The sequence below is a fragment of the Carassius auratus genome, chromosome 27, assembly GCF_003368295.1.
Source record: "Carassius auratus strain Wakin chromosome 27, ASM336829v1, whole genome shotgun sequence".
Lineage (NCBI taxonomy): Eukaryota > Metazoa > Chordata > Actinopteri > Cypriniformes > Cyprinidae > Carassius > Carassius auratus.
The window spans coordinates 15,726,463-15,870,641 of NC_039269.1; the positions used below are offsets into that span (position 1 = coordinate 15,726,463).

Consider the following 144,179-nt stretch of genomic DNA (forward strand, 5'->3'; position numbering starts at 1 on the left):
GACTTTGGTAAACTTGTTTATGAAACAGCCCAAATGGTATTGTGTATTTAAAATACATTCTGCTTATTACAGAAATCTTGCCTGTTTTATGACTGACAAACATGCATGACATTAAATGTATTTGTTTATGTTAAAACAGTGAAATATTTCATTCAAATGCATACATTTTACATTAAGCCTAATATTTTTGAGTGCCTATTTCTCTGACAGATGTATCATTCATATTTTAGAGGACTTTCTAATCAGTATAATGTAGCCATCTGTGAAACATCCTTATTGAGTAACGATGACCCCCGAGGGCAAAGGGCTGCCTGGAATTATCTGAGCATGTGACCGAGTGAAGTCCTCAGTGCAGCCACACTCACCTGGTTCTACTGATGGAGAGACATTGATTGTGAGCAGGGAGAGCATCAGATGTGCTTCGGAGACACTTTTCCAAGTCATGTGAGTGATACCACAATTCTTTTTCTTTATCAGTGAGAGATATAATGTCATGCGTCTAAAACTGTTTTGGTTAGGGATGTAATCAGTGTAATCAAAACATTGCTAACATCTTAACATCATATGCATGCAAAAAAATGAATCAGAATAGTCCATCTGCAATCAGTGGTTCAAACGTAACTTTATGAAGTGACGAGAATACTATTTGTACACAAAGAAAACAAATATAATGACTTCTCAATAATGACTATTCAACAATTTGTCTCCTTTGTGTCTCTCCGCATCACCATAGCGCCATTTTGGAGAATATGAGATGGACGCATGCAACAAAGTTTTGCTGACTCAGTGCATTTTTGAAATTACAAGTAAGCAGTCAGTAACAAAATAAGAACAAATAAAGAAATTACTAATGATAGCGCAAATAAAAAATAACGATATGCCTACAAATGAACGAAACTTTTTAGTTTTTCAGGTAGGTCGAAAAGTAGGGCTATAAAGTGATTTATTTATTTTATTCCTAGAAAGCTATTATTATCAGAACACGTAACTATAACATAGCGGTTAGCAGATCAGTGAATGAGAGGGCAGCGTTAGCAGAGTTGCCCACATACCACACCATCTTACAGCACAGTAGGGGTATTGCAAACAGAAACAATACTGTACCACGTAGATTTTTCCTGTCAGCTCTATTTTTGAGTGGAATTTGCTGTTCCGATGAGCATGCAACGGTATCTGAGTGGAGGGAGGCCTGAAAAAATGGACTAAACATTTTTCGGTGGAGTTCCTCTGGTAAAATTCACATTCATATCATGTTATTGGGGTTGCTTCAGCCTGCAGCAACAGTGTTAAAGAGGTCATATGATGCAATTTCAGTTTTTCTTTTCTCTTTGGAGTGTTATAAGCTCTTGGTGCATCCAAGAATAAAGTCAACCACACTCTCCTAAAATGGCTCGTTCTAACACACAGTGTTGCAACCAATGCCATGTTGTGGAGATGCTGTGTATTTCATACTACTTTGTTTGGTTCTAGTAGGACACAACTAGAAATCAGTAGTTAAGTTGTATTTACAACACTGTTCCGGAACAGTTCCACCCTGATATCCAGATGTGTGCAGCACATTTTAAGAGAGGACGAGGACTGTTTCCTTTGAGAGTAGCCTACAATGCCGGTTAATTTCTATAAAGTGGTGCGATTCCAACTTTGCAATGACAGTCTGATGCTTTTGACTCACAGTCTGTATGTTTTCATATATAAAGGATTTGCCATTGATGATTCAAACTCAGGTTTTGAGCAGTTTAGAGTAGAACTTGTTGTTTGTCGTTTCTTTGATCACACATGCAGACATGGTTTTATGTTTATGCAGCTCGATACACAATGCAACACGGTATAAGTCATTATAATCAGCAATTATATCATAACAGATGCCTCATACGCAACGCACTGAATAGCTGGCCAATCAGCATACACCTCGCTTTTCAGAACGATGTGCTTTGTAAAAATTGATGCGTTTCAGAAAAGTGGGGCATTGAGAGGAGAAACAATAATGTATAGTATGTGAAAAATTAGGGTTTTTTTTTTCCTTAAACCACATAATCACATTTAATTACACCAAATACTCAAAGTAATGTTCTTTTTAGTAATAACCCCTTTAAAGTAGCCCAGTTCCTCGGGAAAACCACAGACTCAGCAAATTATGTAAAAGAGGAAATCAGAAATTTGGACCAAAGCACTGTAAGGCAAGGGAGGGGGAGACTCAAAATATTTTTTACTTAAAATATATTTTTGCCCTGTTAGCATTGAATTGCTATTTACACGATTATTTCAAGTACAAAACGTTGTTATTTACAATACACAGCATGGTTTTAATGATACTTTTAGGGGGGGCAACCCTAAGACAGGGATCCCTATGGGATCTGTATCTTTGTGTTGGCACTGTGTTATAACTGGTGGTATTCTGAAGCACTGCCACCATGTTTATACATACACATACACACACATACACATGCAAGAACTGAGATGAAAATAAGGGATTGCTGCAGGGAAGGATGGCTCATGTTCCATATTCAGCTGAAAACATTCTCAGAACTATGAAGCATTAGTTCAAGACAGAATATATCACTGTTACCAATCTCCATCCATTATAATTTAAAGGTGCTAAACTAGTTAAACCAGTCATTTTTTTGGTTTTGTTTGTTTAGATTGCATCAAAAGTTAACAGTGCATCTGCATTTTGCATTCATAATATAAATGTAAAAAATGTTAAAAGCAACAAACTAGACTGTACTTAGTAGGCTGGTATTGGCAAAGACTGCAGAACATTCTTAAAATCTGTCCAAAAGTGAAGGAGTTACTTCTTGGCAGTGTGGAAACTATGTGCTTTTCAAAAGCTCATATAGCAAAGCTCTAGACTGACCATGTCCCTGTATATTTCACATTAATTTTTCATAATGATATGGTATGCAGGCATATTGATTCAATAAATCTTCTAATTTAAGGAGCTCACTCTTTGCAATTATATTTTAGAAGTTCATGCATCAACAAGGAATCAACACATTATTAAAAACTTGACAGCAGTTTAGTCACATAATTATTTGCTGTGGTAAATTACGTTTGCTCCTCTATGTGACTTGTGTGCTTCTATGTGTTATCTGCTGGTTAAAAGCATAATAATTATCTCTGTTTCCCTGGTTTGTTTTTAGGTGTTTTTGTTTTTGTTTTGTTTATTTTTATCTTTACCCTGAATCTTTGTCACTAAACTGGCACTTGTATGCAAATTATAAAACTTATGCTTATAAATGTCTACATTTCTAACTGCTGACTATGTGCCTTTGTGCATCAATACTCAAAAAGCAAGTTTGTACTCTTGTAATATGTTTTGCTATATATATATATATATATATATATATATATATATATATATATATATATATATATATATATATATATATATATAAAAATTAGACATTATTTAAAGGCAATGTTGTTGTAATATTTTTACTCATAATTGCTTATCATACATACAAATAATTTGATATCATCATGTAACATTATTATACATTATTAGACTGTTAATAGAAAAAAACTATTTTAGCATTTCTACTTCAGAGTTTTACAGCATTCAGTGTTTTGCTGTTTGTTTCTTCATAAATATTTGTAAATTTACAATTTGTGAGTGAAAATTGTTTCAAAATAAATCATACACCTATTTTTTATTATTATTTTAGTTTAATAAAATTTTTGTTTTGTTTTATTTTATTTATTTATTGACAAATTGAGTAAGAGCAAATGTAATTCATGCAAAAACAGTGTCTATTTTTCTTTCTTCTTTATTTTCCCCTCCTTCGGTTAATCCAATGTGACTAATATGATGTCAGTGGAAAAGTCAGTTTAGAGATAGAGCAAATTACAATATTTTTATTAATCATTAAGAATAAAATGCACTGATGAATAGTTCAAAATGTGGTCTATTTTGACATCACGTTCACTGAAACTGAATTGATTATGTTTTAAACAAAATTTGTCCAGTTAGTTTGTATATTTCTTCTGTAGCAACTTAATTCTGTGAAGGAATGAAGCAGAATGATTGCATTTTCTTCTCCTCTGCACAAAATTGAGAAAATGATTATTTGAGATAGAAACTCTACTCCAATCGATTCTCAATTCTCAATACTATGGCTTTTTCAAATACCACTGCAGGCAAAATCAGACACATTCACTTCTGCTCAACATTCTCTGGTACAGAATGCTGTGAGCACAGAGAAGCAGAGTGTAAACGGTGAAAAGTTCCACTCTTGGAACACTGTGAGCAAATTAGAGCACTAACTGTTACACAGTAATCAGAAACTTAGATTTTTTTAACCTTGTTCGAAAGAATTGTGTTTATTTGTATTTAATGTGCACTTTTAATACTTTAAATCCCTGTAAGTACTCTTTTTAAATTTGCTTTGTACTTCTTTTTAACAAGGGCTGATTTCAAGAGTTATTCATAAAGTGAAAACATGCAATTGTTTTGCCAGAAATATTTACATGGGGGTGTAGTGCACATAAGAGTGCACAAATGTGTACAGTTTAAGGGCAGAGGAAATTCAATAACTCTAGGATGGCTTTCTATCTAAAATGACAGTAGAATCAAAAGATATTATATCCAGGAAGCCAGAGCCATCAGTCTTTGTTAAGAATCTACTGATATCCTTTGTCTTGTCTAAAGTCAGTCAGTGTAGCCTGAACTTACTAATCTTGCTTCAGTAAGGGACAATACTTTCTGTATTATATTAATACATTTGACAAGAGTGTAATATGACATCAGTTCATCTCTAAAATCGTAATATGTTTATGAACACATACACTCACAAAATTTACAACCAAATAACAAGCGACTGTTATGTTAACCGTGCACAATATCATTGACATATTTAGAGCAGTTTTGTATTGTGGAGGGCTGCTCTACCTAGAAAGTATTAAGTCACTGCAGGTGTTTTGTAGGAGGTTAAAGTACATTTAAAGGCACATTTAGGGTTACCACCAACATGAATGTTCTTATTGTCATTTTCATGAATAACAAAAGAAATGAATAACATAGATCAAGTGTCGTTGTTATTCATATTTCCGTTTAAACATAATGGTAACAGATTGCATCTCGCCCCAATGCAACAAGTCACAAGGCTTCATGGTAATACCCACACCCCCAGGTCTCTTGTGAACTTCATGTACGTGCTATCAGGCACGAATGCAACAATATATGGTTGCGCATGTGGAACCAGCGAGCAGATGCTGTGCAGGTAAACCTCACTCCCCTGATTTTTCCAAACTTTTTGAACTCCATCATTGTGAGGAAGATAATTCACAAGTGGAAGACATTGAAAACAGACATTAATCCTGCCAGGAGTGGACATGGCAGGACCAGTTACCTCACAGGACCTGGTTACCTCACAGTCATTGAGTTGACTGTGAACTCTTCTGTATAGCAAAGTATTCTAAAGTCAAACTAGAGACTATCCATCCGACAGCTGAAGTTGGGCCAAAAATTGGGTCATGCAGCTGGACAATGATCCCAATCACACCAGCAAATCTCCAACAGAACGGCTGAACAGAAAAGAATCAAGAAGTTGCAATAGCCCAGTCAAAGTCTAGACCTGATCCTGACTGAAATGCTGTGGTGAAAGCTACGCATAAACAAATGCTCACAAACCTTGATAAACTGGAGCAACACTGTAAAGAAGAGTAGGCTAAAATTCCTACAGAACAATTGAATTTATGAGAGACTCATAAAGTCATACAGAAAAGGATTACTTAAAGTAGTTGTGGCTGAAAGTGGATACACAGGCAACTGAATAATTTGGAGTCCTTACTTTGTCGCCCATGGCTTCTCAATCTTGGCTTTATTTTTGTCAAATACATAATGACATGGTGTGATATGTCGTGTTGTTGTTCTATTTTTCAAATTTTAAGTATTACCAAGGACCAGATAATTTTTTATCATGTCCTGACACATGATGTGTGTGTATTGTATATATATATATATATATATATATATATATATATATATATATATATATATATATATATATATATATATATATATATATACAGTATTGTTCAAAATAATAGCAGTACAATGTGACTAACCAGAATAATCAAGGTTTTTCGTATATTTTTTATTGCTACGTGGCAAACAAGTTACCAGTAGGTTCAGTAGATTCTCAGAAAACAAATGAGACCCAGCATTCATGATATGCACGCTCTTAAGGCTGTGCAATTGGGCAATTAGTTGAAAGGGGTGTGTTCAAAAAAATAGCAGTGTGGCATTCAATCACTGAGGTCATCAATTTTGTGAAGAAACAGGTGTGAATCAGGTGGCCCCTATTTAAGGATGAAGCCAACACTTGTTGAACATGCATTTGAAAGCTGAGGAAAATGGGTCGTTCAAGACATTGTTCAGAAGAACAGCGTACTTTGATTAAAAAGTTGATTAGAGAGGCGAAAACCTATAAAGAGGTGCAAAAAATGATAGGCTGTTCAGCTAAAATGATCTCCAATGCCTTAAAATGGAGAGCAAAACCAGAGAGACGTGGAAGAAAACGGAAGACAACCATCAAAATGGATAGAAGAATAACCAGAATGGCAAAGGCTCAGCCAATGATCACCTCCAGGATGATCAAAGACAGTCTGGAGTTACCTGTAAGTACTGTGACAGTTAGAAGACGTCTGTGTGAAGCTAATCTATTTTCAAGAATCCCCCGCAAAGTCCCTCTGTTAAAAAAAAGGCATGTGCAGAAGAGGTTACAATTTGCCAAAGAACACATCAACTGGCCTAAAGAGAAATGGAGGAACATTTTGTGGACTGATGAGAGTAAAATTGTTCTTTTTGGGTCCAAGGGCCACAGGCAGTTTGTGAGACGACCCCCAAACTCTGAATTCAAGCCACAGTACACAGTGAAGACAGTGAAGCATGGAGGTGCAAGCATCATGATATGGGCATGTTTCTCCTACTATGGTGTTGGGCCTATTTATCGCATACCAGGGATCATGGATCAGTTTGCATATGTTAAAATACTTGAAGAGGTCATGTTGCCCTATGCTGAAGAGGACATGCCCTTGAAATGGTTGTTTCAACAAGACAATGACCCAAAACACACTAGTAAACGGGCAAAGTCTTGGTTCCAAACCAACAAAATTAATGTTATGGAGTGGCCAGCCCAATCTCCAGACCTTAATCCAATTGAGAACTTGTGGGGTGATATCAAAAATGCTGTTTCTGAAGCAAAACCAAGAAATGTGAATGAATTGTGGAATGTTGTTAAAGAATCATGGAGTGGAATAACAGCTGAGAGGTGCCACAAGTTGGTTGACTCCATGCCACACAGATGTCAAGCAGTTTTAAAAAAACTGTGGTCATACAACTAAATATTAGTTTAGTGATTCACAGGATTGCTAAATAAAAATGTTTGTACAAAATAGTTTTGAGTTTGTACAGTCAAAGGTAGACACTGCTATTTTTTTGAACACACCCCTTTCAACTAATTGCCCAATTGCACAGCCTTAAGAGCGTGCATATCATGAATGCTGGGTCTCATTTGTTTTCTGAGAATCTACTGAACCTACTGGTAACTTGTTTGCCACGTAGCAATAAAAAATATACTAAAAACCTTGATTATTCTGGTTAGTCACATTGTACTGCTATTATTATGAACAAGACTGTATGTATGTGTGTGTGTGTGTGTTTGTGTGTGTGTGTGTGTGCTGTGTTGGGCTAAGCGAGATTTGTCATAGCACTTGTTGATTTTGATTGCTTCTATTGTTCTCATTTGTAAGCTGATTTGCATAAAAGTGTCTGCTAAATGTAAATGTAATGTCAATAACAAATATCAGATTTTCCAGGTAATGTGCAACACTGATGGTGCAGAAATTGCAAACTTTATGATCAACTTAAACAGAAACATAAGACAGTTTATCATTCCTCCTAGGAGTCATATTGCAAATGCAGCACTAGATTCAAATAAGGCCCAGGATAATTATTTAAAAAATCTAACTACAATATGGAAAAAGAGAAGAACTTAATTTGTCATTGTTTCTATAATTTACTTTTTTTTTAAGGAATCATGCAATATCAGTCAAAGACAAACAGATCAGTGACTTCAAACCTCATACGATTCGTTTATTTGCTTTACTGATGTACAGTAAAGTCTTTACAACATTACATACTGTATGTTTTAAAGCTATCAAAAAATGTTTGCTCTATTTTTTTTTATATCAAAATCTTTTAGCATACAAAATTAAAGCCCTGTAATTTAGTAGTATAAGATGAACTGCAGAGAGGAGGTCCTGCCTCAGGGCAATGGGCCACGGGGCTGCTGTCAGCAGCTGAGACTGCTCAGAGAACCAAGCTGGTTCCTCCAGAGCGGAGCCACTAGGAGGACTCTGTGTTTATGATCCCTGATTTATCTGATCACCTGAGGGATCTGAACAATTGAGGGAAAAGCATACAGGAATTGGTTGGCCATTCGGGAGCCCATGGGTGTAACTTTCCTCTAATGATTGATCTTATAAAATAGAGGATTTTTTTAACAGAACACAAATAATAAGGCTAAAATTGTACTTGTAAGGACAAGTATACACAGCCTTACTACTATTAGTGCAGTAGGGAGACCTTGCCAAACAACTTCAAGATGTTGTGGTTGAGCCGCGACATCGCTCGTGTCCGTTGTAGACAGTGTATTGACTTTGTCCTCGCTCGACTGTGTGTGTGTAGGTGATGTAGCCTTGCCATGAATATTTGTACAAATCTGAAGGTTTTCGTTTTTTCTCTTCCATCAGATCAGCAGTCTGGAATGTAGATGGGCTACAAAATGAATTCTTCTCTTAAACATCCTCAAGATTATCCCTGGAGAATAGCCAAAAAGAAGGTTTCATTTTTGATTTCTGACACGTTTGTGATTCGTTGATGTAAATACAACCTTTAGCACGTATCTCCTTTAACGTGTCTTTTAGCACGTACTGTTTTCATTTCCTTTAAGCTCTGACGGTAACTGTCACATTATAGTCATACAGTGTTTCCCAACCTTTTTTTAGTTGCCGCACAGTGGTCCAATGTATTCCTCCCTCTGGTTGGGCAGGAAATGTGCTGGTACATTACAGTTTGGCATTACATGTCTAAGACTGCCTTTATTAAAGTCCTTACTCACGATGATGGCAGCGTCCGGGTGGTTGTTTAAGCAGACACTAGCACACCATGGAGCTTAGACAAGGCCATCTCTGTGTCCGCTTGAGGTGAAATGTAAACAGCCGTGGCGATGACCGCTGTAAACTCACGAGGCAAATAGAACGGACGGCACATGATTGTTAGATGCTCCAGATGAGGAGCACAAAATGATGATATATATTACCTAAAATATTTTATATTTTTATATAATATTATATAAAAAAAATATTTATATCATATTATATCATCATTTTGTTGAATTAAGAATCAACGGACATCAGATGTACCGGGGGTTCTGATTATTAAAAAACATTACATTAATGTTAGCTTTGAAATAATGTACACCATTGACTTAGATCATGCGGTCTGGAACTCCACCCTCGCCTGCGCGGGGTGTGTGTGAAGCAGCCCCTCGGGTCTCACATACATTTCACTACGAGGACCTGTGAGATTCTGTTTATGATTTAATCATTTTTATTTTATTTTTTAAGTCGTATTATTTTATTTTGGGGATATTTCATTCATGTTTGGACATCTCTCACCGGTCTAAAACTGTAAGGGATAATTTTTTATATGTATCATCAGAAATGTTTATTGTATATATACTATGCTATCACATTTAAAATAAGTTATCTTTTAAAAAAAAGAAGAGTATGGTGTGTTTTATAAGTTTGATTAACTTAAATGTTGAATACCTTTTTTTGTTTAATGAATTGCTTTAGTAGCCCGATGTCATTATATAATTATTTATTTTCATATTCTTTAACCCCTGGAGTCTGAGTGGGTTTTGGGGACTGGAGATATTTTGACACCCCTCAGACGTTGGTGTTTTTCATTATCCTAAAACGTATTAGTGGTTAAAAGTCTGAATATCCCATAATATGTGATCAGCATGATTGTACATGTCTGTAATTTTGAGAAGGCTGCGTTTATGATTAGTTTTTGTTTAAAATATGTTTAAAATGTGTTTGTATATGTTGTATAAGTATTGATTGAATACATGATTAAAAAAATGTATGATAAAATTATTTGTTTTGGTTTAGTAACATGCAGTGGTGGACGAAGTACACAAATCAAGTACTTGAGTAAAAGTACAGATAAATATGGTAAAATATTACTCCAGTAAAAGTAAAAGTACTCCTTTTTCAATTTTACTCAAGTGAAAGTACAAAAGTACTCAATTTTTTATGTACTTAAGTAAAAAAGTACTGCAAGATAGATGTTTGCAATTTTACATAGGCTACTTAATTTAATTTTATATTAGCACAATTTTTTTGTACTCCTACTGCTCAAAATACCTGGGATTTTTTCCAAAATAACCACTATATGGAGTCAAAATATATTTTTGTTGTTGATATGGACTAAGCTGATGAGAGTAATGCTCACTGTGAAGCTTACACTGTGATGTACCTGAGAGAAAACAGAGATGACCATCTGATTTTCACCAGTAAGAAAAAAGTATTTTAAAGTTAGTTGTTTTACAGAACATCAAAGTTACAGAACAGACCACATACAAAGAGTTTTCTTTATTTTCATGACTATGAAGATTGTAGAGTCACACTGAAGGCATCAAGGGCTATTTGACCAAGAAGGAGAGTGATGGGGTGCTGCGCCAGATGACCTGGCCTCCACAGTCGCCGGACCTGAACCCAATCCACATGGTTTAGGGGTGAGCTGGACTGCAGACAGAAGGTAAAAGGGCCAACAAGTGCTACGCATCTCTCGGGGAACTCCTTCAAGACTGTTGGAAGACCATTTCAGGTGACTACCTCTTGAAGCTCATTAAGAGAATGCCAAGAGTGTGCAAAGCAGTAATCAAAGCAAAAGGTGGCTACTTTGAAGAACCTAGAATATGACATATTTTCAGTTGTTTCACACTTTTTTGTTATGTATATAATTCCATATATAATTCCACATGTGTTAATTCATAGTTTTGATGCCTTCAGTGTGAATCTACAATTTTCATAGTCATGAAAATAAAGAAAACTCTTTGAATGAGAAGGTGTGTCCAAACTTTTGGTCTGTACTGTATATATGACATGATAATAAGGCCTGAAGTTAGGAAGAACATTTTAAGGAAAAAAATAATAAAAAAAATTTCATAATGATTTTTTCCTTCTCAAATCTTGTCTGTGGTTTAAAAACACCCCTGGCCAAACGGGGTGCATCTCTTCCCACTTTGATAATTACTGTAGTTACCATGTTCTGAACATCACATCCTTTCTTTTCTAACCAGATGTAATCTATCTGTATGTAATATATATATATAGATAGATAGATAGATAGATAGATAGATAGATAGATAGATAGATAGATAGATAGATAGATAGATAGATAGATAGATATGTGTGTGTGTGGCTGAATAAAAATATTTGCAATATTTATAAAAATTACATCAACTTAGCACCAACAAGCTTGTTAGCTAGACAGTTAGCATCAGCTAACAATATTTACTTATTTTCAGTACGATGAACATTCATGTCTGTCTACTCGTCTAGTTAATCCAAACAATATACATATGTATAACATTACTGTCGATAAACAATATAAAAACAGACGTCAGATAGGACATTTTAATAAAACTGTTAACATTACGGCAGCGGTGACTTTGAACATGCATGAGTTATTGTATTTAATCTGTGTTGTTTTAAGTTTTTTTTTGTTGTTGTTGTTGTTGTTTTACCTAAAATTGATGTGTCTGCATCGTCTGCACTCGAGCATTTGAGTGGGCTTAAATAGATCTCTCTTTACAACGGATTTAGTTCCCAAACAACTGACAGTTTTGACCTAAATATGATTTTCAGTTACAATAATTACTCCAAAATTTCGACATAACTTACTTTTAGCAACATCAGACGCACGCGCGCTCACAAGATCTCCCGGTTCTTACTTCTGGTGACTCGCACTAAACGGTTCATTTGAATCAGCGAGTGGTCGACTCCAGAACAGCTGCAATCGGATCATTCTAATTCGTAAACGAATCGTTTGGTGCGATTCGCGATCCGATTTAAAAGTTTATTTTGAAAAGACTCGGTTCGTTCATGATGAATCAGACACCGCTTCTGCGTGTCGGAGCACGTGATATATTATAGGGAGTAACGATATGTTTTATGAAATGTAGTGAAGTAAAAAGTACGATTTTATGCTTTGGAATGTAGTGAAGTAAAAGTAAAAGTTGCTCAAAATAAAACTACTCCAGTAAAGTACAGATACTTGAAAAATGTACTTAAGTACAGTAACGAAGTAAAGCTACTCCGTTACTGTCCACCACTGGTAACATGTCTGTTACTGCGATGTGTTTTATAAAAACGATGAATACTTGTTTAAAATGTATGTTCCGGTTTAGTAACATGCCGTCATATATAATTTAATATTGTTTAAAATAGAGATAAGTCTCTTTTTAACTTGATATGTCCACGCGTATGTCCGCTTGTTTATATGGTTTATCAGAATACAAATTTGTATAGCGCCGTGGATATTATAGTGATATAACAAGGTACGTGTGGCTTATGATGAAATTTATAGGCTATTCATAATTCAGATCGCTTAAAAGTGTACGTGCATGCAGCATTTTATTGTATGGTGGTACTGTAGGTGTACGTTTAAAATAAATAATTAAACAGCTTTTTGAAAAAGATATGATATAAAGATGGATATAAAAGGTTTTAAATATAATATAGAAAATGTCTTGCAACAAAAAATGTGAAATGAATTTAACTGAATTGTGTCAATGACACGTCCGGGTTCCTCAATAGACCATATTCTTCATTCTGTTCAGTTATATATTTTTCCCCGATCCTGGTAAAATGTATATTTTTAGTGATGAACAAAACTAATGTAAATGTTTTGTTTTATATTGTTTGTGAATGTATAATGTGTTTATATTCATTAAAAGAAGAAAATAAGACTTGGAGACGAATGTGTGTACACAGGCATTAGAGGGAGAGAGAGGGAGAGAGAGAGAGGGGTACAAGAGATGCTAGCCGCGCACCAACCGTAATTCATAGGTGAACCGTCAGAAAACTGTCAAAAACATGGTACTCCCGCATGAGATACGTATGGTTTTAATTAAAAATGGCTTTGAAGATATTATGATTGGTTAGTAAATTCCGGCGAGTGTGCACTGTGGCGTGCAAACGCAGACAGTGGGGACACAGAGGGTCAGGATCAAAGGTGTGTGAAAACATCTCTTTCCGGCTCTCTAAAAAAAAAAAAAGAAAAAAAGATCTTGTTTTATCTGAAACAGTCGGTTTCAGTATATTTTTTTATACGGTTTAATTTATAACCTTTTTTTTAAAAGAACGGAATGTTTTTTCAACCTTAGTTAAATTGTTTTTAGATTATGTATATTATATAAACTATATAATGTTTTATATATATAAATGTGAAATAATTAAAATGTGTTTTAGATTATATAAATTATATAATGTTTTATATATAAATGTTAAATAACTAAAATGTGTTTTAGATTATATAAATTATATAATGATTTATATATATAAATGTGAAATAATTAAAATGTGTTTTAGATTATATAAATTATATAACTGAAATGTTTTTCAATCTTTAATTGTTTTATATATATAAATTATAGGATGTTTTATATATATAAATGTAGAACACACAGACCCCATTTATACACCGCTCATAAACGTAATGGGAGGGGGAGAAACCGTATAACCACACACACACACACACACACACATAACCGTATAACTGTGATAAACTTCAAACAAACTAACTGACACAGAGTTCAAACAACCTAACTGACACAAACTTCAAACAAGCTAACTGACACAAACTTCAAACAAGTTATCAGGCACAGACTTCAAACAAACTAACGGTCAATAGGGTAAAACTTTCTGTCAAAAGCACATGATCGATGCGTGAGGAGTCTTTCATCTTCCGTTTAAACTAGCCGTCAAAACCATGATTTAAAACTAATTAGGTCAATAGGGTAAAACTTTCTGTCAAAACCACATGATCGATGCGTGGAAAGGTCATAGGTTAACCCTTGATCTCATTTGTTCCGCCCATCCATCATAAGGTCACCGGAAGTTCAACCTGTCAAAAGGTCAAAGGTCAAAGTCATAAATCATCTTGACAGAAGCTATAGTATAAGAACTACTACTCATATTTATTTTGTCCATCAAAAGTGTGCTTTCAATTTAATTGAGCGTGAGCAGCACAGCAAAAATTGACCGGATGCCGAAACCCCCGCTGCACTGCTGTTCACACGACGCTCCTGCTTGACGCTCACACCGCTCCTGCTCCTGATGTGAATGTAATCATTGATTAACATGGACGCCGGAAAAAATACGCGCTGCTTGCGCACCACTCACGCTTTCGGTGTGTCACTGGCCTTTTAGAATCAGCTGCAGGGCGGCATTTGCGCTGAACGCGGAGACTTCCGCCACTTAATGTTCGTTTGGAAACACGAAAATATACCTATGTTCCACAAACAAAATATTGCATTCGGTCATTCGGTACACACGTGCACCATACCGAAAGCCCTGTACCGAAACGGTCCAGTACGAATACACGTACCGTTACACCCCTAATGTCCATTATTGTGAAACCTGTGAGACACAACAAAAACACAGCTCCAATCAGAGCGTCCTCCATCCTCCTGTTGTTAACGTTATTCTTCTTTGTTAACGTTGTTGAACACCGTGCACAAATGACATCGCTGTCGACCGGCTTATATATCACGTCCTAGTACACATTGTCGGTGTGAATGCAACCCTTTAAATGGTACTTGGAAATAGTTTGCGAAAAATTGTACCAGTACTTTAGTACTGTACATTCAATTCTGGAACTAAAGCGGTGTGAATGGCCCTATAGGCTTGTGCAGCTTTGCTGAATGGCCGTGCAGTTTCAATGCATGAAATAAAGGCTTCAGTCATTAAAGAAAAAGGAGTTTTCCCCATAGTGTCTAGTAAAGCAGTACGAGTGTAGTATTGGTTGACCCATGTCATGTTTATACTCACTGAACCTGTATTTATTGCAGTCTATGTCATATATACAGAGTTTTGTTCCTTTGTTCCTATTGACAGCAATGGAAAACATTTTTTCCTCTCTTTTAAAAAGTGGATAGATTTGTATTGTTTGTATTATTTTTTGGAGCCCCTAAAGAGACATAGTGGTGTAAAAATTGGGGTAATTGGAAAAAATCCTCCATAGGATTTTATGTTGTTTTCAGAACAAACTTTATAATGTATAATGCAGTACATAATGTTTGTAAGAATTATAAATTAAATATTTGTATTTTTTAAACTGAGAAGAGTTTGTGTTTTCACTTTGAAGTGCAACATAGTTATCATGTGAATCAGTTTCTAAGGCACTGAATCAAATTTAGAAAATATGATAAAAAGAATAATATACCAGTCTTTTGTTCTTCTTATATTTTTTTCTACATCTAATATTCAAAAAAATAAATGGCAATAAATTAGCTTTCTCTGTTAAGCACACAAAATGCAATGTTTGGTGTTATACGTACTTTACAAGAAGTCATTTAGGTGTGACTCACACCTCTTTTCTAAACGCCACCCCTCCCAAGTTCCTTTGCTCACTCCCACAAAGCTAATAGCCCAAAAGACATGATTTAAAGTTAGGTTTCTGACAATTGTGATCTTTGCTGTACTCATGCTATGAGACAGAGTTTGGATCATTATCGATCCCTTACTAGCAAGCATACAACAAAGCATCACACAACACGTGGTTGTTACAAACTATGTTTATATTCAACAATAAACCCATTTAGGTTTTATTTTTCTTACCTTGCAAAGTTTTTCTTATGGTTTTAGAAGATGAGGGCATGTCACATAGCATGTCCATGCTGCCATCTGTTTTTATCATTGTTTTTATTTATGATATTTTACCATCATATCTGAATATTAGGAAGTTAATAGGAAGTTAGTCTCCTATTAACTTCCTAATATTCAGATGTGAGGGTAAAATATCATGAATAAAAACAATATTCTAAAAAACTAACAATTCTGAAATTGGCTCAAAATGGGGGTATTTAATATCCTCCCATTTAATATCCTCCCAATAAAAGGAAACATTGTCTGAAGATATATTAATCAAAGTCTCTTCATAGATTACTGTTTTGCTCATCCTAGATTACACTATTTACTGTGAAATCTGTCAACTCCTACTGACCAAAACCTGCAGACAGGCCCTGACTTTCAGCAACAAGCGTTGTCTCATCCAGACTGCAAAAGTTGCATGTTTTGGAGCCTTTACATTTGTTTCCAAGCCCTTTAGAGCTCAACATATGTTAATTTGCATTACTGAGTCTGAGTACAGAATCTTCAACATAAAGCATGGGTTTTGCGTACATAATACAATATGATTGGACCAGGTACATTGACCTAGAACACAAAATATCACATTACATTTGTTTGTTTATTCTTTTAACCAGTCATTTAGTAAACTTTTTTTTCCAGAGGAACATACAGTATCCGTTCCAGGAATAATTCCCCTGGGGCCATTCTGGTGTCACGTGGCTTTATCAAGGCCACAATGCAGTGTTGATAGTCCATGCCTCACCTGGGGATCAGACCAAAAACCTAATGCACTGTGCACATGATTCTCATTAATCACATTCTTTAATTTCTCTGTAAAACAGAGTTTTAGCACTATATGTATTGTGAAAGGTGCAATCATCTTCCAGATTATATTTATTTGCATAATTTCTTTGTGGACTTGCAATGAAAATAAAATCTGAGTGATTGTTGCACTCATAACAACCAAATGTTACCAGATTTGGCTTGTTATCATGACAGACTTTGAATCCCGAAAAATAAATACACTCCCATTTTGTTTGTCCAGCTGACATGAGTTAAATGTATAGTAATTAAATGGATAGGAGTTGGTTCGATCAACAGCTAAAGTGCCCATGAACCAGAGGGCATTCCATTCCATACCTTTGCCATTCACCCCGGACTCCATTTCCCTGTAATCCTTTGCCTGGACTCATCAGAACTCATCATCAGTTTGCAGCTGTCTCATATTAGGAGGACTATTAAGGTTGCACTCACACTCACACACATCACTGATTATTGTTAGCCTGTGAAATCAAAATCTTAATAAAGACTGCAAGTGGATCCTCAACCCTGTTGTCACACGCTTCCATGCTGCAGTACTCATGTGCCCTTATGTTGTTGAAAAGCTTTACCATCATTTCAAAAGAGGACAGTTGACAGGATGTTCATTCTGCTCTTTTCCATATACAATGTAAGTAGATGTTGACCAGGAGCGGCCACGTTCCAAAAATGAACCATAAAAGAAAATCATTCATGTGCATGTATTACCCCTAAACTATTTTCCAAATCTTCTGAACTTTTTACATCCACACAATACAAATGTGTGCAGAACAGACAAAAACATATGTGATTTACCTTAAATATTCCCCTGCTGTCATATTTGAATGTCTGCACAAATGTAAATGACATTTGAGAGCTGTTCCTCACACAAAGCTATCATGTTGATTTAGAAGACAAATGTAACTTGAGTCGTATGGACTCATTTTATGGTGCATTTAAAAGCACTTGGTCACCATTCACTTTCATTGTATGGGTGAAAGACCCATGAACATTCTGCTTAACTTCATAAAATAGTAAAGTAATTTAGGTTTGGAGTGACAGGTTGGTGAATAAATGATGGCAGAATTCGTTTTTTGGGGGGGTGAGTTGCCTGTTTAATGTAAAAGAAGTTTACAATCAAACACCGAAAAATACTTGTAGATCCCAGACCCCCACTTTTCACAGACTCATTAATTAGAGTTATTAGAGTTATTAATCTCTTTTCCCTGTGATGATCAATGGATGTTTGGATTAATAACCATAGTGGTTATCTTGACAGCTGGTAAATCATGTTGTCCCTGTCTTTCTGTCAAATATTATTAGACTATTAAGTAGAGCACTGTGTTGAAACACCGGTTTTAACGGTTATATACATCATTTATAGGGATTAATAATATTTAAATGTTTACTTAGCCAGGGGCCAATAATAATCATTATAACTTATTTACAAACCTCACATTTGTGTAGCACTATTAATTGTATTCCATTATGCTTTTTATCCATAATCCAGGTGTAATAGATTCAAAAGTAAATGGATATATTTATGTTGGTATTTCCAACCAAAAATGTCTAAAACATCTGTAGAGCTGCTCCAAACAATAATGAAACCAAAAGGCTGCTCAACTGCATACATATAGCCTGTAAAAGCCCAACTGTAGCCGACATGTGCGCCAAACTGCAAAGATAGAATGCAATAGCTGACGACGAGAGACTGTCACGTGAGAACGACAAAACGCCTGTGAAAAGAAGCATTCATTGTCATGAAAATGCCAGATAACACTGCATATATTCAAAGCACTCGACATGTGACATTTAGCCTACTGGAGGCACAACAAAATTAGTTTTTTCAGTCAGGCGATTTGCCGGACTAGTTCATGGGAAGTCCGAGTCGTTTCTGCGAATCGGTTCTTTTGAACAGCAGGCTAGCCTTTACATTTCAAACGATCGTTTCATTTCGGATTTCATCATTTCGATTATTAGCAACACATTATATAAGCTACATTGTGGACAATGCCGGCGTATGCTGTAGTATGAAATGTTAGTTTAATTTACTTAAGTGTTTACTGTAATGCAGATGTAGGCTATTGCAGCGATTGGACACAGTTAAACAAGTCAATTAAACGAGTATTTCTTATTTGTATATTAGTATATTAGTAGGCTACTATTCAGCTATAAACGTAATGTTTTTCCTAACAACCTATCCCTTATTTGGGACTGCAATTTTTTTTCTTCTCTCTCTCTTGGGGCGGGGGTGTTGGGACAGTCAGACATCTGAATTTTAAAAGTACGTTAGGTGCATGATGTCACAAAATTGCGAATTTGTAACCCGTCTAGAATGACGTCTAAATAGTCGACTCGCTAGAATTTGAGACACGGCCGTGCTGAGGTCTGTAGACCTCCCACTTACTTAAAACGGTGGGGAGAGAGAGAGAGAGGGTGATTCCCAAATAAACCGACACGCAGCTTCACTCTCGTTGCTTTGAGGAGGTAATAAAGTATTCTCGCATTTTTTTTTGCTACCGACAGAGGATGGCCCATAACAGCGGAGGAGAAGAAAAATGTGGTCGATAACATTTTAGCCTGAGGGATTTGACGACTGGTGGGGACAGGTAATGTGAAACCGATGGAAGGGGGTTTATGTGGACATTTATATGCGTTATACCGGACGTTTGTTTCACCACAGCTGCCGTTCAATCTGCGATCAACAGATTAACTCGACGCTGTGTTAAACGTTGAATGTATGAATTTATGAATGGGTTTTAAAAGAGTATCGTATGTTGCTTTCTTGTGAATGAGTTTTAGCCCGTCTGGACCGTATTTGTGTGGGGCTGGCTAGCTGAATGAGCGCAAATAGGCTGCTTTGCTTTAGGCCCCTAAACGCATAATCCATGTCGCTCCCTTCATATTTTCCATTATGTAGTTTAGTCAGACTGTCTCTCTCCTCTATTCTCCTTTGACACTCGGATTTATGTGGTCTGACGTGTCGAAATGTATTGGTAATGTTGTGTTTATCTTGAGAGCTGCCCGCTGGTTTGTGTGTTAAGTAAGGAGGAGGGTAAACCGTTAGCCTGCGCTCTCAGTCTGAGAAAAGCAAACATACAGTATCGGGACATCGCAGTGCCATTATGACACAGCAGTCTGCATACTTTTAGTCAGATAGACATCATCAAAATGCGTTTGTTTTTGCTGCGGCAGCAAGTCACTTGTGCTTTGAAGAACAGAATAGCCAGCTAGAACAGATGAGCGTTCACCATATGGATCTGGACTTTCGCGTCCCTCGGTTTTTAAAACGCCACGTTACATTAGACGTGGAGGGTTTATTTATTTATTTTATATATAGATACGCTGTCCACACACAGTGTACATAGACCGTTACTCCCATCTAACCTATTGGTATTTATACTTTTAATGCAAAGCATTTTTGTTAAACCTACAAAAATGTGTAGGTTTAAAATGGTTAATAAATACATGTACATAATGAAGATGAAAAAGTTTGGAATCAGTAACGTTACTTTTTTTTCTTTCTTTTTTTTTATATATACGTTTATTTTATCAAGGCTGCATTTATTTGACAAATACAGAAAAAAACGTCACTTTGTGTAATATTATTGCAATTTATAATATCAGTTTTATATTTGAATATACTTTAAAATAAAATATAAAAAGCTGAATTTTCAGCATTATTATATCTAATATAATATTCAAAAAAAATAAAATAAATTCTCAACAGTTTCAACACTTATCAAATCAGACTTGTTGTTTCCATACTCTTTGATAGGCTGCCATGGGTTAACTTTATGGTGGTTAAATGGATAGTCTTCATTCAAGCACCTTGTGGTGTTAGAGACCTCTTCATTTTCCAGTCATGTCATCAAATGAGGGGTTAGCAGAATGTTCATGCTACTCTTATGTGTTGTGTAAGGGGTGATGAGCAGTATCAATCAAGCTTCCAAAAAACAAAAAAAAAAACAAAAAACCTAAATGATAGTCATGAAAGTGGATCATACTACTTACTGCACTATTTTCCAATTGTTCTGAAGTCATCCCATAGTTTTGTGTAAAGAACCGTTATAAAGAAAGTTGCTTAAGATATTCCCCCTGCTGGCCTATTTGAATGTGTAAACAGACGTGAAAGATATTTGAGAACTGCTCCTCACACAAAGCTATCCTATGGCTTCAGATGACAAATATAACTTGAGTTGTATGAACTACTTTTATAATGCATTTAAAAGCACCAGGTCACAATGGATTATTAACTGTTTTGAAGTAATCTTGTTTTCAAACATACTAACCGTTTTGTATTCATAAATATTAACAAGCACTTTCTATGTGTGTTTTATTTTTTTTCTCTGAAGTTGCATGCTTGTAAGTGAAGACGTATTAAATAAATATATCCTTTCATATCAAAGCAACATCGGTTGCTTTTGTTAGCTTCATTTTTAAGACCCTGTGCGGTTCATTTCCAGAGATACAGAGGTTTAATGTGGCTCCTTGATGAAATTGTTCAGAACTTCAGTAGTCCAAAACCAGATGTGGGTCACTTTGCTTAAATATTTATTTGTAGTAATTAAAAAAAGTCTGAAAAACAAATAATGTCGAAATGTGTGTGTGTATATATATGTATACCGATACATTTCTCAGCCAATACTGATTATTTAGAAAGACGATAGTTTGGTTTAAGAAAAAAAATAATAATAATCTTTCCCAACTAATGCTGTAAACTATACTGGGAATGCTTTTATTTAGTATATTAGTATAATATAAGGTTATAAATAATTAACAACAGAGCCTAAGCTATTGTGTTTAACTGCGGTTTCTTTTTAGATATAATAATAGCACTTAAAATGGAAATTTTTGTATACAACCTAACTGCACATAAGGTAGTTTTTATTTATTTATTTATTTTTTTTTAAAATATGCATGGATAATTAAGAATAACTCCACTTTCTCTGGTGTTTTTGTGTGTGTGTGTGTGTGTGTGTGTGTGTGTGTGTGTGTGTGTGTGTGTGTGTGTATGCATGCATACATACATACATACATACATACATAACCGTGAACACTAGATAACTTTGCTGTGGTAAATGCGACGTTAAGAGACGTATTGGTCACAAGCTGTTTTATTGGCATCTTTTCGCATTTGAGCCATTGACCGAGTTATTACATGAGATGTGATACATTTCAGTAAGTTGTACTGTATTAAACATACCATTTAGTTTACATGTCTTTCGAAATTATTGAATATATCTTACTGTACTTTTAGTTTATTGTTCTTAGTAAACTTTTTTTATTTTATAATCTTCAATTTAAATTAAATGTAAATCCTTGAGATATTGGGTTCTTAATGTGGCTATATGTCCAAATTGTTGAATCCTGCCCATTTTAATGATTGCAAAAAAATGTGAATTTGTTGCTAGTCGTGACTGTTGACGCATATGCAAATAAGAACAGTAACCCAGGGTTTAGGAATGTATGGAGTCCCACATCAGATTGTGAATAACCAGGATTATTTGTTAACTCCGGTTCAAATATGAGTAATGTGAAACATTAAATGTGATATTCCAGTGTTTACGATTTCAAGTGTGAGAGACATTCAATATTTTAAAGTTAGATTTCTTGTTTTATTGATGGAAATGCAATGTGTGGGGAAAGCAACTAGCTTACAGTTAGATGGCATAACATTTGTTTCAAATATGTAGACCTATTAACATATATTGCATACAGTATGAACTCTTGGAAGCTTTGGAAACTGTTAAAATTAACAAAATCCCTTCTTCCAAATATCCCAGAAACTGATTAAAATATAGAATATTATAAATAGACTACCACTGAGAACAAGTTAATGTGCCTCAACATGACCATTTTTTTTTACCACACAGAACTGTATGTTTTATTCAATAAAAAACAAACAAAAAAAAAACAAGCTATATTTCAAGGCTAGCATTTTTTGTTCTTCAGACTTTCCACTTTAAATACAGCAAGTATCAGCTGTATGCAAAGTGACCAATTTGTATTTATTTATTTTTGGGTAATATTCAACAATTTTCAGTCACATTGGGATTTCCATATACCTGAGACTGAATAGAACCATAAAAATGAAGATTCCAAAATGGAAGTTGCAAACATCATATAATTTGGCACAATTTGGAATCAATAATTTAAAAAGCAAGCCTAGCACTTTAGAATGAATTAAATCTCAATATAGATAGACTAGTGTCTGTGAATATTAAACTATATAAAGACTGTGATTGAAATATGAATTCTGCATGTTCTGTGTGTCTTGGTGTGAATGAGCATTTCATCATGTTCTATCATACACACAGAAACTCAAGGCTCTTGACTATAGCCTGCCAAAATCAAAGTAATAATAACATTTTTCTGTGCAATCCAGTTCTGAAAGAAATAATGCATTTCATAGGCCACTTTTCTTTTTTTTCTTTTTTTATAGGACCCTACTTAATGTGGTGAACTATGCCTGTTGTTAACATACTGAGATGCCTGTGTGAACTCAAAGGGAACTGAACTCATACATTAAACATCAGTTAGTCTACCCAAAGTGAGATTGTTCCCTTTGGGAATGTTTACTTGTGTTGTTGGTGGTTTTGTGGTACATTTTGCAGTAGGAACACATTTAATTGATTATTATTTATGATGTACATGGTTTGTTATCATGTTACACCTGTTTCTGCTATATAAAAAAGTAGATCTGCTCTTGAATGTGGTTGTTTTTGATGGTGGTTCAGTTAACTTCCTCTTATTTGTTTTCTTTGTATTCTCTATTTCTAAATATCACAAGCTTTTTCCTTTTAACAAAGTAGTAAATGTTCTTTTAGACTTGTGTGTTGTGCTTTCCATGTCAGCATATGATATTTTTATTTTTATTCAGTTTTCTTGTTACTTAGTAACTAGTAACTAATTCTGTTTCCAAATGCATTATACGATCACTGCGATCAAAAGTCAGTCAATTTTTATTTTTGAAAGAAGTCTCTTATGGTCACTAAGGTTGCAATTATTTTTTTAGGAAATACAATAAAAATAATAATATTGTGAAATATTATTAATGCTGAATTGTTTATAAATGTCATTTTAAAATATGTATTTTTGTAACAGTATAAAGGTTTTGGTAACACTTAAGAATAGGTGATACCTATTAGTTGCTTATTAGCATGCATATTAGATTATTAGCCATGTATCAGTGCTAATTAAGCTAATTAATATTAATGCCTTATTCTACTTGACCTTATTCTAAATCCCTATTCTTACCCAGTACCTAAACCTAACAACTACCTTACTAACTATTAATAAGCAGCAAATTAAGAGTTTGAGAGAAGTGTTGTAGTTACTAGTTCTACTCTAAAATGTTACCAAGGTTTTTACTTCCTTTTTTAAATTAATATAATGCATTTTTTTGGCTGCATGAAGGTATCAGTTTCTTAAAACACACTTTAAAACTATGGAAGCATATAGGTAGCATTATTCAATTTGGGATGTAATATGCAAAATGACAATGCAATATGTAAAATGGCAATGCATTTCTGTATTTACATTTACATTTTCCAATACATTTGTGCAACGTTTGGTGCAAAATGAAAATGAAAATTAAATTACATAAGTTTAATTTGCCATTTCATAGACCAGTTTTAATATGTAAAATGAATATTAATTTTAACGCTTTATAAGTTGCAAAATTAAAATGAAAATGTATTACAGAAATGATTAGATATGTCTAACACGTTCAAGCAAAAACTGTGGCAAAATGATCATTTAAATGCTATTTTTCTTAAATGCATTAACACTCACAGTCAAGACACTTACGATTGCATTTTCATTCAATGTCCCGCAATGAATGTAGCAAAATTCAAAGTGCACATTGAAAATGCATTCCGAGCCGATCACATCTCCGCCCCCTCCCGCCCTGTCAATCACGGCGTGAACAAGGCGGGGCTTACAGAAGGTCAAGAGACTCAAGTGAGAGAAAATGGACAAGACAGTTGGCCCGTGTACGTTTTGATCATTTCGGTTTATGGCTTCAATATTTCATTCGCACTTGTGGGCGGAGCTGAAACGCTGCTTTCATCTGATTGGTCGAATCGCTCCGCCTTCAGCTCAGTCTTTTTATTCTTTCAGGCAGAATAAGAAACAGTGCGAGTGAAGCACTGTAATGTCTGAAACTACACTCACTGTTAATTAGCATAATATTTTAATCAGATGTAGCTGGGCACATAATTTGTGCTGCTGAGACCTGCAAGAGACCCCGTTAAATTATTGTATGAATATTGTCCCACTGATAAATACAGTGCAAATAGTTCTTTCTCCTTGGATAACAGTGAAGTGGAAATAAATATAGTTAAATATATGAAATAAAATTAAATAGGATTTTTTGGGAAGGTAAGATCTGAGCTGAATTGGGTGAAACATTTAAGTTCTAGTCTGTGTCAATTACTCTCATAAATAATAATAATAATAATAATGTTAACTGTATTTTTCGGTATAAGTTACATCAGTCCAAAAATACGCCATGACGAGGAATAAAAAACATATATAAGTCGCACTGGACTATAAGTTACATTTATTCAGGACCAAGAGAAAACATTACCGTCTACAGCCGCGAGAGGGCGCTCTGGGGTAGGCTACAGGAGCACTGAGCAGCATAGAGCTAATTTTACTATTTTTATTTAGAAATTTAACTATATTCATTTTTTCAATTATTTATTAATGTCACACTTAAACATGACTTAAAAGATGAGAGTGGTAAATGTTACAGACATGGAACTGTTCTGTCTATTATTGATTTTTATTTCCACTTCACTGTTATCCAAAGAGAGAGAACTATTTGCACTGTATTTATCAGTGGGACAATATTCATACAATACTACAACCTAGAAATAATTTGCAGGTCTCAGCAGCACGAATTATGTGCCCAGCTACATCTGATTCAAACATTATACTTATTAACAGTGAGTGTAGTTTCAGACATTTCAGTGCTTCACTCGCACTGACTCTTATTCATTCTGCCTGACTTATTTATTCTGCCTGAAAGAATAAAAAGACAGAGCTGAAGGCTGTCAGATGAAAACCGATCCGATTCGACCAATCAGATGAAAGCAGCGTTTTAGCTCCGCCCACAAGTGCGAATGAAATATTCAAGCCATAAACCGAAATCATCAAAACATACACGGACCAACTGTCTTTTCCATGTTCTCTCACTTGAATCCTCTTCTTGAGATTTGAGTCTCTTGACCTTCTGTAAGCCCCGCCTTGTTCACGCAGTGATTGACAGGGCGGGAGGGGGCGGAGATGTGATCGGCTCGGAATGCATTTTCAATGTGCACTTTGAATTTTGCTACATTCATTGCGGGACATTGAATGAAAATGCAATCGTAAGTGTCTTGACTGTGAGTGTTAATGCATTTAAGAAAAATAGCATTTAAAGGATCATTTTGCCACAGTTTTTGCTTGAACATGTTAGAGATATATAATCATTTCTGTAATATATTTTCATTTTAATTTTGCAACTTATAAAGCGTTAAAATTAATATTCATTTTACATATTAAAACTGGTGTAGGAAATGGCAAATGAAAATTATGTAATTTAATTTTCGTTTTCATTTTGCACCAAACGTTGCACAAATGTATTGGAAAATGTAAATGTAAATACAGAAATGCATTGTCCTTTTACATATTACATTGTCATTTTGTATATTACATCCCAAATTGAATAATGCTACCCATATGCTTCCATATAAAACACATTTTATCTGTACAGTACTAAAAAACAAAAAAACAAAAACCGATCTGTAGAACAAGTAGTAGTTTACCTTTCACAAAGTCATGCCTAAACATTCTTAAGAGCACTAGACAAAAATCATAAAGTAATGCTTACTAACTGCTTGAGTAACGGAAAGCTGGCTGTGATGCGGCTCATCACTATTCACTCTTTTGATAGTTCTTTGGTGTAATTCTCATGCTCAAACAGCAACATTACTCACTAAAGGAAGCTGAAAATGTAAAAAGCATAATAGGATCCCTTTAATAATGAGAGTCTGTCTTCTTTATTGCATGCTGTGAATGTGTGATTCAGCTTCTCTGGATTTTTCTGTCCTGCTCCTAGGTGATATAACAACACAGTACGATGTGAATGGTTGAGGAACATGAAGCCTGCACACAAACTACTGTTCGTCCTGTGTCCCATGCTGGTCTTGGGGTTCATCTACTACTCTTCTGGGAAGCTCCATTTGCACGTATGGGGCCAGAAGCCACGTAAGTATTGCCTCCCATTGCTATCTATCTGTTAATATGCGTCAGGTTGTGACCTCTCCGTACGTGGGTGCCTTTTGGTCTGTCAATATGTATGTTTGCCACAGTTTGTTTGTTAGACCCTCTGTCAGTTAAATTATTAATCTTAACAGTCCGCTTGCATGCTTGTCTTACAACGGGTGGTTTAGGTCAGATGAGTCTTGTGTAGGTTCACAAGTTTTGCATTACTGTTTTCAAAGAATTCACATTTTTATTGTATTTTATTCATTTGTTTTCCTCAAAGTGGATAATTCAGCTTTTATTTAGCAATAAGGCAGGAATTTGGAAAACTGCTGATGGCAAGATTTTCAAACATCGTCCTTGTAGGCCGTGTAAATGGTTTGGAGGCGTGGTAGGGATTTGCGTGGATACATTTTGTTAAAAGGTTTGCGCAGGTACGAGTTTGTGGACTTTAGTAGCTGGTCTGCGGAACCACACAAGTTTTACTGAGGGACAACCAACGGACATTTATTCTAGCTTCAACTCACTGTGCTTCTCTTTGTGATTGTTTAGGTGGGAGATGCTTTAATGGTTGACTTATTGGAGGGAAAACAGATGTGTATTTGCATTTGCATGTCAGTAAAGTTACTGAAGGACACTCTTAATTCCACACTCCAACTGCACAACAGAAGCTTGTCTTTTGTACCACAGTAGCCCTACTTTACCGTTGTTTGGAAATGGCTGCAGACACAAGCTGCGTTTCCATTACCCTTCAAATTGCGCATATTAAAATTGTGAATTGAAAAAATGGAAAATCCCACATTGCAAACATTTTTACGCTTACATGAGGTGGTTTATCAGACAATTCGGAAAAGGAATATTTCGCAAAACTGCAATGGAATTTTTTTTTACTTTGAATTTACAGGACACATGGCATATGTAAAAAGTCATATGATCATTCTTCAGTGTACTATAACATCCAAGAAAAACTTCATAGTGTCCGCTAATGAGTATAAGTGACTGTCCCTGCCATTAATGCTTTGATAATTTACACTGCACACATCTGCAGGACGCCTCCTTTGAATAAATATAGCAAAAATCTGTCAAAATCCATTGCCATGACTTATCGTGAGAGGCAAAAGGTTACCTTTCAGTCGCATAACATTAGTTAATGGAAACAGGGTCATTTCGTAATACACTTTTATCTGCATATCTACAGAGTTTGCACACATTTGTAATGGAAACGTGCCTACAGTCATTGAGAATGCTGCATCTACGCTGATATCACCAGCCTTACATGTAACAGCACACGGGTAACTGAGAAGACAAAACTATGAAACCCTCTCAGCAAAGTCATCTTTTACATGCAGGAAATATCCACAAACCATTTTTAAAGATGTTTCTCATATCAGATCGCATGCCAGTGTTTCCTGCACCAACAAACATCAACGCATAAACTGTTAACGTGTGGGAAAATTGCTCTTGTGTGCCAGTTATTCTTAATGAGTCAGTCAAAAAGATTCACAGTCAATGGTATCAGACTCATTCAGATATTGAACACCAAATAAATAAACTATTTTCTGTCATATTGTCATTTTAATATCAAATAGAGAAATTTCTAATTGTGAACCTGATATTATATATGAAAACAAGAAGCCCTACTGATCTGGCTAAATCAGTAAGCCATTACTATTATTAAAGTTTTTGTTTTTTAAGATAAACATCTTTTGCAACAACATTAAACTGCGTAATATCACTAAGAATTAGCATGAGAAAAGTACATTTAAAAGGAAGTTAATTACTGGGTAAATCAAAACCAAAACAGCCTCCTCTTCAACTTCAATCTCAGATGAACTTTAACAACTTTTTCTTTCTTCCTCAAAATAATAATGTGTCTGTTTATTTGAACACAGCTAACACAAATACATGACATAGGGCAAATGCTCTTTTAAATTCTTTATATTATTAAATAATATAAATCTTCTTTTTCCTTTTTGCAAGTTTTAAACTGTACACTAACATTCAGTCTGAGAAAACCCAATGAGAAAAAAAAAAATGTTGTAAATGTTGTAGTTGTATCCGATGGAGACAAGGGACCATTTAAAAACCACCGTGTTTGGATGTTAGACCGAAAGGGATAGTTCACCCAAAAATGAAAATTCTATCAGTAATTACTCACTGTCATGTCGTTTCAAACCAGTAAGACCTTCGTTCATCATCCGAACACAAATTAAGATCATTTTGATGATATTTGAGAGCTTTCTGACCCTCCATGGAGAGCAAGGGCCCTACCATAGTCATGGTCCAAAATGGTACCAAAAACATTGACAAAATAGTCTGTGACATCAGTGGTTCAACCGTAATTTTACGAAGCTACCAGAATACTTTTAGTGCGCAAAAAGACAAAATAATGACTTTATTCAACAATTCTTCTCTGCGTCACACTAACGCCACTATGGAGAGTCCCACGGCACATAAACAATGCACACACATGATGCTGCTGACTTAGAACATGCATGTGCTGTGCCTTGTTTATGTTCAAAGGAAAGCATGCGTTCTTGGTACCTTTCTGTGCCTTGAACGTGGTAGGACTCTTGCTGTCTATAATTTTCCAGATGGTATAATAAATGCTCTGTGGGATATTTTGAGCTGAAACTTCGCAGACACATTCTGGAGACACCCAAGCCCAATATTACATCTTGTGAAAAGGGGCATAAAAGATGCCCTTTAAAAGCATATGAAGTCAAACCATGACACGTTATTATAGTTTATATGTTGTGCTTTAAAATAAGTTATCTTTTATAAGTTTTTTTTTTTTTTTTGTCAAATTGTGTTACCATATTTTGAGAGATACATTGATTCTTTATAAAAACAAATCTACATATATTTGTAAATGTATTCAGGTGCATCTAAAAAAATTAATATCATGGACAAGGTCTTTTATTTTTTGTAATTTAATTAAAAAAAAGCTAACTTTCTTATATTCTAGATTCATTGAACACAAACTGAAATATGTCAAGATGTTTTTTTGTTTTTATTCTGATGGTTATGATTTTAAAAAAATCCGTATCATAAAATTTTAATATTTTATTTTGAGCTCGATTAGTTTGATTAATTTTGAGTATAAATACTAGGTGATACCTTTTGGGCTGGTTTAGAACATGCAACCACAATTATAGGAAAGACTTCTGACTTGACAGTTGTTCAGAAGACAATCATCAACACCCTCCACAAGGAGGGTAAAGGCCCTGATATACTTCAAGCGAAGTTCATTTTCATGCTTCGTTTCAGGTCAAAAAGAAGTTCAAAAAGGCTGAGCGATGGTATACTGTTAACAAACTTTCCAACACCACGGCGCTGCTGGAGACGGGGTGTAAATTACTGTAAACGTGTCACGACGCTCGCGCGTATCCCCTAAACAAAACAACGATGAAATAAAGAAGTGAAGGCAATCTAGGTGTGAGACGGCACCCAATGGTCAGAATATGTTAGACTAAAGAATAATGATTAGCAGCAGTTTGGAGTCAAGTATCATGTTTGCAATACAAAAGAACCATTCCATAATCAGTCCTTTATGGGAAGTGTGAATGGCTCATAGTCTGAAAATCTTAGCATGATGTGAGGGGAAAAAAATATTGGAATCAGTTTGTTGCTTTTTTTTATTAGTGTTCCTTTATTTTATTAAACTGGATAAATTGTTTTGATAAAAAAACAAAGGTTTATTATTGTATATTCATTTGGCATTTTATTTACTGCATACCCTTTAAATCGACTTATTGAAAGAACAACAGCAGCAGTATGGTGTAGCATTTATTTGAAACATGTATTTGTTACTTGCGACCTTATGTCTTTATTCTTTCCTTTCAGTCTTTTTATGGCTTTGGAAAACTTGGATTTTTATCTGCTTCTGCTTCCTCTGACACCAAGCTTCGTTGCTATTTCTATCTAGGAATTAAATACTGTCTCTACATCTTTAAAGTCTGTCTGTGAGCGATCATACGGGTGCGGATATATTTGTGCACCTCACCTATTCGACACTCCAGTGTATTCAGGAGATGTCGCTCTCCTTAATGACCCCCGCAGAATGAGGAACGAACCGAGAAAAAAATAAATGTGAGTCAAAGAAGGTGGAGTTTAAGAACACAACCACCGATTGTGTAACTGCCACGGACCAGTAGATACTTAAAGGTGTTTAGGAGCCAAAGCAAACTCCCCCAGAAAGTTCGCTTTGTTGAGCCATTTCAAACTGCCAAAACGAACTGAAAATTAACTTCGCTTTGGTCTGATTTTGTTCGAAATTGTCATATCAGTTCGTTCTTTGATTTTGTTTGAAGTATACCGGGGCCTTAAGCCATAGAAGGTCATTCCTGAAAGAGCTGTCTGTTCACAGAGTGCTGTATCAAAATATTTAATGGAAAGTTGACTGGAAGGAAAAAGTGTGGTAGGAAAAGGTGCACAAGTAACAGGGATGACCATAGCCTTGGGAAGGTGATTCCAAAACTTGGGAGAGCTTCACAAGGAGTGATGCCGGAGTCACCACACTCTGACATCTTCAAGAAAAGGGCTCCAGCTGCAACATTCCTAGAACCAAGCCACTCCTAAACCAGAAAAAACATCAGAGGCATTTCACCTGGGGTAAGGAGAAAAAGAACTGGACTATTGCTCAGTGGTCCACACTCCTCGTTTCAAATGAAAGTAAATAAAAAAAAATAAAAAAAAATTCCAAAGTCAATGCAGCCATCTATCAGGAGATTTTGGAGCACTTTATGCTTCCATCTGCTGACAAGCTTTATGGAGATGCTGATTTCATTCATTTTCACAAAAATACAATGAAAGCAGCGAACATCACCCATATACTTTTTTTTATACTTTGTTTTTCAATGTATGCACAACAGAATGCGCGTCAGGAGAGCCAGCTGACAACTTTGATTGTCCTCCATTTGTTTTTCCTCTAGTCATGTTTGATCTTGCGAGTTTCCGTGAAATCAAGTGTCACTGTGAAATCGTTCCTACAATCATCAAGTCTGTGTGGTCTTGTGGTCTGGTCGAATTGTCTAGCGTGTACGTTCAGAGGATTATAAGGCTAAAAATCAGTTGAACTGTCTGTTTGTTTTTCTGTGGTCTCCCATGGTTTTAAAATCGGTTAAGATTTGAAAATCGTCTAGTGTGCAGTTTTAACTATTTAATCTTTAATACGGCAAGAAAGAAAACGAAGGATCTTCATCTAATGTTGTTATCACAGGAAATGTGAACCAGGAAATGTGATGACAGATTATTGCAGTGTTTGGACACAGGCTACTTTAGACAGAATTTTAATTATAGGCCTATTGATTGTGTAATGTATCTTATTTCAATCATTTTTCAATGAGCTAATGTAATCATTAACATCCTATCTACGTTTATGCAACTGACCTGGACTAGATGAAGCTGTACATGAGACGTACAATTATGCTTTATGAAATGAATTTCAAGAGTGAATCCAATTCAGTTATCTAGAAAATCCTTTATTGTGCCAAATGATTGTTTCGGCTTATCAGATAAACTGAAGAGAGGGACATGTTGCTGTGTCTGAAAAAGTAATAAAACGTGATGAAGTGTGCACTGCACGTTGTGTATTGATTTGAAGATCTAATCCCTCATCTGTTTTACACACTTATAGATATAATCCCTCATCTGTCTAACGCATATTTAATGTTTGTTTTGTTTAGCATTTTTGTATTTTGGAAATAAGTAGATGCAAGTTCTATTTACCTTCATAAATGTCAAGAGTGGAGACATACTGTGGGACATAGACACAAACGGAGACACAGACTCCGTACTTGTCTAATGAAAGCTTAAAGAGATATTAATGTTAAAATACCAGTCTTTTTATGTTGTTCCATTACAGTACTCTCTTATTTAATAGGTGAATCCCAAATAAAGATACTAGCATTTACTTTTTGACTTCAGTGCAACCTTTTTTAGCCACTAGAGGGAGGGAGAGCACCAGTTGCTTCACTACCGATATGAAAGTTTCGTGCAACTGCCACTAGGGGGCGAAATGAGACAACCATTCAGAAGAGATAGTGGAAAAGTGCCTTCAGTCCACACTCATCACAACAGGAGGATGTTTATCATGTACAACACTAACACTAAAGTACTTTAGCATGCTGTTGGAAAACGGGTCGGTCCTGGTGCAGACAAGTCCGATCGGTCCCTATGTTCCTGTCTGATATGCAAAGGGGCCCGAAATGTGTAAATAGCAGAATTATGATTGGTATTCTACTTGATAAGAAAGAGGTACTTGTTTTCAGTCCTTGTGGAAAAGACTCTGAGGAATGATGAAGCAAATAACTATTTGGTTGCTGCAATTATTTAGAAGTTTTTATTGATAAATGATTTCTTATTGGCCCTCAGAAAGGCAGCTGAGGAAATGGATTTGGCAGGCTTCTTCATTTATCCCCCTCCCCAATGTACAGTCTCTGAGATTATTTAGTGTTCACCAGGCGAGCTATTCTTCGTTTGTTCAATTCATGTTTGCATTCGCTGACTTCGGTATCTTGAACCTCTGTGGAAAAAGTTAGATGAATTATAAACGGCACATTTTGGACAGCTGCGCCCAGTTTATTTTGGACAGTTTTGTGAACCTGGGATGGGTTTCTTTGAACCTAACCCCTGTTACGAAAGGCACCTTAGGACACATTGTAAAGACTAATCACAATAAATGGCTCTGAAAAGGGTACGAGGGAAGGAAACGCAACCTATTTTGATGATAAATGGCAAAGAGTGGGCAAGAACCCAGCGCTCTGTGGCTTTGATTGCTGTAGAGTGGCCTAAACACATAACTGCCATGCATAGCAGTGTGATAACGAATATAAATTTTGAAAATGTATTAAAAATGAGATGCCACGACACTGTTATAAAGTTACTCGAGTGGTAAATAAATTGGGCTTTATTTAGGAAAGTGCATGCCAGAAGGTCTCACAGCTAACATAGTGAGTTTGACTTTATATACTGTATTCAGTGAAGATGTTTTCAGAAAGTTCAAGTAGTTATTCTTTAAAAAAAAAAAAAAAAATTCTATATTAAAAAGATTTTGCCACAAACCATTATGTGAAACTAACTGTAGCTTGTGTTTTTCTATATGAAATCAAGCCCAATCTTTGCTTTGAGCTGTATATGCAAGTTGTAGCAAAACAAAAATTGTGTAATTTTGTGTAATATTTGCTAATCTAAAATTAAATATCCCAGCTTTGTTAATGGATATTGTGAGATGACATGCTGCTTTGGCGCAATGGAGATGTAGTGTTAAAGACTTGCTCATGTCAGTTGTCAAAGCTTGCCTTACAAATGACTGAAAACATGTCTGGTAAATCTGTTTTGTGTATTTTGGAAAAACCTTCTGTGGCATGAAAAACTGAAAACGTTCTGAAAGCACTATATGCTGATGTGTTTCCGGTTTGCACATGTTGAAAAAGTTTACCCTCATTATCATGCTGTTTGACTTTCATATACAGTATTTTAGCAGGTCTGCTAATTTATAACTCTCTTGTTTCACAGATAAAGATGTGGCGCCCACATTAAAAGTCACTAAACTCACTAGTGTTTCTGTCAAAACCACTGTGACCAAAGGTAGAAACTCTCCACCGTTTCTTCCTTCGTGACAATTATTGGGGACTGGTGAAATAATCAATGGGCTCGCCGGTGGGCACTAACATCCTTAACTCTCAATCCATCTGGGCTTTTTAATTTATTTCTTTTTTTCTTTTTTGGATAATCAATTTTACTGCACAGGCAGCCTTTGGTATCGGCTGGAGATTACGGTGATGGGCGTCCTAATATTTCTTCAACCTCATGTAATTCCTGAAACTAATGCAGCTTTCTAGTTCATGCTGTTTGAATAGGTTGGGCTTTGAGGGTTTGGCCTGAGGTCATTCAGCGTGGCCTTGAAGTTTCCCTAAAATTGTGTCAAGCACAGAACCACCGGGCCTAACTGATGGTCTTGTGTTTCAGAGCCGGTGGTGGAGGGCCCTGTCTCCGTGGGACGAATAGTAGGCTCAGGTACAGCCTCACTGCAAAGAGTGCACTCTGGTCAACATGAGAACCCCAGCAGGCCTGGTAGTCCTGAGATAATGTCCTTCAATACATTACACACCAAAAACCCTTTCACACCAAATGCAACACAAAAAAACAACATTTTACACTGAAAGTGCAGCAAATATTTGTCAAGAGAATAAAGCTAGTTTGTGCCAGAACAACAGGTGGAGCTGAATGACAGAGAAACTCCCACCGACCAGAATGGATACCTGAATGGTGCCCTGCTGTATGCCTGACAAGTTTCTTGGCACAATAACAGCTGTAATAACTAATGGTTGATGGTGTTATGTTTGTTTTACACATACCAGCAGCTGCGTAAATGCAGCCTTAGGGCATAAGAGAATGGAAAAACCAAAAATCCTCACCATCCCTAAACTTTTAAATGGTAGTGCATATGCAATCAATATTACTCGGATCTTTTTGGTCGGTGTGTTTTTATCACCAGGTGAAACAAAAAATCTTCAACACATGACACAATTGTGAAAAGTTGTGAATAGCTGCATAAGAATCAGTTGTTTTTATTCAACATTTTGTATGTTACACTTGGTGTGAAAAGGTCTAAAGATACTGTACCTTGGTCATTTTTAGGAAATGCTTTCCCAATCTTATTTGAAAAGGTTGCTACTTTTAAGAAATCACATTTTGCAGGCCCAAAGCATTGTGTCCATAACTACCATAGACAGTGAATTCCATTTTATTTACCATCAGTATTCCTGCGCTTTTTACCAACATATTTTTTTTTTCAATAACTGAGTTGAATTTGAACAGTGTAAGTGTAATCAATGAAATGGTAATAAAGTCTCCAAGAGCAACTTATTCAACATATTTAAAATGTGGTCATTAAATAGAAAAAGTAATAATAATATGGATTAATATGGACAAATTGCCTCAGATTAAGTTAAACATATGGACACTACTGGTGCTCATAACAATCAAAAGAAAACGTGTTATGTGGCTGTCTATTTTTGTTTATCAGTGATTTATTTTTATTTATTTTTATTATTTTATTTTTTTACATATAACTAATTGTTAACTAATTAATTTTACTTAATAAAATTCCTAAATGCGGTTTTGGGAGATCTGCTCTGACATCAGCTGTTTTAACTCTACCAACATAATTTAAGCATCTTGCCATTCGTGTTTATTTCCCAAGCACTAGTGTGCCCTGGGTTTATTTGAGCTCAAGATGAAGTCACTTTCTCCGCTGCAGATAGCAAGCCAAATTTACCCAATGTTTAAACTCAGTCTACCATACTTAATATCTTAACAGATAAACTATGTGGTAAATTAATTTGTGAAATATTGTTACATATAGTATTATCTTGACTAAAAAAAAAAAACAAGACAAAATGTTTAGTGTCGTATTTGGGATTAAGTGCACTTTTTTTTTTTTTTTTTTTTTTCTTTAATGTTTGTACCAACTAACATTTAGAAAATTTTGGCGTTCCGAATGTAAAAAAATATAATTCTGCTCATGTTTAATGAATGAGAACTTGCTGTTTTTTCTCCTGCAAAATTCAATTTTACATCCCTGTGAACTTGAAAACAAAGAATTGGGCCAGCATCTGAAAGGGTTCAAGACACACCAAGTTAAGACACACTTGGAGGGTCTGTCATAGCGAATGGCCAGTTGCAAGTTGCTGTGAATAATAGCATCTGCTAATTGTTCCTTTTGGTTTCAACAGTGGTCACTTTCTAACCAGTTCCTCCTCTCCATTCTGCAGCATCTGTTTAGAGACTTGAGCATCAGTGGAGTTCTCAAACTCTCCCTTTCCATGCCTTAGTGCCATCTGATAAACAGTGCTGATGCTAATGAGAATGTAGCAGCTGAATTAATGTCATGGTTTGATTCACATTTACCTGTTCATCAGTCCTTTTACTGAGCGCATTATTTCAGTTTGCTTGGTAAATTATTGGTCTTTTGTGAAATGTCTTTTTGTTTTTAGCTGCACTGCTCTGGCTATCACCGTAAGCATGCTAAAAGTCAACCTGTTGAAGAAAAGAAGTAGGCATACTTAAGTATGCATAGCAATCTGTTTTGGTTTTTAAAGCTTTTACCTTTTCCCCCACTCACACTTTTGTTTTTTTCTCTTCCTCTTTTTTTTTAAGGCTTAGCTACATTGACACCTATGGTCTAATGAAGCCTGCATAGGTGGACAGCTGCTTTTTAACACATTTTCCCAGCTGAACTGTGGAATGTTTTGATCTAATACCGCTGCAGCTTCTACATACACTAAAATCTTTTAGATGCTGACGTAACTATGAGATCTGTATAAATGTTAACATATCATTAACATCTTTAGTTGTCTCAAAATGCACCAGACATGCATTTTGACAGGATGAAGGCATAACAAGAGAGGATCTGCAATTATTATTTTTTTTGTTTTTTTGACTGATGTTATGAGTTAATGGTAATTGTCATATTTCTCTTTGCAGTGTTTGATAAGCAAGGGTTCTCGCTGAATCTGGACACAAAGCTGTAAGTATTCTGTGTTATACAATTCCTTCCTTATACATTTCACCAGTGGATGTAAAACTTACAACCTGTCCTCCAACCAATACGCTTATATAGGTCGTTTATCCAAATCCCTGAAATACGACCCATCAGAGCGTATACTACAATTGCGCCCCTATTGGCAAAAGTTTGTTTTCTTTTTATTCTTTATTCTTTTTATTCTTTATTCTTTTTGTTTTCTTTTATTTGCCCTCTGGTTTGCGTTTCGTGTAGCTCAGTTAGTAGATTATTGCGTTATACCTTGATTTGTAATCATACTATCATGGGTTCGATCCCAGGGATCGGACGTGCACGAAAATGTATATGCTCAATAAATCATAATTTAGCATGATTTCTGTGAGGGGTTAGGTTTAGGGGTGGGGTTAGGTGTGGTCATTCGAACGAATAAGCAACCTACAGTAGTAAAATATGTAGGAAATACTGTGAGATCGGTGTAAAACGCCCACACATTGAATTTAAATAAATGTGCGTTTTGATTGGTAATGACGTTATACGTCAATTCATGACGACAGACGCAATGCGATACTGTCATTAGTTTTATGCCCGCTAGAGGGCGCTAAATTTTAAAACGTAAATATAGGTCGTAATAAATGCTTGCACAAATGACCTATATGGTCGTTTTTTGTTGGAGGACAGGCTCAGATAAACATTCATGATTTAACCATTTATTTTTCACCACATTACTTATGCTCTAGTTTAGTTCAGTCATCTTTAAATGCAAGCAATTGATTTATAAGTATACACGTTTTATTGCTGTTCCAAAGTAAATTGCCTTTAAACAAAAGTTCAACAAAGGTCAAATACACTACTACTATTTTTTTTTCTTTCTTTTCACATTGCTGAATTACTCCAGGCTTCAGTGTATCATGATTGTTCAGAAATTTAGTGGAAACTTTTCCCTCTTCTTTTCTTCAGGATTCTTTGACTAAAAGAAAGTTTCAAAGACAAACACTGTCACTTTTAATCATTTTAAGGTGACTTTACTGAATTATTTGTTTTAATATTTGTTTTCTTATTGAAACTGTAATCTATCAAGTGGTTGTAAAAGTAATGAAATATAAATAAAAAGCAAATCTAGGGAACTAAGTCTAAAAAGTCTCAAAAGCAATAAAGGCTTTTGGCCTCATTCAGTACCATCAGTGTCTTGCGAATATATTCCATTGACCTTATGTGAGGTGTTAAGGTGTGATGTATTATAGGTCTGTGTGTGGTAGGTATATGTTTACATTTCATCTTTGAAGCAGCCAAACTCTCAGACTCTCACCTCGCCCTAATTTCTCAGTGTTAAGTATCAGAGAAGACATGTCTGTCCACACCATGCACACATACAATAAGCAAAGCCTTCGACAGGTTTAGATTTCATTGACGCTGTGAGCAAAAACTGTCTGTGTGGTGCACTTCATCATTCAGCTGGCATCAATCCACCGTCCTCTCTGCTGCTTAAAGACTCAGAGCTGTCAAGACAACAAAATACGACGCCGTCCCATTGGGCCAACCACTTCATCAAAATGAAGGCTTCAGCAAATAAGTGTCTTGTGGCTTTTATTTTAACCGTTGAAAAGGCGCTTAGTGTGGGACAGTGTGATTTGGTGTTGAAGCCTGTGGCTTTTTTAATCAAGAATTTAATCTCAGAGATCATAGTTTTTTAATGTTTTACTGTTACTTCAGAATTATTAATTATATTGCTCAGTTCAGGGGGTTAAAATAAGTACAATGTACTTATTGTGTTCATATTGTATTGCAAAAGACTTTTGCTGCTATTGAGGTGGGATACGGGTAGGTTAGGGACCGGTTTGCTGGTATGGGTAGGTTTTTGGGTGGGTTAAGCTGTAAAGCATGGGTCAACAGTGTAACTATAAATTAATTACAGATGTAATTACATGCAGGTATTTTTAAAATCTAAATACAATGTAAAAACATGCATGTACACAATAAGTGCATTGTATCAAAGGATTCATTTAAATGTAAATGCATAGTAGTTAAGGCCACCTAATATAAAGTGGGACCAAAAAAAAAAAAAAACTAAATGATTACAGTAAGTCACATTCAATGGAGGCATTAAACATTAAAATACAGTTTTCGAAACATTACACTATTTATATGGCATAACTCTCTCTAAGCATTGTTTGCATTGAGGCAAACTTCTATCATGCATAACCAGATGTTTATTCCGCTAGAAAAGTAGGCAACTTCATAGCTTCGTAGAATAATAAACAGTTTTTACGGAATAATTTGTCTAAGCACTTCACATTTCTGCTTCTAAACAACCCAGAACACTGGCCCCGTTTAGTTCCATTGTAAGCGTGTAACCAGATTTGCCTTTTTCCACAAAAAAAACAAAACAAAACAAAAACTAATGGCCAAGTCAAAATTGTTTTCTGTGCTGTTAACATCATGTCAAAAATGCTGTCTTCTAGAGTGCTTTTTGAGCTTGGAACATTCTTTCAGAACAAAAGTATGAAATAAACAGACTCACTGTTTGTGCAGCCAGCAAAATGTGTAGCATTCCTATTGTTTGACTATTTCATTTATTTAACACATCAGCGATAAACTGAGTTTCTCAAAAGTAATCCATCACATCCTGCTCTAGATGTCATCCATCATGTGCCAGGCTAGATAAAAACAATATACTTCAGATTCACCATGACCCTCTAGCATAGTTATTTTGCGTGATTTTCCTGTCTGAGTAAAATGAATGCCTTCTCTTTCTTCTCCTCTCTAACCGTCTACAGGCCTCCGGAGTTGGTGTACAAGTATGGAAACCTTAGTGAAGGATCCTGCAAACCCGGCTATGCAGCAGCCAAAATGAGTTCTATCTATCCAAAGTATGAACAGATTTCTTTATTAACGTAGTACACAGGGTTCAACAATAAGCCCAATTGCATTGCAAACTGGAAGATTTTGTTTTATTCTAACATAATGTAGGTAATGTTGAAATATTTAGAATAAACTTGATACACAAAAAAAGGTCTAAATATAAAATAAAGAATTTCTCAAAATGTTGAACCACAGAAAAACATTCTGATGCTTGCATTGAAGTCTATAATTTGGTTTAATGCTAGATATGTATTTTGTGAAAAGGTGTTTCATATTTCAAGGGAAGAATATTTTGAAGATGGCAGTTGGGATGGAAGTTTGTTTAGAAGAATACAAAGGGGCTTTGGCTGAATCTTGTGTGCCTTTTTTTTAAACCTGCTTTTGGTCTGCGAGGCTTTGCGATATAGAGCCAAAAGAATGAAGTACAAACACTGTGAATTGACGACCGCTTTGTTAAAGATTTACTGCTTTAGCTCTGACTTACCAAGTTCTTCGTGACACTATGTCACTTCTCAGCTACGAAGCCCCTGCGGCCAGTCTCATAATATCTCTGAATGAACAGAAGCTGCTCTTCTGATCCTTTAAGTCCTTGTTAATTTGTGACCTGCCACAACAAACAACTACTTTTGCATGCTCGCCAGCTCCACAGTGCGTCTGTTGTAACTCAGTTTGGATGTGGACCGTGAGGAGAAAGCCCTGTCAAGCAGCCACTGTGAAAGACCAAACGAGTCATCATCTTCATTTTGACTAAATCCTCAGGGCGCTCGGCGACCCTCAGTGATGTCACGCAGCACTCAGCGACCCTCGGTGGTGGAACTTTCCATCTTTGCTGGCATCCGTGTTCCATTGTTCCCTCATCTTTAGGCTGGCTATTGTTAGCACAAGTACTTTTTCCACTACAGCATGCCCAGCGATGATAAACATTAAGCATCACGGCTTGGTTTGTTCATGGATATTTCTTTCATCGCCATATGATTGTTTAGAAATAGCCTTTCCACCAATCAAGCAAGATTATTTTGGAAAGGATTTGAGAAGCGATCACAAAACAGCAACTATCACACAATAGCAACAGCAATATTAAGTCCAAGTCAGATGGTTGCCCTGGATTGGTTTACACAAAAACGGACTAAACAAAAATATTAATTTCATGAAATAACTTCTTAAAGAAGAGAGAATAAAAGACGTTTTGACAAAAACAGTGACGAGTTTATGTTGCAGATGGTATAGTTTTGGTGTGTCCTTATGTGTCTAGAGTTAGCACAAGCATTAACAGAGCAATGACTGAATTGGTGCCTGAAACTTTTTAACAAGCCCCCAATTAACGGCATATGTGTTAACAGTGTCTACAATGTGCCTCTAATTAACACGTGTGATGGATCAAGCTTCTCAGGGTCTTTGTTTATCTTTTGGGGTCAAAAGGCACTTCTGCCACATCATTACAACACAAATATTTGAGCGTTTTTCTTGTGAGATAAATTATTTATAATGATGTTTAGGATACATTGATTCAGTTGAGAGATTTCCAGAATCCTGAACTAAATAACGGTCGAAACGTTTTATTTAAGTTTTGAATGTATAAAACGGAGATGGGTATTCTACAAAAACTGAATTTGAAAATTGCAGTCTTTTTGCAATACGTTTGTTTGTTTACATAAGTTTAAATGCATAGTGTTTAATGAATCAATAGTTATATAATTCTAAATGTTCCTTTATAATAAAATATAAGTAAAACATACAAGTATATGTCGAAAATAACATGAGATTAATACACGTTGAAAAAATTTGTTAGTGCTAAAGACTTTTTTTTTTTTTTTTTTTTTTTTTTCATTTAAGACAACAGAATTGTGTCCTCCATGTTTGGATACAGAACTTTAAAGACTAAAATGTAAGTGTTACGTAGTATCTTTTTACTTTTTTCCGTGCATTTTCAAAATAAATAATTTCACTGAATAGACAAATATGGATATGGAAAAAAAAGTTTAAAAGAGTAGGGATGGTCCTGTTAATACCCACTCGTCATGTTAAGTGTGTGATCATTTGGTCAATCACTGGTCTCTCCCTTTAGGAGTTACATTTATTGGGATCACTGCATGTGTAGGAAACCACCTGAAGCCATGTGATCCCACCCTCTGTTAGTTCACCCTTGGAATCCACTTTATTTTCAACACCTCCACTCCTTTCCCAAAATTGTTTGTATTGGACTCTTAAATCAAATGTCTTGGTTGAACTTGAGCAGGCGGTTATGAAAATACAGCCCCCTGTGAGAGATAGCCATGAGGAAATGAGCACAATGTGCACAGGCCTCCTGTTCAGGACCCTTTATGACAAGCAGACGCCTGTCTGTCTTTAATCCTGAAACTCTCACCCAGTTATTTATAATGTGAGTTAGTCCGCAAGCCACAAGTTAATTAATCACAGTTTGTTTTGGCAAGGTCTTGCTTTGTATGCTTTTATCAGGTGTTATGAAAAGAGGATCCGATGCAACGTTTTTACTTTTCTTCTTGACACTGTCGGACATCCCCTGGCTTTAAGCAATTAGCACATGAAATAGACACAATTTTATCAGAGTCTGTTAAATTACTGCCAATTGTGATCCCATTCATTTTCTAAACTTATTACCTGACGCTGCTCTTTGACATTCTCTTCAGTTGACATCTTTGTCCTCACTTTCCACACATATCAGACATCGTTGTAGATTTAGGTGGTTTAAAAGCAACTGGAGGTCTCCATTACTAAAAAGGCTGTGAACTTGTGCTACTCAAGACTTTGGAAAGAAGGAGTTATGCCACCTTTTTCCCCCAAAAAAGGACGACCTGCATTTTAAATGACCCGTGTGTTCTCTTTACTGACCCGTGATTAGTCTTTTGAGTTTTCTTAAGGGGGCCTAATTTTTTCTCAAACCTTCTGTACCTCTCGACAAGCCCTCCTTGTTAGTCACCCCCCCCCCCATCCCAGACCAATCTACTGCAATTTTCTAACTTAATCCTAAAAGACCTGAGAGAAAAGAAAAAAACAAAACTGAAAAAGGATCCAATAACCTCATGTTTGTCAATGAATAATGAGCCTGCTAAATTGGGAGGGTCAAAAAAAAAACAGACATCCATCGTGTGGCCACACTTCCAGAAGCAGAAAATAGGCATGTTTGTAGAAAATGCATCTGCTGTCTGAGACTTACTCTGGTCTTATTAAACTGAATCATTAAATGACCCCGGAAAAGGGTCTAGTTTTTGAAAAATGCTGTGACTTGATGTCTTCTGAATGTTCACACTGCCTACCGGCACCTTTGTGCGACTCAGTGTTCCACTTCCTGGAGATTTCCCATTTGGATTGCGTTAAATGTTGTAGGAATGCCATTTGGTAGCGGACGGAGTAGATAAGAAATGATAGCGAGGATCTGCGGGTCAGAGGCGCACGCATTCATCGTTGTATTTGTACATCTAGCCTTAAGAGAGGAGTGTGCTGGGAAATGGCCTCCGGGTAGGGTATCCCCTGACTCCTCTTGAGTAGGGGTGACCGGAGGCCTGGCTTTGTGATTGATTGGTGCTGGTTCAGCCACACTGTTTTAAACTTTAACCACAGGTCAAAGCAGAGACGAAGTGAGACGTCTCACAGACAAAAGCCCCTTTTGACTCCCCACCTCCTGATGTCCGGGAAGTGAATGTGTTTGGATATGTTATTAGCTCTTTTGATATTTAAGTGACATGTTGCTATGGAGACATTTTTGGTACTGTGCAAAATGTGCTAAATGAATAATAGAATTTAAAATAGAATTTATGTGAAAAATATAGTTATTATGAATGTTAGTTGTCCTTCATAGAATTCATTATATTATATTTATTATGCTTTTGCAGGTTTAGTAAGCCAGCTTCCATGTTTCTGGACCGAAACTTTAAGCGACTTGCAAAAGTTACAAACTTTTTACCTCCATTTGGATTCAAAACACAAGGTATGTATCCATTTTAAACTTAATTTATCGCAGACTTTGGGCTAGATTTACTAAAGGCAAATTAAGCATTAGAGCACTCAGACGGGAGCGAAAAATTCTGCGGGTGATTTACTAACAATGCACACATTAAAGAACACATACTCAGCCTTCCTTATAGTCCAGCGCAATCTACCAAGAGCATCGTAAATTACCGCCTGCTTTAACAAATAATGGCGCAAATACCAGTAATTTGACAAGTGCAAATGTTAGTAAATCGCATTCCGTGATTCATTTTAATCCTGTCCTACCATAAATTTTGTGTCTAAAAGGGAAACCCCTACAAATGCATATTCAATAAGGTAAAGGTCCGGTGCAAAATAACTGTCCATGCCTTTTCAGTGCTAATTCGTCACTGCGAGTCTTCAGTAAATCCTAACAGTAGTCTTTCAATGGCAAATGAATGGCTCAAGCCGTTAGTAAATCTGGCCCTTTGCCCCTTAACAACAAAATGTTGTCCAAATGTTTTCTTGTTTCCAGAAATTAATGAACAAGTTATTTTAATTAATATCAAAAAAAAAAAAAAAACGGTTTAAATCAGTCTGTAGCACATTTTTGGGGGACTACACGGGATTTTTTTTTTTTTTTCTTTAGTCCTGCTTTCATTTTCTAAATAAATTAAATAATTACAATTATATTTTGTCCACAACTTTAACATTTTTGTCCTGTTCCCACCCACATAAGCATACAGGTAGAGGACTATATGGTTTTTTTCCACCTCTCTTCTAAAATATAGTCTCACTTCGGTGTCTCAAGAGTATTTCCAAACACTAAAAGAGTGAATTGTTTTTTTGTTGGTCATTTAGTCATGCTGTATGCGACACATTTGCATAGACTGTGCTATTTCAGTTTTCCATTGGTTGATTGGCAAATTAAAATGTCAGAGGGGACGATACAATAATTAAATATGATTTAGTTTCCTTTTTTTATGTTCTAGTTAATTTGATTTTGGTTTTATGTTCTTGTTCCTTGAACTATTTCAGAGCCATGGTTTGATAGACAATAATGCACTGGTCCCAAATATTATTCTCATGATAAATTCCAAATGATTTAATCTGTTGGGATGCATGTTTCTTTAGCTTTAGGATGCCAATCTCTTATGTTTAAGCATTGCACCACAGGTTCAGGAGTGACTTTGTAATTTCAGTAATGTGAGGGCAAACCTCTGTAGTGTGTACGTGGCCAGATGCATTGCACAGTATGGCAGACACTTATGTACTTCAGTGATGTGGGGGTTTATTCCATTCAACAGAGAACAAGAACTTCATTCTACTGAGCTTTGTGAATGTATCAAAGAGAATGAGACCTTTGGAAAAGACCTGTAGATAAGGCAACGGTTTCTTGAAACCAATTGGTTGTTAATGTAATCCACCGTTGTCTGCTTGAAGCCTTTTTTTTTCCCTCTATCTGAAAAGATGATTACATCTTAGATTTCAGCACATTGTCAAATGTTCCAGCACTTGAGGGCAGCGGGCACATAAGGGTACCTTGAATGTAACCTTTGTGTTCAGTTAAGGCCTGCCGTGTCCACACACATGAAGACTTTCAAAAGAGCAGGTCCCATGTTTACATTACACCTGGTTTTTGTTTGCTGCATGGATCGTGAGCCTAGCGTGACTTCACTTTTAACTTTATTCATTTGGAAAGGTTGATACGTGTGGCTCTTGAATAGAGCTCGACAAAGGTTCTCAAGTTGTCGGCCAGAAGGGCATAAAAATAGATGTCTTATTTCTGCACTACCAATTCCAATATAAGCTATCTCTGTGGCCACCTACGACTTTGCGATTTCTGCTCTTGATTACGTCGCCCTCAGTGGAAAACATCCAGTCAAAGCATTGCAGATGGTCCGTAGGGTAATCCCAACGGCCTTTACAGATGGTAGAACTAAATACCTCAAAGGAGAATAAACCATTAGGGCTGTTTTGACTGTAAGTTTGGCCTTTTAAGTGCCTTACAGTATTAAGTAGCCTCTTAAATGTCTCCAGTGACTCAAGATTAATTGTCACTCTTAGCTACTTTACTGAAGTTCATCTAATACTTGCGATAAATTATACTGAAATAGTTTATGAGCATGTTCAATCAGTAAAAAAAAAAACAAGCTTTTTGACAAACATTGCGTGAAAGAAATTTCATTATGTGACTTGAAGTCTCAGAAGTCACACTCCAGATGGTTTTGTGGTATAGCCCCTAAAAGTATTTGCATCGAACCAGACCGTTTCTACTTTATTTCAGAGCGTGATTTTCCCCTTGCCAAAACAGTGTATGTTTAAGATGAGGGGCTCATTTGTTTAAACTGCCAAGAGTGATACTTGGCTGAAGTGTTTATGCCGTTTATCTTAAAACAATTCGAAACTATTGGTCTTCCCATTTCTTTGCAAAACGTTGAGATATATGTATAGATATATATATATTTTGTGTGGTCCTGCCACTGTTTATGTAGTCCATGGTGATGCTTGATGTGAGCCGTCGGCGCTTTGTCCAAACAATGACGGCTACTCCCTGATGCTTTTGAATCATTAAGGTTACAGTTTAGGGTCAATACAACTTTTAAGCTCTTATGTTATCTTTTGCAGTACACCGACTGTTGTGTTTACGGAGGGCAAATCAATTTACAGAAGGTTCTCACATGCGGTATTGTTGAAATCACAACCATTTGCTTCTAACCACAGGACTACATCGGTACATCCTATTATGTTTGCCTCCCAATAACATAGTGTCTATGCCAATAAAAAAGATAATCTCACATATGAGTTCATTGTTGTCAGAAACAGTAATGGCAGTCATTAGGGTAGATGCTTTCAAACCACCAGAAAAAAAAAAAAAAAAAATTATGTACAGATGTACATTTGGTGCCTTACACGTACTGCAAAGTGCAGACCTCCCAAAGTGTTTCCTTTCGTGTTATGCCGCCTTGACTTTTGTTCATTGGATTATAGTTAGGGTCAAAAAGGTATGATGGGAAAACGGGCGATGGTGTGCACATTTCACCTCATTGAATTAGCTCTTTTCCAAACTGTTTCCTCTCTTTGAACTTTTATAGTATGCATACTGATGCTTTTAGGCATCTCAATGGGTCACACTTATGCACCCTTACTAGGAAATCCAGTGTCTTCACAGATATCAGGTGACATAATGTGTGGCAGCCATGAATGCCTGCGAGGGTATCGGAGGAATGATCGCTATGACCAAACAGCTCTGTGAATTTTCTGAAAGTCTCTGGCACAGGAATTTTATTTGTTAGCAAATGGCATTCCACTTTTACAGAAACTTAAGTGTCAGTAACCTATTTTAATTTGCTAATACAACTTCCAGGAGTGAATAACACAATCCTGCTCCTCCATCAGACCACCAGGAGTGTGGATGATTAATGAAGAAAATCATTTGATTCAGATCACAGCCATAACCATCTAGAGGTGTTTTTGTTTCAACCCTTTGTTCTTTCTTGTTATCTTTCTACAGAAAGAATCATAGATGTTATATTAACTGCCACAAAGAATTATGGACTGGGTCCAGATATAGATGGGTAAGACTTTTTGAAATGCATCATTACTAATTCTTTTGCCAGGTCCGTGTTCAAGAGTTCTGCTCATTTTTATATACACTATCATGCAAAAGTCTGGGGTTGTTACAATTATTGTAATTTATTATTATTATTTTTTTTTTGGAAAGCCATCATCAAGGCATTTTTTTTTTAATCAGAAATACTGTAACAACAGTAATATTGTCAAAATACACACATTAGGGTTATATATTACAATGCAATATAACAGAGTTCTATTTTAATCTTAATGTAACTTATTCCTGTTATGGCAAAGCTGAATTCTCAGCATCCATTACTTAAGTCTTCAGAGTCACATAACCCTTCAGAAATCAATAATTTGATAGAGTTTCTTATTTTAAATGAGAAAAGTTTTACTGCTTCGTATTTTTCTGGAAACTGTGATGTGAATTATTGATTTTTTTTCAGGATTCTTTGATAAATAGAAAATTGACAAGGACAGCATTTATTGAAAAAGCAATTTAACCATGTAGGTAATCCAGTTTACTTAATGCTGTGGCCTAACAATATTTCAGATTATGTTACACGTCAGAAATACATCTGGTAATATTAATACGGTCCCTTTTGATCAATTTAAAGCATATTTGCTTTAAAAAAGAAACACTGACCCCAAACTTTTGAGAAGCAGTGTATGTATATGTGTGTATAATTTAATGTTTATCAAGCGTAAAACATTCTAAACATTCTTTTTGTCATTGTTTGCATAATGCATGTATTTTTTTTTTCTTACCTGACCTATGCAATATAGACTATATCAGATTAAGCTTGTGTCTTTTTTTTATATACTGAATATGGTTGTAAAGATGTATATGCAATTTTGTTCTCTTTGCAGTTTGAGTTGTAAAAGATGTATAATAGTAGGTAATGGCGGTATCCTTAGCAACAAGTCTTTAGGATCCCGCATCGATGAATATGATGTTGTGATAAGGTGAGTGTCCTCAAAGGCACCTTGTTCTCCCTTTTTAATGACCAAATCAATAAATTGAACAAACAAAAGGACTTTAGACACACATGCAACTGATTTGCACTGATTCTCGGTATATTTATTCTTTAGACTCAACGAGGCCCCAGTGAGTGGTTACACCAGGGATGTGGGTACTAAGACCACCCTGAGGATAACCTATCCCGAAGGGGCCATCCAGAAGACCGAGCGCTATGAGAAAGATTCCCTCTTTGTCTTTTCTGCTTTCAAACCTCTCGACTTTAAATGGTTGAGACAGATGGTCTTCAAAGAGAAACCGGTAAGACATAATGCAGTAGTATGTGACTATACGGTCTAAAATATTTGTATTTATTTTGTTATTTGTTCTGATTTTACAGTCTCTAATTTTGATGCCAGTAGTTTTCATAGTCCCATTTCTAGTTCAGCCTGCTCCTGTGCTGAATTTTTTAAACTTTCATGAATTTTTTAATTCATGAATTTAGAGTAGTGTTAATATTGCCTCAAACAAAATGTATTGCATTGAATTTGTGGTTAAAGGATTTTGATTAGGAATAGTTATTGAAGGACTTATTGTTCAAGGACTTTGTCTCGTTTTTAGCGACTGGTAAAACATTCTCCTTCCAGGTTTGACTGACATCTTGTGAATTAGCCTCTTAATCAGAAGGGTCGGCCCGTCTGAATGAGCTCTCTCTTATCTCACACAGTTTTAATGACTCTGCCTCCATCCTATTTCTTATCACGCAAAGAGCAAGCATAAGCACTCTGTTCTTCTGTGAAGTCAGTTGACTCGGCTACTCAAGGACGTGTTTTTTTTTTATACTTTTCCAGTCGTCTGTCATGTAATCATGGTCAAGGCGTTTGGTCAGAATGTGTGGCTTCTCCTATAATCTGCCTTTTCCATTATACTTGTATTCCTCTGCTGCACACCTGTTTGCGAATCTGGCAAAAACGTGCCTCAGGAGTTCCCGTCCAGCACAGCTGCTGGGCTTTTCAGGGGACCAGTGCTGGATTTGTTTTACAGGGTGACATTTGTCAATGTGCAAGAGACTCGGCAGAGGAAGAAAAATAGAGAGCTATTTGATTACTCCCCTCCGGCCCTTGAAAAGAGCCAGTTTTGTCTGAACATCTGATCTTAACAAGCTGGACAGTGGAAAGTGCTCAGATAATTGATCTGCCCTCTGGCTTCTGATACATTGGCTTTGATGTCCTGGAAGGAAGAATTTCCTTTACCAAATCAGGGGTCAAGAAAGCTCCAGTTTGTCTTCCATAATGTTAGAAACCACGTTCAAAGGATGATGACTGATAAAAACTGCAGTATTAGGTAACGAAATAGGTTTTTTTAATTAGAAAGCGGAAAATGTAACTTTAATGCTATACTGGAATCTATTAGGTTGGTTCCTGGTTGTAAAAATGGTTGTAAATGGGCAATGTTTAGACAGCCAGGTTAATGCAGGAATATTCCAGATACCTGACATAACTGCTTGCTAATAAAAAAAGATCAGCATAACTCCTTCCATTGGTTATATAAATGTTTGTTATGTAACACATCCCTCACTATTTACGTTTACTTTCACACCATAAATATGTTAGTGCCACGTTTACATCACCGTTTTAGTGGCATATTCTTAACACACACACAAACACACACACATACACACTGCCGCTCAAAATTTGGGATCAGTAGGGTTTTTATTGTCATATTGTCATACAGGGTAATATGATGTGATTTTAAATTTTTCCTTCATCTTTGGAGTGTTACAAGCTCTTGGTGCATAAAGAAGATCTGTGAAGTTGCAAATACTAGACTCTCAAATAAAAATTTAATCTTTATAAAAGTCAACCACGCCTACCAAAAATGGATCATTCTAACACACCCCCACATGTCTACATCACGATGTGGGAAGATTTGCATAAAGTCGCCCAAACATTCACACAAAGAAGGCATAGCATTTATTCTCACTGTTGCCGAGACAACTAAAGTTGTTGACAAAAAAAAATCAGTAGTTCAACACTGTACTGGAACAGTTAAACCCAAATATTCAGATGTGTGCAGTGCATTTCGCGCAGGATGAGGACAGTTTCCTGTGAGAGTAGCCTTCAGTCATTGATTATGAATTAGCATGTTGGAAAGATTTCTGAAGGATCATGGGTGACACTGAAGACTGGAGTAATGATACTGAAATTCACCTTTTATCACAGGAATAAATTATATTTGAAAGTACATTCACATAGAAACAGTTACTTTTGTAAAAATCTTTCACAATATTACTGTTTTTTTTCTGTATTTTTGATCAAATTAATGCATCCTTGAGGAGCAGAAGAGACTTCTTTTAAAAACATTTCAAATCTTACTGATCCCAAACTTGAGTGGCAGTTTATTTTAGCAGCCATTTTTAATTTAATCTTAGTCTTACTCATATGTACATTTTAGATATCATATTTAGTCAACTTGTTTTTAAGTCAAGTCAGGTTTTAGTGAAATTTTTGCCATGCTGTATAATGGTTAGACTGATCAAAAATATTTTTGCTCAATTATAATCATCATAATTTTCATTTGAAAAATTGCACTTTCACCAGTACACAAATCAATATAATGTGGACTCTAATAAAATTAGATTTTTTTTAGTATACTGATTGATTATAGGCTTTTTATAATAGAGAGATTGCATAAGTCTTTCTATAAATTTATGTCTATATTATGAAAACTGCTTAAATGAAAAATATTACAACAGTGAAATTCTAAGTAATTCCAAATGGCAAAAGCCTATTTCTCTGTTAAAATAACCGCAGTTGAGTAAATGCATTTATTTACTCAACGCTTGTACTGGCGAAGCTTTTATTTGAGGGAATTTGAACTTTTGAAATCTGGCTGCACACATGAAAGCTTGCATAGTAGAGGCGTGTAGAGCAGTCTGCAATGACATTTAGTCTCTTTTTTTTTTTTTGACGCAAAAAAAAAAAACAAGATGTTTTTGGTAAAGTTTTTATGGTTTGAATACATTTTAGTCTCATTCTTTTTTGTCAATGAAATTGCATGTTGGTATAGTCTTAGTTATTGTTTGCTAACCATAAGTCATGGTAAAAAAGCTTGTCAACAAACATTTTTCGTCATAGTTTTCGTTAACGAAATTAACACTACACTGTGCTTTGTGTTTCTGGAACAGATTTTTTTTTTCTGTATTCTCTGTATGTGGCTTTTTATACCTCTCTAAATAATGTGGCTATTTGTAGAAGCAATCACACTGATACGTTTTTTGCCTGATGGACTATAAAAAAACCCTCTAAGTTTTACGATGAAGAAAGGACTCGTGCCATATCTAGGAACTGAATATCAGAGACCACCCAGAATACCTTAGCGACCACATTGCAATTCACATAAACCACTAAGAACACCGTAGCAACCGCATAAAAACCCCTGGCAGCGATTTTTGTTCAGACAAGAAGCACTCAGATTTTTCTTCAGAAAATGTAAAAATGCAGTTCCTGATTGTTTTTCTTCCTCCGGCAGACAGCCACAGCTGTAAAAGATGTTTACATCTAGCTAGTCTATGTGACCTCCCGTGTATGTATTAAGTTGTAAGAGTATCATGTTTAAAGTGGTTTTTACCGATTGTCACTTGACAAATGAAGCCTATCACTATTGTGAATTCTTACGGATGAAAAACGATGGACTTCTATTCTTCTCTCTTGATCAACGTCAGGCTCCAAGAGCCCCTCACATTCCCTCGCTCCCTTCTCAAACAGTTTAACTTTGACTTTGTTTATTTTTAACTGGCAAGTCAAAGGGGATGGTATTTTAGGGCCCGATGAAAATCTGACTAAGCATTTATCTAGTTTGCGCGCTCTATACGTACCACAGATGTTTCTTTGAGTAATTTGAGTAATCTCTAAACAATAACAGGCATTCATCGCCATGCTTAATCATACATAATCTTATCAAACACTGTGTCCCTAACAACAGTATACAGTTCATCTCATGTTTGAAAACAAATACATTCCCTGCGGTCCGCTTCCAAGTCTTATTTAGGTCTTGCGACATATCTTTAAAAATATCATTGATGCAATGAAAATTCTGTTGAGTGACTTGTGGTGAAGTTACTGCTGCTTTACCAAAGTATTAAATGGTTCGCTTTAATGGCAGAAACCTCGTGGCGAAATGGAAAACGCTTTGTTTTTGCAAGCGGTGACAGCGATTGAGATCCATTGTGTGGTGACGTCTTTCATTTGGAGATGAACGCATAAAAGCATGTGCGACTGTGTGGGCAGTTGGCTTTAGAAAGGCACGTAGCTTTAGACTTCAGTGTAATCCTCAACTAGCACTGACTCCTCACTCTCTTCATCTCAAACAGTCACACTGATGTAACTTTGAACAGGGGTTGCTTGCCGCTTTGAAGTATTTTTCTCTCTGCTGATCTTTTGTATGCTGTGAACGCTCATGGGTGGAAGGAATGCCAACCTTTTCAGTTTGTATTGACAGAACAGTAGACTGATGCATCCAGCGTTGAAGAACCTTTGCGAATTCCACCTGAATATCCAGCCATGAGGCTTGAGCACTCTTAACAGATACTTATTGGAAATCAGCCAAATGTCAGTCAAATTATTACATTTTAGAGAAAGATTATGAAGACAAACTTGCATGTGATGGATCTTTCACAGTAAATCAAGAGTGTCCATTGAAGTTGACATGACATCAAAATTGGCACTGGATATTTTCCTAATGCATGTTATTGGTCTTAAAGAGGTGAAGCAGGGATTATGTTCAGTACTTTTGTCGGCCAAAACCCTATCGTTAATATTTTAGCACGTCTGGTTCCATCGTATTTCATTATTCTTTTTAAATAATGCATGGTCTGTGGTTAACACAAGCTGAAGATATTTTTGTGTTTGACTTATTTATAAATTAAGTAACTAAATGGGACTAAAGGGGGGTGGTTGGGACATTAAACATTATTACACCAAAAAGGTAAACTCATCTACTCACTTTTACTAGCTCATTGTGTTTATAATAATACTATAGACAACCATTCTAACTCAAAGGTTTCTATAAATTAGACCGTGGAGTAGTTTATGGTCCACATTTAGCTTTTTACTTCTGCAATTTGTGTTTAAAATTGTCAATTCATAAGTTGTGTACATCTATGAAGATTATCATAATGAATGAAACATGAAAGAATCGAAACGCTTGGTGGTCACACGGCTCATTTTTTGCAAATTATCCAAAATTTCAGGAAACATGTCACACGTTTCTTTAGATTTCACCCTATTTTAGTCATTCAAAATGGATTACTGCCTCAGAGGTCACTCATATAAAAACATATGCCGGAGCCTTATTTGAAAATTGGCAGTGGGCCAGCCGTCATGTGCGATAAGAGCGTACTTAATTAACGAGTCCTGGAGGTCGCTGAGGAGCATGTGGCTCCCACGATAATTATTTTCATTCAGAATACCATTGACTAGGTAATCCTCTGGCTTCTGTCTGAAAGTACTTACCCATCACTTCCTTCTCCCATATGTCTTAATCCCTTATTATTTCAGCCTTACATGGTAAGAGTGAGGCAAGAGTGTGTCACTTATCAGACACTCCTTCATGCTCCTGCTGTTGGCATTTATTGAAGGTACTTTCCATGTGTTAGCGTGTTGCACAGCATTGCCTGTTGTATAACTTATATTTTGTGGTTTAGTCTTTAGTAGCTTTATTTGTATGCCGAAATACAACTCCTGCACGACTTTATCTCTGTGGGTGCCTGTGAAGAGCGTGCCTTTGTTTACTCAAGAAAACTTCAGGAAAGGTGACTCATGGCACGTTTGCAAAACCTTAAAGGTATAGTTCACCCAAAACTTTTGTTTGCCGTTTACTCATCCTGGGGAATTCAAAAACAGTTGAGCTGTTCAATATAATGAAACATAGGAGTGTAATAGCAATACTAGTATTTGTTTAGTATACTCCAAGTCTTCTGAACCCATATGATAGCTTTGTGTGAGAAACAAATGTTTCTCTAATTCACCCTACCTGGCATTTATGTAAGAAATAGCGGTGACCTGATTCATGAATGAGTCATTCTATGCAATGAATCAGTAGATCCAGTTCACAAAACTGCTCTAAATGATACATTCATTGATTTAACAGCCCACTAGAGGGGAAGATTATGAGAGGAATAATAATGCATAATGAATAATAATCAGGGAAATAATAATAATACCTTCTTTTTTGAAGCCTGAAACAGGTTATGTGAGACGTTTCAGTATTCGTCAGAATTTTTTTCTGATGTTTGATTATTGAGAGTCAGCACTTTAGAACTCTTTGTGGCTTGAAAGAGAGTCCGCATATTCAAGCCCTTTGTAGTGGTGTTTCTGTAGAAACCTGTCTGTTTTTCGAGTTTGATGCAGGTGTCGTCTCTCCCTTTGACCCAGTGGGGCAGCAAGCCAAGGGTTGACAAGGGGACATGTGGATGTTTGCCTCTGAACATGCCAACAGTTAGGCTTTCATCCTCCAAATCAGCCTAAAAGTCACTTCTGTTGAACATATGAGGTAATATAAAGGTAAAAATAAAAATGGTACGTCAATCCAAACCAGTCCACTTATGCTTAGGGTAGACTCAGTCACTAATAACCACCCATGAACCATCCACAGGCCATTTGTCGACTTGACTGACTGACGTTTTTACTGGATGAGCCACGTTTAAAATGTTTTTTTTTGAAGGAACTTTGTTAAATAGATCTCTACAAACACAACGGTTTCTGTTTTGATTTATTTTTTAGAATCGTTTTGCTTAAACGGTGCTATTTGGAGGCTTATTTAAGTTGAACCTAGCCATAAATGGCACATAATGATAAAATTAAATTTGATTGGTTTATATATCAGTTTAACAGTCTGATAAGCAATGAGGCCATGATTTGCATGAGGTCTTATTTCCTCATGTTCAAAGCTCTGGCCACACGAGACTATTTACTTAGGACCACATTTTCCCTTTAAACACCCTATTTGGCTTTTAATTGCCTTCTTCTAACACATTTGTTCTTAAGCCTGAGTGATTGAATCAGTTGATCCAATTGTCTTGTTTGCTGCTTTATGAAGTCTAAAGATGCAGATCTCATACACAGGATGGCCCAAGTTAGTCTATCAAGCAGAAACCCACAGCTCAAGGCAAAGAAATGTCCGAACATAGACAAAAAGACCCCAAAAATGAGCAAATGGCTCAGATTCCTGCTAACAAAAGGAGTGTCATCGGAGTATCCTATAGAGTTTGGATTCCTGACCCGGTCAAGAGCAACGGGATTTAGATTTCATGAACCTGACCCGCTCTGGATGAGTGCTCTACGAAATATGCACATTTCTGCTGGAGCGCTCATAAACCTTCAGCACTTTATATACAAACTGAAGTTCATATGAATCATACAGGGCCTGGGGTGAAATGGTTTGCCAGTGCAGGTTTACACTTCTTATCAGGCTTCAGCACTGACTGTGGTGGTATAAATTTGCATGTTGATATGTCACAGCCTAGCTGCAGTTGCAAATTTGTCATCTGGCCTGATATGTTTATAGGCATTCAGAGCATGGCAACTAGAGAAGCAGAAACAACATCTGTCCGACAGCGTGCCTGAGCCTCCAGAAGACGTGGCTTTGATTGCAGCTCTGTCGGCTAGAGCACACACCATAAAAACAGATCATTTCACTTTAACAGTGTACCTCCCAAGTTTATTGACCTTTTAAATATAAACCTAAAGATAAACAGGAAACTTTTTCAAAATAGCCTGTGTTTTCCTCTGCTTGAACAGTGCGTGCAGTATCTTGAGAGACGGCGAGAAAAGGTTGTGATCATTTTGAGAACAGCTACATTTTTCACGTAATACTAAGGAGCCCTTGGCTGTTTTTTTCTCTTCGAGAGCACCTGCGGTATGGTCCATTGACAACCTGTTGCCCCTCTGTGACCAGATAAAATTTCCTTGAGCATCAATTTTGAAAGGAACTCGTTGTTCGGAAGTTTCTCATCGAGTCCAATCATGTCAGGTATAAACCTGATCAAAGCAATAGTAATGAAATCTAGGTTTGGAAGTGATTTTTCTTTTGCCTTTTGAAAATCTAATTTCTAGATTGTGTACCTGTTATACTGTAAAACCCAATCTTTCGAATCTGATCTAAACCCTGATCCAAAAGACCAATTCATAAAGCGTGCCATTTACTTCATTCCTGAAGGAATCGGCCATTTGGACGAATCAACGCCTAAATACGTTTAAGGCCACCTGCAGGTAGTTTTAGTTTCTTGTTTATTTATTTAATAAATGAAATTATATTCTAAAGCATTTAAAGGGTGAGTTCACCAAAAGTAAATAAAAACATTTGGTCAACATTCACTTTAAGCTAGATTTAAAACAAAAAATACTAACCATGTAAAAGCACTTAACAAAATGACTAACCTTAAACTAAAATAAACTGTGAATATAAAAATAAAGTCTAATTCAAAATATTAGTAAATACTGTAATATTATATAAGTGATACTAAAATAATCTTTACATGGCGGCTGATTTACAGTCTATTCAGTGGGGCCCTGAAGGTGCCAGGTTTATCCTCTCGTTGTGCATTAACTTTTTGGCATTTTTGTAAATGTAAAAACCTTTCATATTTGTTGCCTTTTCTTGCTATCTAAGCCATACGTTTGCATTACATATGGAAGAAATCAGAATTGTTTACTCTGATGTCAAAGGAGAACAAATCAAATACCTTTCACACTGAGCTTCACACTTCACTGCAAATAACATCAACTTTTACATATTCCTCCCTGAAACTTGAGCTGTTGAATGCGAATTTGTCAAGCACTAAATGTAATTTTGTGTTTTGACAAACATTAAATGTATTTTCCAAGTTTGTGTTCAATCAGGAAAAATGTTTAAATCTCATAAACTTTGGAAAAAAGACTACAAACAGAGTAAAAACGTCTATGGATTTTTTAGAAACCAGTCGCATTTTCTTTTTTCTTTTTTTTTTTTTTTCTTTTTGACAAATATAGGTTTTAAAGTTGCCATTAAAATCTAAATTCAGTCAATTTCATAATGGATCTTATTGTTATTGATCTTATTGTGAATGTTTCGTCCATACAAGTTTTTGACCTTGTACTACTTGCGGTAGTCTTCAGGTAAAATGACTTCTTTCTGGTGATGTACTAATATACCAGACTTCTCCAATCTTTTAGTCAGTTTGAACCTGCACTTTTCTTGAATCGACTTCAAGCTTGCATATAAATCTCCGTCCACATGTTCCCCTCCACTTTTTTTAATAATCAGTTTTATTCAGATGTTTGCGGCTACTTTTTTTTTTTTTTTTTTTTGACTAGAAAAACATGACCGCTGGTTTTTACACATCAAAATTAATTTGGTTACTAGGACTGGTTTGTCAGTACTAGTATTTTTTTGTTCATAAAGAAACCTCTCCCAAGTTGTTCCTGGGAAGATTCTTCCCACCACACATCTGTGGTTTTCCCAGCCACCAGTGAATGTTCACCCTGACCTCTCGTTTCCAGCGGCTGATGGAGAGAGAGGCCGGCAATATGGCCTGTGATTTTTATGGAGTGATTTAACACTCTGCAGCCATTCTGGAAGCTTGTTAAGGGTGTGCTGGAGCTGCATTCGGGAATTGAGAGGCCTCTCTCACCTGCTGTTTTATTAGATGGATCAGTTTCAGGGGCCGTCCTGTTTGACAAGAGTGTGGCAGTTGTTAAAGTTCCTGCACTGCAGATGACTTGTGGTTTTGAGGGCTTTGAGAGATGATCAGTCAGGGTGTCTCTCACTCACTTTTTCTTTCTCCTGGCTGGGATTCCCTGGAATGCCAATGAGAGGTCTGGAGTAAAGCCATGCCGGAACCAATGTAGAAGATGTCAACAATAAAGCTATGTTTAGAATGACCTTGTCTAACTTTGGTGGGATTGTAATGCAAACCAGAATCTAGACAGACTTTTTAAGACAGAGAAGTGACAAAAAATGCCTAAGAAATTATACCAAAAAAGACATTACATTAATCATATTTTTTTTCTTGAAAGTTTTTGACCAGTTAGGTACATTTGCATTTTGACAGCAACTTTTTATATAAATCTTTTGTAAAATTATGAATATATTTATTGTCACTAATTTACTGCATCCTTGCTAACATCCTTTCTTTCTAAAATAAAATTAAATATGTATGTATAGCTTATATGTTATACCTGATTTATTGAAATGTTCACAATCTTAGGACATTCAACTAAGTATTACTATTTCCAATTTAACTTGTTAAACTAGTCTGTCACCAGACTACCTCTTGGGTTGGGCTTGTTCAGATGCTTTGATATGTCAATGTACTCTTTGTATTTTCATTTGTATGGAAATATAAGTAGCTGTACTCCTATATTTAGTTGTTTTTAGGCAAGCAATTTTCCCCTATTTTTTCTTTTATACATTTCTTATTATTACTACAAATATGTGAAATGTTAAAATCTTGTGAAATATATTTAGAAGAGATTAGATTTAGATAAGAATTAGATTTATTTGAAAATTAGCATTGACAGTAGCAGTAATTCAATCAGCTATCCACTGATCTTCAAGCCACTGTATGTCCAGTTAACATCTGCCTGGGATGTGTAATAACGGTTTATAAAAGTCACAGTCCTCAACACGCCTGTGCGAGACTATTAGTGCTGGCAGCCTTTAGTGCTAAATACCTCATGAATATATGAATAATGAATGAATAGACAAACAAATCAATACAAAATTCAGTCTTGTTTGAAAAGATTTGGAGTTAGCTGAACCCAAGCTTCTGTAGACATTCAATGATTTTGATGAAAGATTGAATTTTAATGTAATTATTTACAGTCTTGCCAGGAATGTTCTCTGTTTTTTTTTCCCCATAACAACTCGGTTACATAAGTCACAAGAGTAACTCCTGTACAATATTAAACCTGTCCTTCGAGAACTAAACGATCTTACCATCTCAGCCTGATGCACTGGAAGGAATGTAAAAGCTTACAGAGACATCCTTACTTGTGTTAAGTGATTTTAAAAGAATCAATCAGGGACTTCCTGTTTTATTTCTTTTTCAAACAACCTATCACTCTTATACCAAACACTACTGGCTTCGGATGCCAGCGCGTTTCCCATCTGTTTACTCGCACTCTGTTTTGAATTCTGTTATGTTCTGGAAAAAGGCATACTTCAGTTTGGCAACATCGATCCAGTATATACTTATGCTGGATACTGTGTCTCTGTGGTTGGGTAAATGTGCGCCAGAATCTGTGATTTTTATTGTTGTTGTCAAGTTTTTCCCTGTTTACACCTGCTTGTGGTTGCAGCATTTCACAGAATTTCTGCTTCTGTTCAGCAAAACCCTACCGTTGACAGAAGAGATGATGTTTTCTTGCCATGGCTTGTTGTGGGCGCGGGGGCCCTCCAAAACTGCTTCAAAGCCGTTTGCCTGGCTCAATAGTCGCTCCTATTGTTGGGCTATATCAAAGGCACAGTCTGCTTATTTGAACAGGTGACTCCCATTAAGTCCGATGACCCGGCTGGCTGTTTGCCAGCAGTGCTGTCGTGGCTTCGCAGAGCTTGTCTAGTCGGGACGTTAATACCTGATGATCTCAGTGCCAAGTCGCAGATTGAATAATTGCTGAGCAATGGCACTCTGTAGGTCTCCGGAGTAATTGTTATGGGAGAAGCTGGAGGCCGCTGCTCCCCGAACACTCGTGGAGGTCAGGATTTCATTTGTCCACTTCCTCTGGGCTTGTCCAACCTGGACGGCCTGTTTCACTTTTAATGAAAGCCGTCTAGACTGCTGCAATCAGTATGCAGTGATGGCACATTATAGGTATTGGCTCTGAACTCATGATTATGGAAGAGATGATTTCTTCACATCTGCTGTAAGATGATATAAAAAATGTCTATGCATTTTTCATGATGCAAACTTGGTGTGCACAGTCCATTTGTCCATAGCATAATGCCTCCCTATGAGTATTTTTCTTTCTTTCTTTCATTCTTTAGCAAGGAACAGAGGGCTTCTGGAAGTCTGTAGCGCACTCTGTGCCCCGGCAACCCTCAGAGATCCGGATCCTCAACCCCTACTTCATACAAGAGGCTGCCTTCCAGTTTATTGGCCTTCCACAGAACAATGGCCTCATGGGAAAAGGGGTAAGCAACATTCTTGCTGAATTTGATTACTTTTCATGACATTGTTAAAAGTAAAGTAGTTATGAAGTTAGTAGAATTGGTAACTCTTCAAGATTAACTGTTCGATTGCCCGGTTTATGGAGCCAAAATGGCAGGGAATGTCTTTAGTCAACCTTATGTTAATAGGGGTCACAGGAAGCCTTAGACACGTGTTTCCTCAATTAGTCTGTAATTACCATAAAGATCACCATAGGCCAAAGGTAGCTTGACTAATCCAATGGGTGGGAAGAGTTTATGTTGCGTATTTTGTCCAAACTTGGACAAAGCTGTGTTTTAAAACCTTGTTTTCCAGTGCTTAACATAAAATTATTTAAACAGCAATAAGGTCTCAAAATAATGCTGCTTGTTTAAGTTGATTTAAAAAAAATAATAAAAAAATAGTGTGAATAACAAAGGTCATTAAACATAAGTTGTTTTTTGAAGTAAGTTTAATAATCCAATAGAACTGTTAAACAAAGGAATTAAAATGTATACAAAAAAGTATTATAATGTTTGCTTTTATAATTATTAGTTATAGAAAGGCAAACATTATAATACTTGTTTGCCGTCAGCATTAAGCAAATACAAATATTTGAATGACTAGTGAATATTTAATTTCTCAAATCTTGAAAATTTAGTCAAACCCAGGTGTGGGATCTTTTGACGTGTCCATGTGACCTGTGTGATCGTGTGTTCTCTGTGTGACAGTCGGTCATAGGTGTTATTTGTGAGTGGGATGGGTGTGACATGTCCCCACCACTTTTTACCAGGGTCGATATTGTCCATACTTTCTGCAAGGTATTTTTCAACTACTTTCAAAAAGCAGATGATGGCAATTAAGTGCTAATCACGGAACCAGATTTACTGACTAAATGTGCATGATCATATCGTTAGATATATCGCCCAGCCCTAAAAACAATTGCCTCAAAGCACCGGCAAAATGGTTATGAATGTGTTGGGAGGAAAAGACATTTTGATTATTTCTTAATAAACTAGTGCTTTCTGAGTCAGTGTCGGGTGCAAAGATGAAGTTGGCGAATGCCGACGCTGACTCGCCATCTCCATGTGGACGTGCCTTTAATAGAAATGCACCTTTTCATACGAACTACTAAATTAAAGAATATTACAAAATCAAGTGGGCAAGTTTTCCTTATATTTATTGTATTATTCATATAAAATAATAATAATAACCCGTTTTGGTTATATTTACTATTAATTGCAGGTTTCCAGACTGTGACCAACTAAATTTGTTAAATGCATAAAAAGCTGCCATTTCTGTTGCATTTGAGAAACATCCAAGGACAACTCATTTGAACTGCACAGCACTTCGAGTTTAGAGCTTGGTTTATGCTTGCCGCATCAGCAGGAGTGCGAAGGTGTGCTCAATAAAAATTTATGCAAATATTGCTAGTACTCACACTACTTTTCAAGTAAAGTAAAAGACATGAACATGTTGGTATTCTTGTGAGCGGCGGGGGTGGGGAGATGTGGCCTATGCCATGCCTCGTCTTATTAGTTTTTGTTAATAAACGTTTTGTAAGCTAGTTTGTCATTTGAATCTTACGGTTTTATTGTTGTTGTGCATTTAAAAAGAAAAAAAAGAATCCATCTTTTTTTATTTTAGTCTTAAAAGGTTAAAGGTGTATAGATGTAAGCAAAACAGACAATTATCTTTTATTGTAAAACCTGACAAGATAAGCCTTGGCACCTGCGTTCAAAATTATCTGGCGCCGCCCCTGGTAGGGTACATCAATGTATTTTTAAAAACCAACTCCAAACCCAGTCCCAAAGTAAGGTAGTTTATTAAATAAAAAAACTAGCAAATGAGTTGTGCAGTGTCCCCACCACTTTTCAAAGCAAAGTTATGCCATTGCGTGCGTCCATGATAATTGAATGCTTTAAACTCGTTATTTCAAATTATGCTGTGCTTTATGCTTTTGCCCACTGTCATATTCATGTAATTTTCTCTGTGTGATGTATGTAAAATTAGTGTTACCCTGGCTTTATTTGAAAAATGATTCCCAATGCATACAAACTTCCCAGAATACTGAGTGCCCTGTTGGTTACTTTTTAATTATATTTTTATAAAATATTTATTTGTGAAAAATACTGTCTTCTAAAGTACAAGTATGTTTATTTTACACATTTATTCTTTAATCCATTGTCAAATGATTCAAAATTTCTTAAATTTGAATTAAAATGTAAAAAACAATTATATCGGAAATCGGCCCCCTGCTTTCCAAGATATCAGCATCAGCTGTCAATAAACCAATATTGGTCGACCACTAATCAGGATTGTTTGCCATTCAGAATTAAATAATGTTTTTTTTTTAATTCAGTTCAGTTCCTGAATATGAGTTTTAATTGACGTAGCAACTCAATAGAGAATTGCTATTTGAATTTAAAGTGCTCCTATTATGGATTTAGAAAATTAACTTTCAAGTAGTGTGTAACACAGCTCTAAGTGAATGAAAGCATCCTACAAAGTTTTAAATCTGAAAGTGCACCATTTATAAAGTTATTGTCTCTCAAAAGAAAAAGTTGACTCTGAATCATTTGAAACAAGTTGCTTTTTAAATGAATCCCAAGCCTGTCCCATTGACTTCCAGGTGAAACATTAGCATATTGCACGCCCACTTGTTGGTCTTTTGCGATGGTCTGAATGAAGATGCAAATTCATTCTTTACCCCTAGGTGCCCTTTTGGAGTGGTAAAAATAGCGGTTTCCATGGTAGCGCTGTACACAAAGAAGCAGTGCATGCGCTGAAAGTTCATGGAAATTCTGTAGCCACACTCAGAATCCCCCCATCCATTTGCAAACACATTTTATTCAGACATGGGTGTTGGGTGTGCCATAGCTTATGGGCCAGACTGGGAATCAGCACTGTCATAAAAGAACTGTGTGACATGTCTCAAACCTCAAACACAGGCTACAGCAAAGAGTACTTTTTTACTTGGAGCTCACAAACAAAACACTTTCCTTTCAGTCTCAGGAAATTGGACTTGAGAAAGTAGACAAATGCCACTAGCATCATAGCTTGATGAAGCCCTCAGCCATCCCACCATGGCATGAGTACAGACAAGGCTCTGTGTGGGAGCTTGGCCACCTCCTGAAAACTCAGACCTCTGAACGGTGGAACATGTGCAGTGCATGTGGAGCAGAGCTCAGGCCCCTAAGGTTTGTGTGGGTAGGGGGGCAGTCAGGAGGGAGCTGTCCCATACGGTACTGATCAAGGTGGGATACTTTTTGACAGCCTCCTCTTTTGAGCACTCCAAACACCCACCTGCTTAAGGCTGCGTACACTGACACAATCTTAATACAAATCGTGTGTGTGTGTGAGAGAGAGAATCAGACCCCAGGCCACTGCAAGCTAATGATTTAGAATAGTTGACTCCTCCAGGGAGATGAGGAAGTGAAGGTCTGCCTCCTGAAATTGGTGTTTCAGGGGTGGGGGTCTGTTTAAGAGCAAATTGTTAATCACATGCAGCTCAAGATGAGTTAACAATTGCAGAGCAGAACTTAGCCAGAACACCTTCAGGCACAATGCCACATCGACCTCGAGGAAGAGCTGGACCAGAGCAAACCACAGACAGCATTGCTAAATAGATTCAAATATAGCAAAGCAAGCATACTTATTCATGCTTCATTCGTGATTTTACTCATAGTGACATTTATGACACATTTAAGAACTTACAAGTTACAAATTATTCTGTAAAAATGAAAGTCGATTTTAACTGCATATTTAACGTTTTTTCAAATATGTTTTGTTATATAAATCTAAAATGTGTTTAACGTCACTATTGATAGGGATTGTATGATTTAAATAATATTGGGCCTTAAATGCAAGATATTTCCTAAAGTATACAATAGTATCACTATAACACAATCAATATATTTCAGTATATCTTTAGTTGAAACTTCAGCAATACTTTGGAACAATTTAAGTGCATTAAGCACAAAATTACTTGTTCTAATTTAGCAGACTTTAAATATACACGTTTAGTATACAAAAAGTACAATTGCATTACTTGCATAATATTTACATGTATTTGTAGCATACTTGGCATAAAATAAATGTATTTCAAATACATTTTAGTATATTTAGTATACATGCAGTACAGACCAAAAGTTTGGACACACCTTCTCATTCAAAGAGTTTTCTTTATTTTCATGAATATGAAAATTGTAGATTCACACTGAAGGCATCAAAACTATGAATTAACACATGTGGAATTATATATGGAATTATATACAAAACAAAAACGTGTGAAACAACTGTAAATATGTCGTATTCTAGGTTCTTCAAAGTAGCCACCTTTTGCTTTGATTACTGCTTTGCACACTCTTGGCATTCTCTTGATGAGCTTCAAGAGGTAGTCACCTGAAATGGTCTTCCAACAGTCTTGAAGGAGTTCCCCGAGAGATGCTTAGCACTTGTTGGCCCTTTTGCCTTCTGTCTGCGGTCCAGCTCACCCCTAAACCATCTCGATTGGGTTCAGGTCCGGTGACTGTGGAGGCCAGCTCATCTGGCGCAGCACCCCATCACTCTCCTTCTTGGTCAAATAGCCCTTGATGCCTTCAGTGTGACTCTACAATTTTCATAGTCATGAAAATAAAGAAAACTCTTTGAATGAGAAGGTGTGTCCAAACCTTTGGTCTTTACGTGTGTGTGTGTGTATGCGTGTGTGTGTAATCTGTAAAAACATTAAAACATTTTTTAATTAGTCTTTGTTTTTACATTGACACCTTTGGTTGAAGCAAATACAGCATGTGTTTTTGATGAGATGTTATTATTGTATACACAGTCCATTCAATTTAGACTGCAAACTCACAACTTGAAAAAGAAATATATATATATATTTAATTTGCTGTAATGCTGTAGATTTGAATGTTAAATATGGTGCCTATGGCATGTTAGCATTTTACGCACTATTAAACAAGCAATAAACTGTATTTTCTTGTCTGTTATCAGGTCTAGCATATGATTTGCATCAATGTTTGGTCATTATGATTTACATAATAAGCACAAGATATTGTAGTGTGGTTTAGGGTAAGAGTCTGTGGATCAGTGCAGCTCAGTCTTCACCAGAGAACAGCTTCCATGTAAAGAACCTGTTGGTAAAATGTTAAGATGCTGCTTTATTTTATAATCTGACAAACTGATAGATGATAAACTTCTTCTCATCTCCATAGAACATTCCAACGTTGGGCACCGTCGCCATCACGATGGCCCTTCATAACTGTGATGAGGTTGCTGTTGCAGGATTTGGCTATGACATGAACACCCCTCATGCACCCTTGCACTACTACGAAACAGTCAAAATGTCTGCCATAAAAGAGGTAACAGTTCTATGTTTCTTCGATTGTCAAATGAACTTCTAAAGTGTGACATGAAAAGCATTTTTTTAGGAGTAGGCGTTTGAATGCATAGACAAAACATTGGAACATTACCTCAGTCTGTTGTTTTGTTCATGTTTGTTTATCTATACAGTTTATGGAAAATTACAATGATGTCATTAACAGAATGCCCTGGGCTACCTTCAACTTTATTTGTATTTATTTTTTTTACCTCAGTGATCAGTCCGTATGAAGATAACTTTGTTGTTGTGTTTTATAAATTCCTCTCTGCCCACATTTGCCATGGCTGTAAAAGCACACTCATAAAACAGAGCCGTTAACGCATAGTTAGCTCCTGACTGCTCTGGCACCCATCCTTGTCAAATCACAGTCAGGTACCATTCATGCAGAACTCACTCGCTTCCAATGGCCTGTGTTCTGTCACTTTAAGACTCCTGCACTGTGTGATTTAGTCTTGAACAAATGGGATTTAAGCTGCTGGCCTTGTATAGTGAGTACTTCATAGTACTACTGTTGCAGTATAGGGTATTTGTCTTTCTTTCTAGGTTTTGACAGGTTCTTTCTATGTTTCATCCTAGCTGTGATGTAAGGGATTCATTCAAACTCTAGATTGACTTCATGGCTTTCAGTGGTAATGCCAGGATTAGAGTAATAGCTTGTTTCGCCACCTTGCTGGGGAAAATGTAACATATACATGGAAGTACGTCAAAATCCTGTGAGAAAGACTAGAAATTATTATTATTATTATTATTATTATTATTATTAGAAAATCTAATGTCTCTCTCAGTAGTTTAACAGCATTATATGCAAAATATATTCTGGAATATTATAGACAGTACCATTAAAAAGTTTGGGGTTGGTATTCTTTAATGAAAATAAATAATTGTATTCAGCAAAGACGCATCAAATTGCACAACTAATGTTACAAGATATTTCATTTTAAAGTAAATGTTCTTTTGTACTTTCTATTCATCAAAGAATCCTGAAAAATGTTTCCACAATGTGAAAATTTTTATTTTTTATTGTAATAGTAATGCAATAGTAATAGTAATTCACAATAGTATGTAATCGTATTAATAAAATGTAATAGTAATTCACAATGTTAAAATTTTTAGTGTATTTCTGATTAAATAAATGTAGCCTTGGTTAGAGACTTTTTAAAACATCTCATGGATCCCAAATGCAGAAAGCTATTTCTTTAACTATAGAGGCATAAGGAAGAGCTTGTTTCAGACCCTCTCTCCCTGAGGCAGTTTGGCCTAAGGAGGCTCTTAACCCAGCATTCATTTTGGCCTGTGCCCTTTTCTCTCTTCTGGAGAGTGAAACTTTACTCTTGGATCTGCTGGGTTTTTTCGTGAACGTGATCCTTCACAAGGGCTGACCAGGCTGAGGCAGACATCCCAGAGACTCTGACGAGATGCTTTTGGCTTAGTATCATGGCCTCAGCAGGCCCAGAACATCCTGTCAGGGGCAGTTGTGGGGTCCACCCATTCGGACAGAGAGCCTCTCACAGGAACCCAAAGCTCTGGTTTCATCTAGCAATATCAGGCCTGTAGGTCCTCTGCTGTGGCATTCGGTTTCTGAAAAGCGCGTTGAAGAACAATAGGATTATTAAAAGAGAACCGGAGAGGATGGTTTTCACAGGAGTCAGTACAGCTCCATTTCTTTGATCCCGGAACACACTCAATCCCTGTCCTGTCACTCAGGGATCTCTTATTGTTGTAATAAAATACTGCAGTAGATGTGAGGTGCTGTGGATTTAAGAAATGTAGCCTCCACCAAACCACAAATAAAATAAAAGAAGTACTGACCATTTTCGAAGGGAAGATTTCAATGAAGCTTTACAGAAGTTATGCATACATAAAATGTTTCCAGGGCTACACCCTGAGCATAATTTTTTCCAAATCTTTAATCCACACAACGTTAATTTCTCAAGATATATTTAAACTATCCATCACCCTTGGCAGGGTAAATGGTTGTAGGTCATTGTCGTGTGGTTTTCTACATTAGAGTTCCTGTTTAACACTGTTTATCCCTGTAAAGCTGCTTTGACACTCAATCTGTATTGTATAAAGCGCTATATAAATGAAGGTGACTTGACTTGACTTAAAGAGTTCACAGTATTATAGAAACAATCCAGTTACTTATATCCTGCAAAAGCCCAATTTAAAAGTGACTATAGCTGATATATGTCATTTCCGAAACCTTGCTGCATGTAGGTGAGAAACAGAGCCCATAACCGATCTAAAGTTTAAGATAGAAATTTGTTACCCATTCTCAGTGGGAAAGTGCCCAAGAAACATTTCTCAAAAAAAGTTCATCAGCAAAATTGCTCCAAAAGTTGCCCATGTATCAATAGCCTCATTGGTGTCTCATTGGTACATTTCATTAGTAGCACATTGGCTGCAAATATGCAAAGATAATAACATGTGAATACTGAGCTATCACTTTCACAATCTATTACCCAAAATGCCCCTGCAGATCTTAATGAATGCTGCTTGTCCAATTTTCAGTAATTGTAATGCAAATAGGCAAAAGTCTCTGATTCCAAGACTAGCATTCTTGGCCTAATGAGAATAAAAGTGCACACTGTCATGTTGAGAGGGTCTGCGCTGTAAAAGAAAAATGACCGTGTTCTGTTTATCTCTCCCCCACAGTCATGGACTCACAACATCTCAAAAGAAAAGGAATTTCTCCGCAAGTTGGTGAAGGCCAACATTATCACAGACTTAACCAATGGGATTTGAACCTCCCAAGGTGGGTGCCTTTCTAGGAGGACTCAAAAACACAGAGTCCTGAGAAACCCTGGACTAGACAACACGGAGGAGCGAGATTTCAGAGGTGGGACCAATGGCTGAGTTAAGATGCACATGTGCCTTCTAACCGACAGGCTTCCTCTGAGTGGGGCATTGAAGGATTCTTGAATGTCTTGGGAGACAATCCTTGTTCAAGTACAGATGGAAGATATCAGAGACTTCGAGGTGACCAACACACACAGCGCTTGAGGAACGAGTCGCAACATGAACTGATTGTGCCAAATGTACCTCTTTCAGAGGAGATGCCTCTCCTCTCCTGCCTGAATGTATTAACGGTGTAAATATGAAAGATTTTTACGGTGCATTTTAATGAACTGCTACGGCCCCTGGGGTTCTGCCTTCACACGTGATTCTCCGTCCAGGGCAATCAGTGCATATCCTGCCCTAGTGTGAGGAAGGGCAGAGGCAGGTCTTTGATTCAGCCCTTCTTCTGAGCACAGGATGCTCTTTATCTCCTGAATGTGAGCTTATTATGTTACAGCTTCTTTTGTCAAAGAAAGAAGCTCAATCTTGAAGTTATTTATTTTGGTGCACAGATGAAGGCCTTTTTTTTTTTTTTTTTTTTTTTTTGGAAAGCTCCCTTTCCAAAATGTATTATTAATACCACAATTTGCTTTAGGTGAAAAACTGAGTACCTATTAGGGGTGTACCGATACCAATTTTTTCCAATATAATTCTGATACCTGAATTGTTGAAACTTGCTAAATACACACTACTTTGTTATGAATAAGCAGAAAACCCAAGCAAAAAATACATATTTTATGCTATTGTTCAAATGTTTGGAATTATTTATTTTATTAGTTTTTTTTATTTGTTATTTTAAAACATTTATCTTATAATTAATCATATTCCGCAAGAATGCATTAAATTGATCAAAAGTGGCAGTAAAGACTGTTACATTGCTACATTAAATATATTCAAATTAATGCCATTTCTTTTTCTTCTTCCAAAATAATAATAATAATACAGTACAGTAGCAACAACCAAAACATTTAGAAAATGCGAAATACAGTCCTTAAAAAGGAAAAAAAGAACAACATTTTATACACAGATTATGCATAATGGGAACATTGGGACAATTAGGACAGGGTTTTACTGTTATGACTGTTGTAATCGATAATGCTAAATGGATAATGACATTTTGACATTATATATACATATTCTAATGTTCAAAAGCTTGGGGTCAATTTTTTTTTTTTTTTTTTCAATTCTTATTAAACAAGGATGAATTGGTCACACTTTATTATAAGCTTCAATTCTCGCTATTAACAAACCATTAAATATTACCTTTGCCTCAAATTCTTAATTTGCTGCTTATTAATAGTAAGGAAGGTAGTTAAGTTTAGGTATTGGTAGGATTAGGGATGTAGAGTGTTCATGAAGAATATGTGCTTTAAAAGTACTAATAAACAGCCAATTTGTTTATACAGGCATGCTAATAAGCTATTTAATAGTGAGAATTGGTCCCTATACTAAAGTGTTCCCGGTGTATTAAATTGATCAAAAGTGACAGTATTGAATTTTACATTGTAAAATTAGTAATTTTGTTTCAAATAAATGCTGTTTAAATATTTTATACTACCGTTTTTACTATGTTTTTGATCAAATAAGAGCATAAGAGACAACTTTAGAAAAGAAATGAAAAAAAAACTCTAATCTAGTAGACACCCAGAACAACAACATTAAGAAACCACAATAAACCTCAGCAAAATACAGTCCTTTTAAATAAAAGCTAAAGTTTTATATACAGATTATACATGACATTGGCACATCTCAGACAAGGTTTTTACTTGTTTAAACTGACCGTTTTTGCATGGTGCAAATAATCAAGCCAAGTGGAAACAAATTGTTGATGCCTTATGTCCAACTCGGGATGAAGAGGACTAAGTAAATCAGTCTGACAGTTTTTGTTTTCTTTGTAGTTTGACCGTAACAACCATGATTAACGCACAGTTTCTGATTTCGATTGTTCCTGTGTCATCCATATCTTATCTGACAAAAAAAATTTGTATTGATGCGATAGGATCCTGGTATTGGATTGGTGCATCCCTAGTAACTATTCAGACATACCTCAGAATCAGCTGACGTTATGGTACACTGCCATCCTGAATTATGCCTTCTTACTTTCCAAATGCAGCAGTTACCAATACACCAAGAAGGACTGTTTGTAAGTTATGAGTTTTTGTGCTTTTTTTTTTTTTTTTGCAGTACATTACATTTTAAAGAGTACTTGTTCCAGTGGTTGTGAGCTTTCAGAGAAAAGCTGCAACATGGGCAGAGTCCTGGAAACATACCATTGCACTAACCATCAGATTTCATCAAAATAAGCTACAAAACTGCAAAGCATACATGTTCACTACATCTGGTACTCGACTCATCAAGATCCCACAGCAGGGAGCAGTCATCATCCTCACAGAGCGAAACCCATTTTGAAAGCGTTCTCATGGAAAGATGCATTTATACTGTGCATTATACCACCAATCAGCATTATTATAATGATCATTTGGAATTAGAAGGACAAAAGTATTATTGTTTATATATATATATATATATATATATATATATATATATATATATATATAATATAAAATATCCTTAAGTTGTAATAAAATAAATGTGTTTGACCCTTAATTGAATTTTTAGACTGTGTCGAATTTTTATTTGTTTCTGATATTTTCAAAGTACATTTGAATCCGCAATTGAAGGTGTGTGGTACATTCTCCATTAACTATTGATTTTGATCATTTCAATATTATACAAATCAAATCTAGAAGTATTTTAAAGTTTTGTTGTGCCTTGCAATAAATCACAATCATAATAAATCGAACAACTTATTGCATTACTCTTTCAAAAACTGACCTTTTTCAATTATAAAAAATATAATTGACATAAAACATTATTATGAACACTAAAATTGCTGGTCTATGTAAGCGAGTGTGTGTTTGTGTTTTTCGCTGTGATGAACTGACCATCCGTCCAGGGTGTTTCCCTAAAGGCGCTGGGATGGGTTCCAGCATCCTTGTGACCCTACATAGTGCAAGCGGTTTGGAAAATGGATGGATGACTATGATTATTCACAGATAATAGTTTTGAATTTGTGCCAAGAAAAAACTCTTAAACTGATTTTTGAAAAAAAACATGTAAACCTGCATATTACACTACCATTCAAAAGTAAATAAGTTTATTCAGGAAGTGCATATTAAATTATTAAAAAGTTACTGTGAAAACATTTGTAATGCTACAATAGATTTCTGTCTCAAATAAAACTGTTAATTTGAATATTGTTCATCAAAGAATCCTGAAAAGATGTATTTCAGTTTCCACAAAAATATTAAGCAGCACACCCATTTTAATCCTTGATAATAATAAACGTTTCTTAAGCATTTTAAATTATTTCACAACTTTACTGCTGGAACATAAGTGACCTCTTTTTAGGTAACATTTGATTTGATTGTTTCTATTTAATGTATTTAAAATGTTATGGTGAAGAACGGAGACTTATTACTATACATATTTATTTATTCATTAGTTTTAACTTTTTTAGTATATAATGTAAAAATAATTGTGCAATTAATAGGGTTGGATGTAGGCAGCTACATCAGTAAATCATAAACCTTAGAGTATCAATATCACCATGATCTGGTTACATCTCAAAAATAGCTCTGTCAGCGCTGGAAAAACTATATATATATATATATATATATATATATATATATATATATATATATATAGTTCTATAAACTATATTTAATATACTTGTTTGGACAATCTGCTTTTCCATTAATGAACTGCAAGACATTTAAATACTTTAAAATATAAACAGAATATTGTAAGGAAATAATGTTGTGACTATGTTGATGTGTAATTGTATGATGGTATATAATTGTTCCCTGAATATATTTAAAGCCTACTGATTGATTACTGCTGTAATGCAGAGCCTAAACAGAAGTGATTAATCACTGTATTATTTAGAGTAGACCTTCCTATGATGATGAATTGGGATTTTCCAGACCAAGACTCAACAGAGCATCCTGAAGCAACTGCACTTAGAATGACCTGCTGTCAAAACCACAGCCAGATTACAAGTCAACCAGGACATATACATCACGATCTAACATACAGGCTTGTTTTTAAAGCTTAGTACTGAAAACAAAAAATAAAGAGCTTCTGGAGACAATACTCGTTCCAGCTCAAGTGTTGTGTAAGAGACCTGAGGACAAAATAACATATATAACAGCATTTGCTGTGAATCAAACTGATAATGTGCAATCTTTAAGCTGTTATTTGGCTTCAGAATAGTTGACATATAGTGTCCTGTAGACTGTAATTGTGACGCTTTTATGATGCTTTTTCAAATGTTTTCTTGGTGTCCTTCCTCCTGTATTTTCATTGTAAGGGAAATAATATTATTCCTAACATATCCTTTTGTGTTCTACAGCGGAAAGACAAGACATACTGGTTTGAAATGACATGAGGGTAAATAAATTATAAATTATTTTCTTATTTTTCATAGCAGTGAATGAAGATGTATCATATCGATCACAAGTGCAGTATGGAGTACCTCAAGGCTCAGTTGTAGGGCTGCTACTCTTCATGCTCTATATGTTACCCTTGGGAGATATCATCAGGAAACATGGTGTTCGCTTTCACTGTTATGCTGATGATACTCAGCTCTATATTTCTTTGTGGCCTGGTGAAACACACCAATTTGAAAAACTAATGGAATGCATTGATATAAAAAACTGGATGACAAGTAATTTCTTACTGCTAAATTCTGAAAAAAAAAACAGAGGTGTTGATTATAGGACCTAAAATCTCTGCATATAATAACCTAGAACACTCTATCTAAGACTTGATGGCTGCTCTGTCAATTCTTCGTCATCAGTTAGGAACCTAGATGTGCTATTTGACTGCAATCTTTCCTTAGAAAGCCACATTTCTAGCATTTGTAAAACTGAATTTTTCCATCTCAAAAATATATCTAAATTATGGGCTATGCTCTCAATGTCAAATGCATGCATTTATGACTTCAAGGTTAGATTATTGTAATGCTTTATTGGGTGGTTGTTCTGCATGCTTAGTAAACAAACTACAGCTAGTCCAAAATGCAGCAGCAAGAGTTCTTACTAGAACCAGGAAGTATGACCATATTAGCCCTGTCCTGTCAACACTGCACTGGCTCCCTATTAAACATCGTATAGATTTTAAAATATTGCTTATTACTTATAAAGCCCTGAGTGGTTTAGCACCTCAGTATTTGAGTGAGGTCCTTTTACATTATAATCCTCTACGTCCGCTATGTTCTCAAAATTCAGGCAATTTGATAATACCCAGAATATCAAAATCAACTGCGGGCGGCAGATCCTTTTCCTATTTGGTGCCTAAACTCTGGAATAACCTACCTAACATTGTTTGGGAGCCAGACACACTCTTGCGGTTTAAATCTAGATTAAAGACCCATCTCTTTACCCTGGCTTACATATAAAATACTAATATGCTTTGTAAGGGAAACATTGTAAGGGACTCTTTGATTTGTCTGGTTTGAGTCGTTTCTGCTACAGCTTTTAATATCCAAATCCGTTAAAGGATTTTTAGGCTGCATTAATTAGGTAAACCGGAACTGGGAACACTTCCCATAAGACCTGATGTACTTGCTATATCATTAGAAGAATCGCATCTACGCTAAAATAAGTCTGTTTCTCTCTTATTCCAAAGTCACCGTAGCCACCAGATTCAGTCTGTGTCCAGATCAGAGGATCACTGCAGTCACCCGAATCCAGTACGTATCCAGACCAGATGGTGGATCAGCACCTAGAAAGGACCTCTACATACCCTACCCCAGATACAGATACCCTGTAAAGACCTTGTCTCAGAGGACCACCAGGACAAGATCACAGGAAACAGATGATTCTTCTGCACAATCTGACTTTGCTGCAGCCTGGAATTGAACTACTGGTTTCGTCTGGCTCCCCCAACTGAGCCTGGTTTCTCCCAAAGTTTTTTTCTCCATTCTGTCACCGATGGAGTTTCGGTTCCTTGCCGCTGTCGCCTTTGGCTTGCTTAGTTGGGGTCACTTCATCTACAGCGATATTGTTGACTTGATTGCAAAAAAAAAAAAAGCACAGACACTATTTAAACTGAACTGAGAGAGCATCACTGAATTCAGTGATGAACTTCCTTTAACTATCATTTTGCATTATTGAGACACTGTTTTCCTCATGAATGTTGTTCAGTTGCTTTGACGCAATGTATTTTATTTAAAGCGCTACATAAATAGAGGTGACTTGACTTTACTTTTTTTTTCTGAACAAACACAAGACATATGGCAAATAGGGAAAACTAGTCAAATGCAAGGAGACTTTAAAATATTTACTCATTCCATCACACCATGAAAGAGGTTTTAAGCTTAGAAAGTGCCTGTTTGTTATATCATGTGCAATGTGATTGGATTACAGCAATATTTATGTAGATGATCAAGATTTGTAGAAAATGAAAACAGTGATGTGTGCAGTGAACTATGTAAAGCTCATGCAAGTCAGTCTGCAACATGATATACACTAATTAGCCACAATATTCAAATCACCTGCCTAATATTGTGTAGGTCCCCTTCATGCTGCCAAATCTGATGTCTAAGCATGGACTCCATAAAACATCTGAATGTGTGCTGTGTTGCCTGGCATTAAGACATTAGCAGCAGATCCTTAATGTCCAGGAAGGTACAGTACAATCAAATTGAGAAGTCAGGAATTTAGAGGCTAATGCAACACCTCAAACCACTCCTGAATTTATTTATTTTTTCAGTGTAGCAGATTGCATTATTTCGATTAAAGAAGCTACTGCCATCAGGAAACACCACTGGCACATGGTCTAGGCAGGTGGTTCATGTGCAAGTACTGTAACATCCACATGAATGCCAGAACCCAAGGTTTCCCAGCAGGACATTGCCCAGAGATGTCCAGTGGTTTTAATGTTGTGGCTGATCAGAGTAAACTAAATGTGCAACCTTAATTTAATAAAACCAATAAGAGTTTTCATTTATTCACTTATTTTATTTAATAATAGCAATTGGTGATTTAAAATATACATACATACATACATATATATATAATACACATATATATAACCTAATTTACAATTTACAATCCATCGGGACCTTCTGAAAATACGTGTCAAACAGGGAGAAAAGCCTTCCTTCACTCTTCCAGAGAGAGATTGTGTGAAAATGAAGTGAAGGATATTGCTTTATTTGATTCTCTCCTTCCCTTTATTTATTTTAATGCTCAAGTGTATTTTGGACAAGGATCTGATTTCATCTGTGTGGCTCTGTAAGATCCCCTCTAACAGTGGGACATGCTCTCAGCTGGGCTTGGGGCAGGAAGAGTGCAGTGGTGCAGCTGCTGGATGTTATAACTGTATTCTGATAGGCTGACACTCAGGCCCTTTAAAGTGACTATGGTAATGCATGTCTTGCTGTAAATACAGGCCAGTAATATAACCTTCAACATTTTGGCACGTAAAACTATCCTCTATATTCTGGCAGTTCGTTTTGAGGTGACTGAACAGTCCCGTTGCAACCACAAAATCCTGACTACAATACAAGTTCTCACACGTTACTGATGGAGTTCTGTAAGGAGTCACCCTAGAAAATTTACTCCCATCACTCTTTTGCACTCAGATGTAAATTCAGCTGTGTTTCCTTCTAGATCAGCAATCCAACCCACTATTCTCTGGCTGATACTTCATAAAAGGTGAGCAAAACAGCCTGTGAATTGTCCTTCAACCACAGAATGTCTCACTGTTGTGCAATTACATCGACTGAGGGGTCTGTTCGCTTAATGTGACACATGAGATTGGTGCATATTGTACGTTAGTCTGGAAGCTTTCAGCCTGAACATGTTCAGAGTCAAGTGAATACTAGTTGGAGTTACAGTATCATGACCTTTTTCTAAACACCACCAGATTTCTTCATTTTCATGCAATGGTTAAGGTCCACACCTTCCAGAAGCAAAGTCCTTCATCATGACAGACAAAGCTAGTCATCAAGAGCCATTCTAACAATCTTCTTCTAAGACTTCATTGGCTTTTTTATTATAAATTGTTACATTTTGGAGTCTGCTGAATAAAGAATCAGAGTGACAGACGGAGAGGGTTTTTCTGTGAAACTGTGAATGTAAAACAAGCTGCTTGTGATAGAATTTTAACTGACCTACACATCTGGAACCATGTTTCTTGTTTCTTGCTCTTGAGAATTAGCTAAATAACTTTTGGGATAACTTGGCATAAGTTCATGCCGATGGAAGCTTTCACTGCCAGTATAATAACTTAAAGATACCCAGACGTGCATGTGATAAGCATTTTGTTAACCGGTGGATTAGCTGAGCTTATGTGTCTCCCACTTTTTATGGGAATCTTTGAAGACAAAATTGTCCTGATTTTACAGCATATAAAATTAGAATAATCCAGTGCTGGTAAGAAAATAGATGAGTTTTATTGTAGGTTTATAGTTAAAAATGTTAAAGGCAGAAATGCCCTTATTTTTCTACCCTGACTCTCGTCATGACATTTACAAACTCCAACTGGGTACAGCATGTCCTTACAATGCTCTGAGGGCTACACTCAAATGTACATAAACAAACAACTGAAGTCCAGGGGAGGTACTACATAGTTCATATGTAGGAGAACTTTTGTATAGTATTATTATAATTATAATTAACATTTTATATTAGAAACAATAAGTAGGCTATTGTAGTAAAAGAACAAGAACAACAAAAACAAAGGAAGCTAAAAAAATTTAACTGTGAATTTCAAATCTTGTCTTTTTTTTTATTTTTTTTTTGGTCATTGCAATTTTAAGATATATATTACCAACGTGACTAAATATCTCAAAATTTAGACATTATAACTAATAATGGAACTTTATATATTCAGTTGAGGCTTACTGACTTTAGATCTCAACTGAGACTTAAAAAATCGAGACTTTTATAACTAAAAGCATGGCTTTATATCTTGCAGTTGTGACTTTAAATCTTGCAATTGCACCGTAATAGCTAATGTAACTATATCTCACAGTATGACTAATGTTTCATATTTTATAACTTTATAATATGACTTTTAGCTTGAAACTGTTAGATACAGCATCTCACAATATGACTACTGTACTGTATATGTCTTGCAATTGAGACTTCACGAATACGAATAATGACTAAATCTCTCCGTTTTGAGTCTTAAATCACTGTTCATTTTTAAATGTTTTGAAACAGTCCTGGTGGCCAAGAAGATTTTTTTTAAGAAATTTGCAAGTGTAAATAAGAATGCTCATTAGGGCAACCTTCCAGTATTTTGTTGTGACATTGCTCAACTTGGAGCTAAAAACTGGAGCTGTGAGGGTAAACCGAAAGCATGGCTTACTCGCTGAAAGCATTATTGCCCTTGGGAGGGGATGCATGACAAGTGTCAATTGTGTTTGTCATAGCTCAGTCACTCTTAATAGTGACTGAGCAGATTGTTTACTGGGTGCCTGTATCTGTTGTTCATGTGCTCATTGGCTTAGCCGTGAGTACACACAGGACGTGTTTTCAGTCCTACACAATAGTGCACGTTCACATTCATCACTCAAGCAGACAGCAACATATTAGAGAAGGTGTGCACTAAGTACTCTTCTTACAATTTTTTAGCTATATTATTTTAGTAGTGAATCCATTTTCATGCCCAGTTGACCATTTCTTATTTTTATGCACTGAAGTCATCTGTGTATGTATTTTTTGTTTTCTTTCATCAAGATAAATTAGACATCCAATGTCCTCCAGCTGTTTAATATCCAGTAATCAGCTATTAAAAACATTGTAAGTAATAAATCTTTGTACTATAAAGAGCACAAATGAAACAGCAGCTGAGCACCGCCTCAGGACATTAGAAAACCTGAAATGTTCTAGCTTGGAAAATACCTAGATTGCACCTGGTGAAACCCTGTGTGGGACATGCTGTGGTGCTCCTGAAAAGGAACTTCGGAAAATCACGACGGCTACATACTCACTGATCTTATCTGTTTAAATCACATCACCATCCATTGTGGCTCAAGCAGGGTCACCTGAGGAGAAACCCACGGTTAGAATGAGAGATTTCCCAATCAATCTTGAACTTTACACTGTTTATGGATCATCTGTAGGACCAGCTGTGATTCACATTCCTCCATCCCTTACTCAGTTGTGTGTATTGTCGGTTTGGTCTATAAATAGAGCTCAGGAGAGCCTCCCATGAATTTGTTGTATTGTTTTGTAAAGGCCTAAAGTGAGCAGGGCCCTGTTTGGCCAGTCTTTGTGCTTTGAGCCTGGTGTTTGTAGTAAAAGGAGTGCCAAAGTTACCGAATGTCTGTGGGTGGAGGGAACTCCACTGAAGATTAGATGAACGTTTGAGGAGGAGAGGGCGGGCGAAGGGCTTTTGCAGAACAAAGGCTGAGGAGTTCCTTATATCTGCCATCTATGCAGACATATTGACCTTTCAAATGCAGCAATCTGTCTGCTCTTCGAACCGTCTTTTTTGTTTAAATAAGTATTTGCTTCAGTTTGACTGTATGAAATATAATGCAAATAATGACAAATAGATATCTGACATTGAAATAAAATAACAAAAGAAAAATATATTTCAAAGTAATTAGAAATATTTAGTGATAATTAGGCTGTCTAGATTAGATCTTCTAAATACAGTTGTTTAGAGTTCATAGAGGAACTTAGAATGATCTAAACTAATCAGAAATAAAAACACCAGACCAAAACAGCATTCTGACATCATTTACTTACCCTCAGTGTTAGGTGGTATGGGAAAGACTGGCAGTCTCAGTCACCATTCACTTGCATTGCATTTTTTCCACACTGTAAAGTTGAATGGTGACTGAGACTGTCATTCTGGCATGCCCTTTTGTGTTACACAGAAGTATATGGGTCTGGACAAACATGAGGATGAGTAAAGAATTTACATTCCTGGGCGTCGCTTTACCTAGCTATTTGCCATGTCTTTTTAAAAATCATTATTATATAGGCTATTTTACGTATTTCTGGACATAAAGATAGGCTATTGATTAAGTACTTGTGCGTGATTCCGTCTTGAGAATCGATTTTTTTTTTTTATTATTATTATTATTAAAAAAAGTGGGTGGGAAAATAAGATTTTCGGATTAATTGTGAAACAAAGCAGGTAAGTGTCGCATCGATCCTCTCTCCTCTCACCGGGTGAAAAATGTGTTTTTTTATTTATTTTATAATTATTATTATTATTTCACCTGAAACATATTTTGAAATCATTTGTCATACTTAAGCATTTAACCGATGTCGTGAAATGTGGAAAATAGCAGATATCTATTCTATACAAAATTTTCATTCGGTATTAGACGTTTGGACTTTGTAGCATATTACAGTAGCCTATGTCAACATTTTACATTTCATATGGGTAGCTATTTACAGCAGGCTACTGACAATTAACAATGTGTAAGCTTATCCGGAAAATAATTAGCTTATAAATCCATGTTCATCAGCATCACTTGTTTAATTACGCTAAAATAAAATAAAAAATAATAATAGCCTAATAATAAAAAGCAGAAAATATTTCTTAAACATTGACATTATTATCATAATAACCATCGTTTGGTTGTAAAGTTGTGCATCTCGGAACTGATTAGGTTTTTTAATGAAGTGATGGTTGTGTCCGCTCACAGCTCAAATTCTCACTCAAAGTCTCTCTGTGGGACCATGAATCACAGAGCTAGAACCACTGTGATTAAAATCACATCAAGGCTATTGATTCAAATCAAAGCGGCGAATGGAATTGTTTTTATTACCTTTATTATAAGACTTCAGCGGAACACTGGTTTCAACTTTTGTTAACACGGTAAGTTAGAGTTGAATTTTGAAAGGTAGCCTATTTTATAACCATTTTCTTTATTTGGGAAAACGTTTTGACACAAATTAGCCTATTATCGACGCAATAGCTCTTAGCTGTTATTGTTACTAATGTTATTTTCATAATTATCATGATTATTGTTACTTTAACTGCTAAGCCGGTCATGGTCATTGACTTTGGATGTCATTCCTCTCAGGATCATCTAATGAGGTGCTCGCAGAGAGAGAGAGAGAGAGAAAGAGAGAGAGGCTTGGCCACGGAGGGAGGCGCCTCTCCGTCTTTTATCGTCTTTGAAGAGTTTGTTCTCTCGCTTTTAGAAGAGGACATACCCGTGAGAAAGTCAGTCGCTCGAGAATTATGTTGCTTTAAAGAAGCGCGTGTGGATTTTACCCGCGAAGAGAACGCTCAGCTGCCTACGAGAAGAGCGAGGCTGTGAGGATTTGGAACGCTCAAGCGCTCAAGTAGTCCATCAGGGAACGCACGGTAACGCGCATGAATTAAACTTCCTATCACATCGGCTTTTAACTAATAGGGTTATAGATTGTCAATGGTTTTGGATCTGATTCAGACCTATGTAGTATGTCCCCTCGGGCAATAAACATTAGAGGGCTGGTGTGTAATTGAAACTTTTACTAGGCGGGTATCACCAGGTGTGGTCTGAGAGGCATTGTGACCTACCTGTCATTCTGTTCTCACTGCATTCTCGCAAATGGTTTAGCTTTGATCCATTCTTCATTTAGAGATCAACAGTAGCAGCAATGGACTGGGCGAAAGCTGTCAAATATTATTTGTTGCAGGTGAAGTTGTATTTTCGTTATCAGCATTTTGCGTAAATAGTGAAAGTTGGCATTAAATCCTTCTGGTAAAGTGAAAGTGGTGTCCACTTTTAAGATGTTTTAGTTCGATAAAATGATATTTTTCTTTGGGTAAAACCTTCCGCAGTGTGCACGTATTTAAATTGTGTAAATATCCTATTTAATTTTATTCTCAAAAAAAAAAAGAAAGAAAGAAAGAAAGAAAGAAACAACTATTTGCATTAAACAAAACAGACTTATCCAAACGTTCTTTCTTTGTTGCTTTTAGATTGATTCCATGGATAATTAAATAAACTAGTTAATATTCTATGTTTAACATTTCAGAAAAAAACATGTAAAGTATGAGGTTTACTCCATTCATTCAAATTATTTCAAACAATTCCAGAATCCACTGAAGGCTTGCATTTCATTTCTTTGTGCGCTGATTTCCATTTCCAGGACTGTCCTGCTGGAATCTTTGCTTTCAGACCAGACCTGGGCTCCCGCCGCACCTACCTTAATGACATGTCCATGTGTGTTTTTGCATAGCTTACATGCTTTGTATTTAATTTTGCCTCACTGTATCTAGAGCAGTGGTTTTCATTTGGGGTCTTGGAGGAGCCCAGTACTGCATATGTTCGTTATCTGATACACCAAATTCAGGTATTGTAGTTTCAACTGATGAGCTGATGATAAAAAATCAGGTGTTTTCAATAAAAGACATCTCCAAAATAGGCAGTGCTGGGGTCCCCCAGCAGCATGATTGAGAACCACTGACACAGAGAGGCAAAAAAACAACATACTTTCATTGTATGTCTCATGAATGTTTTTTCTTTCTTCTTCTTTCCAATTCTTCTGTCACTCTTTTGTTAGTTGACCTGGCTCTCACCTCTTCATGTCACGATCTTTCAAACCCCCAGCATAGATGTGTGCACATGTGTTTCCATGTGCACGTTCCCAAACCTCAGAGCAGGGAAGGTTTAAATGATGACACATTGATGCACCAGACAATACTGTTGGCTTCTATAGAGCAACAAGATGCAGATATTTGGCATGCATGATAAATAAGCGGGTTTCAGAATGTCTTGTGTGTGTGAGGAAAAGTTTTGTGCTTAAGGGGGGAATTTTCCTTTTTTCGATTGAAAAGGAATTTTAGGACATTTTCAGGGATGCATTCTGTTTTGCCTCTATTTTGTACTGTTATAATCTTAACTAAATCAAGCAATTGACTACTATTGCTACAGTTACCTTCATGGGTGAACACACTTTCTTTTCACAAGCATCTGTATACCTTCATGTGGAAATACATGGCCTGACTAACTTGCTCAAATTATAGATGTCAGACTCCTCAAATGCTCTATAATTGACAGCCTGGTGCCAACAGGTCCTGTGTTGCTCTACACCGCACCGAAGTGTCATTGATATGACTACGCTTACCTAACATTCAGATGATCCACAGTTTCCCCCTTACAAAGTAGACTGAATGTCCTCCCCCTTGTGGTTACCAAAATAATAATCAAAAAACTATTTATTTTGATATATAGCTCCATTGTTCCATTCCTCATACTCTCATACACTCTTTTTTTTTTTGCACAAATTGTTCATTTTTTTTGCCCTGATTGGGGCACGAACAATATCAGATCTTGTAATTGTTTATATCTTGATCCTTGAATCAGTCACTCAGATTATTGCTTATACAATCAAACCAAATTTATAAATGTGCACAACAGTTTTACCAAGCCTGACCCCTGGTTTTTGCTTAATTGTTGGTGTTTTTGCCAGATGAAATGCATGTACACTCAAGACTTCATTCATGACACTGATGAGGGATATTACCTTTTTCTCTTTATCTGAGCATCTCTTACCAAACTTCTGATAGCGAAGAATGTTAAGTGGACTTATTGTACACCCATGTTTGTGGCTGGAAGCAGTCTTTAATACAATAAGCTGTATTCTTCCAAATTGCCAGGTCAGATGCATTAATCATGGTGGCGTCGGTGCCTTTGAAAGAGCGGGCCAGGTCATTACTCGAAGCCTGTCTGGGGCTCAACTGGGCGACATGGAAACGCTTTGGATGTCGTTAGTTCATCCAGACACACTAATAGCTGGTTTTCCCCCCTCCCTGAGCTTAATTTGAACAAATGAGACGTGAGCTATACAGTATAAAGGCCTGTGAGGATGGGCCGGCCGGTTCAAATAATTACCTGTGGATTTATTTAGAAACCAAGAGGCTGCGAGAGCAGGGTTTAGGTTGTCTTTACTCGGGTCAGTGGTTTAAGAGAGTTCACTGAGTGTGTAGGGTAGCTGAAGCATATAGCATGCTATCTGATTTGTATATGATACATGATTTCAATGATGAAGCTTCTCTCTTTCCAGCCACCAACCCTTATCTCAAGGGTAACTGTTCTGGCTTCCTTTTATAGAGTATTTAGTTGCTTCGTTTGTCTCGTTCTTTCTCTCTCCCTCTTTAGAGGTCGCTGTGACTGTTTAGGCTAAGCCTTAGGAGTGAAATACTATCTTCACCATTACCCTCTCTTCCCTAATTTATTCCCATTTAAGGACTTGTTCATCCAAGTGTTCTCGCTCTGTCGGTCCTTTTAATGTATTAAATCTGGCTGTTTTTGGGTATCAAAGCAAAAGGCAAGACATTTTAATGAAGAGAAGCTAAGGCTGTTTTCTAGGATGGGGTTCAGACAGGAAAAGACATTAGCTACTGCATCTGAACTGCACGGCACAGAATTTATGAATCTGGACTATAAAGTTTGTACTCTAATAATCTTACAGATCAAAGGTATATCTTGGTGCCACTGCTAGCTGTCAGCTCAGATCATCTTCTCAAATTAGCAAATCCCAATCTTGACCAACTTTATACTGGTTCTTTTTATAAAATCAGCCTGTTAACAACGTTTTGCCAGGTGAATTCAATCTAGAGAAACATTACTAACATAACATTTTGTTTACCAAATTTGTAAGGGGAGTGAAGTCGATTTAATATATCACTGATAATAAAACAGATTTTACTGCTGCACCTCAAACTAGAAATACTTTGATAACAGGCATAAATGTATTATTTCTGATTATTAATGAAGAAGAAACTTATTTCTGATCATCACTCCAAAGTGAGCACTTTTTTTCTTGTGCTTTAAAAAGAAAAAAACACATTTGAATTGTTTTTCAATTTAGCAAAATAGGCTTTTAAAGATAGATATACTGTACCAATATAAAAACAAATCTGGCTGATAAAGATAAGCTGATTATTTTAATGTTATGGCTGATTATAGATGGCCAATATAAAAATTCTGGGATTTTTATATTTAGATTCTTTAACTACTTTAACTACTAATTTAAATGGATGATTTAATACAATGCATTCATTCCATACATACATACATGTTTTTATTTTATACTTCTGTTTAAAAGAATCCGCATGTAAATTAGTTTGTAATTGTTTCTGTAGTTACATCTATAAATCATATACAGTTATAAATAGTGAAAATTGGCATTAAATCATTCTGGTTAAAGTGAAAGTCTTCTCCACTTTAAAGATGTTTCAGTTCAACAAAATGGTCTTTTTCTTGGGGTAAAACGCTAAGATGTCTAACCATAAAACAAAAACTGTCCCTAAACGTACCCATATCCCACCTCAGTAGCAAAACATACATTTTTCAATACAGCATGAACACAGTGAGTACATTGTATCAAACCTTTTTTGTCAAGTAGTAGTTGAAGATGCTTAATCATAAATGATGATGAAATGGGATGAAATACTATACTTTTTTGTCTAAAAGAAATCATTTTTAATTAATGCAAATTTAGGCATTAAGGCATAACAAAGTATGAAAGTGGATGTTTTTAAATTATTTGTAAACATTGTAAATTATTATTGGTTTTAAAAATGAACTTTAAGTGACTTTTAATATAATAAAAATGACAAACAACTGGATTTCCAACACCAGTAGCTAACCCCATATTCTATTGCTATATTGTGCATCTCTACTTCAAAGGATTAATGCTTAATTAATTCATTTTCAAGAACAAATCTATTTGGAGTCATTTGAAATCCCTATCAAAAAAGCTTTTCAAACATGTTTTGAAGTGAGACAGATAAAAACAGCTAAATAATAGCAATAAAACAATGAGCTTAATCTGAGCCATTTGTATTCTGATATATGTGTGCATTCATGGTTGTTTGTAAGTGCTTGAGCTGTTTGTGTGGTCCGCGCCTGTGCCTCAGTTGAGGATCTGGTGAGGAAGGGACACGCTCTCGTGCTCTGTCCGACAAGCTCGTGATGCAGCCGCGTGGTGTGGAATGCAAACAGTGGCCACTGTATTTGCGTAGCAAAAATAAAGCATGCCAACCAACCTGCCTCTTTTGTCAAGCCTCACAGCCTCTAGCTTGAACACTGCTGATTTCATTGCTGATGTACCGTGAATTCAGGAATTTAGTGCCGTAAGAAGTCAAAAGGGAACGACCCAGGACGTGCGCACATCAATGATGTTGATTTGACTGCGTCATTACTGTGTTGACAAATGAAACTCATTAAAAGTTATTTTCAGATTGAATATTACAAGAGATCCAATAAACACTATCTGACCCTCTCATAATTTTTTTTTAATGTTAAGATTTCAAAAGAAGGTTTTCACAGCAGTGCTATGAAAGGACCATTCTGGGTTCCACAAATACGTTTTTTTATTACTATTATTAGTGTAAAGAACATTTTAAAAAGCTAAATAACTTTTTGTATAAGTTTTGAAGATGTGAAAGGTTCCTTATGGAACTTTTGATGCCAGTAAATAATCTTTATTTGTGTTTTTTCAAAAGTGTCCTTATTTTAGGCACATCCAAGTTTGCTGAGCACCCATGTGCATATTTGATTTTTTGCATTTGACGTTCAGGTTTTTACTTCCATTACACACTACAATCTATGACTATGATTATACACTGCTAGAATAAGAAGTCTTTTTGGAAACTTGATTTCAACTGGAACTGAGAGAAACTGAAAGCAGCAGAAATGTAAATGATGGATCTTTGCAATTAATAGAAGTTGTTTTTGCTATCATGTTCATTCAATAACATGAATGGTGGTCTAAAAACCACATGTGTTCACAATCCAATAATCAGCATGTCCCCCCCCCCCCCTTGGATCCTGGAACAAAAGAGTAAAGGGTTTCAAACAGGTAATGCTGGTTTTCTTGGCAGCGCACACTCTCTTCACCTCTCCAGTGGCTGGACTCTGACAGTAATGAGAATTTACCTTTTGCCAGAGAAGGATTATTGAATTATACGCTTGGATGTCACGCACTCAGACATGCAGCGATTGAACTCGGGTTCTGGAGCATGAGCACATTAAAATGTCATAAAACCAGTGTCTCGGATATCTGCAAATAGCCAAAATGCAGTCTGTTGCAACAGGTCCAATACATTATATACAGGGGGCATATGTAATAAGTACTGTTTGAACGAATGACCTATGAACTTGAAAGGGCATGCACGCTGCTTGCTCTTCACGTGCCAATATTGGATTGGAGGTTGAGGCCTATGGAGTTAAGCGCGCCGGAGGGAACATGGATAGATATATTACACACACCTCACGGCTGAAGTTCACACCCCCAGATAAAAGCGTGTCTGGCAATGATCAAGCAGGCCGGGCTGGTGAAGTCTACTTTGCATCTCTGCTTTCACCAGGTGTCTTTTATTGGCTGGCTGATTTAGTGAGTCCTATCCCACACCACTGCTCCTCATCATTAATGACAGGTAGACCTGGCACATCAAACACCTCTAATGGTTCTGTCCGAGGGGGGACAACCCAGGAGGAGCAGGCAGTGAAATAACACAGGCGTCTCTCTTGAGACTAGCCTATGTTCTGAGTTGAGTCCAGTCTAGACAGTTTACAGCTAAACTTCTGGACTGGGTATAGTGACACAGATTTTTCAATTCTGTTTAACTGAGATTCACAAGATTCTGATTTAATTAAGTTCTGATTTGATCCCATATTGACTCTTTCAGATGTAAATAGTTGAAACACAGATTGAGCAGTTACATGAGATCTGATACAAGTTTTACTTTACTGTATGAGCGTGCCTTCTGGTGTTCATTGTTGTTTATTTTGTGCTATAACTAGTAGAAAAGAGGAAGAGACAATCGGTTCATGACGGTTCTGCCACTTGATCTGTCACGCCACATTGAAGAGCACCAAAAACATTTATTGTTTGAACTGCATACGTTGTTTCACATCGAAAGTAACAAAACACGATGCACACTACAAATAATGTTTGTTAAGTTTTGTTCACACATCAATTAAATGGCATAGACTAAAAGATATGTTCTTGGCATTGAGAACTGATTGAAATCAAGAAATTGCTGTTTTTAACCCAAATGTTTACTTCATTCACTTAACGTGTCAACGTAACTGGTTAAACATCATAATTAATTAATTTTAATCATGTATTTTTATGGTGTATATTCCCACCTCACATCACAATAGACAACACCCACCAACTCTAAAATGACAGCCCCTCATTTGCATCTGCCGTCTGGACTGAGTCGTTTGCATCCATGTTAGTCACAATGACGCCACTGAGATCCTCTCATATTCTTTAACGGTGGCATGTATGTGCCTGAGGGCAGGTTGTTGTGCATTTGAAGCATGCCTTTAATCAATGAGTCCCAGTACAGAGGCCGTCAGCACCGCTCTGCAGTTCCTCAAGAGTCCCGTCCCTCAGGCTCCCTCAGCTCGCATGTTAACAGCCATGGTGCAGGAGACAGAGAGGGACTGGCCAACAAAGACACTGCTCTGGGCACTTAAACACAACCAGGTGCACCTCTAAAGGTGGGTGAGAGGGACTGTGAGAGAAGCTTCTTTCCCATGTAGGAAGGTTTGTACGTTTGGAGGGTTTGTGTCAGTGGCGGTTTCAGTTCAACTGCACTTTCTTATGTGCTTTCGGGAACGAGTTTCCCTAATCTGAACCAAATCTTAAATCAAATGAAGAAGGTTCTTATGTCTCATTTGTATTGATGCAAATTAGTTGCCTTTAGGTAAATTGATTGCTTCTTTAGAGAATTGCATATGAAAATTAGAGCTGCTAATTACATTAACTGATTTTCCATTCATGACAGAGCTTTCCACAAACTAAAAAAAAACAGTCTATTTTACAAACAGTCTTAAGGACAGACTTAAAACAATCTCACTTTCATGAAGCATACAGAAAAAGTATGAAAAGGTTTTTTTTGCTGTTTCATTAGTGTTGGGCTTAAAGAAACACTGCTACTGAATCTACAATGTGAAATAGAGCAAACAGTGTAACACCACAGAATAATTAACTATTATGAATCTGTTCTTTTAAGTCAATCAAAGTGTGAAAAGTGGGTTGAGGTGTTGTAAGTGGTATTTACTGAGCCAATTCTTTTTAGTGAATCAAAAGCATGTAGCACAACCAGTGTAGTCTGAAGCCTGAACTACTGACTATTATAAGTCGGCTATTTTAATTGAATCAAAGTGTGAGTTGAGTTTTTCAGTGGATTTAAAAAAAAAAAAAGTTTTTGGTGATTGCCAGGGTGTTTGTAGGTGGATGCTTTCATTGCCTAAATCAAAAGAGTCCACATCTAAGCAGTGCTGGGGGTAATACATTACAAGTTACGTAATTAGATTACTTTATTATCTAGTCAAGTAACACTTTACTGTTTAATTTAGAGGGAAGTATCTGAGTTACTTTTTCAAATAAGTAATGCCAGTTGCTTTGTTTTCCATGTCTTGACTGACAGGTCTCATGTTGCCATGTTGAGAGAAATCAGAAGTGCAGAGAAGCTGTGTTAATATAATGTATTGTAGTTCTAGACTAAATATGAACATCTATTTACTCATCTCACCTGCACAAAAAACAGTTAAGTATTCCTCAAAATGACTAAAAACTGTCAAACTGTAAACTCTGAATATTATACAAACCTGCAATAATTAAATGTTAAAGGTGCCATAGAATGCAAAAATCACTTTCATAAGGTGTTTGAACACGGTTGTCTGGCCGCAGTGTGTGAAAACAACCAGCCTATAATGGAAAAAATCCACCCATTCATTGTTTTATAATACCAAAAATCATAAACAGTCTCTCCACACTAGCAGTTCATCAGCAGACATCATACTCTGGAAAGTCCCACACATTTGTGATGCTCTCTGACTTATTAGCATATACACAGGCCTGAGTGAGAAGCAGCAGTTCACCATTACTGTTTTCTTGCTGTAGCTGCTGGAGGTACAATGTCAGTGCCAAAGAGCTGTTAAAAGTGCTGTGTGTTGGGATGCATCAACGAACATACTGTAGGAGTCTCCTTAGACCGCTGAGGACATGTGGTTAATGTAATTTTCTAAGGAAATATCCCGGGACAAAACTGAAAATTCCTATATGTTTGTGCTAACATTTTACGCCGGACTGCCTTACAAATGTGGGTCAGTTCAGTGCTGGAGTTGTGCAAAGATTGCTTCTGATAGAGGGATCGATACCAACGCTTTGTGTGCAAACATCCAGACTCCAGACAAAGTAAGCATCATGCGTCATGTTTTCCAAAATAGCTTATTGGCTCACTGTAAGGGCTAATGTTGCTAAAGCTACCATTGTATACATTTTATACCTGTTTTCACTAATGCTGCCTTCATGTTCTACCAGAATGATCATAAACAGGAATAGAAATGTGGTAGTTAAATACTGCATTTGGAAGCAATGTAAAGACAGTAACAAGGTCACCACCAGTTTGCGTAACCCATTTGCTTAAAGGCATAGTTCACCCAAACTATGCCTTTAAGCCCTCTGTTGGAGGGTTAGCTCTCTGACCCTCCTATAGAGATCAAGGATACTTACACCATCAAGGCTCAGAAATGTAGCAAGGAGATTTGTTAAAATAATCCATGTGAAACATCAGTGATTCAACCATAATTTTACAAAGTTACAATAATTTGATTTTGTACTCAAAGAAAACAAAAATAATGACTTTTTTCAACAATTTGTCTCCTCTCTGGTGCCATTTTGGAGAGTATCACATATGTAAACAACATATGCTGTTCTGTGTCAGCTGTGCCACATGGATACGCTGTTTTCGATGTTTAATCTTTGATCTGAAAATAAACAATGTATACACATGCATACTTTGTATACATTGTTTACACGTGTGTGATACTCTCCAAAATGGTGCTTTATGGTGTGGAGGAGACAAATTGTTGAAATTTTCTTCGTAAAATTACGGTTGAATCACTGATGTTTCACTTTCGATTATTTTAAGAATGTCCTTGTTACGTTTCTGAACCTTGATCATGTTAGGATCCTTGCTGTCTATGAGAGAGTCAGAGAGCTCTCGGGATGCATAAAAAATATCTTAATTCGTGTTCCGAAGATGAATAAAGGTCTTACAGATTTGGAACAAAATGAGGTTGAGTAATTAATGACAGAATTTACATTTTTGAATAAACTATCGCTTTAAAACAGTTTTTATATGCTTGATTTGAAATATCATTCATGTCTGTAGCATAAACTGTAAGACAAGTCATGCACTGAAGATGAATACTTATGGCGGAAGTTTAGAATAAACCCCTAATGTCAAGTATGAGCAATAGTTATAGGCATGCCTTCAAAAGCAATAGTCTCTAGCTAATAATTTGCATAACAGGTGTGAATTTGTTTTGTCATAAACCATTTCCATTGCTTATCGGGCTGTAACTGCCTGCTGTGTTTTTGAGGGGCAGGTAGTGCTCTTATCATAACCTCTGGCCTGCACCCCCAGCATGCCATATCAGCTTACAGGAAGCAGTGAGGTGGGGGGTCGTCAGGGATCAAGGGGCCAAGGGGCTTATTTAGAAAATGACAGCATGAAATGAGGCACACAGACCCCAAATGCTGAGCAACCTATTAGCCAGATTGCACTTCCATAGTCTGCAATGGATGTATTTCGGAATTCTTGTGGTGGAGTCGGTCTTGTTTCTCTGTAGGTGTCTGATATTAATTTGCTTGTTACGGTCAGCCGGGTTTTTCTACATTAGGTTTATACATTCAGCTGGATGGAAGCTGAAGAGTGAAGGAGGGAAGCCAGCCAGACTGTAAGAATTATTTTTGTGGTCAGGAACACAGATGTGTACGCTCACAAAGTCACAGCCATAACACATACACACGCACGCAAACCATTTATAAACAAACAATCACATATGCAGCTCAGGGCGTATGCTTTTGTGTCGCACATGATCAAAGCAATTATGGCAGTTTAGATGAAGTGCCACATATTTAAAGAGATTCAGATATGTATACAATTACAATTAGAAAATCATCAGAATACAATAAATCTTCACACGTAAACAATGCTTCAATTTTAATGCAACACATGTCGAAGTTAGAATGAGGGTAGAAGTCATATTTCAATAGGAATCCATGTTGTAAAACCTCTTGACAGTATGTCCACATTCATCTCTGGTCATATGTGGTCTTTCTCAGCTGAAGCCGGCCTCCAGAGATGCCATAAATATGTCCTGAAGCTGTTGAAACTGGGTTCATATTTATTTGGTTGGATTTAGAAGACATAAATTCTACATTTGCCTTAAGCAGCCAATAAACCAAGATGACTGAAGATCTTAAGATACAGCATTAGACATCTTTAATGCTCCCGAGGAGCACATGAGATAATGCTTTATTTTTCATCTTTGAAGATTAAGTAAATCATTCAAGAGACTCCAAATGGCTTCCTACTGCATGAGAAAAGCTTAGCAAAAGATCCTCTGACCCTTAAAACTTTACGATGATCTTTCTTTAACATTACGAGATTTGACAGAAAATGGTCCAGAATGAATAGAACAGGTACAATTAATGTCCAGCCCTCGGTAATGTGATTTGAAATTAGAGTAGGCCTTACATTTCCTAGCTAGTTCCAAAATGGTGGCTTATATGGATAGTTTCAAACAGAAATAAAAAATCTGTCATCATATACCCTCATGTCATTCCCAACCAAAATGGCTTGCGTTCTTCCATTTAACACCAAGTCAAGTCAATTCAAGTCTCCTTTATTGTCAATTCTTCCACATGTACAGTACATACAGACAGAGAATTTAGATTGCGTTACTCTCAGATCATTGGTGCATAAAGATAACACTAACAGTAGAACATTCAGTCTGATTAAGGTGTGAAAATCAGTTCTTTATTTAATCTGACAGAAGGAGGTAGTTGAATGAGGTCAGTTAATTGCTGAATGAGGTAGTGAGCAGACCAATGGTGCACAAAGTGTCTGGTGCAGGTCCCAGTGTGTTAGTGGGAGCTGGGGGTGGGGGTTCAGAGTTCAGTGGTGTATGGGGAAAAAGAGGGAAGCGGGCCAAGGTCCGGAGGGAGTTCAACCTCCTGACAGCCTTTATCATACAGTGATACAGATAGTCAGGAAGCTCTTGATGGTGCCTCTGTAGAAGGTGCACATGATGGGGGCGGGGCTCTGGCTCTTCTCAGTGAGCGGATGAAGTAGAAACGCTGATGTGCTTTCTTTGTCAGTGCTGCAGTGTTGTCGGTTTAGGAGAGGTCATCTGTGATGTGAACACCCAGGAACTTCGCACCATCGATGGTCAGAGGACCAAATGAGATTCATTTAAAGTGGACTGGCAGCAGGCAAAGACGTCCACTTTCACTGTATAGAAAAGAGCAGCTTGGATATAAATAGTATAAATAGGTATCAGAGCCTGTTTTATTTTTATCATTAATTTATTTGTCTAAATTGTTTGTATATTTTTCAGCCAGTACTGGGTGTTCAATTGTAATCTGTAATAAAGTTAATCTTTGCTCATAATTTAATAACAGTTAAATGTAATCTTCAGCAAATACCAAAATTAATATGTTTCTCCACATTATAATGTCATGCATAAAATTACACAATAGTCACTTAATATAGTTAGTTATGTGCAGTTAAACTGCACAAAAAGTTATAAACTGGCTCTTCATCAGCAGTACTAGCCACTTCACAGCAAGAACATGTTGTGTCTAACCATAGCCTGTAACCATGATAAAATTAAGGCACATCCTCTTGTGGCTAACTGCTTTATTGCTAGTTAATTCTTGTAAATTGGTCTTAAGTGTGCCATCAGTTCAGTTCTTCCTGAAGCGGATCTCTCAGAGGTGAGTGAGAGAAAGGAATCCAGCCTCAGTCAACTTCACACAACTGGAACACTATGAAACTATGCCAAAATATAAGCATAGCATGGTCTGCTGTTTCGCCTTGCCATCCCTTTTCCCATAGCACATAACTGGTCTGTCCTCATCAATCATTTTCGGGTTGCCGTGTTTGACTGAATCCTGCTGTTTGAATGGTGTTAACTGAGACACTGTGCCCTGTTCCTGACCCTGATATAAATCAGAGCCCCCAGCACAGGTTACACAGTCACACACTGCAATGAGTCAATAAACATCTGCATTGCTCAGAGCTCTTATCATCCTCTCTGTATCTCTGTGGCTTGTAGGACCCCCTGAGAGCATGAGGCTCCTTCTACACACTGCAGTATAACCACGTCAAGAATGCTTTGACAGCATTTGCTTCAAGGCTGTTTATTTGATGGACAATGGCTCTTTTTAACACTGTAGCTTTGTCCGCAGGCAAGTCAGCACCGGCTGTGCTCAGAGATCACACCGGTCTCTCTCTATAACAACAAAGAGCATGATTTCTAAAGGCATTATGACCGTGATGAATGGGACACCTTTGAATATACATTTGTATGTATGTGTATGTGTCACCCGCATGTTGCTCTCTCGAGTTTACATTGCCTAACTTGGTATGTACATGTACAACTGTAGGTTGCTGTATAATAAATCTATTCCTTGTTCTTTCCATGCAGGTGTGAGTTTGGTGGTGGCCGAGGAGTCGGATCAGAGCAATGCCTGCCATGCCATCAGTCACTGATGCACCTTGTCACAGGAAACGCTGGCAGGTGTGTATAAATGGACGAATTCTTTGCTCGGACATCCATTGATTCAAGTACCCAAGGAGATGCTCTAATTACTTTGAAAAACTGTCTTTTTATTTTCCATTCACCTTTGCTTTGTTTGCTCAGGTGCTTGTATGGGTTGTCATGTCTCTGCTGCCCCTAGTGGCAGGAGGCAGGTCACGTTTTCGGGCAGAATCCGAAGCTGCGGTAGGATTTGCTGGGATGGAGGAGCTGCCATTAGAGGCTTTTCCAGATGCTCAGGAAGAGCTTGAGGAGGGCAGTGACTCCCCATGGGACGGTTTGTTTGGTGAGTTGGATGTCTGGGAATGATTTCCACAATGAATGAATTAACAACAAATTGTATAGTCCTGAACAGGTGATAAAATTAATTTTTCTTTTCGTCTCCATTCATTTCCGTCTCTCCCACAGAGCCATCTGTGCTTGTCGAGGATGACCAACAGCCAGCAATATGGGAACGTTCCCCCCGCTCACCGGACACTTCTGACATACAGACCAAAGGTGCACGCAAGAAAAAGAAGAAAAAAGAGAAGGAAGAAAAGAAAAAGAAAGAGAAGAGCAGCAGGGGTCAGCATAGCAGCCGGGACTGTCGCGTAGAGAAACGTGAAATGCGTGTACGGGACCTGGGCATGGGCTTCGACTCAGACGAGATTGTCCTTTTCAAGTTCTGCGTCGGGTCCTGCCAGAGGTCTCGTGGGAACTATGACTTGGCTCTGCGTGCTCTTCTGGCCAACGGTAGTCTGCCCAAGCGCACCGCCAGGAAGGTTAGCGCACACCCCTGCTGCCGGCCCACGGGCTATGAACCCGTCTCTTTCATGGATGCTACCACAACCTGGAGAACCATCAAGTCCCTCTCCGCAGCAGACTGTGAGTGCGTGGGATGAGGCAAGCTGAATGAGGGGAGGGAGAGCCTGACCTGCAGAAACGGTGCAAAGAGAGGAAAGGAGGAATCGGGAAGCCTCCTGGGCCATGGCTACAGAACGAGGTCGGGCGAGTTGGCCATGGTGAAGCGCTGTGAGGGAATTTGGTTTGGCTGTGAGTGATACACAACAACAGCCTATGTATACAAAGTTTCATCACACCAAACCTCGACAGAAAGCTTGAATGACGTTAGAATACGATTCGACCAATTCCAAGACCAAGAGATGATGAGAGACTCTTTTGGGCTCAATATGGAGAGAGTTTGAGGATGGAAGAACAGCAACTTTGGTTTGAATGGCTCTATAAACAAAAACTACATGTTATAACTTGACGAGCATTTGCTTACCAGGAGTTTCATCAGACTTGGATACAGCACGAAACCCTGTTTCATTTGTCAGACTCATTTGTTGATCCTGGATGTCAGTGCCCATTTTCCTGGCCTTCAGTCTGGCATGTAATATTTCAGCCAGATTAGCAACATTTGGATCATTCATTATTAACAGCACATTATTGTGGTAATTACAATGTAATTGCACAAACATATGTGGAGTATTATTAAAAGTTTAGCCTGACAGAAAACACGCAGGCCAGTTAGTATTACCCTTTCAGCTGGAAGCGCTGTATTTGCAGTAGGTTTTTCATTTCTCAGGATTTTTACATGAATGATATGAACTATTTTTCTAGCTTACATTTTTAATCCTTTTTAATACCATAAATAAAGTAAGGGGTATTAAAGGGTTCATGTTCCACGGGGCCAGTTTTTTGATGAAGTTGATAAAACATAAAGTCAATAAAATATGTAAAGATAGGGACTGTGTAGCCCAATAGTTCAATGCAATAGTTTTTTTCCTATTTATTTTATGCTGGTACATCAAATATCAATGTACAAATTACATATTTAAAAAAAAAAACATATGTATGATTAAACTTTGTGATAACATATTATCATAAACATAGGTAAGCATGATGTAGGTCGAAACTGTCAAACTATGTGAAATGATAGTTGGATTTAGCTACATACCAAACTAAAGGCCAGCTCTTAATTCATCTTGCTTGACATTTTAGCATTTATATATTGATTTAGTTGCACCATAGTTATTTGGCCTGACAGGGTTTTCCCCATTCTAGTTATCAACAACAAGAAATTAGCATAATGTGATGTCTACCAGACTGTGCTTTAGCAGGGTCATTAGCGTTCTCTTTTCTCAAGACAGACGATGACCACAATGCATTTGCCATTGTTTATTTTACTGTTACCAAATGGATGCCATGCATCCCTTAACATTTACTGTACACTTAACAGATATCATATTTATTTTTTTTCCATTTAAATTATTTATTTATTACCATGTCTACACATGTGTCTTGTGGATGTTTATATTTATTGTTTATACCTTGGCCTGTGTTCTTCAATCCCTGTCATCTCATGATGAGCCAGCATGGATAACAACAAGGCTATGACGAAGGTCAGCTGCAAAGTAACACAGTTGCAGAAAAACTCAGCTATTTAACCCAAAGGTTTTCATAGAGTAAGAAGGACTTGTAGATAACTTTGTCATAATCTGACAAAGGATTTCATTGGGTGCTTTTCTGAGTCCTCTAAGGGTCATAAAACTCAATTCAATTTATGAAAAGGAAATCGTTTTCTTCCAAAATACTAAGGATGAGGGGGAGATGGATTGTGTTCTGGCTAGTCCATATGTCTGACCAATCTGCTGACCTTAAAAGAATTGTGATGTTTCGATAATAAAAGCTGCTCCGAAATGACATCTAAAAAATATTGTTTTAAAAAGCTGACAACAATAAATTGCTTCGCTTCAGTATTTTACATGTTTTATTTATCAATTATAATTGTTGTTGTTGGCAAAGTTACTCTTTATTTTTGTACTTCACATTTTCTGTATAGGAATAAAGCTGTTTATACATAATGTGAATTAAGATTCTCATCCTTTCTGCAAACTCTTTCAAGAATGGTTAAAAATGTTGAGTTTTGGGTACATAACATGAAAAGTTCTCTAGCAATGTTGATACTAATGATGAAGGATAACTAAATGCACATTAAACAACGCCTTAAAAATCTTCAAAAAGTGGATCTGCATCACAGTGCTTTTCCCTCTATTGACCTCTTGTCTCAGTTCAGCTAATGGCAATCATCAGGTAGTCAGGTAGACTGCTTGGAGACATGTATGTACATTATAGGACCATTAGGCCCTAGGTGAACCTCTCATCTGCTAAAGTGCAAAGAACGTTTCCATCTGTTGTCGGGCTGCTAATGAGCGCACCCCTCACAGATCAGCCTGGCTGTGGCTCAGGGGCCTCTGTGCGGTGAGTCTGCACCTCTCTCACACCGTGGGTGAACTTAATTAACAGGAGATTGGAGCCTCTTCTGCATTTTTAGGATGTGATAACTGCACTACTAGGACCAGATGCCTGCAACACTGTGATCACAATGAGTTAGAACTCTCCAGGGATTCTCTACCATCTGTAGTTAAAAGTTAAGTTCAAGATTTGGATCCCCTTATGTTTACCCTCATGTCATTCTAAATACATACTGTCTCCATAAAATCCATACTATCTCAACTGCTTATGTTAACAATGAAAGAGGTTTGTAAATCGTATTATTAGGGTCCAAAAAGAGAAAGGATGTTCCATAAAACGTAGTCTACACATCTATATTCCATGTCTTGAGTGAGAAACAGACTGAAGTTTGCATGCTTTGATTATCTTTTATTATTTGATTAAAAGAGTGGCCTGGATTTTATTAAAAATGTTGTGACAGGAGTTAGTATTAAAGAGCTTGGACAGATTACATGACGTGATTGAAGTTGTCTCTCTACCACTTCAGCAGGTAATGTAAAATTTGCATTTTTAGTCAACGTTTTAGTGTCAGTTTTAATAAACTATTCAGTATTGACATCTGCTGGTCAGTATAAGCTATAACAATGCTTAATGGTCAACAGTTCATGTCTATGTTCAAACAAACTGCTTCCAGACTTTTGATGGTAGAATTAACTACAAATAAATCAGACCAGGCCTATATGTTCTACACATATATTTTCCTCCGCTAGGCATTTTTTGTCACACATTTAGAATTGTGATCATGTCTGTATTTATATGCAGATTGCCATAATATAAATCTTTGATTGAGTCTACATCTTTTCCATATGTGATATGAACAAATAAGTCAGATATACAACAAGGCTACAAAATGACTTCATTTTCAAAATATTTCTTTCTAGACAGTCAACATGTACCTGATAAACTATTACCCAAGTATTTACTGCTTTTATGGTAATCAGCATTATTTTCTGACAAGTGGCTGCAAAGCTCTACATATCAGACAACAACTCAAAAGAAAACGTATCAGTGAACACTGTGACATTCAGCAGTCTCAGTGAGTTTTCTTCATGTCTCATTCAATAAGATTTCATATCCTGTCAGACAGAGTTACCGTGACAGACATGTTTGACCATAATGCAGTGCTGAAATCAATAGACATGTTGAGTACAAGGTTTCCATTTGCGTTAATAAAGGCTCATAAAATGAGACTGTCAAGTTCCACACACACACAAAATGTCCATGAAAGTAGTCCACACATCCATATTTCACATCAATGTTTTGTATAAAAAACAGACTGAAATGTACATCATTATTCACAGAAGTGAGCAAAAGACCAGATTATATTGTATAAAAGAAATACACTGTTCAAAAATGTAAGTTCTGTCATTATTACTCACCTCCATGTCGTTAAACCCATGTGAATAAAAATAAAATAAAATTGAGAATCTATAAGTGAATATCCTAGCTACACCAAATAGTGAATGTGAATGGTGTTATCATCAGGGATGTGTTTGACCACTAAACAGCACTGAAATCAATAGACATTTTGAGTCCAAGGTCTCCATCTGTGTGTTAGTAAAGGACTGGGATTGGCTGGGTTAAGATGACATGAATTCTACAATTTGACACCGCTTTATTGGCCACAAACTCTTACATGGGAATCAAACATGTACATGGGATAGTGGCACAATATCATGATAAATTTGTTATACACTGCCACCTGCTGGCATTTGGTACAACCTCATTGTAAAGCAGTCACATTTTAAAGGTGGTGTAATTTTTTGAAACTGTATCCTATGCTATTTGTATGCACAAAAGTCAAAGGTTTGAAGGTATCATCGTCCGCTTGTATTAATTATTTGTAAATAATATTTACTGATGTTCTGATGTTGTGGATCAGCGGTTTATTATAATTTTACATTGTTTATTGATATTATAATATATAACAATTCGGGCTGTCAATTAATTATTTTTAATTTAAATAATTGCACGGTTATTTACTATAAATGATTGCAAAATTTACAGAGAATTATTATTATTATTATTATTATTTTTATAAATGCCCTAAATAAACAATTAAAGGATTTTATATTGTTGTAGACAGCACACTGAACAAACACAAAAACTTACTTTGAAATTCAATATTAATTCAACACATTGTAATCTATCTGAAATATGTTACTGGCCTCTGCATCACACCTTGCTATTTTAAGGGATAGTCAACCCCAAAAATCATACTTTATTTACCCACATGCCATCCCAGATATATGATTTCTTTCTTCATATGAACACACAAAAAATGTATGGGACCTCTTTAAAAGCCACATAAAGTGAGCATGACAAGACATAGTTTCATCAGCTGCATTTGTATGGGGCTTCTATTGTGTTCACGGTCATACTTTCCAAGTATTCCATACTGTTGCCTTATATGCAGAGAAAATGATTTTTATTTTATTTATTTCCTAAAAAGTTCATCTGATGAAACACATTTTTTTTTATGTTTTGGATCTACTGTGCTGTTTTAAATGTGGTTGTATGGACTGGATAGCTGTTCTTGTCCAGTGCCATTTAGTTATTTTCCCTCTTAAACAAACCCTTTCTATGTCTGCAGTTTATTTCACTTTGCATTGAGAAGATCATTCAATGTGATCAAACAAGTATCTCTTGTTACTACTTTTTTTAATGCCTAAGTGTGATTTTAAGTTGTTGTTTTTTACCCATTGCGACACCTATTCAATCTGTGAATAAAGATCCCTGTGTGTATTGCCCCCTAGTCTGGTATTTCATAACATGTAACGTCCTTTTTTTTTTACTTAATTTTATTTAATAACAAGTATTTGATTGATATCGTAGATGTTTTATCTTGCCTTCAGTTGTGAAGTGGTAATACTTTCCCTGTCTGCTGCATTTCATGACATAGTTGCTAGTGAAGAGCTATGACCCATGCTCATTCTTGTGGTGCCTTCAGTCAATATCCTTGACATAATATGGCAAGATTTTCCAGTGCAATTAGTTATAAGCAAATGAACAAGTCATGTAATTGGCTCAAAACAAACAGAACTAATGCTTATGATGTCAAAAAATAGCTTTCCCTTGGTTTCATGTGGAAATCACTGTGGACTTGGAGAAACACAGCAGAGGGCTCGATTACTTTTCACCTTTTTACCAGCTTTTGCTCAAATGGAATATATTCATGTTCATCTGGACTTTTCCTAAATGATTATGATTAATAGCTTTGTAATAAGCATAATAAGAATGTCAATACATTAATTTAGTATACAAGATTATTGAAGATGGTTATTTCATAATATAATTTCTGTTAGTCGCAAATTCAGATGAATAAGAGAACTGGGATATATTGAAAAATACTTATCAAACTTTGAGTTATTGAGTTATCATCTTGAATTTGTAACACATAAATTTTTTATTCTGCAAAAAAAAAAAAAAAATTGCTGTGTCAAAATTGCTAGTATTTGTTGGTCAGTTGTACTCTTGTATGTGATGAATATAAATTGCACCTTTAATAAATTGTTCACAGTTTTACAAGTCACAGTCAAGTACAACCCAGCATGCAGCTTGGCACAGCAACATATCCATATCCACACATACAACACATCCATGTTATCTGACAAAATGTAGTGCCTCCTCTTATGGTTTAATCCTAAAATTGGATCATTCCATATCTAAATAAAGCAAATTCACAGAATCATTTGTGAATGTAAACTAAACACAGACAAAAGAACAAGTCTCTTTTTTTCACAGTGCTTTAAAGAATAAATCTAGACTGGCATCTAGGTCATTGTCTCAGGCACTTTTCTGATATACATGAACTAGGTGTACTGAAAGTGCAGGTTACTATTTCAGCCTTATTTTCTAATATTTGAGCTGCTGGTAGTGCCACAAGAGTCTTGGCAAGGAGTTTGGGGCTTGATACTTCTTCATCTTCATCAAACCCCATAACACCGTTCTGCTTGACGCTGAAGGGATGAAACTCAGCCAGAGCTGTATCAAAGTCCCATGCCTGGCGAAGGGTTAAGTCCACATAAGATTTAGTGTTCATACTGGTCTGTTTACCCACGTCGTTTCTACAGATGGCCATGCGCAACGACGCGTAACTTGTGTAATTGCTTTGAGCAAATGACGGAGGTGAGTGCTGACCATCCATCCAACCCAAAACACGGCTATGATTCCCTTTCCTACGTCTGATACTACGTTTGAGTCGTGTGCAACCCTTGGTTAAAAGGTTTTTCCTGCACAGAATATAAACCCATGGATCCAGGATAGGGTTGAAGGAGGCGAATCTAATGGCCAGGAGATCACTGCGATAGTCTGGACTTTTGCCAGATGATATATAAGCCGGATCGTACAGTTGGTTGACAAAGATGCGCACCTGTTAAGTAAAAAAAAAAAAAAGAAATTAATAAAATTCAAGCCCATTACAATTAGAAAAGATCACAACCACAGTGTCCATATTACAAATTATACATGTACTCTATATGTATAACCTGTCATGTAACAATTAAATGAAAAACACTTAACTGTTTCCCTTGCACCTTGAATACACATTAGTACACAACTTTATTCTCTATTATTTATTTATCAATCAATCAATCAATCACCTTTATTTATATAGTGCTTTAAACAAAATACATTGCGTCAAAGCACTGAACAACATTCATTTGGAAAACAGTGTCTCAATAATGCAAAATGATAGTTAAAGGCAGTTCATCATTGAATTCAGTTATGTCATCTCTGTTCAGTTTAAATAGTGTCTGTTTTTATTTGCAATCAAGTCAATGATATTTATAATCATAATGATTTTTTTTTTTTCAAATTCTCTTTAAATTTAGTAAATTTGCATTTGAATAACTGAGTCAAGCCATTCATCAACTCTCAAAACAACAAGTGTTCACCTGTTCATATAATCTTAGAGTATAATTAAGTCTTATTGGCTTGATTGACTCCACTGGGGCTCTACGAGATTAATTAGACTAAGTCAGTAATTAATTTCTAGATATAAACTGATGTAGTGGATTGATGCCGAAGTAATTGCCACGGTTGAGAGAAAACCATGTTGCGTTATGACTGGCAGGATGAGATGAACAGGCTCCTACATGATATGAGTGGCATAAGAACAAATACTATAAACACTGTCCGCTATAGGACAGAATATCTCACCACTAAAGGGATGGAGCATATCAGGAACACGATGGTCATGAAAATTAACAGCCAGAACATCTGGATCTCCGCTGCAGATGTTAATCTGAATCTGCGCCTGGAGCCTGTGTGTCCGGATACCTCTGCCCTCACCATACGACTCATTTTACTCATCCCGACCAGTGAACGACACACGGCGAAATTACACAGCACGGAAACGGCGATCAAGAGCAGCATGAAACCTCCGTAGAGAAAAGTGTACGAGGCGCCGACGGCGTCCATGGCGCGCCAGTCCAAGAAGCACCAAGTTCCGGGAAAGTGTCTCGTGTGCTTTCCGAAACCGAAACTGGGCAAGATGCACAGCACTATATTGGCCAGGTACGTCGCCATCAGCGCGAACCGAGCCATGGTCCGGTCCACATGCTGCGAGTAGAAGTACGCGTGGTTTATGGCCAGATATCTCTCCACTGACATTGCGCACAGGATAGACATGCCAGCCGAACCGAAAAACAGCATGGAGAAGGAAAAGAAATGGCACAGGAGTTCTCCGCCCGGCCACCTGCCCGCGATGTATGTGGCGATGACCACTGGACTGGTGAAACAGGTGCCCAGCAAGTCCGTGATAGCCATCCCACACACCAGAGTGTAGAAGGTGGTCTCCTTCTGCTCCTTTTTGGAGATGCAAAGCACCACGATCGCCACGAGGTTTCCGAGGACCCCGACGCCAAACATAGTGGCCGAAGTGATGAGAGAGCGATAGTCCAGCCTCAAAGCATGAGACGAGTTTCTGGCTTCTGACACATTCAAACCCACGTTCAGCAGTGATTCATTCATTTCTGATAGGTTGACAAGTGCGAGTGCTTCCGCAAACTGAAAGCCTACACTTCGCTTTTCCATAAGTGTTTGGGTTCACGGAATCGCGGTTTACCTCTCTATGTGGGCTTGATTGGGCTCAAAGGTGCATCACTGCTTTTATAGAAACCCACAGCTCATCTACACACTGTGTGATGTCAGCTTTAAACAGTGACGTCACCTGCAACCCCATGCTGCCAGAAATAGCTAATAGTAAACGCAGGTGTGTGGCTCATAGCAAGTTCAATTCAGTGAGGAATTGCTGTAGTGGCAAATGTGTTGCATGTTTAAAACTGCATTATTTTGCAGATCAGTTTTTCTTTCTTTCTTTCTCTATTGCTCTTTATTTCCAGATGTATGAAAGGCAAATAATAACAATAACGTTGTGATTTGATTAGCCTACATCTCCATATTAGTTTCATGTGAATGATGGCTAAATAACTGAGCTTATCACTAAAAAAACAAATGATCTTTTTAATGGTGATAACAGTGTTCTTGATCCTCTAAGAATCTTTTGTATTTTTGGAGATTCAGCAGTTTCTGTTTAAAAGTTACATGAAATAATTTTGCTTGTGTTGTTCTTCAGAAGAAAGTCAGTCATCCAGGTTTTTTTTTTTTTCTGGGGCCTGTACCCTTCAAGCTGGATTGGCTGGCCAGCCAGGTGAGTTTCAGTTTAGTTTGCACCAATTTTGGGTTTTAGGTAACTCCCCATTAAAGTGGCTTGCCTGTTAGCTGTGTAATTTGCCACTGTAACAGCTAACCTGCTCCAGGGCAAAGTCTCTTTCAAGGAAAGTCCGTTCACTTGGCAATGTTCGCCGCCATGTTTGCAATGCCTCCGGGAAGCTCAAACAAGACCAAGTGCTATCTAAATGAATGGGGGAATCCTGAAATCTCAAAAACGGCTCGCTTTATTCGTGGCCAAATTACATATTTTAAATCAGCAACAAAAAATTCTTAAATGAACTGCCCCATGAATGTTCTAATGCTCAAATGGACCCTTTTCACAAGAGTGTGATGACATGTTTAATGGTCATCAGTGTCGTAAATCCTTGAAAGTTTTTCAAATTTGCACAAATAAATCACTCCCCAACCCCCAGTTTCTCTCACTACAAATTAAAGGTCACTATAAAGTACCTTTTAAAAAAATCCAACAAAATTGACTGGCTTTAATGATAATTACAATTGAATGTTCATATGATTTATATAATTATAATATTTATATTATTATTAATCCGTTACACACAAGCACTTTTAGTTTAACAGTTATTATAAAGCATTTATTTTAAGTGAATATAAATATATACAGATCATATGTAATATAAATAAGTGGTAGAATCTATAGGTAACACTTATGGTTATATGTTACCTTACATGTTTGAGTCTCCATCAATATGTATTATCAGTTATATAAACTAACTAGTATATATATATATATATATATATATATATATATATATATATATATATATATATATATATATATATATATATATATATATATATATATATACTACCAGTCAAAAGTTTGGGATCAGAAAAACTTTTTATGTTTTTAGAGGAGTTTCTTTTGTTCATCAATGCTGCATTTATTTGAACAAAAATTCAGGAAATTATGATGATGTAAAATAACTTTTATCTATTTAAATATAGATTAAAATATAATTTATTGCTGTAATGCAAAGCTGAATTTTCAGCATCATTACTCCAGTCTTCAGTGTCCCATGATCCTTCAGAAATCATTCTAATATGCTGATTTATTATCAATGCTGGAAACTGCTTAATATTTTTTTGATCAAATAAAAATCAAGTCTTACTAATCCCAAACTTTTGAATGGCAGTGTTTATATATAAACACTGAACAAAATTATAAACACAACACTTTTGTTTTTACCCCCATTTACCCACATGTGACCACCATTTGCCTCACGCAGTGCAACACATCTCCTTCACCTAGAGTTGATCAGGTTGTTGATTGTGGCCTGTGTAATGTTCAATGGCTGTGCGAAGTTGCTTGATATTGGCAGGAACGGTTCCTCCTTTACGCTTTTTAGGGATTAAGGAAAACAGTCTGACACCGTGGTATAATGAGCACACTCACACACTAAAGAGAGCAGCTTGGAAAATGGAGCGCAGCTGGAGGAAAAAAGACTAGATGTATTTCGTATTGCTTGGCGGGAAAAGCATTAAAAATGCCTTAGACTGATTGTTGATTGTGAATTATCAGAATTCATGCTCTGCTTTTTAAGCCATCCAAAATGCACACACACACTGTGAACACACAGTCAGAGCAGTGGGCAGCCATTTATGCTGCAGTGCCCAGGGAGCAGATGGGGGTTCAGTGCCTTGCTCAAGGGCACCTAAGTCATGGTATTGAAGGTGGAGAGAGAACTGTTCATGCACTCCAGCCACCTACAATTCCTGCCAGCCCGGGACTCGAACTCACAACCTTTCGATTGTGAGTCTGACTCTCTAACCATTAGGCAACAACTTCCCTACTAGAAACAAAGAATAATGTAACAACAGGTGTTGACAATTCCCAACAGCACAGTAATAATGACTTTATGCACTATTTTACTTCCAAGATCGATACTATTAGAGATAAAATTTTAACCATGCTGCTGTCAGCTACAGTATCGCATCAGACTGTGCACTATAGATCCCCTGAGGAACACTCATTATCTACTATAGGAGAGGAAGAATTGTATAATCTTGTCAAATCATCTAAACCAATAATATGGATGTTAGACCCTATAGCATCTAAGCTCCTAAAAGAGGTGCTTCCCGAAGTCATAGGTCCTCTTCTGACTATTATTAATTTGTCATTGTCATTAAGATATTTCCCCAAAACCTTCAAACTGGCTGTTATTAAGGCTTTCATCAAAAAACCACAACTAGACCCCAAATAACTAGTTAATTACAGACTGATCTTGAATCTTACTTTTCTGTACAAGATACTAGAATATGTAGTATCCTCACAATGATATTCCTTCTTAGAGAAAAATGGTATATGTGAGGATTTCCAGTCAGGATTTAGACCGTATCATAGTACTGAGACTGCTCTCCTTAGAGTTACAAATAATCTGCTCTTATCATATGATTGTGGATGTATCTCTCTATTAGTGCTATTAGATCTTTGTTGTGTTCGACACTATTGACCACAACTTTCTCTTGAATAGACTAGAAAACCTTGCTGGCATTAATGGAAGTGCATTAGCATGGTTTAAATCGTACTTATCTGACCGCCATCAATTCATTGCAGTGAATGAAGAGGTATCATATCGATCACCTGTGCAGTATAGAGTACCTCAAGGCTCTGTACTTGGGCCATTACTTTTCATGATTTGCATGTTACCCTTGGCAGATATCTCAGCTATATCTATAGCTTTTACTGTTATGCTGATGATACTCAGCTCTACATTTTCTTTGAGGCCCGGAGAACATACCAACTTGAAATATTATGGAATTCATAGTCGATATAAAAACCTGGATGAAGACTAATTTATTACTGCTTATTTCAGAAAAAACAGAGGTGTTAATTATAGGACCTATAAACTCTACATGTTATAACCTAGAACGCTGTCTTGATGGCTGCTTTGTCAGTTCTTCGTCATCAGTTAGGAACCTAGGTGTGCTATTTGATAGCAATCTTTCCTTTGAAAGCCACATTTGTAAAGTTGCATTTTTCCATCTCTAAAATATATCTAAATTACGACCTATGCTCTCAATGTCAAATTTAGAAATGTTAATTCATGTGTTCATGACCTCAAGGTTAGATTATTGTAATGCTTTATTGGGTGGTTGTTCTGCACACTCAATAAACAAGCTCCAGCTTGTCCAAAATGCAGCAGCTAAAGTTCTTACTAGAACCAGGAGTACTGGCTCCTTATCAAACATCGTATAGATTTTAAAATCTTGCTTATTACTTATAAAGCTTGAATGGTTTATGACCTCAGTATTTGAACAAGCTATTATCACACTATAGTCCTCCACATCCACTGCGTTCTCAAAATAAGGAATAACCTACAAAACTATTCGGGAGGGAGACACACTCTGTCAGTTTAAATCTAGATGAACCTTTTCTGTGATGTGCTTAAAATATTCTAGTGGTCCCCCCAGAGTGAGTTTTTTTAAGGCAACGGTTATTTAAAACATTCCTCTTACGTCCCTCCATGGCGACACATCAGGCTTGCCACGTCACACACCGCGTCTACAACAACACTGTATGACAGATGGATCACTTTTAATTCATTTTTCCTTTTTTTATTTAAAATATTCACAAACCTGCATACCATGTCATGAACAATCATGAACAAGTGAACATGAACAAGTAAAAGACCCACCTCTTAAACCTGGCTTACTCATAAAACACTAACAAATTTCTAATATTCAAATCTGTTAAAGGATTTTTAGGCTGCATTACTTAGGAAAACCAGAACCGGAAACACTTAAAAAAGATTTTCAAAAAGATCCGGTTACACTGAATGATTCGTTCGCGAACCGGATATCACAAACTGCTTTGTTTTGAACTCTATCACAACAGACACGGAAGAGAAGACAATGCTGAATAAAGTCGTAGTTTTTGCTATTTTTGGACCAAAATGTATTTTGGATGCTTCAAAATATTCTAACTGACCCTCTGATGTCACATGGACTACTTTGATGATGTTTTTCTTACCTTTCTGGACATGGACAGTATACTGTACACACAGCTTCAATGGAGGGACTGAGAGCTCTCGGACTAAATCTAAAATATCTTAAACTGTGTTCCGAAGATAAATGGAGGTCTTACGGGTTTGGAACGACATGAGGGTGAGTTATTAATGACATAATTTTCATTTTTGGGTGAACCAACCCTTTAATTGTGTTTTCATTGACTTGATTGCACATATATTATTTAAACTGAACTGAGCTGGATGATGATGACTATTTTCCTATTTAATATTGTTGTGTTGCTTTGTAACAATCTATATCGTTAAAAGCTCTATATAAATAAAGGTGACTTGACTTGACTTGACTGGACTACTGCCAAATTCTCTGAAACGCCTTTGGAGACGGCTTTTAGTAGAGAAATGAACTTTCAATTCATGGGCAACAGCTCAGGGGTCTCATTTATAAACGTTGCGTACACACAAAATGGGCATAGAAAAATACGTAGGCAATTTTCCATGCACAAATCGTGATTTATAAAAAATGAACTTGACATAAATATGTACACACCATACAGACATTCTAGACCATTCATACAAACTCTTTTTCCTAGAGTGAGAAAAGTAATGTAGTAAACAACGATTTAAACTGTTTTCATATCGATATACACATTTACATTAAATACTCCTCTCGCATTAATGGAGATAAAAACTGAAATTACATAATTTTACAAAAAAACATAATTAATGAATTTTATTAACAAAAGGCTACATCATTTTCCTGTGTCGTGCTATGTTTTAATGACAGTGAGGAGTGCTCAATAGGTGCACAGTAATTCATCTTTAAACTAAACTACAGATCACATGTTATGATAAATATTTAAGCTAGAGCAATAATCAATGATGCACACTTTGATATTATGGTGTACACTGCTGGATTCAGAGGTCGAACGGTCCATTGTCCGGTTTCAATAGGACCAATGATAATAGCTTACTGTACAACACAGGTTTTGATGTTGTGTGAAGGCATCTCCACAACATTATGAAAAATACCACTATATGAAGGCTATAACTATGAGAAAACTGTAAGATTTGCATGTTTCCTTTTTAAAATACTTTGTCTGTGACTTGCCGAACCAGACAATTGTATTTACACTGCTATAAATATGGGCCTATCTGTTTCCACTAGAAATAGCTAAACAATGTTCATCATTGAATTGTTTCAAATCACATTTTTTGATGATATTCTAATTATATGACCAGCTCCTGTACTCTCTCTTTCTCTCTCTCTCTCTCTCTCTCTCTCTCTCTCTCTCTCTCTCTCTCTCTCTCTCTCTATATATATATATATATATATATATATATATATATATATATATATATATATATATATATATATGAAACAAATTGTTTGTCTTCTCAGGGTCAAAGTCTGCTGTAAAATAAAGGTATTGTCTGTTTCTCTCCCCTCTATCCCTTTTTTTCCCTTGTCTTGCAATTGTTTTCACTTGTCAGACTGCACCTGCATATATGAATGTAGCAGACATCAATGTTAGAGTAGGATGTATCAAGGATTTTTGTTAGTCACTTAAGTCTTCTCACATAAGCAATGATTGTGATGTACAGTACAGACCAAAAATTTGGACACACCTTCTCATTCAAAGAGTTTTCTTTATTTTCATGACTATAAAAATTGTAGATTCACACTGAAGGCATCAAAACTATGAATTAAAACATGTGGAATTATATATGGAATTATATACATTATATACAGTATTGTTCAAAATAATAGCAGTACAATGTGACTAACCAGAATAATCAAGGTTTTTAGTATATTTTTTATTGCTACGTGGCAAACAAGTTACCAGTAGGTTCAGTAGATTGTCAGAAAACAAACAAGACCCAGCATTCATGATATGCACACTCTTAAGGCTGTGCAATTGGGCAATTAGTTGAAAGGGGTGTGTTCAAAAAAATAGCAGTGTCTACCTTTGACTGTACAAACTCAAAACTATTTTGTACAAAAATTGTTTTTTTTTCTGGGATTTAGCAATCCTGTGAATCACTAAACTAATATTTAGTTGTACGACCACAGTTTTTTTAAAACTGCTTGACATCTGTGTGGCATGGAGTCAACCAACTTGTGGCACCTCTCAGCTGTTATTCCACTCCATGATTCTTTAACAACATTCCACAATTCATTCACATTTCTTGGTTTTGCTTCAGAAACAGCATTTTTGACATCACCCCACAAGTTCTCAATTGGATTAAGGTCTGGAGATTGGGCTGGCCACTCCATAACATTAATTTTGTTGGTTTGGAACCAAGACTTTGCCCGTTTACTAGTGTGTTTTGGGTCATTGTCTTGTTGAAACAACCATTTCAAGGGCATGTCCTCTTCAGCATAGGGCAACATGACCTCTTCAAGTATTTTAACATATGCAAACTGATCCATGATCCCTGGTATGCGATAAATAGGCCCAACACCATAGTAGGAGAAACATGCCCATATCATGATGCTTGCACCTCCATGCTTCACTGTCTTCACTGTGTACTGTGGCTTGAATTCAGAGTTTGGGGGTCGTCTCACAAACTGCCTGTGGCCCTTGGACCCAAAAAGAACAATTTTACTCTCATCAGTCCACAAAATGTTCCTCCATTTCTCTTTAGGCCAGTTGATGTGTTCTTTGGCAAATTGTAACCTCTTCTGCACATGCCTTTTTTTTAACAGAGGGACTTTGCGGGGGATCCTTGAAAATAGATTAGCTTCACACAGACGTCTTCTAACTGTCACAGTACTTACAGGTAACTCCAGACTGTCTTTGATCATCCTGGAGGTGATCATTGGCTGAGCCTTTGCCATTCTGGTTATTCTTCTATCCATGTTGATGGTTGTCTTCCGTTTTCTTCCACGTCTCTCTGGTTTTGCTCTCCATTTTAAGGCATTGGAGATCATTTTAGCTGAACAGCCTATCATTTTTTGCACCTCTTTATAGGTTTTCCCCTCTCTAATCAACTTTTTAATCAAAGTACGCTGTTCTTCTGAACAATGTCTTGAACGACCCATTTTCCTCAGCTTTCAAATGCATGTTCAACAAGTGTTGGCTTCATCCTTAAATAGGGGCCACCTGATTCACACCTGTTTCTTCACAAAATTGATGACCTCAGTGATTGAATGCCAAACTGCTATTTTTTTGAACACACCCCTTTCAACTAATTCAATTAATTGCCCAATTGCACAGCCTTAAGAGCGTGCATATCATGAATGCTGGGTCTCATTTGTTTTCTGAGAATCTACTGAACCTACTGGTAACTTGTTTGCCACGTAGCAATAAAAAAATATACGAAAAACCTTGATTATTCTGGTTAGTCACATTGTACTGCTATTATTTTGAACAATACTGTACATTATATACAAACAACTGAAAATATGTCATAGTCTAGGTTCTTCAAAGTAGCCACCTTTTGCTTTGATTACTGCTTTGCACACTCTTGGCATTCTCTTGATGAGCTTCAAGAGGTAGTCACCTGAAATGGTCTTCCAACAGTCTTGAAGGAGTTCACGAAAAAAAAAATATTTTTTACAAAAACCAGATCACATGCACAACATATATATTCATATAAATATCTCTTCATAAAATACTTTTCACAAACTCAAGATATAATTCACAGACGTACAGCTGTGTACAGAAATGTAGAAATGTTTAAAATTAATGGAGTTTATCCTGGACTGTGAATGTGCAAATAACCATTTTTGTGTGAATCATCTTGGATTTGTGTGTGTGTATTTTTGAGTCTTTCCTGGAAGTTAACTTCTCCCAGACAGGTCACTCGAACTCTTTAGCCAATTTGATCTTGTCAATCAACCAATCATAACCTGCTGTTGTCACATGATGCGCATGGCCTTTGCGTGCCTATACCTGGATGTGTTACATCAGCAGCACAAGACCACAGATCAAGTTACGACTCAGCAGAGGTACTCTCTTCTGTTTTTGTTTACTGAGAATATGAAATATCTGTCACAGCAGAGCTTTTCTTGTCTATTTGTACATGTGAATTAGATTTCATGCATGTGAATTAGGATATGCATATGTGCATCATGCCTTTTGCATGAATTATTACTGAGACTAATCTCACTCCATACATTGAGTCCCTCTCTCTCGAACACACTGCATATTCAGAGTTAAGCATAGAGACTAATTGATCTCTGTGTTTGGACTTGGAAAAGCCTTGGATCCATCCTAATCCATGTGGGAGTATTTAGGCACAGGGACAGTTATGAATCTGCACAAATCTATACGAAGCTATACTGCTGTACTTATGGGAGTGTATAAGATGACAGCAGAGCCTTTCTCAACATGATCTCATTAAAGCTCTCCCTCTGTTCACCACAGGTATCTGATAGCAGGCAACCCAGCGCTGGAGGTCTAATTTGAGGTATTGAAAGAATTCATCATCCCCGGGGGAGGAGTGCTATTACTATGTGTAAGTAAATTGTACGCTGATGCAGGAAGCAGTCAGTGTGTGAGTGGTCAGCACTACAGGCAAGCATCTCACTCAGCCTTTCATATTTTCTCACAATGACCTTTTAACCATAGACACCAACGCTCACACACCCACATCACACAGAGGGAAGGTTTGAGTGTGCATGGCGATGATTTGGTGTTCAGTTATTAATAATGGTAAAAAAAATAAACATTTAATCTTTTAATGATATATAAATTGCATGTATTTTAAATTAAGTGAAATTGTAAATATTCCAAACTTTTGACTGTTAGTGTACATATGCATATACATATTTGTATACAGATGGACACGTTTCTTTTAAATTGTGTAAGATCAAAATAAATATTTCATTCATTAATGTCAAGTAAACAATTATTGCTCCTAATCATTTTAGCTGCTCCTTTGTTATGATGAGAAAAATGAAATGGGTGATTATATATTTAATCAATGAAATGTCAACAGAAAATCAGTTACATAAATTAAGCATGTTTCAACAAATTACAAGATTAGCTGCTGCTATAGAAATATCACACAGCTGACTCTAGTTGCTTCATGCCTTTGTCTACAGTTTTGATGCTCAGAGCAACATGGTTGAAATTAAGATAAACTCTGACCTTGAGAACTGTATTGCAATTTTCTTCTTCTGTTTGAAAGGAAATTTACTTGAAATAAAACCGTGTATATTCCATGGTTATTCATGATTTTCTTTCTTCTGCAAATAGCAAACCTATTCTGTAACCAAACCCAGCAAGTACTGTGTATATTTAAAAGATTTAATACTAACATTGTTAAATCCATGTGACATCAGTGGTTCAACCATAATTATTTGAAGTTACGAGAAAACTTTTTGTGCGCAAAGAAAACAAAAATAACATTATTCAACAATTCATCTCCTCTGTGTCACCCTGGCACCATTTTGGAAAGTATCACATGCGTATGTATAGTATAATGTATGGTAACCCTCCGATCTAAGGAATCACCCTAACCTCATAAGCTGGTCCTGAGCAGGGACCAGCACACAACCAGCTTAAACCAGCACATATCTAGCCAGCTCAGGACCCGCAGCTCAAACCAGCTGCCATGCTTTAAAACAGTACCTAAGCAGTATATGCTGTTTTTTTTTTCTCCAACAGGATTAGGAGTGATAAACTAAAAGCTACAGCTTTGTTCACATCTAATTCCATTTGCAAATTGACGTGTTGTTGGCGAGAGTGTGACGTTATCTGTGCAATGTGTAGGAGGAGCATTCGCTCGTCAAATATTTTGACGTAAAAGTGTTGTAATTATCTAATAGCCTGTCAGAGCGTTTGGTTCTCACAGGAGGGCAAATGCAGTTTTCTCTCCCTCCACGTAGCTCATTAAGCCTCTTTCTGTCTTTCACACTGTCTCATGCAGTGTTTCGCTCTCTTATTCTCTCACCAGCCCTCCAGTCTCTGTTCAGACACAACAAGCACTATCAAAGTAAACCGTCTTTGTCACTGAAATGTCATTAGAGTGCAAGAGAGTGGGGGAGAGAATTAAAGACACTCAATGTTTCCCTGAAGAGCACAGAATCTGAATCATGTACAGTGCGATGTGCAATGGAGATGCTTTAAGTGACGCAGTCTCGCCCCTTCTGAGGTGAGAAACACGATTCTTTGCTATTTTTCAGAAGCTCAGGAGAAGCTTTAATTGAAAATGGCAGGGAAAAAAGGGCACATGTAATCATGCTCTTGATTGCTGTCACCGCACCTGCATTCAGCCACACAGTATCTGTACTTCTTTCTTATGATGGGCAAAGTAAACTTTTAAGCCACCTACACTAACCATCTGAGCTAATCTGAAACATGCTAACTTTACTCACCCAATAGATAAGAAATCAATCTGTTTCCATCACCATCTCATAAAATCATTTGGTAGTAAAAAATAGTCTGCATATTTTATCAGTGCAGATATTTTGTAAAACATTTACAACTGCTTGAAGCTCTACAATTAAATTGTGTTGTCTGCTACATAGAAACTAGACAACATTGATTTAGAAGTTTATTTGTCATTTTTCTTTAAAAGTATTTAAAATGAAAATAGCAATGTGATGCTAATGCTAATAGCTACTGTTCCATTTTTAAAGTATAAGCAGTATAAAGAATAAAATGCATAGTATTCAGTACATCGCAAGCTAGTTTTCAATTTGGAACAATTGCTTGTGAGCCGACTGTTGTCTTACAGACAAAAATACAGTGAAAATAAAGGTAATCATTTACCTTTCACAGGTAAATGTTTGTGGTTGAAAAAGTTTTTGTTAGAAAATTCATAGCATAGAAATGTGAATTGTTTGAAATAAATATACAATAAATAGTTATCAATAAAAATGACATGTAACTGAACTGTAAAAACAAATGCCATCTTGGATGGAAGCTTCTCAGGTGCACTTCTCACAGCCTTAAAATTTAGTATACATTAGCATTGCTGCTTTACATCTCTATTGTTGTCGAGCACCATTGTGTCTCAAGGACTATTTAGCAAATCTCTTCTCTCAAAATATAACACGAGGATGGCATGAATAATTTGAAGATGCACTTAAACAATGCTGTTGTACTTGGGTGACTAATAGCCTCCCTGTAGCAATATTTCTCCACTAAGGAATTTGTGGTTAAGTTAGCATCTGGTCAGGGAGATATTACAGTTGTTTATCTTATAACTCCTCCGCTGGCAAGATGCAGGAATAATACCCAGAGTTATTCTCAAAGGGATAGTTCACCCAGAAATGAAAATTATGTTCTTAATTACTCACCCTCATGTTGTTCTAAACCCATAAGACCTTTGTTAATTTTTGGATCACAAATTTAGATATTTTTGATGAAATCAGAGAGGTTTCTGCCCCCGGACAGACAACAACCAAAATACCATGTTCAAGGCCCATAAACGTAGTAAGGACATTGTTAAAATCGTCCATGCAACATCAGTGGTTCAACCTTAAATTTACGAAGATATGCAAAAACGCATCCGGGTTTTACATCAGAACTGCAGCTCCTGCGTTGCCAGCACCACACACGTACATCATGACACAGTTATGAATGTGCAGTGGAAAATGAAATAATCTGGTACTTGGTAATTCCATTGCTGTCTATGCAGGGTCAGAAAGCTCTCGGATGTCTTTAAAAATATCTTAATTTGTGTTCTGAATATTAACATAGGTCTTATGGGTTTGGAATGACATGAGGGTGAGTAATTAATGACAGAATTTTCATTTTTGTGTGAACTATCCCTTTAAGGCCAGTCTTCAATTTATTCTCAGTAGAGAGATGCTAAATGTACTTGGTAATGAACAAGGAAGAATCTAAATGGAAAAGCTCTTTGTCTCTTAGCTTTCTGTATTGTTTTTGAAATAGCTTTGTGCATGCAAATGGGATTTTATTATACTTTAATGAAAAGAATATTGCATTAACTCAGTACTATATTTCACATGTAAGATAAGATAAGAAAATGTAATAATTCTGAGAATTTGATCAAGTAGAAACTTAAGTATCACATATTACTGTTGTCTATTTAACTCAATAATAGATGTCTGTGTGACTTTAATCTTATTGAGTTCAGATTGTATAATGGCATAAAATTAAATAATAAATGACACTTACAGGTGCAGACTAAATGGGTGAATGGGTGAATGTCTAATTAAATAGGACGGTGAGCTGGCTAATTGAGTGTGGTCAAGTTAACAACATTAAATGACACAGCTCTCGAATTAAGACAAGCGGCACAAACCAAGGCTTTTAACGGGCTGCAGAGTTTTTGACTGCTGTTGACAGTAGGATGTGGATGCAGGCTGAATTAATTTCCTCTTAGGACATTAAGCAATTTTCCTCTTATTTCAATATGGCTCTTTGGGATTCATATGCTAAGCACAACCACATGTGCAGCAGACTGACACTTTACATTTCTAATTAGAGATCTGCATTTCCATTGGGACGTAAACAACAACATATTAGAAAGCAGGGTAATACCAGACAATGGAGCACAGGTAGATTAATTGAGAAGGCCTTGATTCAACATGTTTGATTCAGGCATGAAAGCATGAGGCTGTCTGTACATAATTCTTTTTAGTACAGACACCTTCAACTCTGCCTCAGTTAAAGACAAACTTTGTCATGATAGATTCTGCTGTCACACGAAAGTTCTGCTCTGCCTCCATCTCATTTGTTCTTACAAAGATTAATAGAAGAACACACACTGTTGGGATGATGACAGGCAAAAAAAAATAAAAAATTCTAACGAGGATCATCATACACTATAAAAATAAGTGATATATGTTAATATAGATTTTTCACAGGTGTTTTCTTGTATTTTCAATTATGCATTGTGCTGTTTTTTTTTATATAACCATCTCAGGCCATCCAAGATGTAGATGAAGTTCAAAGAGCTGATAAAACATCAGAATAATCCACAAAACTCTAGTCTAGTTAATGTTTTGGGAAGCAAAAAGCTTGTGTTTGTAATAAACAAATTAATCATTAAGACTTTTTACTTCAAACCACTGCTTCAGGCTAAAAGAGTCCTCTCTCGATAATATTGCTTTCTCCAGTGAAAAAAATATGGAGAAGCTATTACATTACAAGCACCATTTACAAGAAAAAAAGTTGTAAACAAGTAGAAAAAGGATATGAGAGGACAATAGGGGGTTGAATTTTTCAATAGAGAAAACAACACTGTTAAAAAAAAAAACTGTAAAAATAGGCCATAATGTACTGTATTAAAATGAAGACATTTTCTGTATTTATTTTTTTTTTAAATTCATTTAAACTGTATTTTGAATTTTGCATTTCATTCCCTTGTGTTACAGGATTAAAGCTAAATTTCCATACGCCTTCAATGAAAAGTAGCCAAAGCTCGTTTGAAAAGTTATTAAATGTCACTAGATAGAATGTCACCAATATTTTGGGCAGTGTGCCAGCATATAGCACCATTGCTCTGTAGCATCCCAAGTTCGAGTCCCAGCTCACTGACATTTCCTGACCCCACCCCCCACCCCCCCCCTCCCTCTTGTTTTTTCCTGTCTACCCACTATCCTATCATACTTAAGCCAAAACTACACACACAGACACACAAAAAGCTGCTAGATGATGTTGCTCAAAACCAGCAGTTCAATTCCAGGCTCCAGCAAGGTCAGATTGAGCAGTAGAATCATCTGTTTCCTGTGGTCTTGTTTCAGATGTCGTCTGAGACAAGGTCCTTGCAGGGGATCTGTATCTGGGGCTCTAGTTGTCCTGGTGTCCGTCGTCTTTCAGGGCTGTAGAGGTCATTTCTAGGTGCTGATCCACCATCTGGACCTGGAACTGGAACGCGGACCTGTGACAGTAACATCTCTCTGCTGAATGAGCTGAACGCCTTCTTCACTCACTTTGAGAAACAAAACAGCACCACTGCACAGAATACACCACTTCATCCCGCTGACCAGGTGATGACGCTGACCCCAGACAGCATGAGGAGATCCTTCAGCAGGATCAATGCACGCAAAGCTCCGGTCCTGACAACATTCCTGGATGTGTACTGAGAGACTGTGCAGTGGAACTCACTGATGTCTTCACAGACACTTTCACCATCTCACTTAGTCAGGCTGTTGTCCCCACATGCTTCAAAGCTACCACCAACATTCCAGTCCCGGAGAAGCTGTCTCCATCCTGCTTCAATGACTACCGTCCAGTTGCACTTACTCATATTATCACGAAGTGCTTTGAACGGCAAGACATGCACCATATATAGTCTGCTCCACCCCTCCCTGTACCCATTCCAGTTTGCATATCAGCCCAACCGCTCGAATGATGACGCCATCACAACTGCACTCCACTCAGCACTCACACATATAGACAAAAAGGATTCATATGTCAAAATGCTGTTCATAGACTTCAGTTCAGCATTCAACACAATCATCCCTCAACAGCTCATTCACAAACTTGCCCAGCTGTGGCACCTTCTGTCTGGAAGACCTCAGGCAGTATGGGTCAGCAGCAACACATCCAGCACCATCATACTGAACAATGCCCCCCCCCCCCCCCGCTCCACTAAGTTCCTGGGTGTGCACATCAGAGAGGACCTCTCCTGGACTGGAAACACAGCATCACTGGCCAATAAATCACAGCACCGTGTCTACTTCCTCTGCAAACTGAGAAGAGTCAGAGCCCCACCCCCCATCATGTACACCTTCTACAGAGGCACCATCGAGAGCATCCTGACGAGCTGCATCACTGTGTGGTATGGTGCCTGCAACGCATCCTGCCGGAAGATTCTACAACACAAAGTGAGAGCAGCTGAGAAGATCATTGGTGTCTCTCTCACCTCCCTACAGGACATTTACAGAGCCCGTCTCACCTGCAAAGATTCAAGATTCAAGATTCAAGATTTTTATTCGTCACATACACAGTTATATAGGACATATATAACCAGCAGTGAAATGTAAGTCAGATCCGCTCCATGGACAGTGAAATTATTAAAGAATACAACACAGATTAAAATATACATAAATATAGCTATGAAATAATTAAATAAATGTAAACAATAACAATATAAGAATAAAAATATATATATTGTAGAATTAAATATAGAACGCAAAATAATGTGCATGAAAGTAAACTGTAGTCTTAAATATTAAGATACACAGGGACGTAGAATATGCATATGTGCATTATACTTTATTAAGTATTAAATGTTAAGATACACAGGAGTGTACAAGAGGCAAATGTGCAAACAGGTTGACATTAAGTGGAGACATAAAGATGTTAAGAGGCTGGTTTTGAGTTTAGGACCCTGATGGCCTGAGGGAAGAAACTCCTCCTGAGTCTCTCGGTTTTTGCCATCAGGCTACAGAAGCGCTTACCAGATGGCAGCAAAGTGAAAAGATGGTTACTGGTGTGGATAGAGTCCTTGATGATTTTAACAGCTCTGCTTTTGCAGCGTTTGAGCTAGATGTCCTGCAGAGAGGGGAAAGCAGACCCAGAGATGCGCTCAGCTAAGCGCACAACTCTCTGCAGAGCTTTGCAGTTCTTGACTGGAGCTGTTCCCATACCACATTGAGATACAATGACTCAATACACTTTCATTTCCTCAGCTGTCGCAGATGGTACAGACTTTGCCTGGCTTTATTAACCTGTGTTTGAATGTGAGTAGTCCAAGTCAGGACCTCAGAGATGTTTACACCAAGGTATTTGAAGCTGCTCACCTTCTCCACCGGTGTCCCCCTGATCATAAAAGGTGTATAGGGCTGCTGCTGTCTCTTCCTGAATTCCACAATAAGTTCTTTAGTTTTGCTCACATTCAGAGAGAGACCGTTGTCCCGGCACTATGATGTTAATTTCTCTACCTCATCCAAGTATGCGGTCTCATTATTGTTGTGAATGAGGCCCAGAACCACAGTTTCATCAGCAAATTTGATTATAGAAGTGGAGCTGTGTGAAGACACACAGTCATATGTGTAGAGAGAGTAGAGCAGGGGACTCAGGACACAGCCCTGTGGGGCTCCTACGTTCAGGGTTATGGAATTGGAGGTGTACTGGCCTAGTTTCACCACTTGAGGTCTTCCAGTGAGATAAATAAAGTGAGATAAAAATCCAGTTGCAGAGTGAAGAATTCAGGCCAAGGTCCATGAGTTTCAAAGCTAGCTTTCTGGGGACTATAGTATTAAAAGCTGAGCTATAGTTGATAAATAGCAACCTTACATACTTCCCATTATTGCTGTCAATGTGTGTGAGAGAAGCAGGATGCAGGATGTGAGAGATGGCATTATCAGCGGATCTGTTTGGGCGATAGGCAAACTGAAGACGGTCTAAAGTATTTGGGATAGAGGAGCAGATGACGTTTTTAACCAGTCCCTCGAAGACCTTCATGACTATTGATGTGAGAGCAACTAGACAATAGTCATTCAGACAAAAGGGTTTATTGTTCTTAGGCACAGGGATGATAACAGATTTTTTGAAGGAGGTGGGAATCACCGATATAGCAAGAGACACATTAAAATGGATGTAAACAAACCAATCCCTTTAATTGAGAACAGTAAGAATGTTAGAGCTCTAGATACGGCTTTGGATGCGTCTAGCTCAAGGATTCCTGTACATTGTTCAGTTCCGGCAACAGAGCCCCAGCAGCAGAGCAACTGGGTGACAGTGAGGCAGCGTAGTCGTGGGTCAAAAGACCACTTTTCTGTTTCAATCAAAACATTGAACAGGTTCTCCCCACTCAGTGATGCACCCACTGAGAAACCAAATGAAAGTGCTCTAGTTATTGGTGATTCTATTGTACGGAACGTGAATATAAAGACACCAGCCACCATAGTCAAATGTTTACCGGGAACCAGAGTGCCTGACATCTTGGCAAATTTAGAAGTGCTGGCTAAAGCTAAATGTAAATACAGTAAGATTGTTATTCATGCCGGCACTAATGATGTTCGACTTCGCCAGTTGGAGATCACTAAAAATAATATTAAAGAGGTGTGTGAACTTGCGAGCATGATGTCAGACACTGTAATATGCTCTGGTCCCCTCCCTGCTTACCGTGGTGACAAGATGCATAGCACAGAGGTCAGCTAATTCTCAGCACATAGAGACTCTTTCACCTAGATATCACACTATAGAGACTGTATCTGTTCCCCGAACTAGAAAATACAAAAAACGTCCAAACCAAGTAAAGATTAACAATTTAATTGAGTTTCAACAAATAAAAAACAGATGCAATACGGATAAACAAATGATAAAGCCTGGCTTATTTAGTATCAGATCCCTTTCTACGAAAACACTTTTTGTAAATAATATGATCACTGATCATAATCTAGATGTGCTCTGTTTGACAGAAACCTTGCTAAAACCTGATGATTACATTATTTTAAATGAGTCCACCCCCCAAGATTACTGTTATAAACATGAGCTGTGTCTAAAAGGCAAAGGGGGAGGTGTTGCTTCAATTTATAACAACATTTATAACAACGTTTTCAGGATTTCTCAGAGGGCAGGCTTCAAGTATAACTCGTTTGAAATAATGGTGCTTCATATAACATTATCCAGAGAAACAAATGTTAATGACAAATCCCCTGTTGTGTTTGTACTGGCTACAGTATACAGGCCACCAGGGCACCATACAGACTTTAAGTTTTAATAGTTGGTGATTTTAATATCCATGTTGATAATGAAAAAGATGCATTGGGATCAGCATTTATAGACATTCTGAACTCTATTGGGGTTATACAACAGGTTTCAGGACATACTCATCATCAAAATAATACTCTAGATTTATAGATACTGTCACATGGAATTGATGTTGATAGTGTGGAAATTATGCAGCCATGTGATGATATCTCAGATCATTATTTAGTTTTCTGCAAACTTTATATAGCCAAAATTGTAAATTCTAATTATTGTTACAAGTATGGCAGAACCATCACTTCTACCACAAAAGACTGCTTTTTAAGTTATCCTCCTGATGTATCCAAATTCCTTAGTATATCCAAAACCTCAGAACAACTTGATGATGTAACAGACACTATGAACTCTCTCTTTTCTAGCATTTTAAATACAGTTGTTCCTTTACGCTTAAGGAAGGTTAAGGAAACCAGTATGACACCATGGTATAATGAGCATACTTGCAACCTAAATAGAGCAGCCAGAAAAATGGAGCACAGCTGGAGGAAAACAAAACTAGAGGTTTTTCGTTTTGCTTGGCAGGAAAGTAACCTATCCTACAGAAAAGCATTAAAAACTGCTAGATCCAATTACTTTTCTTCTCTTTTAGAAGAAAACAAACATAACCCCAGGTATTTATTCAATACAGTGGCTAAATTAACGAAAAATAAATCCTCAACAAGTGTTGACATTTTCCAACATCACAGCAGTAATGACTTTATGAACTACTTTACTACCTGGTGTCTCTATTTTCACGTTCCGTACAATAGAATTGCAAATAACTAGAGCACTTTCATCAGGTTTCTCAGTGGGTGCATCACTGAGTGGGGAGAACCTGTTTAATGTTTAATCAGAACAGAAGAGTGGTGTTTTGAACCGCAACTATGCCGTCCCACTGTCACCCAGTTGCCTTGATGCGATGGCTCTGTTACCGGAACCGAATAATGTACAGGACGCCCTGAGCTAGACGCATCAAAAGCCTTGTCTACAGCCATCACATTCTTACTGTCTTCAATTAAAGTATGGATAGGTGTCTCTAATTCTGAACTCTTCTCTGTCAGCCTAACTATTTCCCTGCATTGAACACATGTGAATCCCTCATCGCCAACAGATAAACTATACATGTGGCAAGAGGTGTAAACAACAATAGCAGGAGAAGCCATTAGTCACCGTGATGGGTGAGTGATTTTCACCACAGTTGTTTGGTGACCTTGTGAAAAACCGGAGTGAGAGAGTAGCGAGAGAGAGGAGAGGAGAAAGGAAAAAGAAATGAAAACTGCGATAGGCACAGATGAAAACGCTAATGACAAGCTAATGAATGCTAATGCGATGCAGGTGCACTGCACTCGTGGATTTAGAATAAAAGTGAACGATCAAATTAATCAGATTAGATTGATAGATAATATCAGAAATATGGTGAGAATTAAGTTAAATTTAATCACTTTAAACAACAGAGAGTGATAATAAGATACACAGAGCTATGATCACAAAACAGCAGCAAGGCAAGCAGGAAGCAGGAATAACACTGTACAACAGCGAAACCCGCCGCTTTTCAGCTGGAGAAAGGGTCCTGGAGCTGTATACGATGACCCGCAACCCTCCATCTTGGTGCTTATAGAGGATAGCCTCAAGGCCCCTTTCTGATGCATCAGTGTGTAGCATGAATGGGAGGTTGAAGTTCGGGTATGCCAAGACGGAGGGATTTACCAGCATGTCCACACCTCGCCCACTGTCTGCGACTCTTGAGTGCTATAACTGCTTTAAGATCACAAGGGTCTATTCTCACCCCTTTGGCCAACACTAGGCGACCCACATAGCGCCGGACTTCCTGGAGGAAGAGTTCACACTGCATAGTCATTATTATTATCATCATTATTATTATAATTATTATTTACTCTTACAGTTACTGCGTTTCTGGTCTCAAGTTGAAGATTTGTAGTTCTTACAATTTATAAATGTGTGAATTTCTGTTATGATGGTTATTTTTACTGAATGTTGTAACAAAGGTAATAAAGAGTTATTATTATTATTAAGTCTCTTTCCAGCTCAGACTGCATAGGTTAAAGCTTATGGGTCTGTCACTTGATGAATGAATGACTCGAAAAACCTGATGATATGATAGATGAACTAATCAATTATTTTTTGACCCGGTTATAATTAAAGCTCAAAGAATATTCAGTGCATGATTGCAGAGAGACTTGACCTTGAGAGGCAGAATACTGCTTGCTAAGGCGGAGGGCATCTCCAGGCTTACATAATCTGCACTCTCTTTATATGTAGACAACAAAATCTGTAAATCAGTTGATAAAATCATGTTTAATTTTGTTTGGAAAAACTAAATCCATTATGTTAAGAAGTCTGTATTAATGAAAACATTTGAGTATGGTGGGTTGAATTTCCTTGATTTCTCTTCTTTGAACAACACTGTTACGAACCTCCAGTGAAGAGTCCAGTGGAGAGGAAGGTTTTCAACAATAATAATAATAATAACAAATTACAGAAACAAAGGAAACTGATCTTCTGTACTTGAAATAAAAATGGTTTTTATTTTACCAATTGAATTAACCCCAAAAACATAATAGATACAAACAACTACAACGAGGAAAGGAAGAGCAAACACCACCCTCTCTACACCGAGAGAGTAACCCCCCAACACGAGGATCAAACTTGTTTTACGCTACTGCTGAAACTCCACGAACGCCCCTTCAGTATCACCCAGCTCTAGGAAGCTGTATCCATCTAGACGTCTGCTCTCCACCCACTTCACCAACGTCTGCCTGTTCTCTTCCCTTTTTACCAGCTCTCGCTCTCCTGCTGATTGCCAACAGGTATTCCTCTAATTAATTGCCAACTGAAAACAGGTGTGCACACAGGACCTGTGAAAGACAAAAAAAACAGCAGTAGATCTAGACACACACACAAACACACATACGACCTAAGGGAAGTAACACCCCCCCCCCCCACCCATAAAATCAAACTAGAAGTTTGACTGAGTTACCTCACCCACGTGACAAGGCGTCGGCTATCACATTGTCAGCTCCCTTCTTATGATGGATCTCCAAGTTTTAACCTTGCACCAACAGAGCCCACCTCATCAGTCATTGGTTGTGGTTTGAGACAAGAGAACCAGAGAGTTATGATCTGTAAATACAACAACTGGCGAGGGGTTATAACCAACATAGACTTCAAAATGCTGCAAAGCGAGCAACAATGCGAGGGTCTCTTTCTCTATAGTAGAGTAGTTCAGTTGATTTTTCTTAAACTTGACAGAGAAGTAGCTAACCGGATGACAAACATCTCCTTCTCCATCCTGCAACAACACAGCACCAGCGCCAGTAGTACTCGCATCAACTTCAAGCTTAAAGTGAAGAGAGTGATTTGGCGCAGCCAGGACAGGGGCAGAACAGAGGAGAGATTTTACTGCTTTAAAAGCATGTTGACAATCATCCGTCCACACAAACGGGACAGCGGGACTAAATAAACTAGTCAGGGGGACAATGACTACTGAGAAGTTTCTGCAAAAACATCTGAAATATCCAGCCATACCAAGAAAACGACGGAGCTCACGTCTAGTCTTGGGGGCTGGATAAGCTAGCACAGCGGTAACGTTGGTGTCAACAGGACAGACCTGGCCTAGACCTGGCCATGGCCCACCTGTTTCCCCAAGTACATCATGGTGGCCTTTCCAAACTCACACTTCGCCAAGTTTGGTGTCAGTGATGCCACCGCCAACCCCTGAAACACCCGTCCGTGTACACTACCACATCATCTAGGTAAACACTGCAGTTTGGTACAGTCCCTAATACCATCCACATCATGCGTTAGAATGTTGCCGGTGCATTTCTCAACCCAAAGGCCATAACCGTATACTGCATGAAGTGATCAGGGGTAACAAACGCAGAGATATCCGATGACGATTGTCAACATGCTTTTGAAGCAGTGAAATCTCTCCTCTGTTCTGCCCCTGTCCGGGCTGCGCCAAATTTCCGGCTGTTCTAGTATAGGGTTTGCTACAAACTCTTCTAAACTAAACACAGCCATCCTCACCACAATATCTACCTGGCTAACACAAATGAAAATGCTAACACTAACCAATAGTGCAACAAATGTAGACACACCCAAGAAAAAAAGAAACAGATTGCATAGGTTACACAGTAAAACAGTCACACACCAGCTTTCACAAAGGAATAACCCACCCCCAGAACCTGCCTAGCCAAAACTTATCCTAATCTGTCTTCTGGGGCTTGCCGGGCTCGAGGCGACTTTAAAGGCAAACTTCGGCAGCCGGAGCCCCGAAAACCTACCCCCGACAAGGATCTCGTCTCCACCCAGGATTTGCCCCGAAAATAATAAAGGAAAAATAACAACCAAGTGCCTGATGGAAAGACTGCAGAACAGCCTAGCTAGACAGTTCTAACTAGCTGGGGAAAGGGTCTGGAAAGACTGGACAGTGAAACCCCACACAAAACAATTTCAACACCAATCGATAACTATTTACAACTTTGTTCCATGCAACCCGAAGTGTTTAGAAAGCCAGATCCCGGACGAGCCCCCAAATTGTTACAGAGGAGGAGAAGGTCTTTTATAATAATAATAATAATAATAATAATAAAACCACTTCAGGTTGAAGAAACAAAGGAAACTGATCTTCTGTACATATGGTGTTTTATTTTACCAATTGAATTTACCCCTAAAACATAATAGATACAAACAACTACAACGAGGAAAGAAAGAGCAAACACATTACTCTTTACCACCCTCTCTCCACCGAGAGAGTAACCCCCCAACACGAGAATCCGGAATTTTATCCTCAATTACTACTTTTCCAAATTAGGTGGTCTCCCTTTCCTATTGATCTGTTATTATAATATTGCTAGAATCCCTTACAATGTATCTAAATTTCATAAACAGGGATTACTTGCATTGTCATTAATTTTTAAGAACAATTTCTACAATTTACTGTTTTCCTTATTAATTTTTCAGCTGCTTTGACAAAATCTTTTTTGGATAAAGCACTATATAAATAAAGGTGACTTGACTCCAAATCAAAATCAAGACATTTTATATAAGACAAAATCTTTGTTTTTTAATAACTGGTTTAAGAAAAACATTTGGATTATTTCCCGGTTATTTAACTCGGAAGATCTTATTTTAAGTTACGTAGAATTCTTATATAAATTTAATTTTCCAGTAACTCCCAAAGAATTCTCCATTGTCATGGATGCTATTCCTAAAGGAGCTGTTATGCTTTTAAGGGACTATGTTAGATCATCCAGCACTTATGTATTTCTTTAAACCCATTTGAAATCCCAGTAGGAAAACTATGTTTTTTGTCAAATCCTTCATCACGTAACTATAAGATTAGATTGCTTTTTCAAAAGGAGCGTGTAACAACTCCATATGTGGTGTCTTATTTGAGGAATGTGGTTGATTGAAAAAAAAAATGGACACGGTCTCTGATTTTACCCAGCTAAAGTGTTTTTGAAAAGGTTTAAATCAGACATATATACAAGCTGTTCTTTTTATGGTGACCCTAATGAAGCTGATATGCATATCTTTTGGGATTGTTCTCATAGCTATTTAGGATTGAATTCACTAATGTTATCCATCACAGTGCACTTCAAGGTTTCTCTTTGCTTTTTGAGGATGTACTGTTTGGCTTCTTTAATATTCAAAAAGACAAAGTTAATGAATATTTTATTATTAACCTATTATTACCTATTATTAGTAAATTCACTCATCAAAATCCTTTATATATTGTTTTTAAACATCTTTAAACCTTAAGGCTTTTAAAAGTTAATTTATTTAATCGTTTTACCTTATTTTGTTAAAGGGACACTGAGTAGGAATTACTCCCATCTAGTGGTGAAATTGTATTTTGCATTCAAACTAATTTTGCTCTCCAGCGCCTCGCTTTTTCAAATGCGCGTTGCATCTACGGTAGGCGATATGTACCAAAAAGCTTTGACAGGATGTATTCTAATAGCACTTCGTCGAGTTTTCCTTCAGGTGAACAGGTGTGTTATTTCAAACAAACTGCAACATGACAACTAACAAACGAATGTTACAGTATGAATTACTGACTGTGGAAAACATGAAATATTGTAATTAGTAGTTATGTCTAATTTATTCGTTATATTTTCTGAATTATATGCATTGTTAGATATAAAAAAAAATATTATAATATAGACTGTAACACTGACTTACCTGTCGAGAAGAAAACTGGCCACTTCAGCGTCTCTTTTGAAATCTTTATCAAGCATTAGCTCTTTCCACCTAGAAAAAGCTTCCCCGACATTAACTCTTGTTTTCTGTAATCTACGGTCACGTTTCCTTTTACGTTCTATTTTTGACTGTTTTGGCGACGATGTTTTCTTCTCCTGTGGCGCGGCATATGTATGGTCCATAATAAGAATGCAATCCAGACTTTTAAACTTGCCGGTGCAGTTTCAAGCGCCTCTCACTGCTCTGCACCTGCGTTTCTGGCTCTGACCGAAAACGCGCTGTGGAAACGCGTTGGCTTAGTACTTTTTGTCCCTCTCTGCTATTATAGTTTTGCAAGATGGCGGAACTACATGGAAGCCTCCGTCAACCTACCCGTCCCATGTATATAAAGATAATAAATTCTTCATTTACGAGGATTAGTTTAAACATTGGCATAGGTATTTGTACACCATTGAGGGCATATTTATGAATAAAAATATTGATTTTAGATAATAAAATACCTAAAAAGTTACTTATTGTCCCTTTAAAGCTTTAATTTAGTATTACTTATTTTTATGTTTATATACGTCTGTACATGTTGCTTTGCATGTAATGTCACCTCTTTGTATGCAATATTGACATTCTCTGTACTTTTATCTTTGGTATGTTGTCATTTATTATTGTTTGATGAACTTGTGACAAAATGGAGCAAGAGAGAAAAGAAACGTAGCGAGAGAGAGGAGAAAAGAAAAAAGAAAAGAAAAGAAAAGAAAACAGCAATAGGCATGAATGGAGATGCTAATGATAAGCTTGCTGGCTAACAAATACTAACACGCTGCAGGTGCGCTGTAGGTGTGCTGCACTCACAGATTTAGAATAAAAGCGAACAATCAAATTACTTAGATTAGATTGATAGATAATATCAGAAATATAGTCAAGTCACCTTTATTTATATAGCACTTTAAACAAAATACATTGCGTCAAAGCAACTGAACAACATTCGTTAGGAAAACAGTGTCTCAATAATGCAAAATGATAGTTGAAGGCAGTTCATCATTGAATTCAGTGATGTCATCTCTGTTCAGTTTAAATAGTGTCTGTGCATTTATTTGCAATCAAGTCAATGATATCGCTGCAGATGAAGTGACCCCAACTAAGCAAGCCAGAGGCGACAGCGGCAAGGAACCGAAACTCCATCGGTGACAGAATGGAGAAAAAAACCTTGGGAGAAACCAGGCTCAGTTGGGGGGCCAGTTCTCCTCTGACCAGACAAAACCAGCAGCTCAATTTCAGGCTGCAGCAAAGTCAGATTGTGCAGAAGAATCATCTGTTTCCTGTGGTCTTGTCCTGGTGGTCCTCTGAGACAAGGTCTTTACAGGGGATCTGTATCTGGGGCTCTAGTTGTCCTGGTCTCCGCTGTCTTTCTGGCCAGTAGAGGTCCTTTCTAGGTGCTGATCCACCATCTGGTCTGGATACGTACTGGATCCGGGTGACTGCAGTGATCTTCTGATCTGGACACAGACTGAATCTGGTGGCTACGGTGACCTCGGAATAAGAGAGAAACAGACAAATATTAGTGTAGATGCCATTCTTCTAATGATGTAGCAAGTACATAGGGTGTTATGGGGAGAGGTTCCCGGTTCCGGTTTACCTAATTAATGCAGCCTAAAAATCCTTTAACGGATTTGGATATTAAAATCATATTAGTATGTAATGTTTAAGCCAGGTTAAAGAAATGGGTCTTTAATCTAAATTTAAACTGCAAGAGTCTGTCTGCCTCCCGAACAATGTTAGGTAGGTTATTCCAGAGTTTAGGCGCCAAATAGGAAAAGGATCTGCAGCCCGCAGTTGATTTTGATATTCTGGATATTATCAAATTGCCTGAGTTTTGAGAACGTAGTGGACGTAGAGGATTATAATGTAAAAGGAGCTCATTCAAATACTGAGGTGCTAAACCACTCAGGGCTTTATAAGTAATAAGCAATATTTTAAAATCTATACGATGTTTGGTGGGAATTAAGTTATATTTTATCACTTTAAACAACAGAGAGTGATAGTAAGATGTCTACAGAAAAACAAAGCTACACGAAGCTACAATCACAAACCAGCAGCATGGCAAACAGGAAGCAGGAATACACATAAGCAACAATCATAACTAAAAGGCTAATGAAAGCACATATTTATGTACATTTTGAAGGTGCATTAAAAGTCGATAAATCCTTGATTTATTTGATAAAAAAAAAATGTCTCCACATACTACATGCAGAATGAACAAGTTTTGGGATATGATAAGAACTTATTTTAGTGAATAAAGTGACACATTTCAGCTATTGTTTTGCTAGGATGGGTACACAAAATGTTATTTCATCCATGCTTTCATCATGATGCCGTTAAGATCTCATTTTAATGTGGCTTTAAGCACTATGCATCATTAAAGTTTAACTTTCACCGTGACTAAGCCAGTAAATGTGGTATTTACATGGAATAATAATGTGAGTTTATCTTATGGTACGAACCCAGAGCCGTATCAGTAGGAAAGCGATAAAGCCAGCATTTTGCATCTTAAGACTTGTGTTGCATTTCGAGGCAAAGCAAAAAATAAATAAATAAAATAAAACATTGTCGATGTGATGAAACGGCGGAGTCAGTTAGATCCATCTGCAGCAGTTTATTAATACAGGTGAGTAAGCAGAGAACCGCTGACATAAACTCAGGCTGGCAATGAAAGGGAACTTAAGCAGACGTTCGTAGAGAACTCAGATAATCTCATCAATCGGGTTACAAGGACCAGAGATAATAACAATACAGACCAGGGGTAAATCAAAACTTCACAAAATATCAAAGGGGACAGCAGTCAATATAAAGGGGAGAACACAAGGTGCAGGTGAAAGTACTAGAAGGTAATCAAGATAATTAAGCAGGGTTAGACGGGGATGATTGGGGAGAGGGACACTGGGAAATGCAGTCCTAATATTCAGGAGAGAGGGATCTGATGCCGCCAGAGGAGGGCGTAGCAGAACGTTCCATGACAGTCGAACAACAATATAAAATCCATGAAAAAAATTTAAAATGATAAACTGTTCAGCGTAATGACGTTTAATCTCTCAGTTGAAAGTGAAAGTGAAGTGACATTCAGCCAAGTATGGTGACCCATACTCAGAGTTCATGCTCTGCATTTATTCCATCCAAAGTGCACATCCAGAGCAGTGAACACACACCCAGAGCAGTGGGCAGCCATTTATGCTGTGGCACCCGGGGAGCAGTTTGGGGTTCAGTGCATTGCTCAGGGGCACCGAAGTTGCGGTATTGCCAGCCTGAGACTCAAAACCACAACCCTAGGGTTAGGAGCCAAACTCTCTAACCACTAGGCCACAACTTCCCCATAATAATGTGGAACAACCTCTTTAAGTAGGGGTTCCATTTACCTAAGAAGACCTGGCAAACTATTGACCAAACCAGTCTGAGATTCACAGAGATTCAAGCGCTATGTCACAGTTCTCATGAAATAAAGTGAGGAAAAAAATCTTTCTGAAGATGAAAAGTATGAAACAATGCAATGTCTTGCAAAAAGCATCAAATCAAACAATATTTTAGAGATATTTAGAGATTATTGAAACGTCAAAAGAATTGTGATATGATCTTGGTCAGATGAAGATTTATTTAGGAACATTTCTGTCAAACAAATTAACTGTATTGTAATGCCACCTGTAAAAAAGCCATTGCTGAGCAGCACACAGATGTTTGAAGCTACTGGAGTCTCAAGATCCTCCCCATGCAGACTGGCAGTAGTGTGTAAAGCTGCGTCTCAGTCACATCTAACCAACCCTCACAAAGAAAAACCTGCACAATGGCTTTAGAAACAAAGAAACTGTTTCTTATTTTTACTTTTGTTTCTCAAACCATAAAGCATTTATTTTTCCAAAAGAAGGAGATTGGTTATCTGAATTGACTCCCTTTAATAGAAATATTGAATGGGAAACAGTGTGGGGTTATACATTTCATGCATCTGTAAACCCTACTCATAAATTCATCAAGTATAAATTATCCAGGGCATATTTAACCACGCGCATAAGACATGTTTTGGGTTTATCACCAAACCCTTATTGTAATTTTTGAGGGCCAGGTTGCCTGTGTCACGGAGCCACCAGTAACACCTGCCACACCATCAGAGTCCGATCACCCGACTCCGCCCATCCGCTCATTATCACCAGATTACTGAAGTCACCACACCTGCATCTGCTCATCACTGCCACTTCATAAGCCCTCAGCTCCTTTCACTCTCTGTCTGGTCTCGTCTGAGAAACACCAACTCTACTTCCTGAACCATTCTAAGAATCATCTGAAAACCTACCGTCTGATCATCCAGCTTACCTGCCACCGTCTGTCCTCAGTGTTCTGATCACTTAATACCTGCTTCTATCTCCAATAACTCATTAAACATCTACTTACCTGTATTCCCTGTTGTCTCTCTCTTCTGTCCGTGACAGAAGACCAGACCAACAGTATGCAAAATGCCGCTGGATTGGAAGAGAGCCCTCCACGAGTCTCTCTCCCCGAACAAGCGCAAGCAGGCGATCCACCGCGTTTTCACTCTCCTTCAATGCCTGCCTCTCACAGTCCCATGGCCCGACCTGCAACATACACCGGCGAGGCAGAGGGTTGCAGCGGATTTCCATTACAGTGTTCACTCTACTTTGAGATGCAGGTACATGCCTTCCCTACGGATCGTACTAAGATCGCCTATTTGATCTCCCTCCTCTCAGGTTCCGCCATCCAATGGGCTCAGTCAATCTGGGAAGCGAATGGCCCCCTCACTCGCTCATGGGAGGCTTTCGCCACCCATTTCAAAGAAGTTTTTGGCCTTAACACCGCCGCTCTCTCCATTCATGATCAGTTGTACCGCCTTCATCAAGGAAAGCTGACCGTGAGTGAGTATGCTTTACGTTTCCGCACTCTAGCCACCAACTGTGGATGGAATGAAACTGCGCTTATCACCTGCTTTCGTCATGGATTGAATCCTGCCATCCGCCATCAAGTGGCCGTCTATGATGATGTCGTCGGCTTAGAGAACCTCATTCAGCGTACCATTCGCATCTCTCAACGTCTCACCGCCTGTGCTCTGGATCAATCCGCTGTGCAACCTCTGTCTCCCACACCATCTACAGACCTTCCAGCACCTGAACCCATGCAAATAGACTCTTACCATCTCACTGCAGTAGAACGTCAACGATGCATTCACAATGGTCTCTGCCTCTACTGTGGTTCCGAAGGACATCTCCTCCTGCAGTGCCCAGTGCGACCACCACGCCCAGCGGTGAGTACAATCCAGATTCCTCCCATGATATCACCATTATCCCGTACTTCAGTCATGCAAGTGACCCGCTCTCACTCCGTTTTAGCGTATGCCCTCATTGACACCGGCTCCTCAGGGAACTTCATCTCCCACGAACTCCTCAAGAGGCTCAATCTCCCAAGGAGAAGGATCACGAAGAAGTTAGAGATCCACACCATCTTGGGTAAGCCGCTGGGCCGTGGTCAAATCTGTCATCAATCCCCCATAGTCTCACTACGCATTGGATGTCTTCATCGGGAGGAGATTTCATTTCTGGTGCTGGAAGGGTCCACCGTGGATATCATCCTGGGACGCCCGTGGATGTCCGAACACTCCCCGCAAGTCAACTGGACCACTGGGGAAATTACGCAATGGGGTGAATCCTGCTCTTTATCCTGTCTACAACCCGTCATCAAAATCTGCAGTCGGAAACCTGCTCCTGATGAATCCCCCTCTTCCTCTCATCTTCGCCTTAACTCCACGTCGATCGAAAGTCCAGAGTCCAACCATCCTACAGAGGTTCCCCTTGAGTACCGGGTGTTCCAGGACGTGTTCAGCAAGCAACAAGCGACACAGCTACCACCTCATCGGCCATGGGACTGTGCCATTGACCTGCTGCCTGGAGCCACACTACCCAAGGGTCGGATCTACCCACTGTCCATCCCGGAGCAGAGGGCCATGGAGGAGTATATCAAGGAAGCCTTACAACAGCAGTTCATTCGACCTTCCACTTCCCCTGCTGCATCCAGCTTCTTTGTGGGAAAGAAGGACGGAGGCTTGAGGCCGTGCATAGACTACCGAGCACTCAACGAACAAACGGTCAAATTCCGCTATCCCCTTCCTCTGGTACCGACTGCTCTGGAACAACTTCGTGGAGCCAAAATCTTCACTAAACTGGACCTCAGAAGTGCATATAATCTCATACGCATCCGAAGAGGAGATGATTGGAAGACAGCTTTCATTACTCCATCTGGCCACTATGAATATCTTGTTATGCCGTATGGGCTGTCCAACTCCCCATCTGTATTCCAAGCCTTCATGAACGAAGTGTTCTGTGAGTTCCTGACTAAATTCGTGATCGTTTATATTGATGACATCTTAATCTTCTCCAAGAACCTGTCTGAACACCACCACCATGTCTGTCAAGTCCTGCAAAAACTCCGAGATCATCAGTTATTCCTGAAGTTGGAGAAATGTGAGTTCCACCGTACCACTGTTCACTTCCTCGGCTATGTCATCAGCCCACAGGGAATCCAAATGGACCAGAGGAAGGTGGACACCATCAAAAACTGGCCGCAACCCACCACCGTCAAGGACCTCCAGAGATTCCTAGGATTTGCAAACTTCTACCGTCGTTTTATCCATCGATACAGTATCATCAGTTCACCACTCACCTCCCTCCTTAAGGATCGGCCCAAGTCTCTGTCCTGGAACCCAACTGCCATCCAAGCCTTCCAAAAACTGGAGAACGCCTTCTGTTCAGCTCCCATCCTGATCCATCCCAATCCAGACCTCCCCTTCGTGGTCGAAGTGGATGCCTCATCGACTGGAGTGGGAGCGATTCTATCACAACAGCAGGGGAAGCCTCCAGTACTCCATCCATGTGCCTTCTATTCCAAGAAACTGTCCCCGGCGGAGCGTAATTACGACATCGGTAATCGGGAACTGCTGGCTATAAAGATGGCTTTCGAAGAATGGAGACACTGGCTGGAGGGAGCACACCATCAAGTCGAAGTCATTACGGACCACCGTAACCTCAAATATCTTCAAGAAGCCAAACGTCTAAATCCTCGCCAAGCCCGATGGGCCCTCTTCTTCACTCGTTTCAACTTCCGAGTTACCTATCGACCAGGAGGCAAGAACCTCAAAGCAGACGCCCTCTCCCGTCTTCATGCACCTGAACCCGAAGTATCACCTCCTGAAACTATACTCCCTCCAGCCATCATTGTCAGTCCCATCGAATGGGCTATAGAAGACCGTATCCGGGAAGCCACCCGCTCCGAGCCAGCTCCGCTGGGAGGTCCTGAGGGAAGGACATATGTTCCATCATCACTACGCCTGTACCTCATGGACTCAGTTCACACGTCTCCGGGCTCTGGACATCCAGGCAGCCGCCGAACCCTCTCACTCCTTCGTAACCGGTTCTGGTGGCCCTCCATCGCGCAGGATGCCTCCCAGTACGTTCGTGGGTGCTCAGTCTGTGCCATCTCCAATACCCCACGACGACTCCCCGAAGGGAAGCTGAAACCACTATCCATACCACGTCGTCCATGGTCCCATCTGGGCGTCGATTTCATGACTGATCTCCCACCTTCAGATTCTCACACCAGTATCCTAGTCGTGGTCGACCGCTTCTCCAAGGCATGCAAACTCATCCCCTTCAAAGGTCTTCCCACTGCCTTTGAGACTGCCAACCTACTATTCCACCATGTATTCCGTCACTTTGGTCTACCAGAAGACATTGAATCCGACAGAGGTCCCCAATTCATCTCCCGAGTCTGGCATGCTTTCTTCAGGTTACTTGGAGTCTCAGTCAGCCTATCTTCGGGGTACCATCCTCAATCCAACGGTCAGACTGAGTGCAAGATTCAAGAGATCGGAAGGTACCTACGAACCTACTGCCACCAGAACCAAGGAAGCTGGAGCCGCTACCTCCCATGGGCCGAGTATGCACAGAATTCGCTACACCAAGACACCACCGGTCTAACACCATTTCAATGCATACTCGGGTACCAGCCTCCTCTCTTCCCCTGGTCAGGAGAGCCGTCAGAAGTCCCAGCGGTCAACACCTGGTTCGAAGCGAGTGAGAGGGTATGGGACTCAGCACACATCCATCTCCAACGGGCAGTGCGAAGACACCAGAGCCAGGCCAACACCAAGAGGAGAGATACACCCCAGTACCAACCTGGTCAAAAGGTCTGGCTCTCCACCAGAGACATCCGTCTTCGCCTACCTTGCCGTAAGCTGAGTCCCCGCTACATAGGTCCCTTCACCATCGAGAGGCAGGTCAACAAGGTCACCTACCGTCTTCACCTTCCCTCACACTACCGGATCGCACCATCATTTCATGTCTCCCTGTTAAAGCCCTTCACTGATCCTCTTGTTTCTCCTTCCCCAGGACCTGATGGTGTTGACTTACCCCCTCCTCCTGAAATCGCTGTAGAAGAATCAATTCACCGTGTGCAGGACATCCTGGATTCCCGTCGGCGGGGCCGTCGCCTGGAATATCTGGTAGACTGGAAGGGATATGGCCCCGAAGAACGCTCTTGGGTCCCTAGGGACGACATCCTGGACCCATCCCTCCTCACCCAGTTCCACAACTCCCATCCCAACCGCCCTGCACCGAGAGGTCGAGGCCGACCCCGTCGACGGGTAACGCGGGCGTCAGGAGCCGCCCGTAGAGGGGGGGGGGGGTACTGTCACGGAGCCACCAGTAACACCTGCCACACCATCAGAGTCCGATCACCCGACTCCGCCCATCCGCTCATTATCACCAGATTACGGAAGTCACCACACCTGCATCTGCTCATCACTGCCACTTCATAAGCCCTCAGCTCCTTTCACTCTCTGTCTGGTCTCGTCTGAGAAACACCAACTCTACTTCCTGAACCATTCTAAGAATCATCTGAAAACCTACCGTCTGATCATCCAGCTTACCTGCCCCCGTCTGTCCTCAGTGTTCTGATCACGTAATACCTGCTTCTATCTCCAATATCTCATTAAACATCTACTTACCTGTATTCCCTGTTGTCTCTCTCTTCTGTCCGTGACAGCCTGGGCACTTTGTTTATTCTTTGGTAATATCCAAAAGTGCAAATTTTTGGGATATGGTGCTTGATGCTTTTACAAGGTCACTATAATTAATGTTTTCACAGATCCTGCCCAAAGATCTGCTATAGTTGAATGATAATTCTCAATTTCTTTTAAATGTAGAGGATTGGAAAGTTTGATTAGCTTTTTCTTTTCTTTTTTAAGTGATGTGACATACAGCCAAGTATGGTGACCCATACTCAGAATCGGTGTTTAGTGTTCAGCAGTGGGCAGCCATTTATGCTTCAGCACCCGGGGAGCAGTTGGGTGTTCGGTGACTTGCTCAGGGGCACCTCAGTCATGGTATTGCCAGCCTGAGATATCTCTAACATATCTCTCCCACAACTCTCTAACCACTAGACCACGACTTCCCCAGCTTCCTCAACTGCTGCAAATAAACTTCAAGTTCGGTGATGGAAACATCCTTATGACCTTTCTATAAAATAATGGTTACTTTCTTTAATGAAGATTTAATTTATTTAAAAAAAAACTGATTTGTGGGGGGTTGAGGGAGGTTGTGCGGGGTAGTTGTTAGATAAATTTTCTTATTTGTTGTAACATTTTATATGCTACTTTGAAAAAAAAAAAAAAACACTGAATTACAGAAATTATAAGGCTGAGTGCTTCACATTATGTTTGACTAAATTGTCTTTCAACACCAGTGCGAGCCTTGCTAGCTGGGGCCGGCTCCAGGCATGGGCAAGGGCTAAGTCCACCCAAATTAGTTAATAGTTTTGCCCACCCAATCAGAATTAAATAAAAAATTTTGTAATTTTTTATGCAGTAATTAAAGCCAATCTGAAGTGGAATGTATTTTAAGAAATGTAAGATAGAGCTGGAGACTGCTCCAACAATAATAAAAGAACACCAGAAAATTGCATAATTTTTGTTTTATTAGCTGAATGCAAGGAGCTTCAGTCTGTTGCAGACAGTAAAAAACAGGCAGAAATATTTGCGTGCTATCACAGGGAGTTTGTGAGTTAACTGGAGTTTATAGACTACATGAAAATGTGTCATTGCCAGAGGTGGAAAATAACTAATTACAAATACTTTTGTTACAGTACTTTTAAATTTGTTTCTACTTAAATTGTGGTACTTCTACTTTTACTTGAGTAGAATAAAAATTAAGTATTCAACTTCACTACATTTATTTTCCACCAAAAGTACAAAGTAAAATAAATAAATAAATGACAAAAGTGCCGATGGAGAAATAGAGTGAGCCGGCATTTGATGGGTACTTTTCAAACTGCTGGGGCAGAGCCACATTTGCAGCCAATAACAGACAGTCCTGGCTCGAGTAAAAAAAAAAAAAAAAATCCATCGTAATTTTGTCAGCGCCTGAAATGGGTCACGCCATTAATATTACCAGAGCACTCAGCAGTTTAAGTAAATAGAAACTCAGTTGATAGAAGGACACAGTTGCATGGATGGGGGGTCATAGTGTCTAAAATGCATGCACACAATTCAGATGAATGGTAAAGAAATCACCCTCTTTAATAGTGCAGTTTAACAGCAATAAAATAACCTAATCATTAACAACAACATTGACATAAGAGCCATGATTTACCATGATTTATCTGTCAATCAGATGCAAGTAAAATAAAAAATGTTGGTGCCCACGCTTTGGACGTGTGTATCCATGAGCAAAGAAAGAAGATGTATGATCAATGTATGATGATTTATTCATATCAAAAATGAGACGATATGAACATTATGGAGCGCTGAACCATTTAGTTTCTTTAAATAAATACCATTACTATAGTGGTCTGTATTTATATTTTCCTAGGCCCCAAACATAGCAAAAGCTCCACGTGTTTTGAGTTAATTGGTTGATTGGCATGTCACAATATTCTAATTTGTTAAGATGAATTGGTGGGTTTTTGTTAAATGTGAGCCAAAATCATTACAATTAAAAGAACCAAAGACTTAAACTACTTCAGTCTGGTGCACTGAATTTTTTGTTCACAATTTGAGTTGAATTACTGAAATAAATGAACTTTTCCACAATATTCTGATTTATTGAGATGCACCTGTAGTTCGCAATTATATTGCAATTAAATACATAACGATGTTTTTTTTGTTTTTTTTTTAACATCTACATTTAAAATTTTGGAACGATGTAAACTTTGTCAGTTTTAGTAAAGAACAGTGCCACAGTCTGATCAGCCGTCTTCCAGACAGTCCCTAATGACATTAGTTTTGAGTAGAGATTAACAAATTGTACAATTTACGACATGCTTTAACCTCCCGCACTTGGTCATTGCATATTAACCTTCATATGTGATCCACATATCTATCAAGCTAACTAATTATGTTTAATGTCTGAGTTGGCATAATTTGTGCCCGTGACAGAGTGGTAGCAGAGCGTTCTCAGAGTTAGTGAAAACCTCAATACTCCGACTTTCAAAAAATCCACTCCTAGCTCCAGGCAAAATCAACCTCTTCACTACTTTCTCTGCTCCCACTCCACTCCACTCACATACTCTGATTGGTGATGCTGCATACCCTCTAAAGAACTGGCTTATGAAGGGTTTCACAAACCACCATGCTCTGACCCCTCAACAACGGCTGTACAACTACCGACTGATCTCAGCACGAATGGTTGTCGAGAATGCCTTTGGGCGACTCAAAGGTTGTTGGCAGTGCTTACTGAAGCGCAATGATGTCAACACTGCTCTGATGTCTGATGTTTTTGCTGCTTGTTTTGTTCTGTACAATATTTGTGAGATGCATGAAGAATTGTTTCTGCCTGACTGGAACATCACAGATGTTTTGCAAGAGCCTGCACAAGATGTGTTCCAGGGAGTGGGAGGGCGTAATGCTCAAGCAATTCAGGATGACTCTCCTCTAACTTGTTTACATTGTTACATGTACATCCATTTGTACTAAATGCTGGCAAATTACACATGAAAAACAAATTACACGTCAACAACTCTCAATAAAATAATTATTTATTTTTGAAAGACTACATTGCGGAAATAAATAAGTGCAAATACACAATAAATGAGGAATGAATCATGTATCAAATTAATGGAAAGTTGAGTTGAAATACAAAAAGAAGTTACATGCACAGAATATAATAAAGACACCAAAAATCTATTGACCTACAGCCACAAATTTTTTTAAATAAACCAGAGCAATTAGACAAAATGTTATACAATAAAAACAACAGTTCAATCAGTTAGTAAATCATTTATACAGTTCAAACAATAGAGTGCCATTATATAGTAAAACACAAATATAAATAATTTATCATTTGTACATTTTATATAGATGCTACAACTCTATAAATTCTATAAATTCTTCAGTAATTGAATACAATACCAATTAACTCTTAACACAACATAATCTTACTCAAGCTGTGATGATGACAATGGGGTGAACAAACTGTTTTCTGTTGTCTGATGTGCGTTGTTGATGGCAAGATTCCAATTCCTTGTCCTGGAATCGAATGGAATCGATTCTCTCGATTCACAACGCCTCGGAATCGAATAATCGATTCTTTTTTGAATCGATTCCCAGCCCTATCAGTAAATGACTGAATGTCACATTGCACCAATTGATTATGGTTGCCTAGTGATTTTAAATGGTGTAACAGCTTCTTCCGGTCTCCGTAGAAGTTATATTCACAGCTGTACGGAGAGGTTAATGTTGGCCTTAAGGACCTTATACTGTAAGAGCAGGCAGGGAGCTTAAGTAAAAAAATAAAAATAAAAAGTGAAAGTGTTGTGACGTGACATACTGCCAAGTATGTTGATGCTCTACATTTAACCCATCCAAAGTGCATACACACACCGTGAACACACAACACCCTGTGTGTAGCCATTTATGCTGCAGCGCCCGGGGAGCAGTTGGGGGTTTAGTGCCTCGCTCAAGGGCACCTCTGTCGTAGTATTGAAGGTAGGGAAAGCACTGTATATTCACTCCCCCACCTACGATACCTGCCAGCCCAAGACTCTAACTTGCAACTTTTGGATTACGAGTCCAACTCTCTAACCATTAGGCCATGACTTCCTCCACAGTCGTGATGGGAATGACAAGTGTTTTCAGGTTAGTCTCTGTGGTCACGTCAAAGCAGACAGGAAACTCAGGTACGACCTCCGTGGTCACAATAGGGGAGACAGGATACTCAGGTATGACCTCATGGTCACATCATGGCTTCAGTGGTTGTATCAAGGCAGACTGCGAGTACAGAGATGCCCTCCTTGGCCACAAATGGAGAGGAAGGGTTTGCCTTAGGGTGGTAGCCCAAAACACAAGATGGCTACTGCTATACAGGGAGCACTGAAGATAGGGGAACCACCTCTGTAGCAAACGTGGAAAATGAAATGTTCACGTTGACTGGACAACACTGGACTGGCATCCGTGATGGCTGAAGACTCTGGCATGGAGGACATGATGGCTGGTGGCCAAGATGGGACATGACATTTACATCCTCCTCATGAAAGTTCATAATACTTCAATAAATAACTGAATGCCGTGTTGCACTGTCTTGTTCTTGGTTGCTTCGTGATTTTACATTTTTGACTACGGTGGTGTAACAGCTTACTTCTGCTCGACATAGCCATTATATTCAAAGCTGTTGCTTAAAGTCCCTAATGACAGGATGAGACCAACCCGATCTCACGGCAATTTGTACATTTTTCAAAAGGTGGCTTATTCGTACGAATTCGTACGACAACACTCTTACAAATTCATAAGATTTTTGCCAAATCATACGTATTTTAAGAGTTGCACAATTCGTATGAATTTGTACGAATGACCTACACCTAACCCCGCCCCTAAACCTAACCGGCACTGGGGTATAGACAAATCATATAAAATCGTACGAGTGAGGTCGTACAAATTTGTACGAATAAGCCACCTCGTAAAATATGTACGAATTGGTCGTGAGATAGCGTTGGATGAGACTCTGAAATGGAGGCTACTGCAGAAGTGCCACCATGATCCTTCATGACTCCCACACTAAAAGCAGCAGCAGTGCAAGATTGATATATTACTCCAGTGACCAATCTGGATGCCACATTGGCATACATACACGGCTCGGTGAATCCCCACAAAAAAATATTAAAAGGTTCACCTCGTCTATTTAAGTTAAGGGAAGTGCATTACGGAAGTGGAAATACAGTACAGAAGATAGAAGACTATGAGCGCAGTGCTGAAAATGTGCGTGGCTATATAATGTCTTATATAGTCTTAAAGGGGTGGTTGATTGTGATTTGACTTTTTTAACTTTAGTTAGTGTGTAATGTTTCTGTTTGAGCATAAACAATATCAGCAAAGTTACAACACTGAAAGTTGAATGCAAACAGAGATATTGTCTTTTAAATTTATGCCAGTTTAATGCAGCCTACAAATACAGCACATACGTTAATGACATCACAAATCTGTAAATGTACATAAACCCTGACCCTGGGAACATGAAACAAATGGGGCAGGGCCATATCATGCTGCTTTAGAGAAGAAGAAGAGTTGTTGCAATGCTGTTAAAAGTAGTGGTGCACCAAAAAATCTACTCCTATATGAATTACGATTCTGTCTTCTAATGATTCTAAAGGGTTCACAAGTTTAAAAATCATTGTTCTAAAGCAGCTGTTCTTAATCCTGTTCCTTGCATCCCCCTGCTCTGCACACACTCTGCTCTGCATCTCTCTCTCTCTCCTTCAGCTCATCAGCTTGTCAGCTCCATCAATGAACTGTGTTCCAGTTATACACTGTATGTTTATAGACAGATATTTGTTTCCCATGGTAGCATTCAGTACTTGCTGGCAAACACTTCTTACTGTTACAAAAATGCTACAACACAATCACATATTCTGCTGTATTACAGCTTCAATCAGGATAAAGCGACATAATAAAAGCTAACGTAAGCAGTAGCACAAATAACAGCCTATCTTAATGTATGAGACAACAACAAACAAAGAAACATACTATTCTGAAATGTCCTGTAAGAGCTGTGCTGAGTCTCAATCGGCCTCAAATTGATAAGCAGTATTGAAGATGTCATTGTTTGCAACACAACCAGAGCACATTCTAAGGTGAGTGGCTTGATGAACATTTTAACATTTAGTCCTAGAGTTTGTGCAAATCATGCTGGGAACTAAAAACTAGCTTGAAAAAAAGGTGCTCATCAATTTATCTGGTTTTCTGTAAGTAACTTTTTTGTAGTTAAAATCACCAAATTTTTGTACATCAAGTCAACTAAAATGTGTTAGTAATGACATTTGTTTGGTTATACCTCACTTTCATCCCTCTATCCCAAAGTTGTATTAATTAACAGGTCAGGGTGACGTTCATGCTGGAACAAATCAAAATTATTATTTGCTTGAAATGTGGTTGCTAAATATTTCTCTCATCTACTTAACAGGAGTAAATAACAAGTATTTTTTTACAATATAGATGCTAACAGATTTTTTTTATTCATATAATATATACAGTAGGCTTCTACTGC

At 37.5% G+C, this 144,179-nt stretch overlaps 3 protein-coding genes across 9 annotated transcripts; 2 read left to right on the forward strand and 1 right to left on the reverse strand.

Moving 5' to 3' along the window:
• Positions 1-370: 370 nt before the first annotated feature.
• st3gal3b (ST3 beta-galactoside alpha-2,3-sialyltransferase 3b) lies at positions 371-70,463 on the forward strand. 7 transcript variants are annotated; one of them, XM_026206135.1, is made up of 13 exons: positions 371-444; positions 26,837-26,985; positions 34,501-34,572; positions 34,954-35,058; positions 37,474-37,516; positions 40,285-40,377; positions 44,221-44,315; positions 47,811-47,874; positions 48,743-48,838; positions 48,965-49,151; positions 60,855-61,001; positions 66,213-66,359; positions 69,035-70,463. In XM_026206135.1, exons 2-13 carry the CDS (start codon positions 26,877-26,879, stop codon positions 69,122-69,124), a joined length of 1,248 nt encoding a protein of 415 aa, XP_026061920.1. In that variant the 5' UTR covers positions 371-444; positions 26,837-26,876; the 3' UTR covers positions 69,125-70,463. The 7 variants fall into 7 exon arrangements, with proteins under 7 accessions (XP_026061920.1, XP_026061919.1, XP_026061918.1 ...); XM_026206134.1 differs by lacking the exon at positions 371-444 and adding an exon at positions 17,262-17,380; XM_026206133.1 differs by lacking the exon at positions 371-444 and adding an exon at positions 19,037-19,337.
• Positions 70,464-81,419: 10,956 nt separating this feature from the next.
• On the forward strand, positions 81,420-97,571 carry LOC113045636 (neurturin-like). Its single transcript, XM_026206140.1, has 4 exons — positions 81,420-81,568; positions 94,716-94,808; positions 94,932-95,112; positions 95,235-97,571. The coding sequence occupies exons 2-4, from the start codon at positions 94,755-94,757 to the stop codon at positions 95,705-95,707; spliced, it is 708 nt and encodes a 235-aa protein (XP_026061925.1). The 5' UTR covers positions 81,420-81,568; positions 94,716-94,754; the 3' UTR covers positions 95,708-97,571.
• Positions 97,572-101,603: 4,032 nt separating this feature from the next.
• On the reverse strand, positions 101,604-104,163 carry ptger4c (prostaglandin E receptor 4 (subtype EP4) c). Its single transcript, XM_026207263.1, has 2 exons — positions 103,263-104,163; positions 101,604-102,474 (listed from the first exon to the last, which is right to left on the reverse strand). Exons 1-2 carry the CDS (start codon positions 104,136-104,138, stop codon positions 101,881-101,883), a joined length of 1,470 nt encoding a protein of 489 aa, XP_026063048.1. The 5' UTR covers positions 104,139-104,163; the 3' UTR covers positions 101,604-101,880.
• Positions 104,164-144,179: the final 40,016 nt, after the last annotated feature.

What these genes read in the sequence shown, in the direction of transcription:
- st3gal3b (XM_026206135.1), top strand. Translation starts at nt 26,877, where the DNA reads ATGAAGCCTGCACACAAACTACTGTTCGTCCTGTGTCCCATGCTGGTC. An exon ending in ATGAGTTCTATCTATCCAAA is followed by an intron (nt 40,378 to 44,220) that starts GTATGAACAGAT and finishes ATGCTTTTGCAG; the next exon opens with GTTTAGTAAGCCAGCTTCCA. An exon ending in ATGGCCTCATGGGAAAAGGG is followed by an intron (nt 61,002 to 66,212) that starts GTAAGCAACATT and finishes TCATCTCCATAG; the next exon opens with AACATTCCAACGTTGGGCAC.
- LOC113045636 (XM_026206140.1), top strand. Translation starts at nt 94,755, where the DNA reads ATGCCTGCCATGCCATCAGTCACTGATGCACCTTGTCACAGGAAACGC. An exon ending in GTCACAGGAAACGCTGGCAG is followed by an intron (nt 94,809 to 94,931) that starts GTGTGTATAAAT and finishes TTGTTTGCTCAG; the next exon opens with GTGCTTGTATGGGTTGTCAT. An exon ending in CCCATGGGACGGTTTGTTTG is followed by an intron (nt 95,113 to 95,234) that starts GTGAGTTGGATG and finishes TCTCTCCCACAG; the next exon opens with AGCCATCTGTGCTTGTCGAG.
- ptger4c (XM_026207263.1), bottom strand. Translation starts at nt 104,138, where the DNA reads ATGGAAAAGCGAAGTGTAGGCTTTCAGTTTGCGGAAGCACTCGCACTT. An exon ending in TATGCTCCATCCCTTTAGTG is followed by an intron (nt 102,475 to 103,262) that starts GTGAGATATTCT and finishes TTTACTTAACAG; the next exon opens with GTGCGCATCTTTGTCAACCA.